The 124,648-nt window shown below is 37.0% G+C and overlaps 7 protein-coding genes, 5 long non-coding RNA genes and 1 pseudogene across 17 annotated transcripts; 5 read left to right on the top strand and 8 right to left on the bottom strand.

The window, feature by feature from the left end:
- Window positions 1–3,373: 3,373 nt before the first annotated feature.
- LOC147498917 (uncharacterized) lies at window positions 3,374–13,278 on the bottom strand. Of its 4 annotated transcripts, XR_015195641.1 has the most exons (5): window positions 12,883–13,278; window positions 6,511–6,932; window positions 6,287–6,420; window positions 3,789–3,954; window positions 3,374–3,696 (listed from the first exon to the last, which is right to left on the bottom strand). XR_015195641.1 is itself a non-coding variant. In XM_086560762.1 (4 exons), the coding sequence occupies exons 1-4, from the start codon at window positions 13,177–13,179 to the stop codon at window positions 3,902–3,904; spliced, it is 906 nt and encodes a 301-aa protein (XP_086416888.1). In that variant the 5' UTR covers window positions 13,180–13,278; the 3' UTR covers window positions 3,622–3,901. The 4 variants fall into 4 exon arrangements, 3 of the variants coding, with proteins under 3 accessions (XP_086416888.1, XP_086416890.1, XP_086416889.1); XM_086560762.1 differs by having other exon boundaries at window positions 3,622–3,954; XM_086560764.1 differs by lacking the exons at window positions 3,374–3,696; window positions 3,789–3,954 and adding an exon at window positions 5,995–6,101 and having other exon boundaries at window positions 6,250–6,420.
- Window positions 7,747–12,328, bottom strand: LOC147498918 (protein FAR1-RELATED SEQUENCE 5-like; annotated as a pseudogene).
- Window positions 13,279–18,530: 5,252 nt separating the features above from the next.
- On the bottom strand, window positions 18,531–25,910 carry LOC147498916 (uncharacterized). The gene is made up of 3 exons (XR_015195637.1): window positions 25,561–25,910; window positions 18,997–19,175; window positions 18,531–18,911 (listed from the first exon to the last, which is right to left on the bottom strand). It is a non-coding gene; the product is annotated as an uncharacterized LOC147498916 (long non-coding RNA).
- A 189-nt stretch (window positions 25,911–26,099) lies between these two features.
- Window positions 26,100–29,196, top strand: LOC147498915 (uncharacterized). 2 transcript variants are annotated; one of them, XR_015195639.1, is made up of 5 exons: window positions 26,100–27,159; window positions 27,254–27,390; window positions 27,493–27,620; window positions 27,729–28,562; window positions 28,646–29,196. It is a non-coding gene; the product is annotated as an uncharacterized LOC147498915 (long non-coding RNA). The 2 variants fall into 2 exon arrangements; XR_015195638.1 differs by having other exon boundaries at window positions 26,100–27,390.
- Window positions 29,197–39,894: 10,698 nt separating this feature from the next.
- Window positions 39,895–42,811, bottom strand: LOC147498914 (uncharacterized). The gene is made up of 5 exons (XR_015194385.1): window positions 42,576–42,811; window positions 41,833–41,888; window positions 40,680–40,744; window positions 40,361–40,453; window positions 39,895–40,005 (listed from the first exon to the last, which is right to left on the bottom strand). It is a non-coding gene; the product is annotated as an uncharacterized LOC147498914 (long non-coding RNA).
- An 8,284-nt stretch (window positions 42,812–51,095) lies between these two features.
- LOC147498913 (ARM repeat superfamily protein) lies at window positions 51,096–53,180 on the top strand. The gene is made up of 5 exons (XM_086559077.1): window positions 51,096–51,404; window positions 51,486–51,592; window positions 51,674–51,821; window positions 51,933–52,127; window positions 52,756–53,180. Exons 1-5 carry the CDS (start codon window positions 51,207–51,209, stop codon window positions 53,002–53,004), a joined length of 897 nt encoding a protein of 298 aa, XP_086415203.1. The 5' UTR covers window positions 51,096–51,206; the 3' UTR covers window positions 53,005–53,180.
- A 1,225-nt stretch (window positions 53,181–54,405) lies between these two features.
- Window positions 54,406–59,758, top strand: LOC147498912 (sm-like protein LSM4). 2 transcript variants are annotated; one of them, XM_086560760.1, is made up of 8 exons: window positions 54,406–54,570; window positions 54,776–54,822; window positions 54,921–54,962; window positions 55,051–55,149; window positions 55,250–55,327; window positions 58,541–58,583; window positions 59,020–59,187; window positions 59,496–59,758. In XM_086560760.1, the coding sequence occupies exons 2-8, from the start codon at window positions 54,820–54,822 to the stop codon at window positions 59,516–59,518; spliced, it is 456 nt and encodes a 151-aa protein (XP_086416886.1). In that variant the 5' UTR covers window positions 54,406–54,570; window positions 54,776–54,819; the 3' UTR covers window positions 59,519–59,758. The 2 variants fall into 2 exon arrangements, with proteins under 2 accessions (XP_086416886.1, XP_086416887.1); XM_086560761.1 differs by having other exon boundaries at window positions 54,472–54,570; window positions 54,773–54,822.
- A 2,942-nt stretch (window positions 59,759–62,700) lies between these two features.
- Window positions 62,701–70,458, bottom strand: LOC147498910 (serpin-ZXA-like). Its single transcript, XM_086560759.1, has 5 exons — window positions 70,304–70,458; window positions 69,972–70,196; window positions 69,170–69,420; window positions 63,823–64,070; window positions 62,701–63,698 (listed from the first exon to the last, which is right to left on the bottom strand). The coding sequence occupies exons 2-5, from the start codon at window positions 69,977–69,979 to the stop codon at window positions 63,105–63,107; spliced, it is 1,101 nt and encodes a 366-aa protein (XP_086416885.1). The 5' UTR covers window positions 69,980–70,196; window positions 70,304–70,458; the 3' UTR covers window positions 62,701–63,104.
- Window positions 65,652–66,667, top strand: LOC147498911 (uncharacterized). The gene is made up of 3 exons (XR_015194384.1): window positions 65,652–65,790; window positions 65,953–66,111; window positions 66,390–66,667. It is a non-coding gene; the product is annotated as an uncharacterized LOC147498911 (long non-coding RNA).
- Window positions 70,459–89,787: 19,329 nt separating the features above from the next.
- Window positions 89,788–91,049, top strand: LOC147498909 (carbon-sulfur lyase). Its single transcript, XM_086560758.1, has 2 exons — window positions 89,788–89,928; window positions 90,499–91,049. Exon 2 carries the CDS (start codon window positions 90,510–90,512, stop codon window positions 90,942–90,944), a length of 435 nt encoding a protein of 144 aa, XP_086416884.1. The 5' UTR covers window positions 89,788–89,928; window positions 90,499–90,509; the 3' UTR covers window positions 90,945–91,049.
- Window positions 91,050–92,347: 1,298 nt separating this feature from the next.
- On the bottom strand, window positions 92,348–93,342 carry LOC147498908 (uncharacterized). Its single transcript, XR_015195636.1, has 2 exons — window positions 92,848–93,342; window positions 92,348–92,725 (listed from the first exon to the last, which is right to left on the bottom strand). It is a non-coding gene; the product is annotated as an uncharacterized LOC147498908 (long non-coding RNA).
- A 15,844-nt stretch (window positions 93,343–109,186) lies between these two features.
- LOC147498907 (uncharacterized) lies at window positions 109,187–110,311 on the bottom strand. The gene has a single exon (XM_086563370.1). It carries the CDS (start codon window positions 110,309–110,311, stop codon window positions 109,187–109,189), a length of 1,125 nt encoding a protein of 374 aa, XP_086419496.1.
- Window positions 110,312–114,850: 4,539 nt separating this feature from the next.
- Window positions 114,851–120,261, bottom strand: LOC147498906 (Transducin/WD40 repeat-like superfamily protein). The gene is made up of 8 exons (XM_086560757.1): window positions 120,031–120,261; window positions 119,717–119,927; window positions 119,425–119,520; window positions 118,837–118,911; window positions 118,171–118,281; window positions 117,175–117,266; window positions 116,220–116,304; window positions 114,851–115,506 (listed from the first exon to the last, which is right to left on the bottom strand). Exons 1-8 carry the CDS (start codon window positions 120,153–120,155, stop codon window positions 115,141–115,143), a joined length of 1,161 nt encoding a protein of 386 aa, XP_086416883.1. The 5' UTR covers window positions 120,156–120,261; the 3' UTR covers window positions 114,851–115,140.
- Between the last annotated feature and the right edge of the window lie 4,387 nt (window positions 120,262–124,648).

Here is a 124,648-nt window from a genome sequence, read left to right as displayed (position 1 = left end):
TGAATAATCTTACAAAAATTTCAACAAAATCTCCTCTGTATTTTCAACATTTCATAAATTTAAACCCTGTCATAACCTGAAAATCATAACAATATAGATATCTCATTGTTTAATCCAGTTACTTAACCATCTCGACGAATGCCAGAACAGTTAAATAACATTTACGCCTCGAGACAATTTAGTTCCTTCTCTAAGAAGGCATTAGTTTCTCTAGCGCGTCTAAAATGTACTAACAACATTGTATAATTTACATCATGACTGTTAGTTCCTCTATACATTGTGAGGCGTCTTTTTATCAAAGTTATTCAACAAATAAAATATATTTAATTAGTTTGTCCAAAAATCTTTATATGGTAATCCACCCCTACAAAAAGGTTAGTATATATATTCAACTTTCTGAAACTTAACCCAAGCAGGAAGGAGTTCACCATAGAATTGGCAATAGTTTATTTTCCAGCTGCAAGTAGAACAAATAACTGCATAATAGATAACTGTAGCCTTTCTGGTACCATTGGGACTTCGATTCAATGTTACAACTGTAAATAGTTGTTTACACATGCTACAGTCCTCATCATAATTTTCAGCCTCCTGCAATATAATCATAGGAAAGATTTAATAATATGGAAAAGTGGTTTCCAGTTAAAAAAATCAATATCATGTTCCTCCTGCAAGGTAGATTTTAATTTAACTTAAAAAGATGACTCTAATTGATGGTGTATGTGTGTGTGTGTGTCAAGTGCAATGAAAAACCGAGTATTGTCGTATGAATATGAATTTACAAATAGAGAGTTTTGCAGAAAAGTGGGGAAAAAAATCAATTTAAATCAATATCATGTTCCTCCTGCAAGGTAGATTTTAATTTAACTTAAAAAGATGACTCTAATTGATGGTGTATGTGTGGGTGTGTCAGGTGCAATGAAAAACCGAATATTGTCGTACGAATATGAATTTACAAATAGAAAATTTTTAAAGAAAAGTGGGGGGGGGGGCTACAAATAATCAAATACTATTGAAGAAGAAAAAAGCTAACGGATTACCAGGGTCCTTACTTCTAATATTATGAAAAACAATTTAAGCTCCACCGCCACCAAGAGAAGGAAGGGCCATTACTTTGCCAACAACAATTGTTTTACCTACCCAAAAAAAAAAAATTGGTAACTGTCAGAACAAATATGATTGGAATAAACTGATGAACATGGTTAGTTCTACAACCTTCGCTTCAAAAGTAAACCTCCCAAGCTGTGGAAAATCAGAGAACTTCTCAATACATATTATATTATTCACCTGCAAAGCACATAACCAAAATCAAATTTATTAGCATTTATAACTCACTAACTATGCCTTCTAAGAATTCAAGTAAAGCTATTTGGGTAGACCTGAACGCGACACAACAACAATGTTTCCATTCTTCACAAAAAGAACCTTCTTTTTTTCATAGGTTTTTTTGTCTTTTGATCAATCTTGCTGTAGCAGAGCAACAATCTCGCATTCCTCAACAGCAGAATGAATGTGTAACACCGCATTGTAACCAACAGTAAAAATTGCCTAGAACATTAAAAAAAATCTAATTAAACCACCAATTTCGTTCGACAGCCCAAAGTTTTAACGAAGATTTTGGATTTTCGCAAACCTTTCGTTGCAGAACTCAACAAAAAGTCTTAATTTGGAAGAAGAGATGAATTTTTTTTTGGAGAGTTGAGAGTGTTTTGTAGAATTGAAAAAAAAAAAGTATAGAAAGAGATTTTTATCTATTTTGGGTTATGAACAATTGAAATCGCCAAAAAAAAGCGTAGAATTCCTTTTTTTTTATGTAAAATCTGATGTGTCAGTCTTAGAGAAAAAAGGGGGGCTGACGTGGGTCACTGTGAGCATTTTCCACTACTCAGTATTAATGGTCTTTGATGACGTTCTAGGTGTAATAATTAACTTGAAGATACTGGTCACGCTCCCTTAAATGCCCCTTAATTAAACACATTTGGTCTACTAGTCCTTTGTCCTTCAGAGTTGATAGTTGGAATCATAGTACAAAAAATCACGATATATCGTGATATTTGTCAATATTTATCCAGATTTTAAAAAAAGATATATAAATGTATTATGATATATCAAAAAATATTCACAATATCTACAATATTTGCTGATATTTTAGATATATCCACAATATTTGTATGTAAAACAATAAAACAATGTCAAATATCCCGAAAGAGATAAATATATCTACGATACATATCAAAAAATTGAGTATCGATAAATATCCATATCCTGATATTTTGTACTATGGTTGGAATTGTCACTTTACTACAAAATATCTTATCAAACAAATAATTTTACAAGGATGTGATTGCTCATACTTTTAACTCGTGTTTAGCATTGCTTATTTTATATGGATGGATCGAATAATATTGTCTACAAACCTGGCAATAAACCTCCAACTTCTACTCATTTACATCTAACAATTTCAGTTTACTCCATGAAAATCTGTATACTACAATATCACGAGCTGAACAAATAACAACATCCATAAAGAACATGACTCTGGAGTACATGGAACTTCGTTGGCTCCAAATATCAAAAGGAAACAAATATTACACTGGATTCTAAAGCTTACCACTTGCTAAGGAGACAAGCAATTTCTACTTACAAGAGACCATTTTATAGCTGCACTTAATAAGCAAAATAAACAATTTGCTATTTTTTTTTTTTTTTTTTTTTTTTTGGTGGGTACTTTACTATTTTCATTGCACTTGGGTTGTATTAGGTGGCAATGGGCCATGAAGAAAAAGACACAAGCTTAAAACAAATCATATGTCAAACACCACACTACATCTCTCTCTCTCTTCCCCATTGGCCATGTCTTCTTTAAATTAAAAACCCCATATGCCTAAAATAAAACCATCAATGTTTTTTTATTATACATTAAAGTAAAATCGATTGTCTTCAATAAACTCTTCCCCTGCGTACTAATGGAGCAATGCCAAATATTTCGATATCGGGCGATATATCAAACCCTCCAAAAACCAATATTTATTAGATATATCGATATATAAGTGGATATATATTCTTTTGTTGATTGGTCAGAAATTTTGTTTTGTATATCAATATATCATAAATATCACCAACACATACCGATATATCATAAATATCACCAATATATTAATAAAAATCAATCAAAAATTGGTCAAAGTAAACAATCTATATCGGATATATCAGTCGATATGTATCGCTATATCAAAAAATCCGACATGTTAGATACAAAATGTAAAATGTGTCAATATAACCATCCGATATATCGCAATATATCCATATCAAATACCTCAAAAACCAATATATATCAATTTCAGGGGGGGGAGGGAATTTCCTTTGCAACAATATATAATCACAATCGTACAGAAAAATACTACAAATAATCAAATACTATTGAAGAAGAAAAAAGCTAAAGGATTACCAGGGTCCTTACTTCTAATATTATGAAAAACAATTTAAGCTCCACCGCCACCAAGAGAAGGAAGGGCCGTTACTTTGCCAACAACAATTGTTTTACCTACCCAAAAAAAAAGATTGATAACAGTTGGAACAAATAAATATGATTGGAATAAACTGATGAACATGGTTAGTTCTACAACCTTCACTTCGAAGAGTAAACCTCCAAAGCTGTGGAAAATCAGAGAACTTCTCAATACATATTATATTATTCACCTGCAAAACACATAACCAAAATCAAATTTATTAGCATTTATAACTCACTAACTGTGCCTTCTAAGAATTCAAGTAAAGCTATTTGGGTAGACCTGAACACGACACACAACAACAGCCCCATTCTTCACAAAAGGAACCTTCTTTTTCATAGGTTTTTTTGCCTTTTGATCAATCTTGCTGTAGCAGAGCAACAATCTCACATTCCTCAACAGCAGAATGAATGTGTAACACCGCATTGTAACCAGCAGTAAAAATTGCCTGGAACATTAAAAAATCTAATTAAACCACCAATTTCGTTCGACAGCCCAAAGTTTTAACGAAGATTTTGGATTTTCGCAAACCTTTCGTTGCAAAACTCAACGAAAAGTCTTAATTTGGAAGAAGAGAAGAATAAGATAAAGGGTTTGAAGAGATGAATTTTTTTTTTTGGAGAGTTGAGAGTGTTTTGTAGAATTGAAAAAAAAAAAAAAAAAAAAAAAAAAAAAAATATCTATTTTGGGTTATGAACAATTGAAATCGCCAAAAAAATGCATAGAATTCCTTTTTTTATGTAAAATCTAATGTGTCAGTTTTAGAGAAAAAAGGGGGACTGACGTGGGTCACTATGAGCATTTTCCACTACTCAGTATTAATGGTCTTTGATGACGTTCTAGGTGTAATAATTAACTTGAAGATACTGGTCACGCTCCCTTAAATGCCCCTTAATTAAACACATTTGGTCTACTAGTCCTTTGTCCTTCAGAGTTGATAGTTGGAATCATAGTACAAAAAATCACGATATATCGTGATATTTGTCAATATTTATCCAGATTTTAAAAAAAGATATATAAATGTATTATGATATATCAAAAAATATCCACAATATCTACAATATTTGCTGATATTTTGGATATATCCACAATATTTGTATGTAAAACAATAAAACAATGTCAAATATCCCGAAAGAGATAAATATATCTACGATACATATCAAAAAATTGAGTATCGATAAATATCCATATCTTGATATTTTGTACTATGGTTGGAATTGTCACTTTACTACAAAATATCTTATCAAACAAATAATTTTACAAGGATGTGATTGCTAGCTCATACTTTTAACTCGTGTTTAGCATTGCTTATTTTATATGGATGGATCGAATAATATTGTCTACAAACCTGGCAATAAACCTCCAACTTCTACTCATTTACATCTAACAATTTCAGTTTACTCCATGAAAATCTGTATACTACAATATCACGAGCTGAACAAATAACAACATCCATAAAGAACATGACTCTGGAGTACATGGAACTTCGTTGGCTCCAAATATCAAAAGGAAACAAATATTACACTGGATTCTAAAGCTTACCACTTGCTAAGGAGACAAGCAATTTCTACTTACAAGAGACCATTTTATAGCTGCACTTAATAAGCAAAATAAACAATTTGCTATCTTTTTCTTTTTTTTTTTTTTTTTGGGTACTTTACTATTTTCATTGCACTTGGGTTGTATTAGGTGGCAATGGGCCATGAAGAAAAAGACACAAGCTTAAAACAAATCATATGTCAAACACCACACTACATCTCTCTCTCTCTTCCCCATTGGCCATGTCTTCTTTAAATTAAAAACCCCGTATGCCTAAAATAAAACCATCAATGTTTTTTTATTATACATTAAAAATAAAATCAATTGTCTTCAATAAACTCTTTCCCTGCGTACTAATGGAGGCCAAATATTTCGATATCAGGCGATATATCAAATCCTCCAAAAACCAATATTTATTAGATATATCGATATATAAGTGGATATATATTCTTTTGTTGATTGGTCAGAAATTTTGTTTTAATTTCTATATCAATATATCATAAATATCACCAATACATACCGATATATCATAAATATCACCAATATATTAATAAAAATCAATCAAAAATTGGTCAAAGTAAACAATCTATATCGGATATATCAGTCGATATGTATCGCTATATCAAAAAATCCGACATGTTAGATACAAAATGTAAAATGTGTCAATATAACCATCCGATATATCGCAATATATCCATATCAAATACCTCAAAAACCGTTATATATCAATAACATATTGGAAATATCGGCAATATTTTCTTCCTTGCTCTAGAGATCAATTCCCATTTGTGATTCCGAAGACTAACTTTAGAAGAAGATTTTAAAAGTACAAAATTAATTAGTATGGGCTTACAAATGACCCCGCCACCTTTTGTAATATATAGAATTAGGGTTTTTGATATTTTTGGGGAAATAGATGAAATTAGGGTTTGGAGATTACAAAGAAGTATTGAAGCGAAACAAATTAACAGTAAGTTGTATTGCAGATTTGCACTGCAGGGAAAATAGTAAAGTACTCAAAGTGAACAAAATGTGATAATACATTGCTTATTCTAACTATTAAGTGGGTGTTTGGTTCTCATTTTTTTTAAAGATTTGCAGTGCAGGGAAAATTTTGGCGTAAAGTAAATCACTAAAGTAAAAGTGAACAAAATGTGATAAAATACATTTATTTTTTCAAAAAATGCTTATTCTAACTAAACACCCCTAAGTGTTATAGCTGTTAAAGAAAGTAGTAATACCCTCCAAACACCGCGAACGCTGGTCTACGTGTTTGGTGACGAGGCATTGATACAACAACTTGCTGATGCTTGGTGTAATCCCTCTAACTTCCAAATACTCTATAAAACGATTGTACAGGTTTTCGTCCACATCCCTTCAACAAATAAGAGACAACCAATGTGAGAGAAAATGGAAACACAAAAGTTTGTAATGGAGAAGACATTAGATGGTAAAGATAACTTACTGAATATAAGGACCCACATAGCCATCTTCATCTGGGCCTTTCACAGTCACTCGGTCAAGAAAAACCACGTCAGGTTTAACAGTGCAGTAAAACTCCAAACAATTTACATTACCCTCTTTAGAAACATTAACAATCAATGTCAAGGGATAGGATGGTTTTGCAGGGACTGAATCTTCATCTATATCGCTATCGCCATGATCAAAATACTTCGTAACACATACATTGGGGATGTGCAGTTTTAGTTTGGGGATTTGCAGTAGTGGTTTAAGAGCTTTACCAGTGAAATCGGGAAGGGGCACTTCTACTTTGACAACTTCATCTAGGTATTTCCTCTCCAACAATATTTTATTTCCAGGGACATCATAAATGTCAAATGGAAATCCCTCTTGAATCTCATCCGAAATTTTAAATGGCCTTTTTTCCTATATATCAAGTAGAAAGAAAATAAGGCAGATAAAAAGAAAAGAAAAAATAACCAAAGTGGGTAACGTACTTTCCCGAAAAATTCAATTTGGGCAATGTACTTGTACTTTTTTTCTCATCAATGTACTTATTAAATTCGTCATTCAGGTAATCTGTTAACTTGTCGTCAATTTGGGTAAGGTAACGTACTTATTAAATTCGTCATTTCTGGTAATCTAACTTCTTGTTAAAATCAGCCTATATAGCAGTCATTTTTTAACAGAAATAGATATATTACACATGTAAAAATGACTGGGACGGCTGATTTGAACAGCAAGTTAACAGATTACCTGAATGATGAATTTAATAAGAGTCCGGATTCAGTGAGGGTAACCGCACAAGTCAACTTGTGTGGGCGCAGCTAATCCCATTAGATTAATTTTGAGATTAAAATTAGATAACGAGACTTTTAATAGTTTAACACCGTTTTCTATTATATAGCTGTCAAAATCTTTTATTTTGGTAACAAGATCTAAACTAATCGACACAAATCCAAAATCCAAAAGAGAGCCCGCAAAAAACTCATCTTCTTCCCTCCTATTTTTTTACCTCTATTCTCCAATTTTTCTTTCAATCTTTAGTTTTTTGAGGAACTAAATCTAACCAAATCCTAAAGACAAAGAGAACGTGGTAATTCACCCCGCCGAAAACTCAATTTCCTAACAAAAATATAAAATATAAAAGCAACCACTTCTGTTGAACCTTCTAGTTGTCCCTTGATTGCGAATTTCACTTTGTTAGTATGACCACCACCATCATCTCGACCCAGAACACTCACATCAACAGCTCTGTCCCTCCCATCGATTCTGTTCCAATTTGAAATTCCACATCTTCATCTGGACTTTTGAATACCTTGGATTTGATTGATGAATAATGGATAAACACATCTTCGCCGCCACTGGAAGGAGTGATGAACCCGTAACCCCTGAGGTTGTTGAACCACTTCACAGCCAGTCAACCTCTCTCGAGGCACCCTTGGTCTATCCAGAACCATAGACCTTAAACTCAACCATAGACTATTCAGGGGTTCTGAATGAGTCAGCATTGGATGTGTGGTTGGTGCCACTGAGGGAGTAGTCTCATGATGTTTTGATGCTGGTATTTGTCCCATTTTCCCTTGTTTGAAACATTCTCTCTGTTCCCTCATGTTTTCTCCTTGTCGGTTCGAATGGCAATGGTCACCACTGAACCGCCCGGTGCCCAAAGAGACACAAGAAGCACGAGTGTCACAGACATAACAATGGCACTGCATTCTCCAGATGTAATTATCCAATCACAGGCAGAGAATTACATTCAAGGAAGCATTACTAGCAAAAAATACGAAAGTCAAGATAAGTTCCACACATCAGTGATTTATCATACCAGATCACAATGCTTCTCTCTGGCAGGATTACTGATAAGCTCTTCCAAGGTTCATAGCATCCAACAATAGATAATTAATACATGTTGTGCTAGTTATTTATGGGTTGACTCTATTCTAGTTAGGGGACAATTCACAGTTGCAACACCTTAGTATCGACGCGTGAGAGTTTATCGATATTTGGCCAAAGATTTAATAACTTATACGGGCAAGGAGATATGATCAGTTTTGTACGATTGTTCGGTTACACCTGCGTGTACATGCCTGCTAGCTAACTTGTTACACAAGTGCACCTTCTCATCACATGAGAGACAAAGAGCAGCCTCATCAGCAACACGGAAAATAGAAGCAACAACACTCTCACAAACGTCACAAAGTGTAATGCGGTACAGCGATAATTTTTCTTCTCTCACCCACAATCTCTTTAAACAATATAAACACTAATAAAGGAAATTTGCTCTTTCAGCAATAGCACTCTCACAAACACTAACAACATGTACTAAATTATTGATCATTCGCCATGAGAAGAAAAAAAGTATAAGAAAATCTAATACGACATTGAAACAAATTATCTAAGAGTGTGGGACGACTTCTTCAGATTGTGGTGGGCAATTCATTGTTCATAATGATTGCTCCTACATGAAAGGAAGAACTGATGTTAGCATATTTAAGTTTGTAAAGAAGAACATCACGTAAAACATGATACATAGATTGCAAAAAAAAGGCACATACCGGTTTGGGTCATTCAAATCTAGAAAAAAAATTCCATGACCTTGATGCGAAATTTCGTTATGCTTAAAAGTTGTTCCCTGTGAAATACAAGCAGTCTACTGTAACCATTTCACCAAAAGTAGTTTATAGAATTAAAGGTTCAAAGCATACCAGTTCATAATGGGGGCTTTGAGAAAGAATAGTAGTTCTTTGGTGATATGCATCACTATTCGCAACGTAATTCTGGTTATCAACAGACCTTCCAAGTTGTCCAAGCATTAGAGACCCCTGTTCATTCGAACATTACTAATTATATTTTGTGAAAACATATTGCAAATATTTGATAATGAAAGAAACAAAAAATAAAAACCTGATTGAATTGATGGAGTTGATTGCTAGGTGCAACAACTGAGAATGGGCATTGCAAATCATTGTCACCCAAAGTTGTAAAACTATGCCCATCCATAGTTGAATATGTTTGCTTGTCTCTCGTGGGGAACTCTGAGAAGTTCATCAAAGTAGCAAAGTTAAACGCAACACAACTATTGTTAACATCATATAATGTCAGCCTAATAATATTACCTCACTCAAAGAACCAAACTCAAAATTTGTTAAGTTGGATGGACAATATTGATGGCTGCCACAACAAACAAATAATATTGATTAGAAAGAACTAATAGTGTAACCAATTAAAGATATGATAGATCAATACCTCCTCCCTAGTTCATCAAGTTTCTGACATTTAATTGGTTGCTCCAAAGTCTCCAGTTGATCATCAATTCTTATAGGAGAGTCTTGCAGACCTTGTCCTACACAAACTACACACCCAAAGATTTCATAATATGTATTATCTTACAACATGAACCAAGTAATAGGACTGCAAGTATTTATTCAGTAAAAAATATAGTTACTTACCACCAATCTCTTGCTCTATTGGTCCATTATGAGGTAGAGCCCTTGTACTGCTACTTGTTGCAACCAAGGTTTTTTATATATATTAGCCAGTATAAAATGTTTAATGGTTCCATCAACATGAAAAAAGTAGTGACTAGCAAATACCTGGAAAACACCTTAGATCTTTTTGATATCTTCAAGTTAGGACTTGGCCTTTTTGATGTCTTTGAGTTAGGACTTCTCTTCTTCTTGGGAGGCTTGTCCATACATGACATGATTCGCTTTTTTCTACCTTTATGCTTAGCAACAAGTGGATCGAGCAAAGGCTTCTGGTTGTGCGAACGAATCTCTGTATATTCTTGGATTTTATTAGCTTTTACTTCTTCGACAGAATCCTTATTTGATCCAATTGACATTTGTTTATATGCAGCTTCCACTTCTTTTCTTGCATTCTGCAAAATCTTAATTGCTACCAAATACATTTCTTTTGATGTTGAACATTTTGCTGCAATATTAATTGCCTCTTGACAAAGTTTGCTATACCTAACAGTGACAGTTTCATGACAATCAGCTTGCATCTCTTCACCATGAGCATCAATTACAGACCCTAACTTAGCGTCTCTTGTCCACCTTTTAATAATGTAATGTGTTGGAAGTTTACGAACATCTTCAACTAAGAAAATCTTCAACACGTGCCTACACAAATAGCCTGCAAACTCAAACAACTGACAGCTACACTTTACAGTTATGTTAGAAGAATCAAATGTGACTATACGAACTAACCGTTCATAGTCTTCTCTCCATACATTGTAAACAACCTTTGAGCCATTCTCTTCAATTTTTTTGTGACGGTAGGAAATACTTTGAACAAACTGATCTTGAAACATTTTAAAGACTGACCTTGTGTAAAACTTCAGTTTAGTCCCTTTTCAATACCAACTGAAAACTTTAAAATTGGTTTCGTATAGTTTGTTGTGTAGTCTTCATCATTTTCTTTCTCCCTTCTGTCTACTACAGCTTGTTCATATTGTTTCACAAACTTGTATAAAGACATTGTTCCTTCAACATAGTCTTTGAAATATGCATTTATGCTTTCACTTCTTTGCGTTGTGTACATAGATCCACAAAAATATCACGCGCATAAACTGATGCCCACTTTTCTCGTTTTCCATACAAATTATCTAGCCATTTGTTCTCCCTCAATTCGTAACTCTCAAGCAGTAACTTCCAGTTAGATTCAAACTCTTCCACAGTCTCATTTCCATACAAACAATTATTAAAATCACGAGTAAAAGTAGTATTTCCCGTAACCGAAGGAGGCAAATGCTTAGGAGCATTTCGTATTATGTGCCACAAGCAGTACCTATGGCGAGTACCCGGCAGAACATATTCTATAGCTCCTCCAATAGCTGACTCTTGATCCGTGAGAATTACTTTTGGTTACTTACCACCCATTGCCCTCATCCATGTTTTCATTACCCAGATAAAAGACTCTTCTGTTTCTGAATAAAGAAGTGCGCCACCAAATAATACAGTCTGAAAATGATGATTGATACCGACAATGGGGACAAATGGCATACTGTATTTATTTGTCCCATACGTAGGATCAAAGCAAACCACGTCACCAAAATGGTGGTAGTCAATCCTAGATCTAGCATCAGCCCAGAAAAAGTTAGTCATACGGCCCTCTGAATCAGCCTGCATTGTATAGAAAAAGGAGGGATTCTCTGATTGTTGATGCTCAAAGTAATCAAGTAGAGTAGCGACATCTCCATTTTCAAGCTTTTTTTGACGTTTTGAGCTTAAAAAATTCAACGCATCTCTCCTATTGAAACCGACATTACAACTCCCACCAGCTTCCTGAGACATGAACTTCATCAAGAGTTTTGCTTTGACACCAGCGGCACTCATATTCTGAACTACTTGTTGCTGCCCACCAGTCATTTTCTTATGAGATCAAAGATTGTGTTTTTTGCTTGGAGTCACTAGATTATGATTGTGCTATTGAACTACTTGTGTGACAACCCATTTCTTATGTCTTTTCCTTATTAACATCATCGCTTTGCATCCTGTTCTTGTATCCGCGCGAACCTTGGTTCTTTCTCCCAAATCTCCTTGAGTATTACGTAATCCTTCAAGAGAGCAGCAAAAAGTTCGTCCAATTAACTCATTCGAACGAGACCTAGATTTACATGTTGATGATCTCCGGATGCTAAATCCCTCCTTTTTCGCATATTGATTGTAAAAATCATATGCTTCTTCTTCAGACTCGAACTCCATAGTAACGTAAGGACAATACTCATTCACCATCTCGTTGTCTTCGGCATACCTACTCGTGATGTCTACTACATCTACATCTTCTTCTTTCATTCCTTCATCTAGAATGTCCATCTCATCAATTTCTATATAATTTGTGGGTTTTTCTTCCTTAAAAAGAAAATCAACAAATGGTTCGGTTAGATTTCTTCGTCCATATGAAAGAAAAATTGGAGAATAGAGGTAAAAAAATAGGAGGGAAGAAGATGAGTTTTCGCGGGCTCTATTTTGGATTTTGGATTTGTGTCGATTAGTTTAGATCTTGTTACCAAAATAAAAGATTTTGACAGCTATGTAATAGAAAATGGTGTTAAACTGTTAAAAGTCTCGTTATCTAATTTTAATCTCAAAGTTAATCTAATGGGATTACTGCGCCCACACAAGTTGACTTGTATGGTTACCCTCACTGAATCCGGACTCATTTAATAATTACCTTACCCAAATTGACGAGAAAAAAAAGTACCATACCCGAATTTTTGGGGAAAGTACGTTACGCTATTTTTTCAAAAGAAAATTATCTGGTTATTAAAATCTTGTGACTCAGTTTATTGAAGGTTCAAAAACTGCTAGAGATGAAAAAATAATATGTTAGACAAGTAAAATGATAAAAATCAAGGCTTTAAACGGACCTGGCTGTTGTCGTCGTCTTCCTCGAGAAGATGGGATTTGGAATCAATACTCTGGTTCGATATAGCAATGGAAGAAGATAGATCCGAGCATAAACCTCTTATTCCATAGTAGCAGAGATTGTTCGTGTTCTTCTTCTTCTTATTGTCCAAGGGAATAGTAGTTGTAGTAGTAAACAAGATGGCAGAGTTGCAGAAATTTCTTTCAGATCTCATTAGGAATCCAGGACGACAAACGGTGGGACCGGATGTCCAAGAAGAAGAAGAAGCTAGTCGGCGCAGAATCGTGCTCAAGCCCATCTGCTCAGCGTAGCCGCAACTAACACTCGCAAATTCTCTTTCAACGGGTTTCAATAAAAACCCTGCCTCAAATGCTCCTCACACGTATTAACATCTGAAGAGTTTGTCTACCCCGAGGATATCCTCATAGGGACGACATCCGATACCGTTGTATCCGAGATCCAACGGTCCGAAAATCAAAAACAAATTCACATTCTCTCTCTTTCTTTTTGTTTTTGATTTTCGGACCGTTGGATCCGAGATCCAACGGTATCGGCACACTCATCCCTATAGGAATATCCTCGGGGTAGCCCAAATCAAAGTTTTATCCAACGGCTGCTGTGAACTAGCTAGCTGTTATTACTTTGTTGTTGCTCCAAACAGATTTACGTTTATCGATGGACCTCTCTAAATAGGGGTGTCAAATGTGGCCCGGCCATAAAACAACCAAGCCCTTGTGCTTTGAGGGGTGTTGGGTTGGGTCAATGCTTAAATCTGAAGACATTACCCGCCCCTCAAGTACTCCACCCTCTCAAGAGGGCTTTAAAGGCTGGGCTTGAGAGTCGGGTACTATGTTATACATTTGATTTACAAAATGAATTTATAAACATTAGTTACAAAGAATAAAAATGTACGCACTTCACAATTAAAACATCAAACTACTAAAAAGCTTATTAAAGTTGTATTACTCAATTAAAATCAAGTAAATTCATTTCATAAAATATTATTATAAAATTATAAGGTTGACAAATTTAAAAGATGAGCGTTATTTTAAGTGATGTTTAGTATATTAATGCTAAAATTAAATATAATGCAAGAATATTCATTAAAATCTATGTGATAAAAGTTGAGTGTTTAACGATGGCCTAGGATGGCCGAGCTTAAAGGAGGGCCTAAGCTTCAAAGTCTAGACCCTTACCCTCCCCTCAAAGGTTGAAGGGGGTAATAGGAAATGACTAGGGCCCATGGGTAATAGGGAAATCATAAGAGATTGACTAGGGCCCATGGTTAGTCAACCCGGTTAACTCACGGTCAAGAGGACCAAAACATAATAAACGATCATTTTTTAACCAAAATCTAATTATGCTATTATTAGGAAGACCAAAACCTAAAATCCCCTGCTAAACATAATACAAGTATGCTCAAATTCTCTACGTGCAATTCAGATTCTGAATGGCAAAGAAAGAGCCCCATGGTATTATATTTATGAACATAGTAGGTTCTATAGTTAAGCTTGTAACTCACTTACTTGAGGTCAAATTTTGTCATGTTTACAGGGAAATGAACAGTAGTGCTGACTACTTAGCTAGCATATCTTCTTCCGCTAATAAGCAATGTACATGTAATATCCACCCCCTCTAGATTCTACACTAGCATAAATTGTAGCTACTAATGTAAGAGGGAAGGTTTATCTCAGATTCTAATGTAGGTCCAAGGGTCAGTCGAACCCAATTAATGCTTCAAAAAAAAAATATCTTGTTCACAAAATTATGTTGTCGTATAGCTTGAGAAAAATTTGTACCCATGCCTAAACATTTTAGCATGTTATCACAATAGAGCTGAAATATTCTCTTGGGAAACCTTGTAGTGAGAAGGATTTTTATAGAATTTTTTACACTACACTTGAATTCTTTTTACCTTAACTTACAAATTATGTAAACTCGACTTTTAAACACTTACACAAAGATAATTAGAAGAGAGAAAGAATTGTGGAGAGTTAAATTCACTCATGTTAAAAGTAACTACCATTTTTGAGGACTTCATCACTGCATCTCTAACCTTTCTTGGGTTCATAGAATTGCAATGCATGAAGCCATCCGTGACTGTGTATCCCTCAAGCTCATCATTGAACACATCCAGAAAACATGTGGACTCTATCCAATCATTAACGTTCCAACGACGTTGTATAAGGACAATACAACTTGTATACAACAACTCAAGACTGGATATATCAAAGGCGATCGAACAAAGCATATTTTACCAAAGTTTTTTTTTACACTAATGAGCTAAGGGGAAAGTTTACAATTAACATTCAACAAATTTGTTCTGCTGACAATCTAGCTGATTTGTTTACAAAGGCATTACCAGGAACAACCTTTAAGAAACTAGTACATGGTATTGGCCTACAGCGGCTCAGTGACATCTTGCAAAAGAATGCTTAAGTATTTCTTGCACTTATCAAGGGGAGTAACGGAACAAGGGGAGCATCCTATAGAATATGCGTTGTACTTTTTTTCCTTAGTTATGGTTTTGTCCCAATGGGTTTTCCTAACAAGGTTTTAATAAGGCAGTATTATGCAATTCCCAAAGTAATTCAATTCAATGATCCTGAAGAATGTTGTACTCTTTTTCCTTCGCTATGGTTTTGTCCCACTGGGTTTTCCTAGCAAGGTTCTAACAAGACAATTGTTATTAAATACTGATAGAGCATCCAAAAGAATGCTAGGGAAGCAAGTTACACATTTCAATTCGATCTGATTTTTCTCAAAAGATTTTCCAATCAAGATTTCGACAAGACAATGTTTCTAATTATATACTGGCGATCACTCAAGGGGGAGTGTTATGAAAGTAAACACAGTAATGAGTGATCCTATACAACACATGTTGTCTTAAGTGTAATAGTTATGTTACTATACAAAACATGATATCTTAAGTGTAATAGTTCTACACCACTATACAAAGCATGAAATCATGAGTATAATAGTTCTACTTTGTAAACTATAAATTGGTCCTCAAGTGAATAAGAAATATATCCCAAGTTTGATGTTAATTCTTCTCTCTAGTTTCATTCTTTTACAACAGTAGACATTTTATTTTATATAATTTTGCTACTTATAAGTGCCAAAAGTGTAAGTAGGAAAAATTGACTTACAAAAACTTATAATTAAGTAGCAAGCACTTATAAGAGGGTGTTTGGCAACACCTCCAAAAGCCACTTCTTGGCTTTCTAGGACAAAAGCCAAAAGCACGTTTAGCTATATTAGAAAGTTAAGAATATAAAAAGTGGAAAAGCAAAACAATTGTCTTTTTGAAAAACCCAAAAACTGATTTTTGGGTAGTCTGTTTTGGTTGCTTTCTCCTTTTGTCTACCCGATCCCACATTCTTACAAGCCGTTCCGCCTCAACAGGTCGAGGGCTCGACTCCTTCCTCTAACATTTTCTTTGTTTTTTTTTTATTTCTTGTTTTATTTTCATTCATTGTCCATGTACTAAAATATAAAATTAAGTTGTGCATGGTGAGAATTGAACCCCGAGCAAACACAAAACCTATGAGATGTCTTTCCACTTTCCTAACTAGTTTTTGTATTAGGGCATCTCCAATGGAGAGTGTATATATACACTTCCACATAAGTGCCACATAGGTGCCACTAGGATTTTATGACCCCTCTTACACATTAATAGTTTCCACATCCAAAATGGTATCCAATGCAACAAAGTTTAAGAGTTTCTAAAATTAAAAAACTGAGAAAAAACGACGGTCAAAGTCCGTCGCAAGTGGTTTAACTAAAAAAAGAAATAAAACGCACGTCACTTTCACTTTGAGTAACATCCGTAGTTTATTAAAACTGGCCCAACCAATAAATGACGGTCTATATCCGTCGTAAACATTACAATTTAAAAAAAAAAAAAAAACAGACGTGAGTTTAAGTGACGTCCGAATTTATTTTTAATTGGGACGTACTTCAAGTGGCGCCCGAGATGTTTGTTAACTAATAGCCGGATGAGAAATTCCCTACCCCCTCTATTAACTATTAACTTATCACCTAAGATTTACACCCCCCATTGGAAACATGTTTTTGACATTTAGAGTATAAATTTTACACTTTAAACAATTTACACCCTCCATTGGAGATGCCCTTAATAGTTAGAGACAATACAATATGTATACAAGTCATTGACTCATTGGGAACCAAACAAATTCATTTTATAAAGTGCTAATTATGAAACATTTTTTAAGTGTAAGCCAAACAAACTTTTAACTACATGCCTTTTTATTTTCAGCTTTTTAGAGATAGAAGTTGTGATTTGCCACACTTATGCTTTACATAAATTGAAAAATTTTAAAAGGACTTCATAGCTTGATAGCTTTTGGTTTTTTTTGAGTTGCCAAACCCCCTAAGTATTAGTAGTAAACACTTATAAGTAGCAAAAGACAAACACCCCCTAAGATTTTTGTTACTTTAAATTGCAGCTAGATATAAATGGTTAATTAGACTAAACCCTCTAAAGTTTGTACTAGTTTAGATTAAACCCTCTATTGTTTAAATCATTAGACTTAAATACCCATTATGGTTGATGTTTCACTTAATTCCAAAACTGCCCCTATTATTTTTTTCCTCAATCACTCTCCTTCTCCATTTTTGCTAACATTACCACCATATTATATATCTATACAAAATTATAACCCAAGTACCAAGAATTTGAAATGATACCTACTTAGTAAATTGTTCAAACTATATACTTCTTCTACTAATTATTCTCCTTATGCTACAATTCAATTGATTATGATAAATAGTGACCATTATCAACAAACATTATAACATGTTGTCCTCCCTAAATACAACATTTAAAACTTCTTGCAGTATCTAGCTCTTTTCCAATTCAAAATAGCCCCACATCGTTAGGACTCAAATCTAACTTACCTAATTCAAAAATATGATAATATATCATATATATCATACTGATATTTGCCTTTCAAGCCATTAAGAAGGCCAATTTTGCTAGAAATGGGTTTAAAGAAGTTGGAAATCGGGTTAAGAGTGAGAAAGAATAATTGATGGGGTGAGGAGGAATTCAAATTGTGTGATTATTGAGTTTAAGTATTTTGAATGGGGAATCTATTCAAAAAGTTGGTGCGAAGGTTTTAAGGAACAAAAAAAATAAGTGGGCTCTCTTAGAACGGAAGATTTTAATTTTTAATCAAAACTCACTTAATATAATCCAATTTGTTTTGGACTAATAATCAAAGCAATTGAGTATTTGGAGGTTGAAATTGAATATCATTGGGTTTACTTAAGGTTAGGTACTTTATTGGTGTTGGGGTTATAGGATTTGAGTTGTGATTGATTGTACTGGAATCAAGTTGGCGAGGACAAAAGAAGATAGAAAGGGTCAAATATTAGAGGAGTAGTTATGGAATTAAATAAAATAACAACCATAATAGGTATTTAAGTCTAATGATTTATACAATAGAGAGTTTAATCTAAAGGGATATATACTTTCGGGGTTAACCCAGATATAAACTTATCTTATTTCGTGTTTGCCCCTCTGCGATGGCTATCTGTCTTAATTATCATCGAAAAAAAATCACTGGGTTGCTCCGTCCCTCAGTAAGTTCGTAATTGTTCGGATACTCCCCGACATTAAATTCGTTTAGGTAACTCTTAACATCCACGACAGAACAGTACTACAATATTCACCAAAGGTCTCTTTACAGGCAACTAGAAATCCCATTCTGGCAACCCAATACAAAAATTGCTACTGAAATCATGCACAACAGATAAATAAGAGAGCACATGTAGAGAAATATTACATTTAGGCCCTAAAGCTTACCACTTGCAATCCACAAGTAAAATAAATTAAAGACGCAGTTTACTACTCAAAGGAAGTTCTTAATCTGCTTCCTCCACCTCGAACGCTCTATCGAGTCTTTTTTTGCCAAGAACTGATACAATAACTTACTGATGCTTGGTTTAATCCCTCTCACCTCCAAATACTTGTAAAAAGCCTCCTGCAGGTTCCAGTCCAAATCCCTTCACAAGTAGACAAGTCCAATGTGAGGAAAAACAGAAAACAACTTTGTAAGGGGACAGACATAAGAGAGTAAAGATAGCTTACTTAAAATAAGGTTTATCATTGGCAGGATCATCTGGGTCCTTCACAAGCATTGAGCGGTTTGAACCAATTAAAATGAATACAGGGTTCATATGGCAATAAAACTCCAAACAATTTTCATTCCGCTTATAAATAGTAACAAGCAATCTCATAGGTTTACACTTCCTGTCCTCGATATCATCCTTGTTGGAATCTCCAAGTGTATTTCAAAACACTTGTGTGTTGTTTAGTCCCATATTGGTGAATCACCACTAGCAAGTGAGGTATATAAGGTGATCCTCTAGCATAAGGGCGTGCCCTTAGGGTACAAAGGCTTTTGTGTTAGGAGGGAGGACTCACCCAAAGCCACACACGCGCCCGCCCCGCCGTGTCGGGTCGGGTTTGGGCTTGGGCTGTTTGTCTAGTGGGTAGTGAATTACCAATTGCCTAAACTTTTTCTTTTTGAACAAGTTTCAACTGGAGTCCCACTTCCAGTTGGATTCTGTCTCATAGTTTGAGAGTTCTACTTCAACTTGGTTTTGTGAAACCGACTTGGAGAGGTGTCCTTCTCCCTCTATGATAACCGATCATACCTCTATATAAACACTGCTGTGTTCATAGAGAGAGATCAATTATAGAACACATAGAGAGAGAGACGCATAGAGAGAGAACTCGTGTATACCAGAAGTCGTCTTTAGCTGCTTTGCCTATATTGAGAGAGAGAAGTTAAGTCGTCTTTGTCTCTATACACCAAATAAAACGTAAAATGTAACTTCGTGGATCTTGTCCCTTCATCACACCCTACACGAATCAGAGAAACAGATAAGTCTTTAATTGCTTTATTCTTCTTCTCTTCTCTTCTTCCTGTCAGCCGCCAGAGAGAGTTATATTGCTGTTCTAGAGGGTAGTCTATTCTAGTGCAAAATCAGGCTGCTATTAACCATTGAATCCTGTGAGGAAGACGTCACTGTTGCCTTTCTGCACCATTGGAAGGGGTGAAATCTTTCCTTAAGGACAGCCTAATCCACGCCTTGGTTATTACATGTTATTCTGTCCTTGTCTTCTATTGTTTTCTTTTATCTGCATACAACAATCTTAAGGAAAGATACAAGATGTCTACACCTTGACACCACGATCAAAGAAACCAATTCTGGAGTCATGGAAGTTACTTCGTCTATGAGAGATGCTGCACCTCTACTGAATGCTCGCAACTTACCCAATGTGTCAAAGATTGAATCCTTCAGCGGTTCACACTTCAAGCGATGGAGAGAAAGGGTGTTCACAGCCCTAGATGTACTCAACTATGCAAAGTATCTCACTGATACAGCACCCATGGAGGGTTCTAATGATTTCGAAAGAAATCAAGCTGCTTGGCTCAATGGGAATAAGGTATGTCGTCATGCTATTTTGAGTACCTTGTCCAATGAAATTTTTGATATTTATTGTTCAAATAAGAATGCACGTGATATATAGGAGAGTTTGAACAAGAAATACATAATAGAGGATGATGGTACTCAGAAATATGCTATTGGGACTTTTCTAAAGTTCCATATGAGAGAGGATAGAGATGTAACGTCTCAAATCCATGATTTTTATGTGCTTTGATTAATGATTTGAAAACCGGGGTATTAATTTACCCAAACCTTTTGTTGCCGGATGTTTGATTGAAAAACTCCCGAGTCTTGGAAACACTATAAAAATAGTATGAAGCATAAGCGTAAGCTTATGATTCTTGAGGATGTGATCATTCACATTCACATAGAGGAAAAGAACAAGACTCGGGATGAGGTGTTGTCTAAGGAATTCCATTCTAAAGCCAATATCATTGAAGGTAATCCCAGCAAATCTAACAAAACCTCTAAGAAGCAGAAGTCCAACAAAAATAAGAATTTCAAGGTCAAAGGCACTTCTTTTAAAAGGAGTGGTACTGTCAATGGAAATTGTTATGTTTGTGGTAAACCTGGACATAGGGCTTTTCAGTGCAGACACAAGAAAGACATTGATGATCCTCCCAATGCTAATCTAGTTGTGGGAGATGATATTGTTGCTGCTGTTGTGTCACAAGTGTTCATAGCCACTGGGAAGAGGAACTAGGTACTAGATTCTGGTGCCACGTCTGTGGTGATGTTGAAGCCTTCTCAGAATACATACTAGTGAAAGATGAAAAGGTCTATATGGGTGACTCTAGGTCTGTTCCTGTTGAGGGAACAGGCAAGGTTCTTCTGAAGTTAACTTCAGGGAAAACCCTTTCACTTAGTAATGTTCTTCATGTTCCTGAGATTCGTTAGAATCTAATTTCTGTATCCCAACTAGGAAAAGCTGGCGTCAAGGTGACTTTTGAGAGTGACAAGTTTGTTCTGACAAAGAATGAGGGTTTTGTTGGTAAAGGTTATTGTAATAACAGTGGTCTTTTCATGTTGAATGTACTTGACAACATTATTATTAATAAGAATGAATGCATTTTACGCTTACTTGCTTGACTCTTTTAATATATGGCATGGTAGACTAGGACATGTGAATGTTCAGTATATGAAAAGGATGAAAGCATGTGGTTTATTGTCTGATATTTCTGATTTTTCTAATGATAAATGTGAAATATGTGCTGAGACTAAAGCCACGAAGAAACCCTGCAGAACTGTGTCTAGAGATAAAACTGGATTACTAACTCTTATTCATACGGATTTGGGTGAATTCAGAAGTACCATGTCTAGAGGGGAAGTTTTATTATATTACATTCATAGATGACTTCTCTAGGTACACCATGGTATATTTACTTAGACACAAGCATGAGGCGGTGAGATGTTTCTCAAGTACAAAGTCAAGTTGAAAACCGGCTTTTAACTATAAGATTAAGAGACTTTGGTCCGATAGGGTGGACAATATGAGTCTAACCCCTTCCGGACTTTTGTGACAAGAGTGACATTATTCATGAGACTACTCCACCATACTCTCCCTCGAGTCTAATGGAGTAGCCGAACGGAAAAACGAAACACTTAAAAGAGATGATGAATGTTATGCTTGTAAGTTACGAGCTTCCCTGAACTTGTGGGGAAGCAATCCTATCCGCTTGCCATATCTGAGAATAGGATACCCAACAAGAAAACAGGGAATAAGACACCATATGAGTTATGGAAAGGTCATGTACCTAACCTGACATACTTAAAAATGTGGGGGTGTCTTGCAAAGGTTCTAGTGAATGAACCTAAAAAGAGAAAATTGGGACCTAGAACTGTTGATTGTATGTTCATTGGTTATGCTCATAATAGTGCTGCATATAGATTTTTAGTAGTAAAATCTGATAATAACCTTGTCGATGCTAACACTATTATAGAGAGTAAAAATGTTGATTTCTTTGAGAATTTGTTTCCTTTGAAAATTGGCATTGAGAGGTTGGTAGCTCCTAGTGAACAACAATCAACAGATCCTGAAATTTCTGAACAAGAAATTCGGAAGAGTAAAAGAGACAGAAAATCCACCACTTTTGGTGATGACTTTTACACATTTCTTCTTGATGATGATCCCGTGGACGATAATGAGGCAATCGGTTCTCGAGATGCACCTTTCGGAAGGATGCTATACACTCGAGAACTAGATTCGATTATAGCTAATCACACATGGGAGATAGTGGATCTACCTCCCCGGCTTAAACCTATAATGCTACAAGTGGATCTTCAAAAAGAAATTGAAACTAGATGGTTCCATTGAAAAATACAAGGCTAGACTTGTAGTCAAGGGATTCTCCCAGAAAAAAGGCATTGACTATTTTGATACTTATGCTCCTGTAACTAGGATTTCTTCTATAAGAGTTCTAATGGCTCTAGCTGCTATTCATAATTTATTTATTCATCAAATGGATGTAAAAACTGCATTTTTGAATGGTGATATTGATGAAGAAATATATATGATGCAGCCTGAGGGTACGATAGTACCAGGGAATGAGCATAAGGTATGCAAGTTATTTAAGTCGTTATATGGGTTGAAACAAGCGCCAAAACAATGGCATGAAAAGTTTGATAGTGTCATGATGTCTAATGGATATCACATAAATGATGCTGATAAATGTATTTACTTTAAATCTTTTAATGTGAATACATATGTGATTATCTGTCTATATGTGGATGACATGTTAATCATGAGTCCTAGCCTTGATGTTGTGAGAAACACCAAGATGTTTTTATCCTCCCAATTTGAAATGAAGGATTTGGGAGAAGCTGATGTGATTCTTGGAATCAAGATCATCAGAAACTGTGATGGCTATACGCTTTCACAAGAGCATTATGTTGAGAAGTTTTTGAAGAAGTTTAACTTTTATGATAGTAAGCCCGTATTCGACACCTTATGAGGCAAATAGTGAACTTCAGAAAAATGCTCAACATGGTGTCCTTCATCTAGATATTCCCAAATTATTGGTAGTCTCATGTACTTGATGAATTACACTAGACCGACATTGCTTATGCAGTTAGCGTGGCTAAGCAGATACACTCATTGTCCTAGCCAGGAACATTGGTGTGCCTTAGAGAGACTAGCCAAATACTTGAGAGGAACAATGAATTACGGCATAAGGTTTAGACAAACTCCACCTGTGATAGAGGGTTATTGTGATGCAAACTGGATATCCGATTCTCATGATATCAAGTCCACTAGTGGTTATATTTTCACCCTAGGTGGAGGTGCGATCGCTTGGAAATCTTCTAAGCGACCTTGATAGCTCGCTCAACTATGGAGTCCGAGCTTATTGCTTTAGATAAAGCAAGTCTTTGAGGTCGAAAGTGGCTTAGAAACCTCTTGGCAGATCTTCCTATTGGTACAAAACCACCTCCACCGTACCTATGCATTGTATTTGTCGGGCCGCCGCAGCAAAGGCAAAGAGCAAATTGTATAATGGGAAAAGCGTGGCATATTAAACCGAGACTACAGTTTATAAAGCGACTCTTTGGAATCTGGAGTTGTGGCTCTAGATTATGTGAGGTCAGAGTTAAATTTGACCGATCCTCTGACAAAACCACTTAACAGGAGACAAGTGGTTGATACGTCGAGGGGGATGGGACTTTTGCCTTAGATAGAGGGCGACACTGACGGCAACCCCACCTATGTGATTGGAGATCCCATGAAGTAGGTTCAAAGGGAAAAACAAGTCACCTCGTCGCTCTGGTATGCTATTGTCTTCCTTTGAGACGTCCCACCCTATGACTAGATAGCATTATTGTATACTTTGTATAACTTGAATAGCAATGAGAAAAAGGATGAGTTATTTTACTCTTAATGGAATCCATAGTCCATTATTTTTATGAGATAGTGTATTTTAACTGCTATGTACACTTGATGGATATCCACCTATGTGAATGTAGAACTGGGTCGGTTCTTATGAGTATTCAGGCAAGTACTCTAGAGCATTCACATAACACAGGCAGCGCAAGGGCCAAAAAGCACAACACCGCAGAACAGGCATATAATGAAGGAGCAATGTGGGTGCATGTCCTCTATTTTACTACAAGGGAATGTTGGTTCAAAGATTTTTTAATCTACCACTTTCATGTATTATAAGACATGTTACCCTATGACTAGTTCAAGCCTGAAAAGCACCAGTATCTTATGCATTGTTTTTTTTATTCTCTCTGGCATTTCGTTAACCCATTTCTTTTGTAATATCCTATTCCAAAATAGTGGGGGACTATTAGTATTTTGAAATAGTGGGGGATTGTTGGAATCTCCAAGTGTATTTCAAAACACTTGTGTGTTGTTTAGTCCCACATTGGTGAATCACCACTAGCAAGTGAGGTATATGAGGTGATCCTCTAGCATAAGGGCGTGCCCTTAGGGTACAAAGGCTTTTGTGTTAGGAGGGAGGACTCACCCAAAGCCACACACGCACGCGCCCGCCCGCCCCACACCGAGTCGCGTCGGGCTCGGACTCGGGCTTGGGCTTGGGCTGTTTGTCTAGTGGGTAGTGAATTACCAATTGCCTAAACTTTTTCTTTTTGAACAAGTTTCGATTGGAGTCCCACTTCCAGTTGGATTCTGTCTCATAGTTTGAGAGTTCTACTTCAACTTGGTTTTGTGAAACCGACTTGGAGAGGTGTCCTTCTCCCTCTATGATAACCGATCATACCTCTATATAAACACTGCTGTGTTCATAGAGAGAGATCAATTATAGAACACATAGAGAGAGAGAACTCGTGTATACCAGAAGTCGTGCTGCTGCTGCCTCTATATTGAGAGAGACAGTTAGTCGTGGTCTTTGCCTCTATACACCAAATAAAACGTAAAAACGAACTCGTGGATACTGTCCCTTCATCACACCCTACACGAATCAGAGAAACAGATAAGTCTTTAATTGCTTTATTCTTCTTCTCTTCTCTTCTTCCTGTCAGCCGCCAGAGAGAGTTATATTGATGTTCTAGAGAGTAGTCTATTCTAGTGCAAAGTCAGGCTGCTGTTAACCATTGAATCCTGTGAGGAAGACGCCACTGTTGCCTTTCTGCACCATTGGAAGGGGCGAAATCTTTCCTTAAGGACAGCCTAATCCACGCCTTGGTTATTACCTGTTATTCTGTTCTTGTCTTCTATTGTTTTCTTTTATCTGCATACAACAATCCTCACCCAGCCTCAGTTGACCATGCAACCAGGGCATGTACACTTGGACTTTGACAACTTCACCCGAGCATTTTTTCTCCAATAATATGGTATCCTTTCCAAGTTGATAATCAATTCCAAATGTAAAATCATCCGGAACTTTAAGTGATCTTTCTTCCTATCAAGGACAAAGGAAAATTAAGAAAGAAAATAATAGATACACAATAGAATGATCTTTCTTGAGAGAAATGATGTATCTTTGTCGCGGAAGCAAGAACAATAGATACACAATGTATGAAAATACTCAAAAACTAAGGTTTCAAAGGAAAAACGGAATTCCTTCAATTTAACAATCAATCAATAATCCTAAAACAACCGAATAAGAATGAGGCTTCCAAGCCTTCTTATAATAAAACCCTACTTATAGTCCTAATAGAAAACTCTTATTAACCTAATTAAAAAAAATAAACTAATTAAATAAAAGTGCCAATAATTCCATGCCCATGCATCAAGAAATTTTGTAGTCTTACATTATCAACTTATCAACTCTCAAAATGAAAAATTAAAATAACAGTGCATCACAACATAAGGCTTAAAAAGTAATCGTTATTCTATAGCGTCACAGGGTACACTTTAATGGCAGAGTCGTTGTACACAAGGTGCCACACACGTGTCGGACTCTTGATTACACGCCCCCAACTAGGATCATCCTCGGAATCTCTTCTAGTACTAACAGTTTAAAACGAGTAGTACTACACGGACCTACTTTTTAGACTTACTATTGTGACTCACTATTTGAATAAAGTTGGTTTGCATTGCAATACACACAGACACGTATCTCTATGTAAATCAATGATTATGACTTTTGACACATCAGTAAGTCAAAATAGTAGGTCAAATAAGTGGGTCGGTCTATCATTACTGGTTTAAAACCTCGTTCTAAGAAAATTTCATTACTGGTTTGAAACCTCGTTCTAAGAAAATTGGTTCCTTTTCGGTATGATATAGCTCGGTGCAATTAATATTCGCTTATCAAAAAGTTAATATTTTCATTTACGTTATATTTGTCCTTCAATAAAATGTTAAAACTGTAAATCTTTCTGGTTTCACTTATTTTGTATCTGTTGACAAGACTAACGCGCCATTGACACCTCAAAAACGTATCACTTATTTTTTGCCACTAAATAAAAGATAAACATATTTTGTTATGAGAATTACTAGCGGCCTGCCCATTTTAAGGGTAGGACCATCCTTACCCGCTAGCAGACAAAAAAGTGACTTGTTAACCTTTTTTACAAGTTTTTCTTTATACAATTCAAAATTATCCCAACAAGGCAAAAGCTAACATTCAATTCAGTGAGTCAGTGAGTTAACTCACTACCTTCTCCTCCACACTAAATCCAAATGCAACAGAGTCTGGAAGGAAAAAAATTTAAAAAGAGACACCCTTTGGCAACTCAACGTCTCAACCCCACTCTTTCTCCTTGAAATTGAAACTTTTAATTTGCTCCCACTAACAAAATTAAAGGTCACATTCAAGTTCTTTATTGGCAACCAAGCCACAACTATACCATCACAAAGTCGTGTGGCTGTTGAAGAAGATCAAGATAAGAGGTAGATTTGAAATTGCATTTAGAAAATCATGGAAGAATTTCTTTCTACTAATAACTCAATGAAAATTGTGTCTACAATTTCGTCATGAATTTAGGACTTCGTGATTGGAGCAAGCAAATGGTGCAAAGTAAATAAGAAAGATTGGTAAAATTAAAACTCTCATTATCTGAGTTCTCTCATATTGAGAGATGGAAAGTGGAAAGCTAGGAAGGAAGGCCGGAGAAGAAGATGGTAAAATCTGGTTTAGGCTTTTATTCATTTGATTTGTTGGTGCGGTATTATTTGGATATGCTGATAGTTATTTACGTATCGGGTGGATGGCCGCTGTCTCAGACGTTGAGAGGATGTGGGATTATGACTAGGGTCAATCCATCTTGGCATACCTTTACCGCTGGCTATACCTCACAGTTGAGACGAAAGCCGCTAAAGGCAATTTGTGCGGCTTTGTTTGGATTATACCGGTAAGTCTTATTTATTAAGTTATTGTTTCATTTCATTTATTTATCTAATTATTAATGTTGACATGTTTATATATAAATATTGATATTGTATTTTATCTATTGATTTAGTATTGGTGGTACAAACATTTTCGTGTGATGCATCCTGTGTTGAAGAGGTTGGAAGAGGATGAGACTCATGACTTGATTCCACGTATTCAAGCATGGGGGCTTCATCGTAGGCAGAGGGGGTATGGGGACCTATCGCATAATATTCATAACACTCGTCAGCATATTGAGCTTTTAGGACCTACCCGAATTGAGTGGAAACCCTAAGCCGAGTCCTTCATCTTTCAGACCCCTTATGCAGATGTTCCAGATGTTCCAGAGAACACTGAGTACCGTAGATTATCCTATATGTGTCATAGAGCAAAATTTCTTTCTCAGCGGCGAATGATACTTATAGGGTCAGTCATTGCATGGTACCTTGGGGACAGATATTGGCAGCAAGTATCTGGAGAGATTGTTATACCTTACCCACCACCCATAGATATGACAGCCTCTAATATTCTTCCTGCTGCTCTTTCACACTATAGAGCAAACCCAAATGAGTGGCTAGACGCATCAGCTTTCATTTTTACGGGAGACTATGACTTGTATTGGAAGAGGGTTGGTCGAGGTCTCTTGCTAGGTGCATTATACCGGGGCACCAATTTTTAAGGGGTTACTTCTGGAGCATTGAGGCCCGACATTCATTTCCCAGATTGAGTGGAGTTGCCACAGTCACAGCCAAGGGTGTTTCATGATATTCAGATGCCGCAAAGAACTCCACAAATATTTGATGATGATGATCTTTAGCACTGGAGCATGATTACTTCTCAGGGGCAAGGTATGAGCATACCTATTCCACCAGTAGATGCCGCAGTGGTAGCAGATTTGTCAGTACAGTTTGAGCAGTTAGCCGAGGTTAGTATGATTTGAATTTATTCATGATTTCTTATTATTAGTATTCACTATAACCCCTAACATGCATTTGTTTTGTTAAACAGGATGAAGTAAGGTCGGAGCTCCTTAACTACAGCTTTCTCAGTTATGTCATGCGTGAGTCCTTCATGGAGTCCTCTCGTCGCAGTTTTGAGTACTTACAAGAAGAGCGAAATCGAACTTTGCAGCTTCAGAGACGTGTGCAAGATTTGGAGAATGCTGGAAGTGCCACACCTCAAGCTTAACCTCAACCAGAGAGGCGGCAACAATGTTGGGGGGAGAGCTCTTCGACCGAGCCTTCTCGTAGGGGGAGGAGGTCTCAGTAGATATATTTTTGTAGTTTGTAATAACTGTGCGCCATTACTTGTCTTATGGCATTTGGGATTGTTGTTTGTAACGACTTTTTCTATTAGCAGGTTTTTCTTTAATGAGTTTTGGATATGAATATGTCATTAAACAAAGGAGGTTATGTCAATTTTTTTTTAGAAATTATAAGTTAGTTTTTTTACCGAGTTTCTGTGTTAGACTTGGGTGTTGTTCATGATTGTTGTTTGTCTTATTTATTATTTTCAAAGTATATTAGCAGGTTTTGGATATGAATATGTCAATAAAACAAATGAGGTTATGGCAAAAAAAAATTAAAAATTTATAAGTTCGTATGTTTCCAAAAATTTCACATTCGTTTCACTCATTTCACTCATTCCAACATTTCGTAGGTTAGGCTAGACCTTGCATATCACTCATTTCATGTCTTTGTTAAAACAGAAAATTTTGATGGAATATCACTCATTTTTGCAGGTGGTTTGGTTCTGACAGGAATAGTGTATGGGGATACCGAGACGGAATGTAACATCCCGTCTGGTTTTTTCAGACCGAGACGGAATGTAACATCCTATCTGGTTTTTAGGTCCTTCTCCCTGCACCTTTTACTATTTCAAACATTGAAATTATGGATGGGGATGGTGGCCCATTGGAATTATTGAGGGTACATTTGGATAGACATTTGGATACAATGTGTTATCACTTAGAGAGTGAACAAAAATCTGATAAAATGTGTTGTCAATTGGTAAGTGGACCAAAATCGAAGTATCACAATTCCAAATCACATGTGACCTTACCTTTCATATTTCGTTTTACTCTTCTTTCTTTTAGATCAAACAAACAAACAACCATCTTCTTCCCCACAACCAAGCTAAAAATAGGAAAAATGTCTAGAGAAGAAAGAATTGCATATAACCAAAGGTTATGGGGAGGATCTAGTAGTAATAGTTCATCTTCTGGTTTTACCGGGTCGTCTTTTGGTACTTCTGCTGAAGATGACTACATGGAAAGAGTAAGAGATGAGCATAATGATATGATGAGGTGAAGGAGGAGGAGGAGGTTGCAGTTATTATCCATTGCTGGGGCATTAATGACTCAAGCAGCCATTGAAATTGAAGATGTGAATACAGACAAACGCGGTGGATCTGTGAAGGGCAGAGAGTACACGTTTAGAGATGGTGGTGATTTCAGTAAACAAAAGATAATGAGGGATTACTTCACAACACCTTGTAAGTGGCCTCCTCATAAGTTTAGACGAAGGTACAGGATGACAAAAGACCTTTTTATGTATATGTTGCATACTGTTGCATCATTCGACGATTACTTTAAAGACAAGGTGGATGGATTGGGTCGGCAAGCAATTTCTGGGTTACAGAAAGGACTAGCTGCAATTGCACAATTAGCAACTGGTTGTTCTTCTGATTCAACGGATGAGTATTTACAAATTGGGGATTCCACAGCAAATGTATCTATGAAGCGTTGGTGCAAGGCAATAATCACGACGTTTGAGAAAGAGTACTTGAGACGACCAACTGAGGCAGACACTGCTAGGATATTAGCTGAAAATGCGGCAAAGGTGTTTTCCAGGAATGCTTGGATCAATCGACTGTATGCACTGGGTGTGGAAGAATTGTCCAAGTGGATGGGTTGGAACACATGTAGGGTACAAGAAGGAACCAACTTTGATACCTGAAGCCGTTGCAGACAGACATTGTTAGATCTGGCATTGCTTCTTCGACTTACCAAGTTCGCATAATGACATTAACGTGCTTCATCGTTCTCATGTTTTTGAATCATTAGAGCAAGGTGAGGCTCCTGCTGTTGCATTTAATGTGAATGGTAATGACTATGATATGGGATATTATCTTGCTGATGGTATTTACCCAAAATAGGGCACATTTGTTCAAGCCATTCGTTATCCAAGAAATAAGCATGAAAAGATCTTTACTCAACATCAAGAAGCTACAAGAAAGGATGTTGAAAGGACGTTTGGAGTTTTGCAGGCACGATGACATATTGTTAAGGCTTCTGCGTGTTGTCATAGTGTTGTTGTTCTTGGAGACATAATGAAGACATGCATTATAATGCATAATATGATTGTTGAGAATGAACGTGAAAGTGGAGTTTGGAATTGGAAAGGTCAGAGGAAAGAAACAATACCTGCACTCTTTCAGGAAGATGATGGTTTGTAGGCACGATGGCATATTGTTAAGGCTTCTGCGTGTTGTCATAGTGTTGTTGTTCTTGGAGACATAATGAAGGCATGCATTATAATGCATAATATGATTGTTGAGAATGAACGTGAAAGTGGAGTTTGGAATTGGAAAGGTCAGAGGAAAGAAACAATACCTGCACTCTTTCAGGAAGATGATGGTTTTCATTTTGTCTATCAGATGATTAAAGCAAGAAATAAGATCAGAAATGAAGTTACACATACTAATCTTCAAAAGGACTTAGTTGAACATGTTTTTAATTGGACTGGCATTGAAGAAACAGCAGATCCGGTACTAATTTATGATCCAAATTGGTCGGATCCAGATGAGGGAGAAGGAGGCGAAAATTAAAATGGAAATGAAAGTGTATTTCCTATGTATTTCCTAACGTGAACTATTAAGTTCCAATGTATTTCCTAATGTATTTCCTATGTAATTCCAATAAGTTATAATATGTTTAATGAGTTGTGTTTTAATGAACTATATTACAATGTATTTTAATTTTATTGGTAATTGTATTTCTATGAAAATAATTATATTGGAAAGAACATACATAGTGCATTAATTAAAAAAAAAAAAAAAATAGTTAGATAAAAATATATAGTTCATTAATTAAAAATACAATGAAATTAAAATACATAGTGTATTAATTAAAAAGACAGTGAAATTAAAATACATAGTGCTTTAATTAAAATAAAATACTAGATATTACATAAGCTTAGTTAGAGCTAGAACCACCTCTAGCCCTTGCCTATTCAGCACGTATTTCAGCTTGTTGTTGCTCGATTATAAAAGTGGTATCGGGATGGAGGACACTTGTATCGGTCGCTAAAATCTTAGCTTCATATTGCATCTTTTGAAGCCGATTTTTTTCCAATTGAACCTGATTTTTTCTGCTTGAATCCGATTTTTTTCTTCTCTTGCTATCACAGTTCTTTGACCATATGCAAGTTCCCTTTCCCTAAGTTCTAAGCATTTTTGTGTTTCATTTGCATCCTGTGAAAATGTATCCTCTAAACGTGTAAAGTAACCCTCCAACATACCAATTGATTTTTCTTTGTTCCTTTTGGACTTGACTTTCTTCGATCCAAGAGGACGCTCCATTTCTTTTGGACGCTCTATTTCTTGAGAACCCTCCAATTCAACTCCACCAACACTTGGTGAATTAGAAGTTGAATCTTCACCATCATTTTTGCGACCTTTTCCCTTTGTGGGGCGGCTTGACCTTGCCTAAAAAACGTTACTCCACTTTGGATTATCCTTGAGTATAACGTAACAATGATCAAGTGAAAAAGCCAATTTTTCTTGTAGTTGGTACGTCATCCTTGCCTCAGACAACTAAAAAATAAAATGGTAGTAATTAGACTAAAATAATCACTAAGATTAAGATAATTAAACTAAAATAATAATTAGGCTAAGATAATAATTAGACTAAGACTAAAATGGAAATAATAAATACACTAAGATAATTAGTTTAAGACAAAAATAATTAGACTAAGACTAAGATAATCAATAAATTCCAAATTGACAACGTTGTAATTACCCGGCTTTGTATTGTTGTACCACTTGCATGTCGAGCCTCCACCGCATTCACAATTGCAACAAACTTGTTCATCATTTTTGAAATATATTTCCATCTACCGCTAATTGAATCGGAAGACCTATCCGACCCACGTGCTTGATTGAACTCGTTTGTTACACGATTCCAAAATCCTTTTGTATTTTGGAAAGCACCAACAATGGAGTTTTCACTAATTTTTATCCAAGCAAGACATAGAGCTTGATCATCGGACATGCTAAAGTGAGTTTTTGCTTTTGCTTGAGTGCTACCAGTTGCTTGAGATGCTTGAGTTGATGCCATTTGATATTTTGTTTTTTTAAGAACTGATTTTAAAGAATAAGAAATATGATATATGATTGTTTAAAGTGTGAGTTGAAATGAAACAAATGTTGTATATATACCAAAGTTTTTTATTTTGATCGTTCTGACTTTCTGACCGTTGGTAAACTAGTCGTTAAGACTCCGGACGGGATGTTTGATTCCGTCTGGAAAAAAATATATAGCGAGACGGGATGTTGGATTCCATCTGGTGAGTTTTGTAATCTAGACGGAATCCAACATCCTGTCTGAAGTTAACAAGTCAGTTACTATCTTGGCGGAAGGTTTCACCTTGTTTTGAACTGGGGAATAAAGTCACGGGTTTTTCACCCCTGCATTGCACAGCGTTTTTGGTCCCAACCCGGTGAAAAAAGTCACAAACCCCCTTATTCCCCTGCATTGCAAATGCTCTAAACCCTTATCTATTTAATACTCCGTGCCTTCATGTATGAACTATGAAGATCAACCAGGGTTCGACTCAGAACGTGATTTTTCTCACATCCAACTTCAAAAGATTATTATTAAAAAATAAAAATAAGAAATCTCCAAGGAATATTGAAGTTTTTTGCGAAATCGGATATTCAACCTTTTTTTAAGCCAATATATATCGATATGTGTGATATATATCCATTGACTTGGCTTGACTTTTTTATTGTTTAACTGATTTTGTTTTACAGTTGACTGTTATTTCTGATATATATCAATATTTTGACTGTTTCATAAAAAAAAAATTGATATCTCCGATAATTTTTTTTATATATAACGGTTTTTGGGATACACAATATATTGCTCGACTTCGATATTTTAGGCCTTGTGTTAGTTACAAAGTCAAAAAACAAAGTGACTAATCTCTCGTTAAAAAAACAAGGGATTTTTAGGTATTGGTCCTAGTTGATAATATGAAGTAATTGAATCTGTTAATATCCAATATGATCAGTTAAATAGAGTACTTAATTGGGTTATCCTGTCATGTAAAACAGAAGCAAAAACGGATCACTAGCAATATATACGGAAATCACACAGTAAAACGACAAAGCAATAACAAAGAATGAAACACAAACAATAGCAAAGAGCACAGTTATGTAACGTAGTGCCTAATCCAAAGGTGAAATTGATAGGTGGGAGTCTATTAGATGGAGAAGTGTACGACTCTAAAAACTGACAATCCACTAATTGGAGTGAGAGAGGTGTCGATCTGAGTGATTCTAAGTGATACGATGTGTACTGGACCGAAAACTCGGTGTTGCCCTCCGCCTTCAAGGAAGGAGATGGTGTTTACCTATGGGAGAAACTGAGCCGTATGGCTGCCTACATACCCCGCCAAGGGGATCAAGCCTGATGTAGTTCCATGCCTTTGTAGAATGTTCTCTTAGTGGAGGGAATGGGTCAGGTAGCGATGGTGAACGAACGATAGTCATGCGCCTCCTTCCTTTGGGGAAAGTGGTGGTGCTGTCAAAGGCTCTAGTGCCCTCCAAAACACTAAGCCTCTTCTCCTCCTTTCTCTATGGAACCTCCTCCTCCTCTCTCTCTCTAAATCCCCTTTTAATTTCCTTCTAACCCTAGCTCTCTCCCTTATATGTTCTCCTCACAGTCCACTAAGGACCTTACATCTCGTCTCCTATCTTACGGATAGTGGGACTCCATGTGTCACTCTCTGGACTGCGGAGTCCCCTCCTACTTGGTTATGCTCTTGTACTCCGCGTCACCATCTGCTCTGGTGCATCCTCTCCTTCTCTAAGTGACAATTGTCTCTCCAGAGTCCTTCATATATGTAAGATCCACGACCATCAATATGACTAATACAAGAAGTTTACAAGCTCAGCTACTAAACAACAAATGACAAAACTGGTTGTTGGGCTCTCATTCTATTCTAATTAGTTGTTGGCCCTGAATCTGACGTTCTCAGAATTCACTCTCATATACAAAACCATTTTGTTTTGTTCTGTCAATTTGTTTCAAAAACCAAATTGAAGTCGTTCTCCAGAAACAATTCAAACTTGGAAACCAAGCTGGAAAACAGAGTTGGAAGCCAAATCATACGTGAATGGGAACCACCAATTTATAATAGTTCTCTTGATTTGATCGTTTCATCTTATGCTTATTAGATTTGCTTTCTAGAGTTAGAATGAAGAAGACAATCTATTAGTCGTTGGATTATATGTAAGATTATTACACATGACATCTTTTTTAATTGGGGAAGTATTAAGAAAATGTGTTTGCCATGTGATGGGTTTTCAGACATTACACTAACTTTTAAAAGATGATTTGAGTCAAGTAATAGTCAGCCTATGGTCAAACTGGTCAAGTGACGGAACTAGAACCAATCCCTAATTACACATTATTTAGTCCTTAATGTCCAATTTCCTATTATTAACTGATAAGTGTTCCAAAAATGTATTTTAACCCTTAGTTATACCTCTTGTTTAGCCATCTTATTGGACTAATAGTATTTGTAAGTTGTGTTTTATGACTTTATAGGTGAAAAAAAGAGTTTTGCCAAATATTAGAGTTAAAGGGGCAAAAAAGAGCAATTCGGAGCATTAAGGATCACATGGGAGCTTATGGATTATTATGGAGAAGGCATATGGTTTATATAAAAAAATTTACTAAAATACCACGAGTTTGACATGCAACAAATATTATCTTATAAGTGATGACAAACATATTCCTGGCTCACAGTTCAACAAATTACAACTTAGAGAAACTTAAAAGTAAAAAACAAATTAATAAGAAAATAAAAAAACAAATCAATTCCAAAAAACCATAAAAGTTGCTGACGTATGTTTTGGAAGTAACTACCATATATATACATTGAACCTAGATCGATACTTAGCCCAAAATATACCAAAAAGCATGACTTCGACATGCAACAAATACTATCTATAAGTGACAAGCATAGTCCTTAGTATGTAACAAGCTCACAGTTCAACAAAATCACAGACATTGCTGACATATGTTTTGAAAATAACTTCCATATATATACATTACATCAAGAGATACTTAGGCCAAAATGTACTAAACAAAACACTAGTTCATCATGCAACAAATATGATATACAAGTGACAAAACAGATTCCTAGCTCGGTATGTAACTTGATCACAGTTCAACAAATCATTACTTAAAAAAATAATAATAAAAAATAATAAAATAAAACCTAAAATTTAATAGAGACAAACAAAATAAAATTAATAATCACCACCAATTCAGTACCAAAAACCATGAAAGTGACTGACATATATTTTGAAAGTAACTATAAGATATATAATTAAATTACATCAAAGAGATACTTAACCCAAAATATACTAAAAAAACACAAGTTTAACATTCAACTAATATCATCTATAAGTGACACACATATATCTCAGTTTGTCATTTGATCACAAATTAACAAATTGTAACTTAGAGAAACTTAATATGCCAAAAAAATAAAAATGAAAAAAGCAATCACCACCAGTTTAGTAGCAAAAATCATATAAGTAGCTGACATATTGTTTGAAAGTAACTATCAGGTTCGCACATACATTCAAGAAAAACTTTACGCAAAATGTACTAAAAAAACACACAAGTTCACTTTTCAAGTTCTTTTGGAACACCGACTCCACAATCAATTATCCAACGCTCATCGTCAATTCAAGGTATTGTATTGGAATTTCTTCTCCATTGGACAATTTACCCTTCAATATTCTTGAACGTATTGGAACTACTAAATAAATTGAGAGAGATTGAGAATACCTTTTGACAAAGGTTTTACTTCACAATTTACCATTATTTATTATTCTACATTTATGATTGCACTTATATAAATGTCATATTAATAACAATAAAATCAACATGGAAACGGTAAATAGAAGCATGGAACCTTTTACCTAACCTTAAAACAACATACCTTTTAAAATCAATACACTACCACGTAAAAACAACCCAACTCAACAGTAGCAACTACAAACAAACCAACACTGAAGACAACAAAACAAACCTCAAAACAAATCAATAAACAATAAGAACTATACCATTATCGAGGCTTGTGTTGTTCATCTCCTCCATGACAAACTTAAGAAAATCGAAAAGGAGAAGACAATCAAGAGGAAAAATAAACAAAAACAGAAGAAAACATAAAGATTTGGAGCTTTGTACATACTTTTTTAGGCTGGCACATAAAACGAGGTAAGAGCTATCTTTCATGTTTGTGCAGACACAATGAAATTCTTGCTGATAGTAGATTTGTAAATTGCTACTCTTATATTCAATCAATATCTAATTGTACAAGGGTAAATGACTACCATGTTTTCTTTTTATGTTGGTCAAAATCCAACGGTCACTAATCGATTGTACATAATGCTAAGATAATCTAACGGGTCACATAAATGCTCATGTCAACATCAATAGTACAAAAAGGAGAGAGTGTGTTGCAGTAGGAAAGAAAGTGTTGGCAGGAGGAGAGAGAGTGTTGCATACAAGGGTAAAGATAGCGTTGAAAAAGTCAAAATTAAGTACCCCTTGTTTTGTTGGAGAACAATGTGGATTATCCGTGGCTTACTCAGGAAATTACCCATAAATTCACACCAAAAAAGTACTATAAACAGTACTTATAGAGTTATAGTACTTTCACTTCAGAAAACACAACCAATTGAAAAGATTATACATAGATAAATAAAATGACTTCTAACGTTTTTGAGCTACCTTTCTTCTTCGAATTGTGAGGATATGGTTAGAGCAAGATTTAGGAAAACGTTGGAAGCTAGGCCGATGGTTTAATTACGTGTTTGAGAGTGTTATTAGAGTTTTCCAGAGTAAAGTTTTCATAATAGTTTATAGCTCAATTGGTTGTGTACATCTCTCCTCATGGGAGAGGTTGCAAGTTCCAATCCCAACAAGTGTTGTTGGTTGGGTTTTCTTTCTTGTAGGATAATGTGATGGGCCATGTAAGCCTTCGGGCTAGAGACAAGGTGTTGCTACAATAGGTGAGTCGAAGAGCGAAAGCAAGTATTCAGGACAAGGTGGAGGCGGTCGGGTCTACTCAAAATGGTGCATCGGCAAGAGCTTTTGAGGTTGATGAGCCTTCGGGCAATGTAAGCTTTTGGGCTAGGGACTATAGTCCTTCGATGTAACTGGTGTGGATCTGTCTTACAAAAAATAATGTTTTTTAATAGTGTATGAGTGTATCTCCCGTTGTTTGATTTAAATTAGGAAACCTTTATGGTCTAATTACGTACACTAGCATAATGCACGTGCTCTGCACATGATAACCACTATTGATGTGCATGAACAATATATACTTGTCAAAGCAAGTATCTTAGTGCCTTGATGTACATTAGTTCCTTCATCCTTGATGTCTTAAAACTTATTGTACGTTAGCATCGGCACATTATACTTAAGCATATAATTTATAGAGGACTCAACGGAGAACTTTACGTACTATTCGATAAGTTCCGCGCACTAATGATTACCAATCTTATTACATTTGATAGTCCGATTAAAAAGTCCATACATAGGCTAAAGTGCCCCTTGTAGGAGTTTCTACCAAATATATAGTTGCATAGTACAAAGGTGTGTAAAGCTCATGAAATAAAATGAAATCTTTATGATAATCTTAATTAACATGATCTAAAACACCTTTGTAATCAATACATCCGATCCATAAGTGCATACCAACACTCGTGATTAACGAGAACAAGGGTAGATTCAGCATTGTACCCAAATTTTAATTGGAAAATATCCTTAAAAACATACTAATCAATAAACAAAAATAGATAACCCAAACTACTATTTGCCAATTTCTTCCAGCTTCATTTTCTAATTGCATGTCATGTGGCTTTGACACCTGAATTCATTTACACCAGATTATATGCCTTTCATTTACCAACATTGTCGTACCTTTGGTAGTCTTGGAAAAAAATAACACCATCAAAACCCTTGATCCCTATATTAAGAGTAGTATTTACTTTGGAAAACTCATATGCCGTTGAGGACCTAATGACTTGTAAACGGAAGATGTTGAGGTGAAACACTTTTAAATGCTCATAGTATTGAGAATAAAACAAATATGTAAATAACGATTAACAAAGATATGAATAATCTAAGCTAAAAAGTAACTTGCCGATATTGAAACCCAACAAATGTAGAGCTCAAGATATAAAAGAAAATGACATACAATGAATGGTTCTCACAATAACCTTGGTCAACTAATTAATAAAGATAACAGACAACCACTACTAAAAAAATGGCTTTTAATGACGGCTAAAAGTTGTCATGATCGACCTGTGATGATGGCTTCTAGGTGAGAAAAAAACCGTCATTACTGGGGGCGTCATAAAAAGTCAACTAAAACCGTCATTAAATTTATGACGGTTACTAGAAAGTTGTCTTAAAAGGTCATGCCCTTATGATATATATCCATTTGAAAACGTCATAATATGGGAGAGCTATTGTGTCACTTCTTCTGTATCCGTCATGATTTCTTAACAAAAAACCGTCAAGAAATTACAATGTTTCTTGACTGATTTTCTACAACCGTCATAACATAAATTGAAAAAAAAAAAAAAAATCCTCATTTCAATATATATATACACACACCTGTAGATAATTTACAGTAGAAAGCATTTAAAGCTGTAAACAATTAACTCCATTGTAGAAACTTGACAATTAAATAATCCATATAAAGTTCGAAAACTTTCTCGATTATATAATATATTATGCAAAATGTCAAAACATGATCCAAAACATTGAAAAACTAATTAAATTTGAACACATCATACAAATATATATTCTAATCGACTATATATCCATCTTAATGAGCCTGCCAAAGGCCTTACTCTTCGTTAATCACCCGAACAATTTTCCATTGTCTCCTCCAAAAATACCTAATGCAAAGATAAACAAATAGAGCAATGCTAAACACCGATCCTGCATGTGCAAGCTCCATGTATCTGCTTGTTCAACAAGTCTCAATCGGGTCTTAATCTTAACGTAAATAACCACCAATAATGTCGCAACACATTTCCAAGTTGAAAGCCTGATATACAATATCCACAAATGTAACAACTAGGTAAGAGATTGGAAGGGGGCGGTACATTAATTTAATCTTCATTACATTTTAAAAAAATAATAATAATAGAAAGACAATGCAGTAACCACTTGTGAAGCTAGATTCCAGATTTTCTTGCACAAGCATTACAAAGATTGACTACCATCTTGTGAACATATATACCTAGATACAGATGTGCTATATCTTCGAACCAAAATATGACTACAACATCAACCCATATAGAAACATTTCATTAAGTTGATATAATACTATTTCGGTTATGAATTAATAAAATTCAACTAATTGTATATACTTCAATAGGCATTAAATTACAGATAACTACCTTCTTAGCAATTGTTGTGTTCGCCCTGAAAATGTACGTGATTCATGAGCTCATGACGTAACTAAACTGAGATCCGTATGACAAGCCATAGGGCTGCAAAAGAGGGAAAGAGAGAGGTTACACCTCAATCAATTTATCACAACATGATCAGTGAACACTTCAACAAATCTAACACCACTATGAAGAGTAACACAATCATAACAAGCCTGCTTGAGAGTATCCAACTTACTGCAAACCCTAGGGAACTTCCAGCAGTTGCAAGGAATGCCAGTAGTATCCACTTACTCTTATCGGAACAAAAAAAGAGTTTCCAACTTACTGTAAAACATTGGGGAACTTCCGCCCAGCAGTTGTAAGGAATGCCTGCTGCTGTCCTACCGCCTCCTAACACAAGTGCATACAATTATCAAAAGTTCAACTATAATAAAACAAGTTGAATCCAAATTAAATACTTTAATGTGATGGAAGACTAGAAAAAAATATTCCAATCAAGTGTACAAACCTGGCCATGAGACAAGGACTTTCTATACTCCCAAAAAAAATCAATGAATACATATCATGTTCTTATGGTTAAGGATTAGCGAAAAAAAAATCTTATGGTTATAAGGCAGGACCTTATTCGAAACAAAGTTCACCAGTACGCATATGTAACAAGAAAAGCCATGAACAAAAAAACATCTAGATCAGTGGACTGTAGAAAAAATTAAAGAATTAACACGACATATAAGTGCAATATTAATGGTTAACATGGCAGCTGCAAAGAAAGTAAACTACGACTAAGACCTATAAAGTATTTTCTTTCCTTTTTGTTGGTAAAGAAACATATATGAGAAATATGATTAATTCAATGACACAAGACAACAAGCTCTAGCTATAATCTTTTCAAGCAGATTGTATAGCATACACTAGATAAATAAGTTAAGGATCATTAAAGATGGGTGCTACCAAACGATGGTGCTAACAAAAGTACACATTATTGATCTAACATTGCCATTGTTAGACTGTACACCAATAATTGTATGAGGCCACAAATCTAAACAGAGTGACTCCAAGAAATGCCTCATAATTCTATAGTTCACTCGGTTATAGCATCAACCAATGGTGGCTTATAAGTCATAGCAGATTACAGAACGAACTATGTGTCTACGACTCTATGCCCATATCTCTAGGTAAGGTACATAATGTCTGTTGCCTATTTCGGGACGTAGAATCATTTTATCACTATTTCCGCATCATTGGAAGAGTTGGAGATGAAGGATTTGCAAATCTTAAGAATAGTAAAATTGAAGTAAGAACAAATAAGAAATATAGACATGGTACGTATTATGTGCTTTTGGAATAAGACAGTATTGAATGCCCATGTATAAATTTATTAAATCATGTATTCCAATTGAGCTCATTACCTTATGATTTGATTGTTCATAAGAGCTTGGACAAGATTTCATCCTAAAATGAAGATAAGTTAGTTTTACCTTGTTCAGCTTCCTACATACAATCTCCCCCAAGCCCAAAAGCCTACCCACAGTAACTTCAAGCACACACATACAGCAAACAAGTGTGTTCAGAAATTATTAAAATAAAATAAAACTGCATGGGAAAACATGAAAATAGTAATAAAACTATCATGTATCTATCATCATAAACATAAACTGAACATTGAAATAGTTGGTTATCTCCTTCATGAAAACAGGTATAGCACTTTCTCACAAGTAATTTGCTATTACACTGAATTCCAATTTCAATAATGTGCATGAAATTAAGATTGATAAAATTAAACACAACAAACCAATTTGAATAGAAACCTTTTGATTCTGAATATAATTCACGCAATAGAGCTCATCGCATATATATATTGCACTTGTTGTTTACGTAATGTGACAAAATAAACAACCAAAGGGTAAAGTTTTCTAATAAAACCAGATTGCAAATTGGAAACCCTATCTACCATTTTATCAAACATCTATTATGCACAGAACATAACCCCCACATTTGCATATAATTTCGACCAACTACAACACAAAATCAAAACCTTATTAGCGACTTAAACATTTATATATGCAACCCAACAAAACGTTTTATGTAAAACTATATTTTCAAAATACAAATACCAACTATTTCAGATAAAAACATTCAAAAGGACCAATTTCTTTAGATCAAAATGTTGATCAACAAGATTGAAAATAGGAAGAGACGGAAAAAAAAAATAAGTGCTCACTTGTTTGCCATAAGTTCAGCAAATACCAAAATTTTCTTCTCATCAAAATGTGCAGCAAAAATTGATCTTCTCCTGTGAGTTTCCCAATGCCTAGGAAAGGATTTCGAGCATGGAAGAGAAGAGAAAGAGATATGGCAGAGGAGGCTTAGCTAGGGATTTGGTTTCGAGGGACAAAAATTGGTTTTGAGGAAGAGAGGGTTTCCGCAGTGTGTGGCAACTAAACTCTCTCATTTTGGTTTTTTGTGTTTTATCTCTTGATCTTTTATGGTGAGACTTCTATTTCTCTCGAGTCTTGACGCTTTAGAAAAGCAAAAAGTGAAAAAATCTCGATGGGTCTAGAACACACAAACCAGGCAAACCAGTCCCTTGCTACTGACGGTTAACCTAAGTTGTGTCATAAATTTTCTTGACGTGTGTATTAAACACGTCATAAATTATACAAAGCCGTCATAAAAAAAAGTCTAACTTGATAGTTTTAGGAAAGCCGTCAAAAAATTATTATATTTTCTTGATGCTTGTATCATACACGGCACAGTGATGCAATAGCTGTCATAAAATTATCACTGAGACACCTATCTTGACGGTTTTCAACAAAACCGTCAAGATAGAAAAAAATCAACCGTCATAATAAGGCTTTTTTTTAGTAGTGAACAAAAGTCTTAATCAATTACTTAAGCTTTGGAATCAAAGCAATAGTTTAAACAAATTCAGTGCTTCTAAACCCACGAGTATAATATTTGTTAAAATGACTTTACATAAGCAGCTGCATCAGTTGCATGGCACTACTAAAAAAAAGATTTGTGATGACGGCTTTTAGCCGTCATGAAACAGGTTTAATGACGTTTTTTCATTAAAAAAACAACTGTCATTATAGAGCCTGTCATAAAAGTTAACAAAAAGCGTCATAATTTTGATGATGGTTCCGAGAAGTTCGACATAAAAGTTTGAACTTATATAACAAAAATTCATTTATAAATGTCATAACTAGATACATTTGCATGACACGTTTTACTTAACCGTCATAAATTTACTAGAAAAAACGTCAAGAAATACACCTGTTTTATGACTGTTTCTATGTAGGCGTCACCCTGACAAAAAAATAGTCAAGAAAATAATACTAAAAACTATCAAGAATTGGTATATAACACAACAGTTCTTTGAAAGCCGTCATAACTTCTTATGTTTTTTGTTTTTTTTTCGCACCCCCTAGTGAATTGGAAATTCTTGTAAATCTGAAAATTCTTGTAAATTTGAAATTTATGTAAGCCCATGCATTCACACACCCTGACAACTCAACTCCATTACGGAAACTAGAATCATACTTTTACTAACAACTTAAATCATTCCAAGAACTTGTTCATATATAGTACATGATTTATTCACCAAGAAAAAAAATTAAATATCTCAAAACTTGATTCAAAATCAAGTCTCATAGTTCTACAATAATGCAATTTACCTAACTCATCTAACAAATTACTAATCAACCAATCCATCTCAAACAAACTTAAATGAGCTACCATGTTGTCTCTTTCCTCCATCAAAGCTCACTTACAACCTAAAACAACAATATAAAGAAAAATGTGTTAGTTGGTTTAATAAGTAAACTAAAAATATAATCATATAACCACTTTTTCACAGTATTAAAAAAATACACAAACAATGCGTTAGTACAAGAAGTCAATAACTACTAAACGAAAGAGTCAGACTTCCTTGAAATAATAACTAATCATGCTACACCAAGCACATAGGCTTCATATGCAACCCAGCCCCAAATACTCTATCAAACATAAAAGATATATAAATGTAAAAAATATTGCACATACCTATGTCGAGATAAAATTTTCGATGTACTCGATAAACTCCAAACTAATTTCAATAAGAACAAATGCAAGTTAACATAAAGGAAACTTAAGGGCCTTTATACTCTATCGTTAAAAATGCTCCAGGCCACCTAATGAAAGTGGAAAAAAAATGGGCATGTAACAGAAATGCAAGTATGCACAAATCAGTCTCAATCGTCCTCAACAGAGAAGCCAAGGTCAGATCTCCAACAATTGGCCTAAGGTGAGTCGATATGGCCTGCAGATGGCCCATTGAGGGACCCCCGAGTGGTATGTTATGGCCTGTTATGGTCTGCAGATGATCAAGTGGGGCTGGTGGAGCTTTGGCCTGGAAAAAACTTTACTTCCAACCTCACAAAGTGCTAGGCAAAGACCACCACTAGTTATTTTAGAAATGTTGTAAGCAGAAAGCAAAACAAAGTCACTTGAGACCTTTTTCTCACTCTCTGGGCAAATTGGCAGACTGGTAGCTGCAAGTGCTACCCTGGTTTGTGACAATATTTCAGAACTTCAGAATATACGATAACCCGAAATTGCAGTTGGCTAATTTAGATCTAGATGTGACCGATGAGGTTTACAGTAAGCCTAAAGTAAACAAAATAACTTGTTTAAGTTGCCCACTTTAACATGGAATGATAGAAGCATCATGTTTCCAGCTATTGTTCTTACCCACTGACAATGCAGCCCAATTCCATATGCATTAGAAATTTAATATAATAACTGGTCAACTGGACGTCATTTAAGATGGGTTTAACGACCCTTCCATGCTTATTAACTTTATAAAACAATAAACTCAAAGTTGCAGAAGAACAAAAGTTCCTGCTAGGCAATGTCAGGAAAGGAGAACTTGGTTCTATGGAACAGAAACTTAGTCCCGGGTCTTAAGGTGTATCTCATCAAAATCATAGGTATTGAAAAGGCTGAGAAGTTTCACGAAAAGAAATTTAGTATCCATCTAATCTAAAGTTTGGGTTTCGCTTGAAATTTCCTATTAAGATTTTAAGAAAGTGAAGCTTCATTAGATATTGAAGTGTCTGATCTACGTACCTCATAACATAACAACTTTAAGAATCAACAATTATCCTAAGCAAACACCTTGATGATACACAGATAGTTGCAAAGATTCATTAAGTCAATAAATTTAATGACAACAACAGTTACACCAAAGTTTCAATTCAACTTGAAATTACCTTGATTATTGGAATCAAAATTATTGAGCTAATAAGTAAACTAAAAATGTAATCATGTAACCATTTCTACAATATTAAAAAGAATGCAACAGCTCATCTTTCCATCTAAACTAAAGGTAACGAGAGCAGATCACAATTTTAAATTTTTTGCTAACTATGTTCCAACCTCACTGGATGAAAAATCAAAGCAAATTTACAAGTGTTTGCAATAACAAACAGCACCAAGTGTTTGGTAACTCGCTTAAATATGAGATAAACAAGTACTCATGGGTACTGTCCTTATATTAACAAGTATAGCACAGACTTTATTTATGTACCTTAGTGCATAAGGGGTCTTCTTTGGTCTTGGACTATTGGTGAAAGGCACCATTAGAACAAAATAAGAATTTAAATGGAGTTAAGGATCATAAACTTTTAGATGCCAAGTTAACTTATATTATTTACTATCTTTTGTGTACATAGCCAACAAACAGAAACATAAGGCATATGATAAACCAAACAGCAGTATGGATAATTAAGTGCAACAAATCGGTCGTGATGCATAGTCGGGTATCTCACGAAATCACCGTGAAACTTAAAATATGTGTCCTCAAGTCCTCACGTGCACAAGCCTATAGCATACTCCTTAATGGAACATACCTGAAAACAAAAACATGACTGGAAAACTTGAGAAAAGACTTCAAAAACTTGCCACACCCGAGAGCAAAAGAGCCACAATGTCACATTGAAGACATGTAGCCAACTACCTAAAAGTAAGAATATAAAGTAACCTGCTAGAATAGATTATAAGATTTTCTAGATTATCATTTTTCTTGTGTGGAATAAATAGAAACGCTTCTTCAAGGCTGAAATAAGTAATGGTTTGGGCTACTGTACCCAAATAAGATCATGCTAACTATATAATGGAAAACTACCTATTAGTGCAAGGAAAATAATTAAATCGCTTGCCGCCAGGCCACTTCGTTACGTTGGAAATATAGTCTAAAATGGTATAGTCCAATAAGGAATTCATTAAAGAAAAAGCAAGGGTCATATTCACTATTATTGTACCATTTCGGTGTTGGATAATCCAGAGTCCCTCACATGATTGGCTTTGGTGTGTTGAATGAACTGATCATCAAAATTCAAGAATACTTAGTCAACAAAAAGTCACCAAATCTCAAAATTGGGAACAATATACGAGACTTGTAACTTAGCAAGGCATCCTATAAACACTTGAAGAGTAATCCATAACTAAAAGAGTTTTTGCACATCAAACTAGGTTTTACAAAATCTTAGGCATATGCACATCAAGGTTAAGCGTACAAATGAGACCCACTCGCCTAGTAATCTTCGATGTAACCAGATTATACTAACTGAAAAACCCAAGCTAAGAATTTTATCAAACATCTACTTCCCACAAAATAGAACCCCAAGTATTGAAATAATTTCAACCAACTACAAAGAATCAACAACTTGACAGTAATATAAGCATTAACGTAACAACCCACTTTTGTGAAAGTTAAAGTTTTGATAAAAATACCAACTTTTTTATCTAATCACTCAAATTGGGATAACCATATTCACATTTAATAGCAAAACATTAATAAACGAGACTAAAAATAAGACAATGGAAAAATGACTCACTAGTTTGCAACAAGTTGGGCAAAAACCGAATCTTTCTTCTCAAAAGGAGCAGCGAAAATCGTCTCTTTTGTTTAAGTTTCAATTCAATTTGCAGTGGAAATTGTGGTTGAAGGAGCAAACTTGTTCAGCAAACCAAAAACACAATAAAATATTTATCTTCTAAAACCACTTTCCTAGCGGTAGTTCTCAATGTTAAGAATGGCTTCTTGTTATGAGAAAGACGATGAAGAAAAGAGATAATAGAAAGGAGAAGGCCAACCGAGGAGATCAAACATCAAGACATATTTGCACTGGAAGAGTTAATGAAACCATAGGTTTAGAAGGAGATAATGGAGCGTACTTGAGATGTTCAAGGTTTTTCTTTTTTCATATGAGAGTTTTCACGATTTTCCTTTTACTAAAGCTGTCTAACCTCTTGACGGTTCAATTGAACATACGGAGTGTGTCTCAACTCTCGATGCTTTTAGCTTGGCCAAAGCCTCAAGAGCCCTTAATCTGATTGGTGTTGACGGTTTATTTAGTTGCCTAAGTTGACGGTTCATTAAAAGCGCACAAGTCAAGGAATCTGTAAACATTCTCTCAACAGACCAAAAAAATGTCTAGAAAGGTGTTGACGGTTTATTCTATTGCCAACTTGACAGTTTTAGAAAACTCGTCATAAAGTCATCGTATTTTCTAGACACCTGTGTTATACACGACATAATGTTGAAATAACCGTCATAAAACCATCATATTTTCTTGACGCTTGTGTTATACATGACATAATGTTGCAATAGCCATCATAAAACCATCATATTTTCTTGACGCTTGTGTTATACACGACATAATGTTGCAACAACAGTCATAAAACTTTTACCAAAATACCTATCTCGACGGTTTTCAGTAAAGCCGTCAAGATAGACGAAAAGCATGCGTCATAATATGTCTTTTTTTTAGTAGTGTGGGGACATGCCATAGATGCCCTAGATAGCATATTACTTATTATCTCCAAAGATACATGTAGCCAAAAGTGTTTGTGGTCATACTGAAATAAGGGTATGCAAATACCAGGATGCTGAACCAAATAAGTCTGTCATCTAGTTTAATTCGTTGTGTTAAATATCCGAAACAATTGAAGCAAGAAAACAAAAATAGAAATAAGGAGAATAAAATAGAGTTTGAGAAGTGACGTCTTATATGCTATTCAAAGGATGGTATGTTCATAAGTGCGTTCAAAACAACAAATGAGTGCCATTTGCGATTATTGGATTAATTTAGTTGCATTTCAATTCATTTCCTTTTGTGTTATTTATCATGAACAAAAAAATAGGCAAATATCGCATTGTATGCCTTTTTCCTACTATCCCAAATACAACTTTAACCTTGCTTCTTTTTGTTCCTACAAATGCTCTCAGATCTGACGTAAGAGTATACTGATGCAAGATTTATCAGGATTTCAAAGCATTACCAAAATGGTAAAAGTTGAAAGAGCTTCACCATCACTATGTTCTGCTTGATAAGAAGCAAGGGATAATTGGATAATTAATGTGTACTATACGCTTTTAGATTTTCGTCTATATATTATCATGAACTTCTTGGCCTATTCCAACAATGGGAAACAGGGGTATATACCTAAGATGAACATGGTTGTATGTGAAAGTAAAAAGCAATGGCTTGAACTATGTGTTGCATATTTTAATTCAGTCAAAGATGTAATTGCAAACAAACACACCTTTCCCTAAGAGTAGAGAGGTCCTCCTCAAAAGCCACGGGGTTTCGGTTTTCTAGTATAAGAGCATTTGCAATGCAGGTGAAAGTTATCCCCCCCTTATTCACCGCCACCTCAGCACTTATTCACCCCCTTTTCACCAAAACGGTGAAAAACAAGGTGAAGTTGTGCAATGCAAAGGTGAATAAAATATCTCGGACGGGATATTAGATTCCGTCTGGAGGTTTTTTATTGAGACGGAATGTAACATCCCGTCTGATGACTTGTTATGAACAGACGCGAACATGTTCCATTTTCACTTTCTTTCCAGCCTCCATTGCGATTTTCTAGCTTCCATTAACAATCTTTTATCACAAACTTCCATTCCTAATTACTTCTCCACCCCCCAATGCATCCCCACCAACCTCACCAGATGAAGAGCATTCCTGATGGTTTGGAAATGTCAAAATTTCCAAAAAAAATGGGCAAAAAGGATCATCATCAAGAACGCATAATGTGGGTGAGGAGGACGAAATTGAACTTGAGTTCAATTTTCCACCGCGTTGTGAAATCGAGGAACACCCACCATTAGCGTCAATATCGGTCTGACACGTAGCAAATCGAGTGGCGGAGTCTCAAGTAAAACGACAAAACAATAACAAAGAATGAAACACAGACAATAACAAAGAGCACAGTTATGCAACGTAGTGCCTAATCCAAAGGTGAAATTGATAGGTGGGAGTCTATTAGATGGAGAAGTGTACGACTCTAAAAATTGACAATCCACTAATTGGAGTGAGAAAGGTGTCGATCTGAGTGATTCTAAGTGATACGATGTGTACTGGACCGAAAACTCAGTGTAGCCCTCCGCCTTCGAAGAAGGAGATGGTGTTTACCTATGGGAGAAATTGAGCCGTATGGCTGCCTACATACCCCGCCGAGGGGATCAAGCCTGATGTAGTTCCACGCCTTTGTAGAATGTTCTCTTAGTGGAGGGAATGGGTCAGGTAGCGATGGTGAACGAACGATAGTCATGCGCCTCCTTCCTTTGGAGAAAGTGGTGGTGTTGTCAAAGGCTCTAGTGCCCTCCAAAACACTAAGCCTCTTCTCCTCCTTTTCTCTATGAAACCTCCTACTCTCTCTCTAAATCCCCTTTTAATTTCCTTCTAACCCTAGCTCTCTTCTTTATATGTTCTCCTCGCAGTCCACTAAGGACCTTACATCTCGTCTCCCATCTCACGGATAGTGGGACTCCACGTGTCACTCTCTGGACCGCAGAGTCCCCTCCTACTCGATTATGCTCTTGTACTCCGCAGCACCATCTACTCTGGTGCAACCTCTCCTTCTCTGAATGACAATTGTCTCTTCAGAGTCCTTCATATATGTAAGATCCACGGTCATCAATATGACTAATACAAAAAGTTTACAAGCTCAACTACTAAACAATAAATGACAAAATTGGTTGTTGGGCTCTCATTCTATTCTAATTAGTGGTTGGCCCTGAATATGACGTTCTCAGAATTCACTCTCATATACAAAACCATTTTGTTTTGTTCTGTCGATTTGTTTCAAAAACCAAATTGAAGTCGGTCTCCAGAAACAATTCAAACTTGGAAGCCAAGCTGGAAAACAGAGTTGGAAGCCAAATCATACGTGAATGGGAACCACCAATTTATAACAGTCTCCTGATTTGATCGTTTCATCTTATGCTTATTAGATTTGCTTTCTAGAGTTAGAATGAAGAAGACAATTTATTAGTCGTTGGATTAAATGTAAGATTATTACACATGACATCTTTTTTTAATTGGGAAATATTAAGAAACATGTGTTTGCCATGTGATGGGTATTTCAGACATTACACTAACTTTTAAAAGATGATTTGAGTCAAATAACAATCAGCCTATGGTCAAACTGGTCAAGTGACGGAACTAGGTCCAATCCCTAATTACATATTATTTACACCTTAATATCTAATTTCCCATTATCAACTCGGACCAATACCTTCAAAACCCCCCCCCCCCCCCAAAAAAAACAAAGACTCGGGATTTACTTTCAAAATATGAGTTGGGCTCACTTCATCTGCCTCATGGGCCTTAATTCCAAATAAGCCAGCACAAATGCCCAATTCGATAAAGCAAAAAATAAGCCGTTAGAAAAAGTTAACGTTCGTTTCTCAGTTTTCAAATTTTAAATCTTCAAAAACATTCCATTTCATCATTTCAGTCTTCTCCTTAAAACTCTTGCTACCAAAACAAAAGAAAGAAAGAAATAAAGAAGAAAAAAGAAAATGGCACTTCGATCACTTGACAACAATCTTCCAACTACACCAGAAAGACCCAAAAAGCTAGCAAAGGTTACAACAATATTACCCATTTCAACTAATGACGAAAACAAACTTCCTGTTCCGGTATCCGCTGACCACGCAATCGATTATGTTTTGTCAGAGGATCTCGAGGCTATAACTGATCCAGAAATCAAAATTCAGGTACACCATTTTCTCAACTCTTTCATTTCAGTGTAATTATAAGTATTTTTTTTTTTGTTTTTGATGGTTTGTGTTAATTAGAGTTTGATGGAAGGATTAGAGTCGAAAGATTGGACCAAAGTTTGCGAGTCGTTGAACGATACGAGGCGTTTCTCTTTGTACCATTCAACTCTCTTGCTTCCTACATTGTAAGTTATTCTTAGTTAAGTTTAAAGATTATATTTTTATGAAATGGGGGTTTGTTAATTACTTGTGGATGTGATGTACAGAGATAAGGTTATGGTTATAATAGTGAAAGCTATGAAGAACCCGAGGAGTGCTTTAATTAAAACCTCGATTATGACTGCTTCGGATATATTCAAGTCATATGGTCATGGCTTACTTGAGTCTTCTACATCTGAAGCCTTTGATCAGCTGGTATAGTTAATACTTCAGCCCAGTCTCATTTTTTATTATGTGTTTTTTTTGTTATGTTGATGGGTTCGATTAGTTTAACGGGTTGGATTTATTGGTTGGTTTATAATGCAGTTGCTGCAGCTTCTGCTTAAAGCATCACAAGATAAGCGTTTTGTGTGTGAAGAAGCTGAGAAATCACTTCTTGTCATGGTGGAGTGTATGCCTTCTTTGGCATTGGTTAGTAAGCTGCGTGCATTCGTTAGCCATACTAACCCAAGAGTTCGAGCTAAAGCTGCTGTTTCCTTTGCTCATTGTGTCTCCAAGATGGTAAATTAACTTCAAATATTTCTAGACTAATGATATAAGTCATATAACACTGTGTTGATCATGCATGGAGGATTTTGATATAATTGTAGGTAATTTATGATTTAGTAACTTAGTTGTAAAGGCTATTTGCCTATTTTGAATATGAAAATGGATATTCTGTGCAACTGGTACATTGGCTAAGTTTGGAAGAGTTGTTGTAGCAGAGGTATGGAACTTCTATATTGGTTGACCATGCAACAAATATGTCACTTTAGGCTTAAAATGTAATTTAATAACGTTTACTCTGGATATTCGTTGTGTAGAATCTCTTTAAAGAGAACACCCCACCCCACACACACACACACACACTTACTTTTCCGGCAACAACTATGACAATACAATATGATACTTAATACTGATAAGTCGAGATTCTGAAGTTTCAGTATCAAAATGATAAAAGTTTAGGTACTTCAATTGTATGAATAAGCATGTGCCAGTAGATAAGGGGTTTGAGATACACCTAAATCAACTTCACATTATAACCTGACTATGCTTAGTGAGAACCATTGTAACTGTGTTTCAGTTAATAAAATGTTGTTTAATGATCAGAAAAAATAAAAATCTTATGTGGAATATTCTTACAATGCAGGGATTGAATGCTATGAAAGAGTTTGGCTTGGTGTCACTCATTCTAATTGCAGCAGAGTTATTGAATGACCGCCTGCCTGAAGCGAGGGAAGCAGCTCGGAGAACAGTCACTTCCGTTTATGAAGCATTTACAGGTGATGAAGACTTGAAGAATTTAGACTTATCAGCAGCAGAGTCATGGCAGAACTTCTGCGCTTCTAATCTTTCGCCCATTCAAGCACAGTCCTTGACTAAGATAACCTCTTCTTAATATGAAAAAGCAGTTGTGGTTACATTTGAATCTGTTTGTATTACTATGAAGTATGAACAAGTTGGATTTTATTACCTTCAGTTTTCATGTAAATGCTGATTTACATGACTGAAAATGAGGGGAAAATATGTAATACATGGTTTATGAATAGTGACACATTAGTCTTTTTCCCTAAAGATCATTGTTTTGGGTAACAGTAAACTTTTTGGATATGCTTAATGTATATATATTTTTTAGGTGAAGTGCTTCATCTGTAGTTAAACATTTTTGGCTGTCTGTTGGCAGCATGTTCCCCCTATGTGACAGGTCGTGATTGCAGTGCTGTTGAGTGAGTCATTTGCGCATTTGTATTCACTACAAGGTTTAATTATGTGCATCATAAAGAACCATAACAAATTGATGGATGGTTGACGCAGACCTGATTTTAGTTGGTTATATTTCTTACAAATGGAATACAGATTAAACTGGAGATGAAACTGGTAACATCACTAACGGATCAACTCTCTTACAAGAACATATAAACCACCCTCACAGTATACAACCAAGCCATAGCTCAACTCAAGATTAGGAGCACTGCACTACTGTATGAAAGTCCCTGTCAGTACTCTCCACTCTCAAACACTCATGGCAGACCACGTGTCCAGACTACAAGCAGGTCGTCCAAACGACCTAGGAAACGTAACCGCTGCAAGCTAGTCAACAACATCATTAATGAGAGATCATTACTACGTAACGGAAGGAGTAAAAACAATCATCAAGACAGCGTAAAAAGGGGATCTACACCTATAAAAAGGAGGCGTTTTCTCCATTCTCAAGGGAGGCCAATTCTCCATATTCTCGATCATCTATCTCCATCTCCCCTCCAATCAACCAATCAAAAACTCGAACTGCGTCCGACTTGATTCAAGTTGAACTCTATAAGTAGACAGTTCGACATAACCGAGTTCAGTCGAACAAATTCTACCTCTACAGTCCCCTAGCTGAAAACATTAAGCATATATCATTGTTTGGTCAAAAGGTTTAGAAGACTTGTTACATGCTGATCCTTGAAATCAGTATATTCCCGATGCCAGCAACTATATGGAACCAAGGCCCAAAATTTCGATATCGGTTAATATATCGGTGTACCTAAAAACCGAGATATATCGGATATATCCTTTTGGTGACCAAATTCAAAGTTTCTAAAATATCTATCTCTACAGTCTCTATATTTCTATATAGAAAAATTTCATTTAAATTATTAACAATTGGTCATATATATATCATTGTTTGGTCAAAAGGGTTTTTCATAAGACTTGTTACATGCTGATATATGAAAAAAATCAGTATATATTCCGAGATATATCGCCAGCAATCTATATTTTGGGCCCTGTATGGAACCAATTATTCAAATTTCGGAAAATATCAACAATAGAATTTGTACCATGCCAATAATCTCAAATATCGGAATATGCTCTGAATCCCACTTATTGCTTTGAAATTTTTAAAAACTTGCCTACGCACACAGCTCTACATACTTCAACTCATTCAATCTCACAACAACAACTAAACAAAACCCAAATCAAGGTATGCCCTCTCTTTTTTTGTTTCTTTGCTGTGCTGTTTTGTATTTTTCTGATATTATAATCATAGCATGTAATATATTGTTAATAATTCAAGATATATCTATCTTGGGCACATACTGAACTGCTTCAATTTATAAAAGATTTGATCTTTACAAGCTTTTGAGAGCTTTGGTTATCATTTTAATAATTTTGTTGTTTCAAAGCAGGTTGGGCTGTTGTTTATTAGGTTCCAGCTCAAACTTACAACGAGATGGTATGTCAAACTTTTCTTGTTAAAGAATCATATTTTAAGGTTTGGGCATTTATTTCCAGAACAAGTCTAATAATTAGTGTGTTGGGTCTTTTTTTCAGCTTCCATTGTCATTACTCAAGACTGCTCAAGGGCATCCAATGGTAATAATGATCTTTCTTTTGTTGGTTTAGTTCTTTTGTTTTAAGACTATGATTGTAAGTGACGTCGAGTTAGTTGTTGTTTTGACAGTTGGTGGAGCTGAAGAATGGGGAGACGTATAATGGCCATTTGGTTAATTGTGATACATGGATGAACATTCATCTCCGCGAAGTCATTTGTACTTCTAAAGTAATTCTTCTGACTCCTTATAAGTTTTTTTTATGTGCTTATATTAGTTTTGGTGGTAGTTTTATTTTTGGGAGCTAATGGGAAGAAATTTTTAATGTAGGATGGAGATAGGTTTTGGAGGATGCCAGAATGCTATATCCGTGGAAACACGATTAAGTACCTTCGAGTTCCAGATGAGGTATGCTTAAATGTTTCTGCCTTCATACTAACAACATGATTGGAGCATGTTTTACTCATTACCATTGATAGTATATATCTTTGATCGTTTGCAATGTTTCTTATATAAAATGCAAAATGAACATGTTGGAGGGTGTTGTTTGAGAACTATTTTCAGATTGGTTCTTAGGATGCTTCTTATTAGAGGAACTTAGGATCTTAGCTGGCATAAACCGAAATAAATTAAGAGTGTAATTTACTATTTTATGAAAATTATTGTTTTTTTTTTTTCCAAACTTGGAGTAATGATATCGAAGACGGGGGATCATTTGCACTGAATGGACCAAAAAGATAGAAAGTGACTTGGTAGACTAAGCTTGTTTTAGTAATACACACAAGGTTAAATTTCCCTTTTGCGGTACTTTTTGTTTGACTCCAAAATTTAAAATCAGTTCCAGTTTTATTCCGTTGTTATCAGGAACATTTACGATGAATCACGTGATTGAACTATTCAACTAAGAGTTTCATTTTGGTTTCCATCCAATCCGGAATTATAAATGTATATCATGTGATACTAATTGGTTATTACTTAATATTGTGATTCATTTATCTTTAGAAACCATTTTTTCAGAGCTACCAACTTCAGTTTTTCCGAATAGTCAAATAGTGGTGTTTTGGGAGCTTGATAGACCCTTTGATTCAAAAAATTGTAGTTCGTATGGTTATCAAATGACCAAGGGGTTGTTTTTTTGAACCACTGAGCCCAGTATCTCCCTTTTACTTGATTATTAATGTGGTCTGTAGCCTGTTCAGTGACGTGTCGCATGGCTTCTTGGTTTACCACTCTCCCTATTGGATGTTGTCCTCATATTGTTAAAGTAAAAGTTCAAAATTGGCTCATGCAGTATTTTGGCAGATGTCAGAGTCGACCATTTTAGACAATGGGTGCCTAAAAGTAACTACAAGAGGAGGACATCTTTGTTTGTATATCACCTCTCCAGTAAATTTACCCTCAAGTATGGTAATTAGTTGACATTATATTGAAACCTTCAGTGTTCTCATCAACCTAAAGTCGTAATCACCTATAATGTAGGTTCTATACTCAGTGGCTATACAAACAACATGATTCCAGAATGTTTACTCTTTATCGTGGATAGCGTATATCGTGGTTAGTAAGTGTATATCATCTATGTGTTATAATATTACTAATGAAACGTAACAAATCAGAGGGTGTTGAGTGAGAACTATTTGTCAGTGAGGTTCTTAGAATGGTTGTTAAATTATTAATAGAGGAACTTCGATCTTTGGCTGGTGTCAATCTAAGAATCTTTCATCAACAGTGTATTTTACGTGAATTATCTTTGTCTTAATCAAGAATCCTTTGGTGTCTGCTAGTACATTGCACGTCTATCTTCATCCAAACAAAAGTGCCACATAATTCGCTATTTTTCCACATCTGCCTCAGTTCAGGTGGCCAATATCCGAAAGGTTCATGGGATTTCGTAAATACTGCTATTTTAATCCTTCAATTTGTCAAATTTCAGTATTTGAGTGTAACAATATTGTGCCTCCAAACTATATTATGTATTATACCCTCTTTGCTATTCCTCTGAATGTGGCTCATATGATGGAATTAATTATTAGGTTTGCCTTTGTTTCTTTATTTTTTATTATCCTTTTTCTTTTTTCCTTGTAAGCCGTACCACAAACATGTACTCTTTTTTAACCTGTAGAGTTGAAGACTACGTTATCGTTTTCTCTAGGGTCAGCAATATTATATCATTTGTTTTAGATTCATTTATCCTACAGACCACCCGCATCAATTGGCTTTCTAATACCCCTGTGGAAAACACTTGGCCTTTTATTAGTAACTTTTCTTTATTTATCAGGAGAACTTTTGCTGGGTTGGATCATGGGGTTGGATCATATATGTATTTCATGTGGTATGAACTTGCTAAGTTAGTTAATGCTAGGATTTGTTATGGTACAAAAAACCATTTTTTCAAAGCTACCTACTTCAGTTTGTTTTTGTATACTACTTTTGAATAGTCAATAAGTGGTGATTTAAGAAATGATAGGACCTGTGATTCCAAGTAATTGAATTTGTCACCACTGAGCACGACTTATTTTGATTCATCTGATATGAAATTAACTAATCACCGATTGATTAACATCTTGAACCTGCTACTACTACTACTATGTGATCCACCTGCAACTTAGGCTTATTTTGGGTAGCGATAATTCTTCAACTATGCTTTTTCAAAAACCATTGCTAAGGTGACTTGTTAATATGTTCAACGTTTTAGTGGCTTTTAATCTTTTGTCCAACCGACAAAACTAATGTATTGAATTCCTGGATCGTTCGTGACCTTTTATTTAAGAACTGATTACATAGACACTCAATCTGTCTCTTCTTGTATCTCTGTAGAAGGATACATCGTCGTAGGAATCTCAACTTTCTCGCCTCCTCCCTTGTAACAGTATTCATTTGTGCCTGAACAAATTTAATATTAATAAATCACAATCGTATGACAAAAAATGTTGAACAGTTAGTTGTAAATAAATGTAAAGTGAAAAAAAGAGAGGAACGAACTGATAATAATATTGGAGTCGAAAGAGATTGATAAATTGGTAACACATAAGCAAATGAATTGAAACACACTCCCCAAATCTATAAGTAGAAGCATTTTTAAAAATCTTTCGATTTGAAATGAATTGGCGTGATAGAATGATTGAACATACCTTTTTTTTTTAATAGAGGCATAATCTTGTGTTAATGTTTGTGTGTGGATGTAAATGAAAAATAAGGGGAAGGGAAAAAACAGATTAGAAAACAGTGAGGGATTGAAAGAGGGCATTTGCAGTGAGGGATTGAGAAGTTACTCCTCAAGTGTTGCAACGCTTGGGGTAGAAAATAGAGTGAGTGAGCGAAACGGTACGCTTTGCGGTTATTAATACAATTGTTTCGCATTTTTCTTTTAATATATGTAAAGGTGACGTGGAGTTCTGAGACCACGGTAAAGGACAGCCCTTTAGTAGTGTTAATAGATATGATTATTGCCATTATGAATTTGTTGAATTGTAAATGAAGTAGAGATGAATGTTTCTGAGTTGTTTGTCCATTTTACTCTCCCCTTATACTGTTTTCCTTTGAGTGTTACCAGTATAATAATTTTCCTTATGTTCCAAGCTTCTTTCATTTCAATGATGGGGATAATTTTGTTTCTTCTTCTAGGTGATTGATAAAGTTCAGGAAGAAACAAATAAGAGCCGTACAGGTTTGCTGCTTAACTCTTATTGGAGTTTTTATTTAGGGAATAAAATGTGTTTTAACTTCTAATGTCAGATTGAAAACTACAGGCAATAAGGTTTTGAATATTGGGTTTCCTTTATGGACATCATTTTACATTTCAGTTTGTCTTACCTGCTAGAAGTGTCAGTTAAGTAGTTCGTCCAAGTCTGTGTTATACTATAACTCTGTAAGAATATTTGATTATAGTATAGTTGGTACTTCACAAGTTCATATGATAGTCATGTACTTCAATACATATGCTTGTCTTAGTGCACAACACTATTTGTTGGTTGCTGTGTGATGAAGTCTCTAGACGTTCTTGGAGTAATATGTACTTCATTAGTTTATTTTGTGTTGGCCAGGTTCTTCCGTATAGTTTTTTTGAGTAAAGAGACAATATTAACCTCGATTGTCTCCTACAGATAGGAAGCCACCTGGGGTAGGACGAGGAAGAGGAAGAGGTAGAGATGATGCTAGTGGGGGGAGGACAGGAAGAGGCATGGGCCGTGGTCAAGATGATGGAGGTGCTAAAGGCTTTGGTGGAGGCAGGGGCAGGGGTGGTCCCAATAACAGAAGTGGAGGCGCTAGAGGTACATGATTCTGCTTTCTTCTCTATATTGTTATAATTTTATATACATCAAGAGAATTTTTGTGTACCCAATAAATGATTGCTTGGAAGCACTTTTATTGTGTTGGATCACAGTATCAGCAAGGCATGCTGAGCAGCACATCCTAGAGTAGTCCTTCTATTTGAAGCGACTATGTTTATACATGCCAAAATGCTATATTACATTTGCTAACCTTTGTCTTAAAATTTGCTATGTAAGTTTACAATATGCAGTTCAAAACGCTGTCCGTTCATTTCAAGATACCTTATAAATTCCTGTTTCCATAACAGGTGGTGGACGAGGCCGCGGGTGATACTGGTTTGAACTGAGCAGCTGATGGAGTCCAGTTGCTTCTGCTTTTGAAGGCATTCATCCTTCAACAACTCATCTCTGGAGGAATGGTTTGAAAAGAGAACTTATTTTGAGATAACCAGGTGTACAAGGAAAATAGGAAAGAGTCTGTTGTTTCTTTCAAACCCTTTTAAAATTTTTATGATGAAGATTGTAATATAATTTTGAAACCAATTGCAATTAAGGCATTTAGTTTTGGCCATTTACAGTTTGTACAGTTCTTAAGGGAATATAACTGATATTTGGCTCGCTAAGGTCGACTTCTGCAAATCCTGCATGAGTTTGTGGTTTGAACCTATAAATGATCCATAATTCACCTGGCCAGAGCTTCATGCGTACTTGGCATGACTATATTAGCTTCCTATTTCCTCTAGATCCTTGCAAATGGGGATTCATTTTGTAGTAAGGACTAAGAGCATCTTTAATGGTGAGACTTCTTGAATACTAAACACCAAATTCTTGAAAATTTAGTAAAAACCATTTTTAGTGGTGAGAACAAATAAAAAAAACACCAAACCAAACCGGTTCCCATTTCGTGTTTGGATTGATGTTGTATCAAACGTAGGACGCGGTGTTCAATAAGCCGGGTGGTTTTTCAAAAACTGTGTGGGCATGTGGGCTGTGGGCTTTCTTGGTGCGGATTTTAGAAAATAGCGGCGGTTTCAAAACAACGTGGGTTTTGGGCTAAACTGTATGACGCGGGGTTTTGAAAGCTGTTTTGGCTATTCTTGCACGGTTTATCCAAAACAACATAGTTTGGTGTCAAATTTTTGATGTCTGGGCTGAAGATGTTTGTGTTTGTTTGGTTTGGGCAAAAAATTTGGTGTTTTTTATGTCTCACCATTAAAGTTGCTATAAGGAGATTGCATGATAAGAGCAGCTAAATAATGAGGTTAAAGGGGAAAACCCATTTTGAAATGGACAGTCAGATAGCATTCTTTTGGAATTAGAAACGAAAGTCATTGAAACTGATGATCCAAGGGGAACAGTGGCAGATTCCTGCTAATTTTCTACACTTGCTGCGCCAAACATGGGATTGATACAGCCACATTTCGGGTGCCACCATCAACAGATGAGGATCAGATAGTGTGGAGCCCTGACTCGAAAGGAGTTTTTTCGTTTAGGTCTGCTTATGCACAGGTTAGAGAAAAACAGAATAGAATTGGGTGGCATCGAACTCTGTGGAATGATTACGTGCACCCGAGGACTGCTGCAACAGCATGGAAGCTTATGCATAACTGTGCTGCCACAGATGCAAAAATGCAAAGGAGAGGAATTAGAACCGCGGCAGTTTGTTGTATGTACTTCAAGGACACTGATGAATTGTTGCATTTACTATGGGCTTGTGAATTTGCAAGGAGTTTGTGGTCTTGGCTGGCTGCAAAGTTCGGATTCAGGGACACTTTTCAGTCCACTCGCGAAGCTGTTTCTATGGCTAAAGGGTGCAGTACTACCATCAGACACATGTGGGAAGCAGCCGTTGTAGGGGGTATTGGTCTGTGTTGTGTAGAGATTGGAAGCATGCAAGTTTGGGTGGAGACTGACTCGCGGGCAGCAATGTTGGCTTTTGTTTCAAGCGAAGTGCCATGGCGGATGCGAAAGAGGTGGGAGTTATGCAAGAGAAAACAAGATTTCTTTTTGATATAACACACCTTGGAGGGAAGTAAACTTCGCAGCTGACATAGCTGCAAAGTATGGTACTAACCTTACTATGGGCACGCTGGAAGTGCATGAGGGAAGACCAACTTGGCCGTATAAGTGGGAAAACCCAGACTCTATTTACTTTAGGTTTTGTTAGTTACAGTTCTTGTATGCTACAAGTAGGCGTTAGGATATGGCTAGAACAGGGAGTGGTGGAGGTCTGTTCCGACCCTCCTTTTATAATCATGTAACTTACTATTAATCTTCTAATATAATACAGCTTACCTAGCAAAAAACAAAGAAACTGATGATCCAAAATTACCTATAATGCGACTAACTAGTTGATGCTCAGTTAGTTGCATGATGCGACAAAATACCAAACATCTCTCTGTTAGGGAATGGCTAGATATGTTTTTACTCTGGAATCATAATAGAGAAAAACACATCTCACAAGCAGGCATTCAGGCTTGCCTTATACTGTACTACATTTGGGAAACAAGGAATGAAGTCAGGTTTGAGAACAAGAAGGCAAACAGAGAAAGGGTAATCAGAAAGACTATAACTACAGCAGGAAAATGCAATTTGGCATTCAGAGAAGACCCTTCTAACTCAACTCAATCTGTTGCCTTAAATACTAGTTCTCATAATGATCTATTTCCTCTAATACCAAATGAATGCATAGTAATAAGATTTGATGCTTCCTTCTACAGAAAAACTGGGTGAGCTGGAGTTGGTTGCTTGGCCTGGGACAGTGAGGGTGTCTTAATTGGAGCTGCTACAAGAAGGTTTAGAGCAAGAGGAGCCGAAGAAGCTGAGATGGTGGCACTGGAAGTGGCGGCAAAACTAGTAGTCCAACTGAAAAGGAAAGAATACTCCTTTGAGGGAGACTGTTCAGAAGTCATTAAAGCATTTTCCTGTCAGTCATGTGCTTGGCATTTAGAAACTCTATTAACCAGATTGTAAGGGTGTTTGATTTCTCTTCTTTTAGATGGATAAATAGGTTATTTAATGGGGACGCACATAAGTTGGCTGCTTGGACTTATATCAACAGCAACTTATAGGTGATCTTCCAAGTTGTATGTTGGAGACCAATATTGTGCCTATGATCCTTTAATTTTAATTATTTATAAAATATGTTAATATCGAAAGAAAAAAATAGTTGATGCTCAGAACTCTGAAAACCTTAATTAACGCAGCTAGATAAGTGTTTTATTAGGTAAACTACAATACAAACCATTTTCCACAACAGTACAACACAGAATTAACCACATGATATATGTAAGATTATTCTTTAAGCCACTTAAAGATATTATTTTTGACTTCACATATTAATTCTTAAGATTTCAAATGAGATAAAAATGACAGTTTGAAGCCAAGAAAGAGTACTGGAAATGATATCCAGTAGTTGTTAGATTAAACATTCATTTTGCAGGGTTGAACAATTAAAAATAAATAATTGAGTTATATATCAATAAACCTTTTCAAAATCCATGGACTAAAAGATTGGATGAATCGCAACAAGAGTACAGATGATTTTATTTTGCAGAGATGGTTCATTACATAGAGTAGTAACCTATGTGCGCATGGCCGCATGGCAAAAGGTTCACAATAAGTAGGCGAGTCATCGTACTGTCAGTTCACAAATAACAAGTAACTCTGATCTAAATTGAAAGATCCGTTGTTGGATATTAGATTTGTTTTTGCTCTCACTAGTCACTACAACAAGGGATTAATGACATGCCCCATGAACAATACCATCCCACTTTTGTTATCTCTCACCATGAACATAAACGGATGATCTGCCACAAAATCAACACGCGGAGGAATTTGAGGTGGACCACTAGCACCATAAGACTTACAACAAATAACAGTAGCGGCACCACCTTCAGTTCCTTCCTCATTAACTTCTATATGTGACTTGTGGTGAACCTTTGAAACTGCAACTCTCTTGCCACAGGTACCACCATCTCATCAAGTTCTGCGATCTCAGAGAAAGGCAACTTTAATCCAACACCCTTGAGAATTTCAGAAGCTTCAAAGTAAAATGTGATCTTGAACTTTGGTATCCTGAACTGTCCCACGTCAACTAGCTCTTGACGCAAACGTACAAAGAAAGTTGGATCAGAACCCACCTTCTCAATAAGAGGCCATAAACCATCTCTGTCGTGCGGGAGTATAACATACATGGAAAAAGCTGCTTTGTTGTCCATACTCTTCTCATAAGGTAGTCCAAGTACTTTGAAATCTTTAAATGTATCAATAAACTGCATTTGACGGCTAGTCATGAAAGGAACTCGCACAGAATTTCCATCAAGTAGGGAAAATTTGAAGTCCTTGGTAGCAAACTTATCAAATGGTTGAGTCCATTTTCCTTTGAAGTACAGTGCATTTGCAAGTACAGTTGTTGTGCTTGGAGAAAAAGGTTTGGGTACAACTGACTTGATGAGTCCATTTGTAGCCTTTTCTGCCCATTTGTTGACTTTCTCAGTTATTTCTTTAGCCTTCATTCACAGTTTAAATATAATCAAATAACTTTACAGTATTAACAACAACAACAACAAAAAAGATATAAATTAAGATTTTTTTGTCGCCAAAAAAAAAAACACTAGGAAGAAAATGACTCACCTCCTTTTGGAAATCTACGCTTTCAGCCTTGGATTTGTAAATTCTTCCAGCAGTGATCATGAAGGTTGGTTTCAGAGTATAAGAATGGTCAACCCAAACACCACCAGCAAAAGATAAAATAGGTCCACCACCTTCAGTATTTCCAGTGAGTGTATCAATAAATTTTGTAGCAAGTGAGTTGAGATCATTCAAGTTTTCAGCCTCTAGAAACGTGAGCAATTCCTTTAAGGTGGAACCATAGCAACCATAAGAAAGACCATTAATACTCAGTAGTTGAGAATGCTCCCAGGCACCCACGTCAGCCCCCTTTTTTCTCTGAGACTGACACATCAGATTTTTCTTAAAAAAACTAAATCTACGCCATTTTTTACAGATTTCAATTGTTCGTAACGCAAACAAACATAAAAAAAACAAAACTCTTCACCAAAAAAAAAAAAAAAACAAAACAAGAAGTTCTCTTTCACCTTAACGTCAATCTTGAAGCAATCTTACACGAATTGTCCATGGTTTTCATGGAAGCCACTTTTTTTTTTTCTTTTTTCCCTTTTATGTCACAATTTCAAAAATCATGAGCATAAGAGGACAACCAAGTTGATAAAACTATTAGTTTCTTCTGTTTCTCAGAAATTCAGTCTTTGTTAGTGGTGTTACTATCTTTGAGTTAATCGGTTCATATCCGGATGGGGTATCCACAATGGCCTGCAATATCAACCAGTTTGTTTTCTTAAAGAACCGAATAATCAATTTCTTAAACAGGCTAGAGAGGATTTCATTGCTTTGCAAATCTGTTTTAATTTGAAAAAGTGGCTAATTTCTACTCATACGCTTTCCACTGTTGCTTTGTCCATAGAATTAAATCAAAAATGTATCCACTATCAATTCGCACACAACGTAATTATTAGAAACCAAGATTTACTAAACAATGAAAAAAGACGGTATTTGTTATTAGATTTCTCATTGCCAAACCTATACAAGTATATGTATATTCTTATTTGCTACAAATTTCTGATGTATATATGAATTTCTATCCCTAACGCAAAATCATGCTTAAACTTTTGGCAGGTAATGATATTATTAATAATTCAATAAAAAAATGGATCAAGAAAATGAGGAGAGACTTCTCATCAGCAGCTGTTGCATGCCACTTGCATCCATCAATAACTGTGCCACCCCTGCTCAAGCTAGCATGGTTGCACCATTCACTGGCCTCAAGTCCACTTCGCTTTCCCCCATACCCGAAAAAGTCAACAACATCACCTCTATCTCTAGCAATGGAGGAAAAAGTTTCTTGCATGCAGGTACAAAAAATGTTCACATGAATTAAGTCTGTACATTTTATATTATTATCTTTTTTTTCAATTATATGTTTAATTGCTATTTTGTAAATTCGGTCAAGGTAAGCAATATTTGTTACAGTTGAAGACAAAACACATGTTGCGTGACATCCTATTGCTTATATTTTGGAATCACGTCCATTACCTCTGCAAAATTGTTAGTGATCATTCCACCGCAATAGGCCCCAAGAGGTAAGTCTCTAACTTTTTGTTCCCGAAAATTGGTGCTCAGGTGGAAGCTTCTTCCGACATTTTGTTCCTGAGCATTGGCGCCATGGAGGAAGCCTATAACATTTGGTCCTTCCAAAAAAGGGCCAGGGGCGAAGTCTCTGACACTTGGCCCCTGCAAACTAATTCCTGCGACATTTTGTACCTGCAAATTGAAAATGTTACTTTGCATTATTGGAGAGTAGTGAAGTCATAGAAAAAAAAAACCATGTGGACAATATGCAAACAATATCTTTAGACTATAAAGTATATTTTCTAGCAGAAAGCAGAGATCATGCTGATTTTGGTATTTGGATGAGCAATGTCAAAAGCATCAACTCACCTTTATGATGGACAGCCAAAGGACAACCAACACTGACGCTTTCTTTTGCTGTGAACCAACTGGAATAGCATAGACCTACGCTGAGTACGTACTTTTTAGTGACTATTTTGTTGGCTTCCAAAACTAAAATGATATGTTGATGTTTGAAGTCTGGATAATGATAGGCTGCTTCATCTCATTTTAATTATTACCAGGGGAGGAGATTTTTGTCATGCTTTCTAACAATGAGCTCCTTTTATTTTGCAGTGCCCTTTGTGAAGATGAAAAACAAACGGTTGCTGTGAATAGTCAATTGCACAGCTTGCCAGACCTATGTACAGCAACCCATCTGTCCATGGTGCTCTTATTGTGTCAACCATCCTTAGTAGTCCGGACTTAAAGAGCCTGTGGCTGAAGGAAGTCAAGGTAACCCCTAAGTTCTAAGCGGTTCACAATATTATCTTAAATTCTTAATTGTTAACTATGATATTTTTTCTCAAGTGCAGTGAGCATAAGCTGTTCTATTCACCTTTTAAGGATTTAATTTGAAATTTGGTCTAACGTGTCCCTTGACAATGAGCTCATAGATGTTTTGATATTTGGAAATATAAATTGCTTTTGTCATGTTACTACCTACTTGATATCAAATTGCGGGTTAAGTTCTTAATTCGACATTCAAAATAAAAACAACCTTCTCTCTACAGCAAAAAGTGACATTAAAGGATTTAAATCCACATGTTGAAATTCACTATGGTATCCCATCCACTGCATCAATTCTTGCTTTTGATCCTTTTCAGCGACTCTTGGCTATTGGGACACTATAATTTTTTTTTTTTTTTTTTTTTTTTAAATATTGTGTGTATGAAATGTTTTACTTATTAGGCTATTACTAACTATTATTAAGTTAAGTATGCATATCCATAAAATATATGACATATCCGTCATCTTCTTCTGTGTGCATTGAGTCGACTCTCTTGCATCCATGACCTCCTTTGCCGTCGGTTTCTGGTTTTACTGTTTAAATTTTAAACTTGGATATTACATGTTTGTTCATTTGATGCTTTTGCTTCTTTACATTTCTTAGTTTCAATATGTTACAAGATTTCATGGCTTTATGTAATGATAGATGGTGCAAAAGGATCGATATATCATGTTGGAAGCGATTATCTAGAAGCGAGGTAGCACAAAATCTGAAAACAGTTTCTTGCGAGTCTTCTTAATTAGTTCTTATTTTTCCTGCATATCTTTAAGCCTCTTCATTGTTGAATTGGTCCCTCATTGAAAATGTGGATCCAATCCGTAAACAAGGGTATAGGATTTGTTCCCCGATCATAAACATTGGATTTGTATTATAATTTCGGATTCTCCGAGCGGTATCGATTACCATAATCGGGTAAACATTCTAAAGGTAGAATCATGGACCTTGGGGAAACCAGTTCAACTATTTATGTTTGTCCACTTTAAACTATATTATTTTCAACCGGACCGGCCTGGACATAGACATGGTGACTCATATTGTTTGCAAGATAAGGAACAAATTCTTTTGATACCTTAACCTTAGGTACATCAAAGCTGCTACTCCCTTAGAGAGGGTGTTTTACAAGATTTTGTGTAAATCTCTAACAAGAAAAATTATATGTAAAAAGAAAATTGAAAGTAAGGATGGTATATGTCACAGTTGCTCTAAGGCATTTGTTATCTCGCTTCATATTACGGTATCGACATCATTTTTGCCTTTGATTTTAGGTGGGCGCTACTTTGTATTTTTGGCCCTCAGAACCATACTTATGTCGCAGTGACTACAGGCAAATTAAACTAACTGCATGTAGTAGACACATTTGGGATTTGATTCCCTTTTTAGTTAGGAAATGCTTTTGCGCACAAGCTGATTTGATTCCCTTTTTAGTTAGGAAATGCTTTTGCGCACAAGCTGGTGTGTATGTTTATTTGTTTGTGGGTCGTGGGTGGTTGCAGTTAATTTGTCTACCCTTTAAAAAAATTATATAGTTCCATATTTTAGTGATCAGTAACACATGTCTCTATTGGTTTTGGTCGAATCAGATATAAATATGTGGCCCATACACATTCAATTATTGGCGGGTTATTACCCCTAACCTCATGTTAGAATCAGAGAATAATAAATACTCCCTTAGCACCTCGCACCTCCAAGAGTTTTAACACCCCAAGCACAGCTGACAATATAAATAATTCCCCAAACACCTGCAACTTAATCATAGCACTGATTATATCCTAAGGCTTCCAGTATAATATTTATACTAACACCATAAACCCCATCAGCAAGAAGGGCACTGGAAGCCAACCCAAACGTGAAACAAATCAGCGTAAAAATCGGCAAAGCAACACAACAAGCAATCACTCTGTCACAAGGTAATCCACTGGGTCAGTACCAAGAACTCTCAATGTATCAGTCTGCTCCAAAACCTGCATTGTTCCCAACTCCGATGCAAATGCACTTCCTATATCGCCCAAAGATTGGATGATCAAATAAGTCTTTGTCTAAGAAGACAATTTCTAAATCATTATCACCGCAGCGATGAATAAGAGCAACAACTATAAGAAGAGTTAAAGCTTTAGCCAAAGAGAGGAAGAGTTGTTCAGGGTTTACCTTATGGATGACTTAAAAAATATATACCTCGAAATTGCTTGGTACAATAGAACGATGTATTCTTGCAATCAAAAGAATAATTAATGGTACGAAGTGTTAATTTTTATTTTACACACTTGATAAATATTCTAACAAAATAATATATTGAAGGGTCTAACCTTATGCGAATATATTGAAGGTTCTAACCTTATGCGTCATAGAAGAATTATGATGTCTGCAAATACAAAGAGCAACCATAGAGAAAAAGTGTTAAAAGAGCATAGAAGAAAACATCCACAGGGTTGGTATTGCTCGCCATGGAGAATGGCTATCGTGGACGGACTGTGGGATAGTGTGCTTGAGTTCTCTTTGAGTATCCCAAGGACATCAACTTGGGTGTTCATATTTCATACTGCGCTTGGCCTTGGTGCGGTTAATAAGGACATTGCTACATATATTAGAAATGACATCTCTCGGGCAAACGCCACCAATAACCACTATGGTATAGATATTTTATAGGTTAATAACATTGGTGATATAAGCTTTCTTCCCCTTTAAAGTTGCTTAGCTAGGTGATTTATATTTTTATAATCACTACGTTATGAACAACTTCTTTTACAAGTCTAGAATAACTCTATATATATACAATTTCTTTTCATTTGCCTCACCATATATGTTTGTTAAGATCTTGGATGTAATTATATTTCAGTGGAGGAAAGTCAGTCAATACTCTGCCACCAATGGTAGGTAATGCAGTTAATGGCAGGTAACGCTAGGTAATGCTGTATTGTAGTTGTTAATAGTTTGATAAAAGTAAAAACAGTTAATCATGAACTATCAATGTAGCAGGCCCGGCCGCAGGCGGGCTAATTGGCTAGTTTGTTAAAAGACTAAGTGCAAGTTGAATAGAACATGGAGAGAACACAAGATTCTCGTCTTTGGCTATACTTAGTGCGAGATCTTTAGTTATTCGAGGAAATGCAAAGGGCATTCTGGTGCTCTTCTGAAATATGATTCCAAAGCCGAAATCATCAAATGTGGGATTTGCAAGGATGTCAAATAATGGGGGCTGTCCAAAATGTTTATTGTACAGTAGCCCTTCTGGCCTAGGATTCATTGTAGCTTGTTTCCTGCAAGTAAGAAAGTCTTATCACATGGAAGAGGATAAAAGGTATGAATACAAAGCTTCGTAACAAGATTCAAACGGAATTACCAAAACAAAGCATTCAAGAACCAGTAAAATTTCTTGAAAGACATCAATACATGGTTCGGGTTTTCTAGCGCGCAGCATGGTAAGAAGAATGTCTATTTCTTGACTACTGTATATCTATTTCTATGCAGGGTGTTTATGTGAGAACATATAGTAAAAGGAATTTAAATCTAGTGCATTGAGAACGGGAAAGATGTGGTAAAGCATATCAGAACAAAAAAACGGGAAAGAAATGCCTTGCAGTGACAAATTGGATATTCAGAAATTACTAGAAATATAAACTTACCCATAGGGACAACGCATTATACTATTGTTGGACAATTCCTGGGGGTTAGGCATTTCATGCCGATAACGGCATTGAGCACCGCTAGTGCATTCACCTCGGGCATATAATCTACAAACCGGTGGTCCATTACGATTCTGATATGGTGTTGTCCTCGGAAATTCTGATAAATTTTGTTTGCATCGTACCTTCCCATATGGGATTTGATAGCACTGATCCGTTATATTTTGCCCAGTGATGGGCCTTTTATGCCGATAAGGACATTCAGCACCTCCAGTGCATTCACCTCGCATACAAAGCATACACACTGGTGGTCTGTTACTTCTGTGATATGGTCGTGTCCTTTGAAGATCAGGCAAAGTGTTGTAGCCTGCCCTCCCATATGGAAATTGGTTGTCAATGCTAACTCTATTCTGCAAAGAAAATCATTTGAAACATACTGAGCTTTTAAATAAAATCATTTCAAATGTTGTCATGTGGAAGAAATGGTGAAAGGCAGTAAGGCTCTGTATTGACATACCCTGTGGTCATGCTTCTGTGCAAAGTACTCCCTATTGACGTAGTTGTATAGGACGTATACATGACATAGGAGGTTAGTGGTAACAATGGGACCGGATGCGGTATAGCTGGGGGAGTCAAGTTGCACCAGATCAGATCCGCGGTATAGAAACCGTTCTGGAACTGCTGCTAGACGTGGAGAGATGGAGAGCGGAACCTTAACTGCAAGGTAACTGCCGCGATACGTGGAGAGAGGAGAGATCATGGAGGAGAGAGATATAAAAAGAGAAGAGAGGAAAAACGAGAGAGAGACTTGTGAGATCAGAGGTTGTAATACTAGTTCATACAGTAGTTCCTGGGTGAATAATAGTCAAAATTGATGATAGCCGGTAGGGGTGGAATTTGAGCCGAGTAGCTTGGGCTTGGCTCGGGCTTGGCTCATTTAAGCTTGATAGCCGGTAGGGGTGGAATTGATGATAGCTCGTTCATTTAACTAAATGAGCCAAGCTTGAGCTTAATAAACGAGCAGGATGAAGCTCGGCTCAATAAGCTCAAATACCTTCATCACAGTGTAAAATAGCCAAGCTACTCGGGTTTGGCTCAGGCTCGGCTCATTTAAGCTCAGCTCGGACTCGTTCATATAATATATGAGCCAAGCTTGAGCCTATATTAAAGCTCGTTTAAATAAACAAGTTGAGCCGAGCTTAGTGAAACTCGGCTCGATTAGCTCGAATTCCACCCCTAATAGCCGGTGCATTCTCTTGAACTCGAATTGGAAAACCATAGTTTAGGTCCAAGATGCAGAATTGGCATGCACTGTTCAGCATACAGCATCGCGAACAGACTGTTGCTGTCCTGTAGCTTCCATTGGGATGAGGTCAACATGTGAATACCTCGAATGGCTTTGTACATATTTTGCACGCCGTACAAAAATTGGCTTTTGACTGCATAAGAACAACAAAAGATATAAAGTATTAGCATATCAGATATGTAGATGACATCTATACTTTTACATTCTTGTTAAAGCTTTTACGCATAGTGTTTGTTGCTTACAACCCAAGCAACTAGGTTGTGAAAATTAAATCGAACATGATATTGACACCTAAGTAGTCCCGTTGTGCTGCATCCACAAAAATACAGCGCACACTAAAGGGCAAAGGCGGTGGGTGGCGAGCAAAAGAGGGCCTAGTACTAGATCATGGAAAGAAAGAACTAGGATTCCTAATAAGGTACAGAAGTCACAAACGTCATAGCCGAATCCAATAATTAGAACTTTTGGTACCAAAAAGTTAGAATGACTACTTATTGATGTAAGCGAAATCTGGGGAGGCTTAGCTTCCTTCCTAATCAATAACACAGAACTTTTCGCATTATCAGATAAACATTACCATTGAACTGTAGGGGTTTCCACCATGACACGACTTGACTTGCAGATGACGGGAAAATCAGAATTCTCCCAAAACAACCTATTATGCGCCGCCATTAACTAATGCTGGTTTGCTTCCTTGCTAGACACTGAGATTCAACTATATTATCCTTCTTTACTTCAAACAATTAGAGCTAGCATACTAATCTGAAGGGAAAGTACCTAGGAAAATGTTATTGTAGTTAAATTATATTTTCTCCTGTTAAACGATATTGAAAGATTAATTATCAAGCATAGCAATTAATATTAATTAAACATATTGATTCTAAATAAATCATGCTGATTCTCAAACATATACTTTCAATTTGTAAGCACAAATAATCATCAACATACATCTAGCCAAGCATGGGTCATAAACAAATCAATCAATGAAAATAAACAAGGCATATCAACAATAAAAAAACATAAAACAGAAACTATTAATAATGTAATAATTATTATATTATGTATCGATTAAATTTAAGAAACTATAGAGTCAACTTACAACAGTAAATTGCGTACACTTCTGTTATCTTCACCCTTTTTCTTCTTTTTTAACTTGTCTATTATGAGGAAACCCTACCGTGGGAGACATATATACATAGACTAGTTACTTGGTGAACAAGGTTTCTCGAAAACAGAATGGAGTTTCATTTAAAAAGGAAACCTTCCAAGATTCAACCTGGCCCGGCCCAGTTACATACACCTTCTGTTTTTTTGCAGTTGAAATAGCATATGCCTTTTTACTCAGAGAAAGAGCTAGCTAAAGCATTTACGTTTTTTACTCAGAGAATTCTATTATAAATGATCTAAATCTATTGATAAGTAGATAGTTACATTACAATTCATGATTGTAGAACCTGATTTATAACCAGCTATACGAGTGCTTCTTGATGATTAGACATTGCATTCTCTCCTTGACCACCACACATATAATCCAAATAAATTGGGGGGACGTTAGTTGGGGTAGCTCTCTCGATTTTCAAAACGGGGGTATCTCAAACAGGAGTATCTCAAATTAACCCTTACATTAAACATCATGTGAAGTTCTTGTTTGTGGCTAGTTTCACTTAAGGTTACACTGTGGGCGAATTGAATCGGTTTCATTTCGTTAATATAGCTTTAGTACTGACTGGTAGGGATCATGCCAAGAGTAAACACATTTCTTTTATCATGGGCTCACATATGGATGCAGACTTGTATAATCGACATAAAACTGAAGATTAACACCATTTTACGAGGACCCTTTTAAGTACTTCCCAACAAAATTATATTGATTTGAATGTTTAGCATAGGTAATAATGGTAGAGATGACAAGAATTGAGAAAAGAGGATTGAACTCAAAACCGAAAAATAGATTGTATTCGGTTACATTCTCTAAGCTCACATGCTCTATATATACAAGAGGTTTTCACAGTTGCACAATCAGTTAGTTTGTTACAGAGAACTGTTAGTTTGTTGTAACTAATCTTGCTGAGTTGTCTTCAAGTGTTGAGTTGTCTGATCTTCTAGAACCTTCGAGATGTTATCTCCATTACCCTCCCTCAAGCTGAAGGGTGATTTGCATACTGTAAGCTTGGAAATGAGGAATTGAAATTGATTACTCGACAATCCTTTGGTGAAAACATCAGCCAGTTGGTCTTGCGTGCACACAAACTTTATATCAAGTAGCTTAGCAGTTACAAGTTCTCTGACATAGTGATAATCCACTTCTACATGCTTGGTTCTGGCATGGAAGATTGGATTATTGGCTAATGATATTGCACTGATGTTGTCACACCACAGAAGAGGTGGCTGTGATATTGGAAAGTGAAGATCTTTGAGTAAAACTCCTATCCAATAGAGTTCAGCAGCAGTGTGTGCTAGGCTTCTATATTCTGATTCAGTAGAACTTCTAGAGACTTTAGTTTGCTTTTTAGCACACCATGAAATGAGATTGGAACCTAAGAAGACACAATACCCTGTAGTTGATCGTCTGTCAGTAGGATTTCCTGCCCAGTCAGCATCAGAAAAGGCAGTTACTATAGTAGAACCTTTTGTGAAGTACAAGCCTTTGTCCAAAGTGCCTTTGACATATCTTAACACTCTTTTTGCTGCAGTGAGATGAGTTGTAGTAGGTACTTGCATGTACTGACATATTTGATTGACAGAGAAGGACAAATCTGGTCTTGTCCAAGTGAGGTACAGTAAAGATCCAACTATAGATCTGTACTCTGCTGGATCAGATAGAAGTTCACCACTGTATGGGTCGAGTTTTATAGAACTGGAACAAGGGGTCGTACAAGACTTGGCTCCAATCATGTCTGTCTTATTTAGAAGATCAAATGCATACTTAGTCTGTGAGAGCAACAAACCTTGAGAGTTCCTTTTGACTTCCATTCTAAGGAAAAAATTCAATGAACCAAGATCTTTAATAGGAAAGAGTTTACTGAGTTGTCTGATGATTGTGGAACAGTATGATGGGGAAGAACTAGTTAGAAGAATATCATCAACATAGATGAGCATGTAAGTGAGGGTATTATGTGATGCTTTTATGAATAGAGAAGGATCTGCTTTTGAAAACTCAAAACCAAGAGATAAAAGAGCTTGTACTAACTCTTCGTACCAGGCTCTAGGGGCTTGTTTCAACCCATAGAGTGATCTCTGCAATTTGCATACATATTTAGGCTTATCAGGATCTATAAAACCAGTAGGTTGTTGCATATATACCTCTTCCTTGAGATGGCCATGTAAGAATGCCTTTGAAACGTCCAACTGTCGAATATGCCAGTCTCTTTGCACTGCTATGGCTAGAATCATTCGAATTGTGGCGGCTTTGGCCACTGGACTAAATGTGTCAGTGAAGTCAACACCAGACCTTTGATGATACCCTTTAGCAACAAATTTGGCCTTGTGTTTGTCTAAGCTCCCATCTACCTTTTGTTTTAATCTGAATACCCACCTGTGTCCAACCATGTTCTGAGAGGGATGTGGGGGTACCAATATCCAAGTTTTTGCTTTGATTAAAGCATTGAACTCTTCAGTCATAGCAGCTCTCCAGTTTGGATCCTTAACAGCCTGTGAATAAAAAGTAGGAGTTGCTGGAGTATCTTGTAAAGAAACTGTGAGAGCAACTGGTAAAGGATGCTTAGTGGCATAGTAAGCTTTTGGTTTGTAAACCCCACACTTGGATCGTGTCTTCATTGAATGAGCATTTGAGATGGAATTATCAGAAGAAAGAATTGGAATAGTAGAAGAGATTAAGTTGTCAAAAGAGGTGGCAGGTGGAGAATCATGTATAGAAGTAGAAACAGGAGATATGCAAGATGTAGTGCTAGGATGAGATACATGATTTTTAGAAAAGGATTGAAAAAACAGAAGTGATGGAGTACTAGAAGACTTATTTTCATTCAAAGGAAAGAAAACTTTTGTTTTGAATGGAAATTGATTCTCATTAAAAACTACATGTCTGCTAATGTAAATCCTTCCAGTAAGAGGATCAAGACACCTATAACCTTTGTGGTTTAAGCTGTAACCCAGAAAAACACAGTGTTTACTTCAAAAATCAAATTTGTTTTGGGCATATGGTCTTAACCATGGGAAACAACTACAACCATAGGCCTTTAGAAAAGAGTAGTTAGGTGTTTGTGTGAAGAGTTGTTGATATGGAGAAATATTGTTGAGAATGGGAGTAGGTAACCTGTTGATTAGAAAAGAGGATGTGTTAATGATTTCAAGCCAGAATTGTCTTGGCATGTGAGATTGGGCTATGAGAGTTCTACTCATATCAAGTAGATGTCTGTGTTTTCTTTCAACAACCCCATTTTTCTCTGGGGTGTGAGCACAAGTGTATTGATGGAGAATGCCCGAGTCAGCCAGATAGTTGTTGAAAGATTGACTAGTGAATTCACCACCACAGTCAATTCTCACACACTTTATTTTGTAATCAATTTGATTTTCGATCATTGTTTTGAATGAAACAAATGTAAGATGAAACTCTGACTTTGTAGTAAGAGGAAGTATCCAACAATATCTACTAAAATCATCTACAACAGTAGTGAAATATTTGAGACCACTTATGGATGCAACTAGAGCTGGTCCCCACAAGTCCACATGTAACATTTGTAAAGGAGTTACAATTTTGACAACATAAGACAAAAAAGACAGCTTATGACTTTTGCCAAGTTGGCAGTCAGTACAAAAAATGGAAGTAATGTGCTTAGACTAAACATCTTCAGAAATCACGTTGTTCCTTGTAAAAATTTGATGCAGAATCTGATAAGATGGATGCCCTAGACGTTGGTGCCAGGTGAGTGTAGAAGCTTTAGCTGCTATGAATGCAATAGTAGTAGGAAAAGAGGTTGATGTAGTGGAATTGAAAGGCAGTGGATATAGACCATTGACTGAACTACCTCTGAAAAGAATCCTCTGTGAAGCACTGTCCTTCACAGAAAAACCAGTAGAATCAAAAATTAATGAACAGTTATTATCTGTAACAAATTTGTTAACAGATAATAGATTATGTGTCATTTTAGGAACATGTAGAATATTTCTTAGTTTAAAAGTGGAAGAAGAAGTATGAGGAGTTACTAAAGAGGATCTAGTGTGAAGTATGTGCAAACCTTGTCCATTAGCAACCATGACTTTTTCCTTTCCTTTGTAGTCTGAAGGATGAGATATGTTAGAGAGGTCTGAAGTAATATGATGAGAAGCACCTGTGTTCGCATACCAATTGGTAGAAGCATTTGCAGATGAAGCAAAATAAGCTGTTGAATTATTGTTGGATGAATAATGAGCTGGATCATAGGATGTAGAACCTTCAGAGTTGTTGTTTACATAATTGTTGAATGGTGTTGAGTTGTTGTTATATGAGGATAGTCCATAAGCTTGATGGACATAAGCATTATCTTGAAAGGTTGCCATCATTGCAAGTTGAGCAGGTGGAACTTTCCCAACATATGAATGGTTCATACGACTATAACAGTCCACTGCTATGTGACCAGACTTATTACAGATCTGGCACACTGGTCTGTTACCTCTTCCATTTGTGTTAGAACTTCCATTTGTGTTAGAACTAGTATTATGATAGTATGCTCTGCCATAACCATTTCTACCATGACCACCTCTATTCTGAAAGTTATTTCCTCTATAACCACCTCTGTTTGCTTGATAACCTCCTCTATTTGATATATTATTGTTTTGAGATGTTGCCATAAAAGCATGAGAAGTAGGTTCTGACGATACATTGGTTTGGATATGAGCAGTTCTCTGTTCTAAGGCTAATTCTTCACTCAAAAGCAAACTATGCAGTTCATCAGGTGTTACTGGATCATTATTTGATCTTACATGAATGGAAGTAGTAAATGGTCCATAATCATCAGTTAATCCAGATAATACATAACAAAGCAAATCATCATCCTTAACTGCATCACCAGCAGCTGCCAAGCTATCTGAAACTTGTTTAATAGAATGTAAGTATTGAGATATAGTTGAGTTACGCCTTTCTTGATTGTTTGAATACGATTTTTCAACTGATTGATATGAGCTCTAGAGAGTGTAGAGAATCTTCTTTCAAGAATAGACCATAGCTCTTTTGACGTGGAGATACCAACCACATAAGGTAGAAGATCAGCAGATAGCGTAGCATTTAACCAGATAAGTAGGGTTTGATCCATTTTCACCCAATCATAAAACGCCTGATTTTCTTGTGTTGTTAGATTTCCTTTATCATCAACAATGAATTGAGATGGACACTCTTCTCTTCCAAGAACAAGTTCAAGCATATTAAAATTTCGAAGAATAGGTAAAAAGATTGATTTCCATAACAAATAGTTATCTCGAGTGAGTTTGATTGGAACTAGATTTCCAATATTTTGAAGAATCAATGATGAGTTTTGATTTGTTGTCTGGTTCAGTTGAACTGATGAATTCTGATTTTGAGTTGTCTGATTTTGAGATGTCTAGTTTTGAGATGTAGTGTTGGTGGTCTTTGAAATAGCCATTTGTAGTTAAGTTTGATGATGAAATGATCAAATCAAAGAAAACTTATTGATTTTGAAGCTTTGTGGTAAGGTTTAATGGCGGAAGCTTTGAAGAGAAGAAGATGATAGCCATTTGGCTTTCATGGCTCCGATACCATGACAAGAATTGAGAAAAGAGGATTGAACTCAAAACAGAAAAATAGATTGTATTCGGTTACATTCTCTGAGCTCACATGCTCTATATATACAAGAGGTTTTCACAGTTGCACAATCAGTTAGTTTGTTTGTTCTGAACCTGTTAGTTTGTTGTAACTAATCTTGCTGAGTTGTCTTCAAGTGTTGAGTTGTCTGATCTTCTAGAACCTTTCGAGATGTTATCTCCATTAAGAGAACCATAGCACCATCATTTTAGGTTCGTCTTTTCGGTGGAGATGGAATTGAGGAAGCAATGGCTTTGAAGATGGAGATTGTGGTGATACAATATGCTATGACCAATGCATGCATGTGTCGCAACTACTTTCATTTCAATTACTGACCATTCCTCAGTCCTCACGGTGTTGATGTTGGAAATAAGGCCGGGTTAGACCTGATATGGATAAACGCCCACCAAGATAAAGATAAACCACCGGGATAAAGATAACCACCAGGTATTGGAATGAGTATAGGACTTTATCCTTAGCTGATTTTGGATAAGTATGAGACTCTATCCTAGCCGAATTTGAGGAGGTGGGAGAGCTCTATAAATAGAAACCCCCCTCTCACATATTGATCATCCCAAAAATGAGCAAATCTTTCTCTCCCTTTAATGGTGGCCTCCATCGTTTTCTAAAGAAGAAGCTAGTTTTTCGTGGAGATTCCATAGGTGGTAACCTCCATTGCTAGCCATTATCAGTTCTTGGTTCATGAACAAAGGTTGTTTCCCGTTCGTGGTTGGAACTTGACTCTAGCTAAGTTGAGAAGAATAAGATCTTGAGTGTGCCAAGAACATCAACTTCTCCGGTAGATCAAAGCTTGGAACTTCGAATTGAAAGTCGCGACCCAAGGTACGATCTTCTGTTTCCGCTACGCTTACTTTATGTATGTGATATAGCGTAATTGTACATATCTTAGGAATCATGCATGAGATATTGGTAAAAACCCTACATTGGTATCAGACCCGAGACTTGTAGGAAAACTGAACCAGATCTTGGGAGACGGGCTTCCAAGAAATGCATGACTGCAAAGCAATATAGAAGAGCTTCGAAGCGTACTATCTTGAAATCTGATAGTCCTATTCAGGATAGGAATGAGGCTCGACCCCTTAAATCTCTCCTACATTGGTTATGGGACGATACTAAGGAACCAAATCCATATGATGTGTCATCAGGGTTTTTTTCCCACCTCTGGCTAGTATTTTTCAAATAGCTGATAATGACTGTGAGGATGAGGATGACCACCCTAGGCACCCAGGATGTTTCTATATTCATGGTTGACTGTCTCTTTTTAGTTTCACATTGTTTTTAAAAGATAGAAAAATCCCTTTTGTGGAAACAATTTTATTAAATGAAAATTTAAGTAGTAGATTTTTTGCATATTCTATGTTATTGATAGTCAAATGCATTGATTTTATTTAATGGCTAGAATCATGCTAGTAGATTATCATGATCATCTCATATGTAAAAATGTGGATTACTTAGATTTATTTTAAGAGATGATTCTTCTTCGTAGTATCTTTTTTTTTTTGGAATTCAAACTTGATAGAATGGCACCCGATGGAAAATCCCCGTTTACCATACTACCTGAAAAGGACTTGTTAAACGATAAGAATTACGAACTTTGATCTAGGAAAGTTAGGCTAATTCTGGCAGATAGGAAGGTCATTGACGAATAACTGAGACAGAAGCAGAACCTACCGTCGAAGGATTAACACAAGCTGCTTATATTGCTGCACTTAGGAAGTACAATGAGTATACAAGCAGAGACAATGTTGCCCGAATTGCCATACTTGGCACCATGAGGAATGACTTCATGATGCGGTATGATGGCCTTGGATCGGCTAAAGAACTATGGGAAGCAGTAAAGGCGGACCTTGGGGGTACGACTACTGCACAGCTGAGGAGGCTACAAATGAGCTTTGACAAATTTATCAAGCTACCTCATACCTCTATGACACAACATTGCACGGTGATGAGGAACATGGTTGCTGAGTTAGCCCAAGCAGGACAGGTCCTGTCAAATGAACAACAAATTCAAGCTGTCATTAGATCTTTACCTAAAACTTGGGAACAATTTCGTTTTATCTTGACGTATGATGACAGTATCACAAACTTTGCACAGGTGCAAAGGAAATGTGAGCTTGAGGAACAAAGGCTTCTCAATGAAAAGCCTGTTGTTCAAACTTAAGCAAATGTTGTCAACTCCAAAAAGAGGAAGGCTCCTTGGAACAAGAAAATTGGAAAAGGGAAAGGCAAGGAAAAGGCCAATCCTGACCCACAACAAAAGAAACCTAGGAAGTCGATAGACATGACTAGTGTTGAATGCTTTCGTTGTCATCAGATGGGACACTATGTTAGGGCATGTCCTTCTCCTGAGGTAAGTTTTACTTTAAGTAATGTCAATGTGGTAAGTACTGTCATGCTGTCTGATTCATCACAATATTGGATTGTAGATTCAGCAGCGACAGACCACATAAGTCGGGATAGGTCCCTGTTTGAAGATTTCCGAAAACTTCTAGAAGGAATTTGGAGAGTCCACATGGGAAACCAAAGTGTAGATGATGTTTTGGGCACAAGCACTTGTAGGTTGGATTTTGCGAGTGGGAGATCCATCCTTATTGTAGAAGTACTCTTTGTACCCTCAATTAGGAGAAATCTTTTATCAGTTTTGAAATTACTTCAAGAATCCTATGTGTTTAATTTTTTCCAGAACTCGCTTGATATTTTTTTGAATAACAATTTGATAGGTCAGGCTTATTTAATGGATTCTTTTATGACATTACACTTAGCACAAACTGAAGTTTTTATGTCTAAAATGGTTGGTTGCCAATTGTGGCATGCTAGACTAGGACATATTGGACACAGTAGGATAGACTGCTTAGCAAAGGGAGGGTTGTTAGGTAACTTAACCTCTATTAAAATGGAAACCTGTGAAAGTTGTCTTGCTGGAAAGGCCACCAAGAAACATTTTGGGAAAGCCCACCAAGAAACCTTTTGGGAAAGCCCAAAGGGCAACTTATCCTTTACAACTTATTCACTCAGACATCTGTGGACCAATGAATGTAACAGCAAGGCATGGGGCTTTGTATTTCATTACCTTCACAGATGACTATACACGTTATGGGACCATGTACTTGATGTCTCACAAATCAGACACCTTGGACTATTTTAAAAAGTACAAGAACCTTGTTGAGAATCAACTTGATAGGACAATAAAGGCCTTAAGAACTGACCGCGGACGTGAGTATCTTTCTGATGAGTTTAAGAAACTCTGTGAAAATAAGGGTATAGCTAGACAGCTAACTATTCCTTATACCCCTCCCCGAATGGTGTCTCTGAGAGAAAGAATAGAACCCTGCTGGACATGGTTAGGTCTATGATGGCTCAGGCTAACTTGCTCATCTCATTTTGGGGTGATGCATTGTTAACGGCTGCGCACATACTTAACCAAGTTCCTTCAAAATCTGTTGACAAAACACCCTATGAACTATGGACTGGTAGACAACCCGTTTTGAACTACCTTAGACCATGGGGGTGTGCAGCCTTTGTCACTTCTCAAAATCGAGAATTTGGGAAGTTGAGTGCTCCTGGAAAGAAGTGTGTCTTTATAAGATACAGTGAGACTTCTAAGGGGTATATCTTCCTAGGGGAGGATACTCAAGGGTATGCCACAGAAATAGAAGCACGTAACGTCAGATTCTTAGAGGATCAATACCCAATGAGGGGTGAGGTTGATAAGGATCTACGACTTTATGAAGTTGACAACCTTATAACTGCTGTTGAACAAGGCGAAGATGAAACTTTCATCAACCCTGATTCCAGTGACAATGGCATTGGTCAACTAATTGGTCAATCCCAACCTCGTAAGAGTGTTAGAGGTCATATCCCCAAACGTCGGTTTTAGATTAAATGGGAGATAAATATGACCAATGCACTTACAGAAATATCTGATGAACCTAAAACGTTCAAGGAGGCTATTTCTGGGTCCAATACAAGTAAGTGGATGGAAGCTATGAAGGAAGAATTGAAGTCGATGAAGAAAAACAAAGTATGGGACTTAGTTGATCTACCTCCAAATAGGAGATCTATTGGGAACAGGTGGGTTCTCAAGATCAAGAAAAATGTGGAAGGGAACATAGACAAATTCAAAGCTAGGCTTGTTGCAAAAGGTTACACCCAAAAAGAAGGAATAGACTATGAGGACACCTTCTCACCAGTAGTGAGATTTGCCTCCATACGTCTCCTCTTGTCAATGGTTGCCCACTTAGATTTAGAGCTTTACCATATGGATGTCAAAACTACTTTTCTCAATGGAGAATTGCAAGAAGAAATCTATATAGATCAACCCACTGGTTTTTCAATCAAGGGTCAGGAACACAAAGTATGTAAATTGAACAGATCCATATATGGTTTAAAACAGGCCTCTAGACAGTACGTGGAATCTGAGATTCCATGAAGCTATGCTTCAAGACAAATTCGAAATGGTAAATTATGACCATTGCGTATATGTCAAGACATCTAAAAATGGTTTTGTGATTCTATCTCTATATGTGGATGACATTTTGTTAGCAGGTAACAACAAGGCATTGATAAATTCCACTAAGGAGTGGTTGTCATTAAACTTCGAAATGAAGGACATGGGTGAAGCTAGTTATGTCTTAGGAGTTAAAATAACTCAGGATTGGCCCAAACGCTTGTTATCTTTGTCTTAGGAGACATACATCAAGAAGGTTTTTGAAAGATTCAACATGACTGATTGCAAGCAAATAGATCTCCTAGTAAGTCTAGGAGAGTCTTTGAGTTCTAAAATGTCTCCCAAGTATCCTACTGAAACTCAAGCTATGAAAAATATACCATACTCAAGCGCAGTCAGAAGCCTTATGTATGCAATGTTGTGTACAAGGCCAGACATCTGCTATGCAGTTGGGTTAGTATCAAGGTTCCAAACAAATCCTGGGGTCGCACACTGGAAGCCTGTCAAGAAGATAATGAGGTATCTCAAAGGCATCGTGGACTACTCACTCGTCTACCAAGGGAAAGATCTTAAGCTGATTGGGTACTCCCGAATGGAGACCTTGATGAGAGGAAGTCAACTTCAGGATATACCTATATAATGAATGGAGGTGCGATATCCTGGAGCAGCAAGAAGCAAACTTCCATAGCACTTTCAACTATGGAAGCTAAGTATATTGCATGCTGCTCTGCCACACAGGAGGCTGTGTGGCTCAGACGATTCATCAAACACTTGTCAGTGTTCTCAAGAGTTGTTGAACCAGTTCACATCTGGACTGACAGCATGGCTGCTCTTGCATATGCTAAAGATCCAAAGTACCATGAAAGAACCAAGCATATAGAGTTAAAGTACCACTACGTACGACAAATGATACTGAAGAAGAAAGTGGTTCTACAACATATATCCACTGATCAGATGGTTACGGATCTATTGACCAAACCTATTCCAAAGGAACTCTTCCTTGCACATGTAAAAATGCTTGGGTTAAAGAGGATGTGATTATGCTAAGAACATTTTGATGGTTTAATGAATAAACGTGCATTCTTTCCAGATTGATTGCATTCTCATTATATTGTTTATCATCTCATATGTATATCAGTAGGGTTGGCTGGTTCACTCACAAGAACAGTCACTTCCATTTTAAATAGTGAGAGTTTAGCTTGACAAGTCACTAAACCTTATGGGAAGGGTGGACTTAGTGCCGAGTCATGCCCCTTCTTATAATTGGATAAGAAGAAACAGACTTCATAGGGAAAATTCTGTCTAAACCTACAAACGGTTGTTGCCAAGTGGGAGCAAAGTATCCTTGGAATTGTCATTAGGGATGACAACACTTGCATGGTATGAGTGGACATACAGATATCTATTGTTGAGTCAACAAATTAGATACTCTTGCCATGACATGTTTTCACACAACATGTGTATAGTTGACCACCTGAGAGCAAGAAAATAAATATCCCTAAAAATTCTTGCTATGTGAGCTTAATTGATAGGTTTTTTTTGTTTAAGACATATCGAATGGTACCCTCTTTGAAATTTTGACCTTGTCAAGAAAATAAGAGGACTACTCGTAACTTTGGTTTGCTCCCCACAAGCTCTTACTAAAAGGCTGATTGGATGTATACTGGGAAGTTGGTAGAACTCTGACGACAATGACTTGCGTGCAAAGGGTAAAAGAACTAAAGGTTTATTACACAATCACTGGGATTCTACCTGGTCAGGACAATTGATGATAATTGTGAATCATGTGATACATTTTTTACTTTATGGTGTGGACTCATAGGGATGAGTGTTATTTGTCAAAGTGATGAAACAAACAAATCTTGGGGTATACACACACTCTCCGGATATTAGGTTTCTGGATTCGTCTTCTTTAAGTTCACTTTCATGGTAGATCACTGTGTCGTGCTTTTCATTGCGACTTGCTACTTCACAGATATCATGATATGTGAGCTAGGGGTCACACGAACCATTTGTCGTGTGAGACACACGAATGGCTGAGCATTCTTCTTAAACGCTTCTCTTAGAAACCTTCTTCGCCGTTGTGGGCGAGTGGGAGATGTTGGAAATAAGGCCGGGTCAGACCTGATATGGATAAACGCCCATCAAGATAAGGATAAACCACCGGGATAAGGATAACCATTAGGTATTGGGATGAGTATAGGACTCTATCCTTAGCCGATTTTGGATAAGTATAGGACTCTATCCTAGCCGAATTTGAGGAGGTGGGAGAGCTCTATGAATAGAACCCTCCCCCCCTCCCCCACACACACATATTGATCATCCCAAAAATGAGCAAATCTCTCTCTCCCTTTAATGGTGGTCTCTAACATTTTCTAAAGAAGAAGCTAGTTTTTCGTGGAGATTCCATAAGTGGTAACCTCCATTGCTAGCCATTGTCAGTTCTTGGTTCTTGGTTCTTGGTTCGTGAACAAATGTTGCTTCCCATTCATGGTTGGAACTTGACTCTAGCTAAGTTGAGAAAAAGAAGATCTTGAGTGTGCCAAGAACATCAGCTTCTCCGGTAGATCAAAGCTTGGAACTTCGAATTGAAAGTTGTGACCAAGGTACGATCTTCTGTTTCCGCTGTGCTACTTTATGTATGTGATATAGCGTAATTGTCCATATCGTAGGAATCATGCATGAGATATTGGTAAAAACCCTACAGTTGAGGTATGAACAATTATTGTTTATAGTACAATAGGGGCATGAACAATAATTATTCATAGTCCAATATGTGTTCTCACTAATCATTTTTTACGTTGTTGAGGTATGAACAATCATTGTTCATATAGTCTAATAGGGGTATGAATAGTGATTGTTCATAATCCAATAGAGACATGAACAATGATTGTTCATAGTCCAATAGGTGTTTTTCACTGGTCATATATTCTTCATGTTGTTGAGATATGAACAATTATTGTTCATAGTCCAATAGGAGTATGGACAATGATAGTTTAGAATGAACAAATGATTGTTCACAGTCTAACAAGTATTATTCTCACTAATCATTCCTCATGGTGTTGAGATATTGTTCATAGTCAAATAGGAGTATGAACAATGATTGTTCATAGTCAAATAGTCGTATGAACAATCATTGTTCATAGTCGACCAATGCACGCACGTCGCAACTACTTTCATTTCCATCACTAACCATTTCTTATGTTGTTGACTAAACAATGTCAGTATGAACAATCATTGTTCATAGTACAATAGGAGCATGAACAATCATTGTTCATAGTCCAATATGTGTTCTCACTAATCATTTTTCACGTTGTTGAGGTATGAACAATCATTGTTCATATAGTCTAATAGGGATAGGGATATGAACAATACTTACCTTTTATGTTTGGCAAGAACTTCATGTTTTTTTCTCCCATATGACACAGTCTCTTATGTCATAGCTCGGAGGAAGCTTTTTCTTCTACCGCATTTACTTCTGTTTTACACAAACTAGCATGTGTCTTGTAAAGAGAGCAAGTTTTCTTCCCTTTGGTTGCTATAATGGAATCTCTGCTCAGTTTTCATATCCTGTTATCAAACGAGTTTAGAAAGTCATCATTATCTAACTTCCCAGTGGAAATTAGGCTTAGCCGAATGTCAGGGACATGTCTTACATCCTTGAGTGTCAAGGTGTAGCCGACATTGGTTTCTACATGAACATCACCAATGCTTACAATCTTTGAGACTCCATTATTACCCATCTTTACCTCACCAAATTCACCACAGTTGTAGGTAGTGAAGAATTCCATGTGCGGTGTGACATGATAGAATGCTCCTGTATCTATCACCCACTCTGTATCTTAGCATGAGGTACTAACACAACACTCGCCACAATCTGACACAATTCCTACTAGATCATCGTTTACTAGTGCGGTAGTATCTCGGCCTATGTTTCCATTCCTCTTTACTATATCTTCATGTACACAGCTATTCTTCTTATCCTTCTTCAGTGTTCTGCACTCATACATGAAGTGACCCTTGCTGGCACAATAGTAACATTGTCTCTCTACCTGCCTTAGGAGTTCTAGCTTCAATTCACCCCTAGATTTTCTTCTGTCATCACCTCTAGAATGAGATTGTTTTCTACTCTTACCTCTCCCCCGCTTCTCTATGACAATAATCTCTGAGTGAGAGGAGCTGCTTCTTGAACCCCTTCTTGTCTCCTCATTCAACAATGCCTCGGTAGCCATCTCCATGGAAATAACTCCATCCTTAGCGGCTTCATTAAGAGAAACTGCTAACGTCTCCCAATTGTCGGGTAGAGAGTTTAATAGGAACAAAGCCTCAACTTCGTCACCTATATTAATCTTCATCAAGTGCAACTGATTGATGGTATTATGTACTTCATTAAGATGTTCAGATATTGAAGAACCTTCTTTGTACTTCGTGTTAGCAAACTTCTTAATGAGCAGCACTTTGTTTCCGGCCGACTTCCTCTCATAGAGGCCTTCGAGTTTCTTCCACAAGCTAAAAGCAGTAGTTTCTTGGGATACATGGTGGAAGACACTATCATCAATCCACTGTCTAATGTACCCTATTGCTTTTTTGTCAAGCTTGTTCCACTCAGCCACAACAATCACGTCCGGTTTTTCTCCCCCATTCTCAATGGGTTGTGCCAAGTCCTTTCAATAAAGCAAGTCTTCCATCTTGACTTTCCAAATAGTGTAGTTTGCTCTATTCAAATTAGTCATTCAAGTGTTCACAGAATGAACCATCTCTACAAGCTATTTCAACTCAAACCTTCTCTCAGGAATTTTGTCAAACAGCTTCAGAGCAAAATTTGGATAACAACCTAAGTTAATATAACCTGGCTTCGATACCACTTGTTGGGAATAATGATACCAATCGATCCCCACTACTAAGATAACTTGCACTTAGACCAACTATAATCTCCAGACAAAATCTAAACTTTCAATATAACCAACTTAACATGCCCAACTCTCTAAACAATTATCAACAACAAATAATAATGCAAAGAAAATATAAAGCATAACACAACACAAAGATGTACCGTGGTTCGGCCAATGGTGACTACTTCCACAAGAGCTAATTCTTTTATAAATATGGGAAAGAAGATTACAATCACTCCTCTCAAGTCTCTCCACCTTACTAGATCACTCCTCTCTCCTTACAAGCTTTTCTCTTTGCAAGGGTTTTATCTCAATCTTGATTGCTCTCAAAATTGGGTTTCAATTTTGTGACTAAGGTTTTCCAAATACCTTACTTATGTTTTTATACTGCACTTTCAATTTCGCAGTTACTATAGAAATAGAAACTGCAAATATAGGCATGGGCGCGGGCGCGCTCTTGGCAAGGCCAATTTCGAGCGAGCGCGCCCTCAAGAGCTTGTTTCATGAGAGGAAAAAAACTATCTTCTTTTTCACGGCAAGGGTGCGGGCACGCCTTGGGCAAGGCCAATCTGAGCATGCGCACTAAGACCTCTTCACACGAACAATACTGATTTATCTTCTCTTCCTCATTCTCATGAGAGGGATAACTCCAACAAAAATTAGGGTAGCAGTTGCTACGAACCGAGATAGTTGCTGAGTTGTGAACTTCGAACGGGATGTTTCATTCCTTCCAGATTACAAAACTCATCAGATGGAATTAAACATCCCATCTAGATATATTTCTTTTTTTCCATACGGAATCAAACATCCCGTCCAGAGTCTTAACGGCTAGTTTATATCCAACAACGGTTAAAAAGTCAGAATGGTCAAATTATCAGATGAAATATAATTATGGAATGTTACATTCCGTTTCGATCAAAATGCATTCAGACGGAATCAAATATTCCGTCCAAGATTCAAAGTCACCTCTGTATTGGGCACCCTCACCTTATTTTTCACCAAAACGGTAGCAAAGAGGGGAAATAGTCCTACGTAGAGGTGAAAAATAGTGACTTGCATTGGTAATGCTCTAACAAGGTATCTCGGTAATAGAAGTTTCATTTAAAAAGGAAACCTTCAATGTTGCAGTGAAAAAAAAAAGGTGAACCAGTGTTACCCCCCTACTAGATTAGCCAATTAGGATTCCCCCCGCCCCCACTAGATTAGCCAATTAGGATTACCCCCCTACCGATTTTTTTGTGTGTATTTAGGGGGGAGACCCTAATTTCCTATCTAGGGGGAAGGGAATCCTAATTGGCTCATCTAGTAGGGGGGTAATATTGGTTAACCAAAAAAAACCAACCCGGCCTGGCCCAGTTTCATACACTTTTTTTTGCAGAACCGAAGAAAGCGAGCTAAAATCACCGGGCCTTCTCATCTTTTCCAAATGAAATAGGTGATTTAATCGGGCACTCATCAAATTGCATTGGGCAACCTCCGGCCCAAGCCCGACAACTAAGTCCAACAACAATATCCCAATACACCCCCCCCCCCCCCACCTCAACTCATACCGGCTACCCTTTTTTTCAAACCTTTTGTAGCCGGTATCATCTCTCTCGCGAGATTGCACCCCAAACCAAAAAAAAAAAAAAAAAAAAAACTTTGACTTTTCTATCGTGTTTATACTTCGAGTGTTGAGTTGTGAATCAACAATGGGAATTGAAATTGGCGACTTCACCCAATTCAAGTCGTGTCCCGTTTGAGTATATACTCAAACTTGGTTGGGTTGATTAAACTTGATTAGGTTGATTAAATTTGATTGGGTGAAAGATTGGGTTGATTAAACTTGATTGGGGTGGAAGATTGGGTTGGTTAAAGTTGATGATTTCAAACTTAATGTTTTTTTGGAGTTTGGGTGGAAGATTGGGTTGATTAAACTTGAGCTTCGAGTTTGCCCAAGCTTGATGAAGTCATTTTCTAGTTTGAGTTCGAGTTTGGGTTGATTAAGTGGAAATTGATTTTTAAAATAAACATCGTGACAAACAAACCGAATTTTTTAAGTTCAAACGACCCAGCCATGTTGCCCAAGAGAGTCCCCAAACGACCCCGCCATGTCACCCAAGAGAGTCCCCAAACGACTCCGCCATGTAGTTTAGCAAAAAACCAAAAGTTTTATCTCAAACAACACGCACAGACCACTTGAGTGTACACTCAAACTACGTGGTGACGTCATTTCAGTGTACACTTAAACTATGTGGTGAGGTCCTCGTTTCAGTGTACACTCAAACTACGTAGTGAGATCGTTTGAGTATAGAAAGACCAGTTGGATTGGTTGTTGGGCCGTGGGCTTTGATAGCAAACTTATAATATGACAAATTTATAATATTTCTTTCCAATTTGATGAGTGACGAATAAAAGACCATGAAATAACACATGCACGTGACTTTTTTTTTTTTTTTTCTCCGTGCAAAAAAGGATAATGGCTATAGTAAGTCAACAAATACTAGATGTTCTCTTCTCAACAGTTTAGAATCTGTAGGCTACTTAAAAGACGAGTTTCTGAAGTGTTAGTTTCTCTGTCAGGCTCTCTTTAAGATTTGAGTCTCTTAAGATTTATCAGTTCTTTTAAGTTTTAGAAATTTCTTTCGCCTTCGAGATCTTAGGTGAATTGGTATTTTCGAGCTAGCTTCGGAGATCACAGGATTGAGTGGTACTTGAAGTCAAAACATCTTGTTGGAAACCTGTGAGTAGATCCTCATTTTTCAAATATTTCATGCTGTTTATTGATTGCTTGAACTTCTAGTGTGTATAGTCACTGGTATAGATAACACATCCCATGGACTAGAAATTATATACTAAATATTCACCAACCATAGAGGATTGTGCTAGCTATTTAAGCTTTTTACTCGTAGAATTATATTATAAATGATCTAGATCTATTGATAAGTAGATAGTTCCATTACAGTTCATGATTGTAGAGCTTGACATAATTAGCTGTACGAGTTCTTCTTCATGATTAGATAAGTTCTCTGTCTAACCACAATATAATCCCAATAAATTGGAAGTGCCAAGGGATGCTCAAGCACATGCATGGTGTTTGATTAGCTTGTTTAATTAAGGCACCTACTTGGCTACTTTTCTTGATGAACGTGATGATAAGTTTGTACCACGTTTGTTCTGAGTTCTGACTTGTGCAAAAGGATTACCCTGTGTTCCTAATCTTCCAATGGAAATCTTGGAGAATTTTGTAGTTTCTCTGTATCAGCCTATCATAATCCTTTTTTACATCTTCCTGCCATCCTTCTGTAAGCAGGTTCTTGTGGAATGGATTTTGAGAGGATAAGTCATAGTGGAGGATGCCACTGTGGGAAAGTGAGATGGGAAGTTCTAGCTCTAGAAAGTGTCGTAGCTTGGAAATGCAACTGTTCTGATTGCTCCATGAGGGGAAACATTCATTTCATAGTCCCTTCCACATGTTTCAAGCTAGCGGAAAGTTCTAACAAATTCCTAACAGCCTACACCTTTGGCACGCACAAGGCAAAGCATACCTTTTGCAAGGTATGTGGCATTACCTCATTCTATCTACCACGATCGAACCCTGATGGAATCGCAGTCACACTTGCATGTGTAGACTCTGGGACACTAAGTCATGTCGAAATAAAGTGTTTTGATGGGAGAAACTGGGAGAAGTCCTATGAACATTCATCAATTGCTTCACTCTCTAAGTTGGAGACCAATAGTTCGGATGCTCTTCAGTAGAGAGCCGAAACTAGCTAGAAACAGTTTTCTGTACCTGGGCTTTGTTCCTGACTGTTGTATTTTGAATCTCTCTTTTCTCTAATTTCAAGACGTGTCCAAAAAACACACACACATATATATATATAGGGAGGGATAGAGCCACTCCCAAAACGTACAAAGTCATATCTCATAATCCTACCAGGTGAATTAAGAGCTGATATTTTGTAGATATGATCTCCCAACTATGAATAACATGCCCACCAAATTTCGGCTCATTCAAATATGTCTAACCTAAACAAATATTATTATGAAATTAGAAAATTTTGGATCGTTAGATAAATAAACGTTCAAAATTGAACACTAGTTTTCGCAAAGTTTGACATATCCAAATATGATGAAATTTTGTGGGCTTGCTATCCATTGTGAGAAGAACACGTCCACAAAAAATCGGGTCTTAATTCAATTTGTAAGTCGATGAAGTGGCTCTAATGGGAGTGCCTATATCCCTCACCTATATATATATATATATATGCTTGTACAAACAAATCGATCCCATGGAACTCCAACCTCATATCCCGGTGTACATCTTTGTAGCCAGTACTTACTGCTAAAGTGATTAAAGCATGATAGTCTTTCTAGGACCACACATGCTACCGGAACTTTGTAGTAACGAAAATTTAAGAGCTCCTAGCTTCAGATAAGGTGGGCAATCAAGATTTCAAGTGTACTGATCTGGGTGTGGGTATAACTATGGAAGTAACTAGGCATCTTTTAGCTTCGCGGTTGGTCTTAGTTTTGACTAGAATCATGAGTACTCACTGAGTCGCTGTTCTCCTGATTCCTGACGGCAAGGGTTTATGAACACCTCTACTGCTCTAATCTTTACCATACATTTCGAAACAAGCAAAGGCTCGGTTCACTGATCCAACATTCTCTCTACAGTAACATCAGTTAAACAACATAAACAAACACATAGAACTTAGCTACGAATGGGCTTCTTCTACATAATCTGCCTCATTTAATGACAAGTCCTTAACAAAATCTGCTATTTGGCCAAGGATGATAGCCGACACCGTGAATGGTTTCCAAGGTGCTGGGGATGGTGGACTCAAGGCCAGTTTGACTGGTGGCTCCACGAAGATAGTGATCTTGTTGATACTCTTTATATCAACGGCACCACTGAAATTTGGGGACATTCGGAATGCGATATAGACTTAAACCTTGAGATCGCATAGTTCCTTGCATAATTAGTAAGTATAGTTCCATGCTCTGAAGTTCAGTAACTACTGTTGATTGATACAAGAAGCTCAAGGCTGATAAATACTCCAACATGGTATCCATTGATATCTATCAAGTTACTTCTGTACTGCTTGATTGTTATTTACCATCAGTTGAACATACCATCTAGTTTTGAGGAGGAGGTGTTCAAACAATAAGATTGATAAAAGTGAGTTAAATCTACAAAAAATCAAACTAAAAAAACCGTGAGTGTTGCTACCTGACTTAAAATATTTTGCTGATGCTTGTGGCAGAGGAATCAAATGCAGTTCTGCAGTAGATCTGACCTTTTCAAAAACATCGAGCTGAGTGCTTTCATGGTGATAGGACTTCCAATAGCTTGTGCTACGGAACAGGACCACCGCCCTCGGCCTAATGACAGTTACACACAAGCCCTCCACACCCTCCTATTCTTCAACGCACATTTGCAAGCTTTTCCATTCTCAACGAAAATATCTACCTCTCAATGTATCTTAAGTGGCCACAAATTTAGCTCCATTCTTTCTCTTTTTCTCTAAATTCAACTGGAGTATGTGAATACATAAAATAATATCTTACACATACTTGTGTGACTGATTGCACGTAATTTGGCTACTGAAAGTAGATGAATAGACGGTACTATGAATTATGGTTGAGAATGTAAAACCTTGCATATGTGCATTGAAGAAGAGGAGCGTGGGGAGAGCTTGTGTGTAAATATTAGGCGGAGGAGGGTGGTCCTTTTTTGTGCCAAGCTATTGGAGAGCCTATCACCATTAAAGCATTCAACATACTTTTTTCTTCTTCTTGATGTTTCTTCTTGTGATCCTTAGAGCTAACTCTGTTTAGGCTCGTCCTGTGGCTGGCAACCCACTGTGTTTCTTTCATCAGTTGTTCTGCTTCAGACTCACTGAACAAGCTTAAGAGGTTAAAGCTCAAGTGGCTGAAAAACACTAGAATCTCAGGATGAAAATTTTCAAACCAATGACACTAGTCTACTACTATATCTTGATTTCTCAGGCAACTAGCACAGCGAAAGTGGACATGCTGCTATTGCTTCAGATGCTGAGTTTAGCGATAAGTAGATTCATTGAAAGCTAGTGCTTGGCAGTGGTAAAGCAGTAAACTCAAAGACTCATGCAAATTTTGCTGAGGCCGGTGCAACTAAAGCTTCACATGATGAAGTCTTATTATAGAGCTAGTGCAACAAAAAGTTTGGCCTAACATTTGATGGACACCCCGTGCAATGGAATCGTTTGTTTGCTGATTTTATTGAATCTTATCTTCAAGGGACTCGTTTTCAATTACTCCAAAAATAGTCAAGTTTCCTTGTGAACCTCCAGCACTTCATGGATGCTTACTAGTCCCGAGCAGAACATCAGTAGAGCACAACCAATTGGTAACCTCACCTAACTCGTGGCAACCTCACATCGTAGTGTTATTTGCCTACGACAGTGCTCTTTATTTAGACTACAACTTCAGCTATACTCTTTTTTTCGCCTAATGCTACACCGACCCACTTATTTGACCTACTATTTTAACCTACAAACGTGTCAAAAGAGGTGGCATCTCCACATCAGCACCCACAATTTTTGGACTATGAGGATATCCTCGTGGTAAACGAACTCTTTTAGTTTTAGTTATAGAACTGGTCCCGCGAAAATGAAAAATCTTCCCACTTCCCACAATTTTTTCCCTAAAAATAAGAAAGGAAACAAAGAGAAAAATGATGACCCTCTTTCTTCTCCGTCTCTTCTTCTTCTACCAAAAAAAAAATACAAAACGACTTTACGTCAGAAATCTCGAACTGCTCGTCATCATAACAGTAAGGTAAATAATCCTAAAATTTTCTTGTTTTTTAAGGAACGGATGGATTTAGTCAAGATGAAAATGAGGATGTAGTAGATGTTGACGAGTATACTGATGAAGATGAGGTTGAGGTTATACCAGGTGATGATGAGGATATAGAGAATGTATTTGTTCAAGAAGAAAATAAATTGGAGTTGAATGTCGGAATGATTTTTTATAGTGTTGCTGATTTATTTGAGTACTATTTGAAATATGGCAATGAAAATGGCTTTCCAGTTAAGAAAAGATCCTCAAGGACTAACGATAACGGGGAGGTTCGATGGGTGGCTTTTGCATGCTCTCGGTCAGGCAAAACAGAGAGCACATCAAGAAATGCTTTCAAATTGCATCCAACCACCAAAACTGAATGCAATGCAAGGCTTAGGGCTGCTTTATGCCCCAATGGGAAGTGGCGCATGACATCGGTTGTGTTTGATCATAATCACGTGCTGAGCCCAGGAAAATCACGATTTTACAAGAAGAACCGTGGCTTGAAACCGTCTGTAAAAAGAAGGCTTGAACTAAATGATATGTCGAGTATTAAACCTAGCAACAATTATCGCACCTTTGTTACAGATGAAGCGGGTGGTCATGAGAAGGTGCCATTTTTAGAGAAAGATTGTCGCAATCATCTTGACAAAGTAAGACGGTTAAGACTCGGTAATGGAGATGGTGCGGCAGTTGAAAACTACTTCACAAAAATGCAGGCTAACAACTTAAATTTTTTTTCTCTGATGGATTTAGATAGAATTGATGGCAGGATAAAGAATATATTTTGGGCTAATACAAGGAGTAGAGTGGCATATGAAGAGTTTGGCGATGCCATCACTTTTGACATGACATACTTAACAAATAAGTATGACATGCCTTTGCCCTTTCGTTGGTGTGAACCATCATGGATAGTCAATGTTATTGGGGTGTGCTTTGATTTCGAAGCAGGATACTGTTACATTTTCTTGGGTTTTTCGGACTTGGCTACAATATATGGGTGGTCGTGCTCCTAATGCAATAATAACTGATCAAGACAGAGCTATGCAAAATGCTATTGGGAGTGTCTTCCCGAGAACACAACATCGGTGGTGTTTATGGCATATACTGAAAAAATTGCCTGAAAAATTAAAAGCTCATAAAGAGTACGAGTCTAACAAGTTTGCAATGCAACGTGCAGTCCTATGAGTCTGTGACTATTGATGATTTTGAAGAAAGTTGGAAGACATTTATTGATAAATTTGATCTTAAAAAAAATGATTGGTTGACCTACTATTTATGCTAGATAAGTATTTCATATTAAGTAGGTCCGCCTAGCATTTCTGCTTTTTTTCACAGTAATGCTAGACGGACCTACTTAATATGACCTACTATTTCAACCTACTTATGTGTCTAATTAGGTGGCAGCCCACGTTAGCCAAATGTGAGAATTACAAAGTCCCATGAAATCTTCCCGCGATTGTTTTTTGGCTAAAAAACAAAAAAAGGAAACCAAACTAAAAATTAAATCCCTGTCTATTCTTCTTCTCGCCAAACAATTCAAAACCGAAGATCTTATTGAAGGAATCTCAAGCAGGAAATATCTATATGGCATATCGATCGCTCGTCATACAAAATCTTCAATAAAGCTAAGATATTAAAAAAAACCCTTGAAAAATGGCGCAGGGAGATGTGAGTTCTTCATCAACCCAAAACCCACAAATTGTTACTAGTGATGATTCAAATAAACTGTTGAATTTTGCTCTCCTTTTCTTTTCTTTTTTTCTTTTTTTATGCATTATTTGTTTAAGGCACAAAGCTGGTGCAGCGTCTAGTTTGTTTCAGATGCTTCCAGTTCGACTTCTCACCATCAGACAAACTAAATTCATCCTCGTCTACTTTGATTTTGTAGATTTAGCTCAGCTTCACTATTTAAGAGTTTCAATGGGGATGACCAAGGGTGATTCAATATTCATCAGGCTTGTCTCTGCGGCAAGGACTGGATTTTTTTATGTGAAGCGTAAGAATCCACGGAAGATGACAGAGAAGCTTGAGTTTCGAAAGTATGACCCATGGGTGAATTGTCTCACGCTGTTTACTGAGGCAAAGATGAAGTAAAAAGTTATGTTTTGGTCTTTGGAAGAATGATATAGAGGAACTCCACATAACTTAAGCATTCGTCCCCTTCCTGCATGTTTTTGAGATTGCTTAGTTTGTTTGGATCTAGTTGTTATCCCACTTTTTATATAAAATTCTTTTACCTTTCAAGGAAGAAAATGAGTACTGACTTTAAATTTAGCTACTGATCACTTCAAGCTCTACTTCTGCCTGTATGCTCTCCCCTCCTCCCCAAGATCCAAGCACCTATGTGTGAATCTTGCCTTAGATTAGATGTGGCTTAGTGGCATCATATGACTAAAAATAAAGAACTAAATTAATTGGGAAACTACCAGATATGCTCTTAGGAAAATACATCTATCAATGCAAAATGCTTAACCAATATAAATTGACACAAAAAGATAAACAATTCATGCTTTGAAAGAAGTTTGCATCTAAGATGCAAGTTCTGATAACACAATTTTTAAGAGTATAATTATACCACACATTGATCGTCATGAAACATTGTTTTGAATAACCAAAAACCAACTGATCACTCTACACATACATCACAGCCAATAATTGACTTGTAATAGAATCTCCACCGCATAACTAAGGCAAAGGACCACATCAAGACCCTCCAAGTCAAGAAGCATTAGCCATTGAATCTATTAGTAGCTGGCAACCTTCTGTGCTTCGATGTTTCGCTTTTGCACACACTCTGCTAACGCGGGAATATCAGCATTGGGGAACCTTGACAGCAAGAGTGGCAAGTGAAAATCTGAAATTTTCTTCACAAATGGAAGATTCTTTGTCTTGTCCAGGTGAGTTTTCAGTGCCCTCATCGTCACTGCTACAACCGTAAATGATTTATACAAAAAATAGATAACACATCAATGATCAGCTCATGTCTTCATCCACCTTCTAAGGCGTATCGTGTCTACTAAATGGCATATCACCCCCACTCCAAAAAGGGTGATGGTAACTCTGTGACACCAATGATGTTTGTAAGTTTGCAGTAGTAAAAAGGGGGCAACTTATTTGCAATATAAAAATAGAAAAATAAGTTACCGGAATTTGAAGTGGAAAGTTGATACCCAAAAAATTATTTGGAGGATAGGCATGAGGAAAATTATCTCCATTCTCCTACAATTGTAAAATTCTTAGTATAAGACATCTACACCTGACCGTAAGAAAACAGACAGAAGAACGGAAAAACAAGATACACACGGACATGAAGAGGAAAGTCGGCACCAATATAGTTATTCAGATAGCTGCCACGACAAAAAGGAAAGGTTCCTCTAGTGTCCTATATATTTATAAGATATTTAAGGAAGAGACATTGACAAATATTATATGAAAAGATAATAACTAATAACCTGCAAATGAATAGGAAAGCCGGCATCAATCGAATTGTAAGGATGACTGGCATGAGGGGCATTTCTTCCATGGTCCTACATTTGTAAATGTTCAAAAAGTGGCATTTAAACAATAAACAAAATCACGACACAAAAACATCAAAGCTCAATAGAAAATTTGTAGAATATGAAGTAGTATTTATTTAAAGAATAACCGAGAGCAAAGTAAGCTACGAACCTTCATTGTAATACTTTCTTGTGTCCCACCAAGCTCGATAACTTCTAATCCACAAGTTGAATCCTACAATGATAGTACAATAAGTTATATACATATAAGTATCAGTTTGAATAAAATATATTAAGTGCAATAAATGACAACTGAGTAATTGAGATTTGTGTTAGTCAGTTGCTTGCTACCTTATCGGAGTTTAGGTTACCAAAGACACTTCCAGCACCAACCTCTTTCTCTTTTTCATTCACTTTCTTCTCTTGTTCCTTTTTCTTTCTAACAACTTGTTCCCCCTTAGACTCCTTCCTTTTAAAAGGCGGTTGACCTATATTACTACGGACTGCCAATGGACTCCGAACAATTCCATTTTGCTTACACATAGGAATAATGTCATGACTTGATGATCTATCATGATGTTCGATGCCTGACAACGAATTTGGCAAACTACTTCCCCATGCTCCTTCATCTTCATTCAGTTCCTTGCATAATGACTTAATCCGATCAACAACCAATCTTGTCTTAGCTTCGTTATGAGTTGCCAAGTGTGCAACTTCATAAAAGACTTTGCACATCCTGTCATACCGTTCATTATCGGGGTTTTGCAGCCAATCAAAGTAACTAATTTTAACCTTTGTGTGTTGCCTCCTTACATCTATCTTTCCTCCATCGCTTAAGGATGTATTTTTCAGGCACCTTTTGCACTTTTTTGTGAATCAAGACCGTAAGAGCATGTCTACATAGGATTCCTCTAAACTCAAACAAACGACAATTGCACTTAATATCCAGGTCATTTAAGTTTAACAAAACAGTAAAAGTGGTTTGCCGATCCAATCCTTTATCCACCTCTTTTGACACGTCTGTAGGTTGAAATAGTATGTCAAATAAGTGGTTCGGTGTAGCATTACGCGTGAAGAAGAGGATTGACTAAGAGAGAAAAAGAGAATAGACATACAGGTGAGAATATTTGAGTGGATCACTTTCCGGATTCTTAGATTTAAAAAAGAGTAAGGTTGTTAGTTGTTACCGAAAAATAAATAAAAGAAGAATGAAAAAAAGATTTGGAGAAGGGTATTTCTAGGAGAAAAAAAAATTTATGCTCCTTGAGTTAGTTTTACTTGGCGCCCCTAGTTAGTCTAGTTTTTGGTAACAAAAAATATAGATTAAGAGGTTTGCCATAGTTACTGCCAAAAAAACAAGAGGACTTACGTTTTTACATCTGGTAATGACTAATGACAATAAAATACAAAATTAGAAAACTCATCATGTACACTCATAATATATTCAAACCTAAAAAACCATAAGTTTTAGAGATAAACCCACCCACCTACAACCCCTTCAAAAACCTCGCTAAACAATTGAAGTTGGCTCTGGTGAAAACTTTCACCCCCAATATCCTCCTTGCTTGGTGAGCAAGGAAGTGAGCGTGAGGGTTCTCAACACTCTTCACATGATGAACAGTTATCTTATAGTCCATAAGCAATGTCCGCTCATTGTATGCTTTGTGCAAAATGTTTTCTGATTTAGGATAATACCCCTTTTGATCGTTTGCCAAAGCTACCACCATCTCATTATCACAAGACTGAAAACCTAACCCCCCCCCCCCTAGCTGTAGTCCTAATCTATTGCCTTGTAAGGCCCCCACCATCTCCCGAGCTCTAGGATCTAGACAATATGATAGGGAGCCTAACTCAACCGTAACGGTGATTCCAGCTCTCACAGCTCGTATGACGTATCCAGATGGTAGGCAGGGATGAAGCCAGGATTCTAAGCCAGGGGTATTATGTGTACACAACCCCCATCCTACCCTTAAAAAAATGCCTAAACAATAAAGATCAACAAAATTATGCATTTATTTCAATTCATACAACTAAAGTGTGTTGACTACTAAGAATTTAATATGGAATGATGAAGTTAACTACTTAAGCGCTTAAGTCATTAATTTATACTCTCTGTCTTACACTTTTACTATATGTCTATATATCTACATATTCTAGTCCGCAAGTCTACAACAATTTAACAAATTGTTAACTTCCTATAATGCTATAAGTCTATAACCCTACTATCATCCGGAGAAAACTAGAAAAGATTAACATTAAAAGTAAAAAGTTATTTTTGTTAACTTCCTATAATGTTACAAATTTATAACCCTATTATCATGTGGAGAAAACTATAAAAGATATGATTAACATTAAAAGTAAAAAGTTATTTTTTTTTTAGTGAAAATTTTATTGATAATGATAATGAGTTTTACAAATAGTTAGGACAAGCGTGCAACAAGCTGCGCCGCAAGTCTTTTCTGAATTTGTTTTTTGTTTTTTGTTTTTTGTTTTTTTTTTTGGGTTGAGGTTTGATGTTTGTTCAAGAATTATTGAGAGTGAAATAAAGGAAAAAGACATTATGGGTGATTAGAATTATACAAATTGATCGGTTGAGCTTTGGGCCTTTGGCTATTTGTTTTAGTCTCATAAACCTATCAAACATTCAAATACACATTTGTCCATCTTTAATGGTTTTAGACTCAAAATAAATGATAAAAGATAATTTTGTAAGAGCAAAAAAAGAAGTAAAAAAAAACAATGGCTTATTGGAATTTTTTTTATTTTTTCATACTATTTTTTTTTTTTTTTTTTTGATTATAATCTCACTATAGTTGCGAAAATTTTGGAGGCGCGGTAGTGGAAGTTTGCAAAAAAAAAATGGCGGGTGCAAAAAAAAAATGGCGAGTGTGAGTCCTTATAGTTTGAAGATATTTCTAAGTAATTAGTTATGTGGTAGTAAAAAATTCTAATCTTAGGGGGTGTATAGAATTGAGAATTGATTTGGTTGGCTTCCTTAAGAAGACCAAGAAGAAAATATTTATTTATAGATCATTTACATGTATTACAAGGAAGTAAATTCGAAATTTGAATATACAACTATACAAAGATATAACCTACAATCAAGGAACCTAAAATCAAGGAAATCCTACGTTATTCTCTCCATACAGCTATTACATATGTGGAGATAAAATCTATCCTAACTAAGAATCTATAAGTATAGAAACTCTTGATATGTGGGATATGGTATGTTGCATAGATATGCACATACAATATCTTTAGACTCCCCCTCAAGTTGGAGTAGGTGTTGAGAGATCAACGACACCCAACTTGTTAGATAGGCGTTGAAAGGCCTCAGCTCCAAGTGGTTTGGTAAATATGTCTACAACTTGGTCACGGGACCAAATGTAGCAAGGTTCTATCAAGCCAGAGGTGATTTTCTCACGAACAAAATGACAATCAAGTTCGATATGTTTTGTTTGTTCGTGAAATACAGGATTTTCTGCTATGTGAATAGCAGCTTGACTGTCGCAGTGAACTGAAATCGGTTGTGGGTGATCTATGCCAAGATCAGTGAGGAGAGATTTGAGCCATTATAATTCACATGATAGAGTAGCGAGGGCACGGTATTCAACTTCAGCTGAAGACCGAGATACTGTGGGTTGCTTCTTGGTTTTCCAAGAGATTGGACTATAACCCAACATTGTGAAATAACCTGTGGTGGAACAACGGGTAATTGGGCAACTCGCCCAATCAGAATCAGTATATCCACTAAGGTGGAGTGAACTTGATGCGGATAAGAGTATGCCTTTGCCAACAGAACCCTTGAGATAACGAAGAATGCGATTGGCAGCATCAAGATGAACGGTATGAGGGTTTGCATGAATTGACTTAATGTGTTGACGGCATACTGAATGTCTGGTCGTGTCACAGTGAGATAAAGAAGTCGCTCTATTAAGCGACGATAAGATGTTGGATCAACAAGAGGTTCTCCATCAGTAGGACGTAACTGGAGTGGTTGTTCCATTGGAAAACTAGTGACTCATGCTCCAGTCATTCCAGCATCTTTTAAAATATCAAGTGTATATTTTCGTTGGCATAGAAAAATTCCACGTTTTGAGCAAGAAACTTCAATGCCTAGAAAATATTGTAATTTACCAAGATCCTTTATGAAAAATGATTTTTCTAGAAATGATTTTAGATTGGAAATTGCATCATTATTATTTCCAATGATGATTATGTCGTCAACATAAACAAGAACAAAAAGAGATATATTTCCCTTAATGTATGTGAAGAGACTATAGTCTGCAATGGATTGAGTGAATCCCTTTCTAATGAGTGTCGAGGAGAATTTAGAGAACCATTGTCGAGAAGCCTGTTTAAGACCATCTAAGGATTTGTTTAGTTTGCAAACGCGGGTCTCCCCCTTACTAGAGAACCCAGGAGGTAATTTCATGTACACTTCTTCATTAAGATCTCCTTGAAGAAATGCGTTGTTGACATCTAGTTGATAAAGAGACCAACCCTTGATGGCTGCAATAGAGAGAAGAAGACGAACTGTCACTAACTTTGCAACAGGTGCAAACGTATCATGATAGTCGATACGCTGAATTTGGGTATATCCTTTTGCAACTAGTCGTTCTTTGAATCTTTCAATGGAACCGTCAAGCGGTATTTGATTTTAAAAATCTATTTACAATCTATTGCTTGTTTTCCGCCTAGTAAAATGCACAAAGACCAAGTGCTATTATCTTCTAAAGCTTTGATTTCTGTAGCCATGGCGTCATGCCATTCTGGAATTTTAATTGCTTGAGTAAAAGAGGTTGGTTCCTCTTTAGTTAAAATGTTTGTGAGAAACACACGATGGTGTTGTTTAAAATGAGAAAGAGAGAAATAATTTGCAATGGGAAAATTTGTTGCACGTGATGTAGATGAACAAACATAATCTCCTAACTTAATAGGAGGGCGTCGAACTCGTGGAAGAAGAGTAGCATCAATCATGGGAGATGTTGGTGTTGGTTCATCTGTAGAAGCTTGATCAATTATGGGAGATGTTGGTGTTGGTTCATCTGTAGAAGCTTGAGAGTTTGAGGAGGATGATTCGGAAATAAGAGAACCGAGTGAAGTATTTTGTTGAGGTAACTCAGGTGTAATAGAACTGAGTGGAGAAGGACTTTGTGATAATGGAAGATCATATGATGTGTCATCAAGTATTGGTTTGACAAACACATGTGAATCCACGGATTTGGTGGGGATGTCCTGATAAGGAAATTTGTCCTCGTAAAAAATAGCATCACGAGATGTATATATTTTACGGGTTGTGATATCATAGATGCGATAACCTTTTTGGCCATATGGATATCCTATGAAAATGCCTGGTTTGGCACGTGCATCAAATTTATTTTTGATATTCATGTTCTTGCTGAAACATAAGCATCCGAAAACTCGCAAAGAGGAGTAAAAAGGAGGAGCACCAAACAAAATTTGGTGTGGAGATTTGTGACCTAGGATAGGAGTAGGCATTTTATTTATAAAATATGCAGCTGTTAATATGCATTCTCCCCAAAATTCTAAAGGCAGATGTGCTTGGAATCTGATAGCGCGGGCTACATTAAGAAGATGGCGATGTTTTCGCTCAACAATTCCATTTTGTTGAGGGGTCGCAACGCAGCTACGTTGGTGTATTATGCCATTTAGTTGAAACCATGATTGAAGAGGTGTGGATAAAAATTCGGTTCCATTATCTGACCGAAATTTTTGGAGTTGGGGGAGAAAAGTATCACCACCTCCAGAATGAATATTATTGATCTTTTTATTGAACTGCCTATTTACAAGATTAAAAAAATAAAGCAGTAATTTCATGGTTTCTGATTTTGCTTTCATTAAATAAATCCAAGTGCAACGTGAATAATCATCTACTATAGTGAGAAAAAAACGATCACCACTATGAGAGGGCATAGAGAATAGCCCCCATATATCACAGTGAATTAATTCAAAAGGATTAGTACTAGAAGTAATACTTTTATTAAAAGGTAAACGAGTTTGCTTTGCTAGTGGGCAAACATTACAAGAACATTCAAAATCAGATTTAATTGGTTCAAATGTTTTAACTACAAATTTAAAACGAGACATAGATGGGTGACCGAGGCGCCAATGCCAAAGATCAAACTTGTTTCTGCCAAGAACGAAGAATGCAGAAGCTTTATTTAGATAATATAGGCCATCTCGAGAATCACCCCGACCAATCTGTTTCAAAGTCTGTTGGTCCTGAAATATACATTGAGATTATGATAAAATAACATCACAACTAAGAGAATGTGTTAGTTGAGATATTGATAAAAGATTAAATTTGAAAGAAGGTATGTGAAATACATTCTCAAATATAAGAGTTGGTGAAAAGACAACAGTACCAATGTGATGTACTAGTGAGTGAGTTCCATCTGGCAATTGAACTGAAAAATTCTTTGGTGCAATGATATATGATTTAAATAAAGCTAGATTAAAACAAATATGATTAGATGCTCCCGAGTCAATAATCCATGACGAAGAGGAAAAAGGAATAATCGAACCTGCTAGATTTGTCATGGGCATTGCAGATTCGTCATTTGATAGCATGGTGAGGAGACAACTATACTGTTCAGTTGTCAATGGTGGAGGGGATGACCCTGGGGCTGGTGCAGGTGGTACAGTGGCAACCACATTTTCTTTGGTTTTAGGAGGATATCCATGAATCTTGTAGCCAGGTGCTTTTGGTGTGTCCATGTTTGTTGCAATGTTCACAAAAAGGTCTAGCCCTTTTTGTAGAGTGATAGGAAGGACGAGAGTCATATTGACGCACATGGAGAGCAGCGGAATCAATAGAAGGAACCATAACAACATTTATTTCTTGCTGTTTCTCTTCTTGGCGGACTAGAGAATAGATCCGTTGGATGGTTGGAAATGGATCCATTAAAAGTATTTGATCATGGATAGCGAGAAGTTTATCATGAAGTCCTTGGAGGAACTCCATTGCACGATCTTGATGGTAATGTTCAATGATGGTCTTACCATAACCACAAACACATGGGGGAACAGTAACACCTAGAGTTAAGTTCATCCCATAAAGATTTTAATTAAGTAAAATAAAACCGTCCTGTTTGAGAGCGGAGATTAATTGCTTGAGTTGATAAATCTTTGGTGAGTTTGATTGTGAGAAGCGTTCCTTGAGATCTTCCCATATTTCTACAGCAGTTTCGGAATAAAGAATGCTATGATGAATATCCATCGACACAGAATTCAATATCCAACTACTAACAAGGTCATTGCATCGAGCCCAATTCGGGACATCTTTCTCTTCAGACGGTTTCTTGAGTGTGCCATCGACAAAGCCAAGCTTATTTTTTGCTCGCAAGGTCACCAGAGAGGACTGGAGAGACCAAAACCGTCGTTGGATTATCGAAATGATGCATGGAAAAAGGGTCCAAAATCGAGTTTGTATTGGGGATTACGGAAGTAGAACTTGGAGGGGAAGGTGAAGCCATTTTTTTTTTTTTTTGTTAGAAATCTGATACCATATAGAATTGAGAATTGATTTGGTTGGCTTCCTTAAGAAGACCAAGAAGAAAATATTTATTTATAGATCATTTACATGTATTACAATGAAGTAAATTCGAAATTTGAATATACAACTATACAATGATATAGCCTACAATCAAGGAACCTAAAATCAAGGAAATCCTACGTTATTCTCTCCATACAACTATTACATATGTGGAGATAAAATCTATCCTAACTAAGAATCTATAAATATAGAAACTCTTGATATGTGGGATATGGTATGTTGCATAGATATGCACATACAATATCTTTAGAGGGTGCAACCGCCCCCACATGCACCATATCCATTTATGATGGTAGGTTTTATGAACCTCAAAAGTAATATGTTTCAACATAAAAATCTACACAATAAAAACTATAATCAAATTAAAATTAAAATCGGATCAAAATCATTTCACTAATTTATAAACATACTAGCTAGAGGGTGAGATAGTTGTAGTCGTGCTCAAGAGTCTCCTCCAAGCAGTTGGAAGCAGCTAGAAAAGCAACCACAAATTATAGCAAAGTTTAGTTATGTACAAGACAATAAGAACTTTTGGGGGGGGGGGGGAGATATGGGGGTTGGAATGTGGTTCCAAATATAAAATATATAGTCAAGACAGTTTTTATTTTCACTTCTATTGTATTTAAAATATTGTGGGGCAAGGGACAGTGAATATTGTGTGATAATTTTTCCTAATCTAGAAACACAAATATTTTGTTGATGATCAAAGAACAATGAGAAGTATTAGATCAACAAGAAAAAGAGATGTAGAAGATGATGAGTTAAACCACGTTCTTTAATGGCTGCCTACGTATCTTGTGAATAGGAATCAAACTCAAAGCGTAGTTCAACTATTCTATTTATAAGAATAGATGAGATTTCTCAATTAGTGTTTAACTAGGAGACCGTCTCTTATCAAGTCTTATCCAGACTCTTCTAGAAGCTTTAGTTTCCCAAATCAATAAGTCTTCTTTATTGACTTGAACAACAAGGAAACATGTTCAGGTTCGGATTTGGAGTTGGAGTTGAGTTGGAGTTCCGAACATGGTAGTTCCAGATTTGGAGTTCCTAGTCAGGAGTTAGCAATCCGAACCTACTACTCTAACCAATTCCGAACCTCCTCTTCTTATTTCACTCCCGAACCTAGGAAGTGAGTTAGTCAGGACCTGAACTTAAAGTGTGTTCTGGTACTTCCTACCCACAATAAGACCATACCCGAGCATTAAGAAGATGTTGTCATGTGCCACATATTTATTTGCTAAAATATGTACACACAGATGCCCCTCTTTTTTCTTCATGGGTTGTAATTTAAACCCTTAAGGAAAAAGGATAAAAAGATAGGCGCTCGTCGCGTCGCGTAACCGTATAAAAAACAACAATCAATATGCCTCAATTTGCTCTTGAAATTTATACACAAAATCTCGCATTATTTCAACTCAAGGAACTATGTTATCCGAACATGCCATAACCATGACCCGGACCGTGTATATTAAGCCGGGCCTGCTTGCATATTAGAAGATGTCAAGGGTGGCAAGGAATTAAACTTTCTCAAATCAGGACATGTCTTGCCATGAGCTGAACTTGGGCTGATCAACACATGCCCATAACCCCATTATCATTTATCCGGAATTGACAAATAAAAAGTCAAAGTGTCAAAACTCAAAACCACACTCATTCATCCGGAGTTGCCTATACTCGATTGTGAAATAAGAGATCAGGCTCCCACACTTACCCATCCGGAGTTGGGAATACTTGAGCAGGAGATGTGAAGCCCACTACTCATCCGGAATTGAGTCATTCGGAAGAGAGAATAAAGGAAAATCTTCATACTTGTTGAAGCCTTCCTTGAATTCTTTTCCTTGCTGAACTCCTTTTCTCTTTCTATACTAGGCGCTGACTGATATTCGATGGGAATGGAACGAGCTTCAACATCCCCAAGCAAAGAAGCTAAGTAGGCAAGTGAATCGGCATGTCTGTTGTCCAGCCTAGGCAAATTTATGAAATTTAGATCTTCAAAATGAGAAGTAAGAGATCTAACCAACTCCAAATATTGAGCCATACGAGGATCTCGAGCTTCATAACCACCCTCAATCTGTTGTATAACTAATTGAGAGTCGTTGAATACTGTGAGATGTCGCACTCCTAAGTTTAATGTCATAGACAAGCCCGCTAGCATAGCTTCGTACTCAATTTCATTGTTAGATGCCTTGAACCCCAAATGCACTGATTTTTCTAACGTAGTGTTATCTGGAGTCAAGAGTACCGCAACAATACCTGCTCCTTGGTAATTGAAAGATCCATCTACAAACAACTTCCAACCTGGGATATGACTCCAAGGTTGAACTTGACTATGAGGAAGTGAGTTAGGTCCGTCTAACTCCATAAAAGTAGGAGGTGACTTTTCCGAATCTGCTACCATTGCCGAGGCTCGAGGTATCTAGAGGAAAATCGATCAAGAACTCAGCCAAAGCTTGCCCCTTCTCAGAAATTCTCGGCACATAATTAATGTCAAATTCTCCTAATTGAATGGACCATTTCAAGAGACGTCCAACCCTATCTGGTCTTGCCAAGACCGACTTCAAATGATACTCAGTGATAACTCTGATGGTGTGAGCTTGGAAGTATGGTCATAGTTTCTCAGCAACAAGGATTAGAGCTAGAGCTATTCTCTCAATCTTCAGATATCGTGCTTCGGCATCCAAGAGGGCTCTACTAACAAAGTAGACAGGCTTTTCAATATTCCTCTCATCAATTCGTACTAATACGGCGCTGATGCCATGCTCAGAAGAGGCCAAGTATAACCCTAAAATGTCTCCTTGCTTCGGTGTTGTGAGCACAGGAGGGGAGGAAAAATAATTTTTTAGGTCCTTAAAAGCAATCTCACATTCGTCGGTCCAATCAAAGTGTATATTCTTCCTTAGTAACTTGTACAGAACCTGACACTTATCCGAACTTCTACTAATGAACCTGTTAAGTGCGGCAAGACTCCCAGCCAACCATTGTACCTCTTTCGAAGACCTTGGAGAAGGCATATCAAGAATAGCTTTGATCTAGTCTGGGTTAGCTTTAATTCCATGTTTAGTAACCAGATGTCCTAAGAATTTCCCAGAGGTAACACCGAAGGTACATTTAGCCGGGTTAAGTTTCATCTGATACTTCCTCAGGATCTGGAAAGACGCACGAAGGTGTGCAAGATGATCAGACTTCTGTTTACTTTTGATCAGAAGGTCGTCGACATAGACTTCGACAAAATCACTGATATGATCTTTGAACATCGTTGTGACCAAGCGTTGGTACGTTGCCCCTGCATTCTTTAAACCAAAAGGCATAACCCGATAACAATATGTTCCCTGTGCCGTGATAAAAGTAGTATGCTCTTGATCAGGAGGGTACATGAGTATCTGGTTATAACCCGAAAAGGCGTCACAGAAAGAGAAAATCTCATGTCCTGCAGTGGCATCGACCAACGTGTCAATACGAGGAAGAGGAAAACAATCCTTCTTACAGTGCTTGTTCACATCCATATAACCGATACACGTTCGCCAATTCCCATTCTTTTTCTTGACAGCGACAACGTTAGAGATCCAAGTGGGGTATGTGATCTTTCGTATGTACTTGGCCTTAAGCAATTTATCCACCTCTTTGTCAATAGCCTCAGTATGTTCGGGACCCATCTTTCTGAGTTTCTACTTAACTGGCACGACGTTCGGATCCAAATTGACCTTATGGCAGGACATGGAGGGATCAATTCCAAGCATATCCTCATAACTCCAAGCAAATACATCTCGAAATTCTTGTAAGAAACTTATCAACTCTTCTCTTGTCTTCGGGTCCAACATGGTGCCAATTGAGACAAGTCGAGGTTTGGAACCATCTCCTATGTCTACTTCGTCAACTGGTTCCAATGTTGGTGGAGTCCTCCTCTCATCCGGCCCTATAGAATCTAATGGAATTACATCCAAAGGTGCCAACATTATGTCTTGAGAGGGAGACTTGTTCTGTAATTGCTATTTTGATTTGCAATTAACCTGCCCCATGTTATTGGAGCGCTTCGGAACCATTCTTTAGAAGAGCTGCGTAGCATCGCCTTGAAGCTTGTTGTTCTCCTTTGATCATATCACCACGATATTGCCTTTGTGAGGGAACTTCAAGGTTTGGTGATAAGTTCTTGGAACCGCTTTCAAGCAATGAAGCCAACTCCTACCAAGAATAGCATTATATTGCGTAACTCCCCTGACAATCGCGAAGTTGACATTCAGAGCGACGTCAGCAACTTTGACTGTCAATTCAATCTCTCCTACTGCATCGGCCATGTCACCATTAAATCCATACAAAGAAGATTTCACGGGATGAAGTTCCGTTTCTAGAATCGGCATTTGTTTGAAAGCATGATAGTAAAGTATATCTGCAGAACTCCCAGGGTCGATGAGGATCTTATGCATATCACACCCAACAACTTCTAAGGACAGAACCAATGCATCCGAGTGTGGAAAGAAAACCCTTTTAGCGTCGTCATCAGTGAAAACAACTACAGAGTTGGATTCCTTGGTCGGTTTGGAAGTGACATTGTTAATGATGTGCAAATGCTTTGCCTGTCTTTCCTGGTACCTTTGCCCTCTACTCAACTCTTCAAATGGGCATTTAGAATTTCCCCCAGCGATCGTGTGAATCACTACCTTATCTGTTCTTGTCTTTGCATTGTGTACATTGGTGTCAAGAATTGCGGCAGTATTCTGAATTGGAGTACCCTTATATTCATCTAGTAAACCTCGGTCTACGAGATCCTGAATCCCATGTTTAAGAGACCTACAATTCTTAGTTCCATGACCGGCCTGTTTATGGAACTTACAGTACACGTTAGTATTCCTAGCTTCAATTGCGTCGGGCTTCACCTTTGGAGGGTTCTTTAACATGTTTTTGTTCTTGACGGCGTCGAAGATGTCTTCATAAGGATGAGTTATAGTGGTAAAGTCCCTATCCAACAGGGTTAGTTGCTCACTTCCTGACGTGTCACCAATCTTCTGCCTCTTGGATTTATCTTGATAGGAATTCCTGTCGATTGACTTAGGCTCCGATTGTGGTTCCTCGGACTTCCAATCATCATAATAACTAGCAGAGCTCCTACCAACAGGAGCGGCAGTGACACTAGTTATCACTCTTTTATGAGAAGATTCCCTCTCCAATTGGTCTTCTTCCAGTTCCGCATACTTATCGATCTGAGCCTGCAACTCTGTCATGTTCGTAGGCTTCTTTTTCTTCAAAGACATGTATAGACCAGAAGTGGGATCTAATCCCTTTCTAAAGGCCACAATGGCGAGGGTGTCATCGACGTTGTCAACATGCAATTGAACCTTGTTAAATCTTTTGGTGAAATCCCTAATACGCTAGTCCTTCCGGATCTTCATGTCAAACAGTGCATCAACAGTTTTAATGTAGGGTCGGTTGCAATTGAATTTCGCAATGAAATTAATGGATAGCACATTAAACTCGTGAATGCTGCCCCTGGGCAGCTTCGTGTACCAGATGAGTGCCGAATCTGTTAAACTTGAAGCAAAATACCGGCACAAATAATGATCTTTCTTAGAAAGACCCACCATTGCTTGACGATAACCGAGCACATGAGAGACCGGATCTCCTTTGCCATTAAATTTAGAGAACTTCGGTGATTTATAATCATGAGGGATGTATCAACTCATAACATGCCATGAAAAAGGAGTTCCAATGTCACCCTCGATTGCTAACTGAACAACTGACTCATCTATCTTGGTTGGTTTCGAACCTCGTAGTTCCTCCAATATTTGCGCCTTGAGCTGTGCAAGAGTAGTCGGTTCATGAATTGGAGTTCTCTCGTTGTTGTACCTCGGACCTGGACTCTCATAGTTCTCATCTTGATGATAACGTGGTTCCGATTCCCAAGATCGAGTGGAGGAGTTTGCAAAACTGGATCGGGGAACTGAGGGATTCCGAGGCAATGAAGGTTCCCTTGGAACTGAAAGTCTTCTTCGTATCGAGGGTGACCTTGATAGTTGTGGATTCTGGGAAAACACATTCGGACGTCCATCCCTTGTACCTCGAGAACTAGAATACCAAGAGAAGTTAGTTCCGTGTGAACTCGAGTGTCAGGTTGGATCCAATTTCGGATTATAATCCGAATCTGGTTGGTCGCTATGATACCCAACGAAGTAAGGGATATAAGGCGTAGGGACGTAACCCTCACCATGGTCAAGACTTGGTGGTCGGAACTGCCCCCTCGAGTTTCTATCAGTAGGCAACATTCTTGGAGGTGAACAACCCTCCTGCGTGCGGTAGTAGTCTTGTAAAAAATGCAAACGAGCCTTTTGTCGACCACGTTCGGCCATTACGGCATCCATGATGGCTTGGTTGGTTATGGCAGATTGGGGAGTATCGTTGTTAGGCTCATCTTCTTCACGACCCTGTCCAAAACGACAATCTCCTCTACGTTCAGATTGTCTTTGAGAAGTAACATGTTATTGATCTCGTTATTCCCCTTGTTACTTTGATTCGCATTGGCTCTTGTAGTAACCATGATTTTGAATCAAAGTGAAGAAAAGAATTATTTTTTTAAAAAAAGAACAACAAACCCAAGAAAAATTGGTGGGTAGGAGAATCTAGAACCGAAAAAAAATTGACTAAGAAATCAAATTAATTATGTATAGTTTCCCCACAGACGGCACCAATTGTGTGATGATTTTTCCTAATCTAGAAACACAAATATTTTGTTGATGATCAAAGAATAATGAGAAGTATTAGATCAACAAGAAAAAGAGATGTAGAAGATGATGAGTTGAACCACATTCTTTAATGGCTGCCTACGTATCCTGTGAATAGGAATTAAACTCAAAGCGTAGTTCAACTATTCTATTTATAAGAATAGATGAGGTTTCCCAATTAGTATTTAACTAGGAGACCGTCTCTTATCAAGTCTTATCTAGACTCTTCTAGAAGTTTTAGTTTCCCAAATCAATAAGTCTTCTTTATTGACTTGAACAACAAGGAAACATGTTCATGTTCGGATTTGGAGTTGGAGTTGAGTTGGAGTTCTGAACATGGTAGTTCCAGATTTTGAGTTCCTAGTCAGGAGTTAGCAATCCAAACCTACTACTCCAACCAATTCCGAATCTCCTCTTCTTATTTCACTCCCGAACCTAGGAAGTGAGTTAGTCAGGACCTGGACTTAAAGTGTGTTCTGGTACTTCCTACCCACAATAAGACCATACCCGAGCGTTAAGAAGATTCACGTATCACATATTTATTTGCTAAAATATGTACACACAATATGCACGAAGAAAACTCGTTTTCTCTTCATCTCCCTTTTAGTTTTCTTCCTCCTCTATACTTGCATATTTAAAGTGAATTCCCCATAAAACTAATTAGAACCCCAATTTCAACTGCCACAGTGAGGTGGTGAATGAGTTGTCAGTAAAATTGGATTCTTCAGATGGATTATGTGCGTTGAAAAAGTGTGATTACTGAGAACTGTAGAATCATGTTGATCTGGAGTATTTGAAGATTAAATAGAGTTTTAGGAGGTTTACTTAACTACTTGAAAGTTAAAAGCTGCATCTGTTAAAAGTTCAAGTTTCTTGGAAAAATTTATAGGAAACATGCACAACTACATTGTAAATTTGGATTATCTATGAACCCAACCCATATCTTGTGGAGACCAAAATCTTTCGGATACTCATTGGTGTCCCAATCTTTAGAGTCTTCTTTCCACTTGGGTAAACTAAAGAACACACTCAGGCACCTCTATTTCATTATAAGGTGACATGTGGTTTTGGAAAGGCAATATTAGGAATTTGGGAAAATGCATTGCATTTGCATCAAGAGCATGTGTCGTTAGTGTGTATATATGGCTTTCAACGGAAAGTGCTTCAAGTTTCTATTACTGTAGTGCTTGAAAATGAAGTTAAACTGTTTGGTACTTAAAAAAGAAATGCCATACTTAAAGCTTTTATGATCTGCCTAGCTATATAGTAGGAAAGCTCATGAACAAACATAATGGTACTTGCAATTTGCTACCAAACCAACTCAAACACCTTGGTAGCCTCTGATACGTCGTTTTCTTTTCCAATCATCCTACTGTATATATTTCATTTTACAGTCTATATATATATATATATAGGCCATGGTTTTTTATACCATGGTTTATATCACGCTCCTTTACAAGATGAGTTAAAAACTAATATTTTGTGGATATAATCTACTAACTATAGATAGATGCTTCACAAAAATTCGGCTCATTTAGAAACCTCTAACCTATTTAAAAATTGTTGACAACTTTGAATTTTTTTTAACGGTTCATATTTTTTGATTTTGCAATCATCTTTTGATATTGTTAAACACCATCAAATGAGCTAATATTTTGTGGAGGTGATTTTCATGGTCTGTTGGACTAATCCAAAAAATTAGGTTCTAGTTTGCCTTTGTGAGTGAAGTTGTGGGGCATGGTATAAACCAATGTATGAAAACCATGGTATATTGATATATATATATATATATATATATATATATATGCAATCAAATCTATCTTCAAGGCCATGCAATTAATTAGCAATGTGACAAGGCAAAAATGAGGTTAGGCCTTCATGAAATTATTTTCCAAATTATCAACTCCTCTTCATAACTTTCCGAGTTCATAGAAAGAATTTGTGACTTGTGAGATCAAGGTTGAAAGGAAGGAGGTGGAATGGGATGGTGGGGGGCTTGGGGCAAGTCGTTGGTATCTAGCATACGCCCTAATCAGTTTGCAAAGCAACAATTTTCAGGATGAATTATTACATTATATTTGATAATGGGGAAAGCTAATGATAAATGTGATATATGGTCTCAGTCACTACAAAAGAAACCACTTTACCCGACTGCCAAAGGTATTACCCGATAGACCAAAACTGCCGCAAGACCGTCGAAAACGCTTGGTTGGCAGTGGCCGTCGGTGTTGACTCTAAGAAGAAATACCCACTCCTAAATAATAAATGTTGCGGACAAAAGAAGACCATATAGCAAAGTTTCCCCAACTAGATCTCGCAAGTCCTCTGTTGAGTTCACTCCTTGAAAACATGAGAGTGAGACCCCAAGGGAAACCTCTGAAAAAATGCCTAGCGCAGGAGTTGTAAAGGCCGAGCCAGGAGTTTTTCCCCACGTTGTAGACAGGAGGGTACTTAGCCTACTATTACTGCTGCTATCATCGATACTTCACCTGTAAACTAGGACTGGGATTCCGGCTTTGACAATTCAGCCTACGACGTTGATCGTGGGTATCTCTTCGTTAAGTGCATCATAATCCAGGATGCTGCATACATGTTAAGAAAGAATTAAACAATTATTCACTTCACTTAAGATATGGATCCAAGAAATCCCAGGAGAAAATAATACTTGTACAATGTACATTTAATGCTATGTTTTCTTCTGCTTCAACACAAGATCTAGTTAGCTTATTTGATGTTTCACTGGTGGTGTTGCTATTAAACCCATTCTACAGTGTTTTGCAACTTTTTTTTTTTCAAATTGGAATGACGTTCTTGTTGGTTTTGTCGCAAGATCGAGGTATTTTGCTATATAGGTGGCAATTCTCAAAGGGTCCATCGAGGTATTTAATATAAATATGCAGAGGCACCATAGCATTGAGTAACATTAAGCAGCTGAAGAAATGTAAAAAGTTCTACCAACTGGTCAACAACATAGTATTGAAGGCCCAAGCAGGCATCGACGCATCGTCCGGTTCTGAACAGGCAGTTGTATGATAGTTCAGCAAATGATGCAGTAACATATCACTAAAGACGTAAAAGAAATACATGCAGCAGCTAGTGTATTCTGGCTAAGTCAAAATTGATTACAAACAGAAACACACAAGTTGGAAAATAGTGTGGTGGAACCTTCAGAAAGTAACATTACATGGAAGTCCTCCCTACCCTAAGGGGAGAACCCTGTTTCTTTTTCTTTCAAACAAATTGACCCCAAGGGAAGAAGCTTGTTTCTTTTTCTTCCAAACAAATTGACCAATTCATTTCAACTGAGTAGCCCACTCTCCACAGTAGGGTCCAACTTAGTAAGGATGGTGTCTGTTCTTTTTGAGAGTTTTCTGAGACTTCATAACTAGTGCATTCGAAATCCAGGACTGGTTTACTTCAGAAGTTTCATCAGACAACCAGCAACATAACCGACCATCTTCACCTCCAGTCCATCCAAAAATGCCTTGGTTGGGGGCATGCCCACCATTCAAGCATGACATGGGCAGCACACTCCTCACAACCCCCAAATGGCCACCCTCAAGAATAGCTTCTGGAGACCCTATTGCTCCAGTTCCCCTGTAATCTACAGGAAAATAGCCTAAATTGCCAGCATTAGTGCCACCAATCACCCATAATCGACCATCTGCTCCCGAATAGTGGCAATCAACAAAATAATCAACCTGTGAAACATAATAGCATGCTAAAGTTCAGTAATAGAAGTACATCAAACAGCAGACTGAAGAGACAAGTGCATAATGTGCCAATGCCATGAAAACGTATTAAGGAGGAAGATGATGTATCTTTTTCTCTTTGTATTGGTCCAAGGACTACATGTGCAATTCCAAACCACAAATAGTCCTTAGCCCAATCATATCCATGAAATATCTATAACCTGATCATACACATAATATTTACCAAATGACTCCCTTGCCTGTACTATCTATCTACTTCACGCGATGATGCAAAAAACATTGGCATACATTGGTGTCTCTGGAAATCCCCTATGTCACACCATGTGAAACACTTATCTTGGACACTAAAAATGTTTTTGTCCGTTCATAATATGGTATTATCACTGGTCCAGTTTGAAAGATTTAGGTGAAAACTGTTGTCCACACACAGTTATGGCATAAAGAATACTAAACTTTCTCTTCCTGCCACATATGCCAGTCTCTTCTCACCATATGTTGAAATCTGCTCTTTTGCTCCCATTGTTATTCACCCTTTACATTTGCATTTGTATTACTTCTGACAACCCCAAATATGCAAAATATTTGGTAATCATGATGTAAATCTCACGTGTATCTTGGTTATTTCACTTATTTGGAAGTGAAGATAGTGAAATGCACGCATCAAGCATCATTCAAGTATTATTGGAGCCATACTAGCTTACATGATCAAGTGTCCAGCTATCAGAAGCCAGTGTACGAGCATCCTGGAAGTCTGCTTGGTTTCGTCCATCCTTCCAGTCCCAAATACTGCATAGCAGAATACAAAAGAATGTCAAAGAAAAACTTTAGTTTGAAATGAAGCAAAGAATTTTTATCCCCAAAAAAGTTCGGAAAGAAAATAAAGGTCAAAAGCCCAAAGAAAAGCAGCACAAAAAGCCTACAAGCTCCTCTTTCCTAGCATTCTAGCAATACAAGGTTTTGAAGTGTAATAGTGTAATCCAGTAAGTAATTTTCTTTTTTTACGAAATTTAGCCTTGCTTGCCATGATTGTGAGAAAGTGTGGGAAAATCGGAAACGGCCAAGAAAAGACCGAGCAAGCCATAATTCAGTGCCTGTCAACTTGTTGAAGTGTTTTCACTTTGACATTTAAAGAAAAGAGCACGCTAAGTTCTTTGTCCACTTACATGTATTGAGTCACATTTGAAAGTTGAAACTACTCTCCCATAAATATCATATTTCTTGAAATAAAAAATATATATTCCTATTTCCTAATGATGTAGAAGGACTTTAATGACATCTATTCCTTTCTTAGGAAAATGATGTTTTACTTAGTTATGTACCATAGCAAAAGGAAAATAAACCCAGTTTTTAGTAGAAATTTCATGAAGTAGGAGCCTAGAAGGGAATTATTTATTACCCTCAGCAGCAATTTTATTGGAAAAATTACACAGCTAGAGCATGAGCACTTTAGATGGAAGATTTTCCACGAAAGTTTTTTCAAGGTAGTGATAAACTGATAACTACCTTATGTGCTTCTATTTCCTTAAGATTCTCCGAAAAGCCACATGATAGCAGAAGCAAGAACAACTCAAGGAAGTACAAGGAAGAGATGTTGATTTAATAACCGGCTGGGAGGGGGCATATAACCAACAAAGGTGCTTAGATCTTTAAACAAACCTTAAACTTTCAATGTGGGTCAAACACCAAAGTTTATTACTCATCTCTCCACAGAATCCAATTCTTCCAATAGAAGTTCCAACATTCATAACCTACAAAAATGTAAGAACACCCAAGTTTATATTTAGTATTAAAGAAAATTGATTACAGGAACTATGAAGACTGTCCTAGAAAAATGAAAAATTCTGGAGTAAACTTTGATTTTCTACCAGGGAATAACTTAAACTGCAATTTATTTCTTAGAAAGATAGATTTTAACCAAGCAGTTTATCAGATAAAATGTTATCAAGTTTAAAATTTTCCAACTAGAAAAGCAAAACACATAACAATCAACAGGAAAAAAAGAAATTGACAAAGTAGCCAGATTCAACCACTCAGCTCAGCATGAATAACAACGTTTGGTGCTTCAACTGTCAACATAGATAGTGTAGGCCTTTCCCCATATAAAATTAGGTCAATCATCTCAGAAGGATCTGGTTCCAAGTATTTCATGGTTTTCTCAAATCCCGTATTGAACGTAAGGACATTGTAAACTTTTAACTTCTTTTTCCCTTCTCTTTTTCTGATCGATTCTAAAGATTAACCAGGATCCTGGAAAGATCAGACACTCACCTTTTCAGAGTACATGTGCCTCAAACCACATTATCTAAATAATCTCAGCAATCAAGACAGATATTTTTTGAATATACATGGTGTACACATTAACACATATCGAAGTAATATACAAGATTGGTTGGACTCTAGCATTAACAAGGAATCCTTTTTCTCTTTATTATGATTGCATTATTACAGAAACCATTGTTCCAAATTCGTGTTGGAGACATTTATTCTTGGATAGTTCTACATCACCTATCACCAATCACAACGGACCACAATTACACGTAAAAGATGTTTCATAATCACCCAAACTAAACCACATTAATGAAGCAACTACCATACCATATCTATAAGCTACTCTTAGATCTTGAAAGCAATATATAACAGACCCGAACTTACAGATTCCAGATGATCATCATCATTTATATTGCCTTCTGTGTCAAAGGTACATATCAACCCGTCAACTGAAGCAGAAAAAAGCTTGTTTCTATGATCAGGGCAAAACTGGACCTAGTATTTAATCAGGAAACCAGAATAAGAGTTAGGTTACAGAAAATCAGATTGTTGTGCGACAATACACTGACCTAATGCATGATAAGAACACATTCACATAATTGTACCGGCAGCTTTTGTCTCAAATCTCAAACCAGGAATATTAAACAATTTCTGTCCTTTATATCTGTCCATGGTGAATACGTTAAGTCGTTAACCATACCCTCATTTTATGCTCTTTCTCTAGGAAGGTATGGAGCGCAATTATTCTGATGTCCAGGGGGGTGCATCGGGTATGTCCAAGTTCCATGAAGTTGCTTCCAGCCTCTTGGATTTACATGTTCACTGACCAATGGATAAATTACCGCCCCAAATTGATTAACTCTAAGAGTTATGAAGCGTTCTATATCCACAGTTCACACACTTCAACAAGATCCCTAGTTTGCAAAACCAAGGGAACAACATGACCAAATATAAGAACTGTATAGTTTCTAGTCTCTCTACCCTACTGATGCAAGTAATCGCCAGACAGACATATACTTTTATCAATACAAAAGAGAAAATAAGACACACCTGAGTAACATCATCCACATGAGATTCCTCCAAGCAAGCTACCTGTTTACCATTCCTCCAATCCCAAAAAAGTACCTGCAAGAAACTAATAATAATAAGTTGACACATACTTGTAGGGGGTGGTTATATGAACTCCACTTAAAGTGACTCCAAAAAAACTCCACCACTAAATACAATGAATTAAAAGCTAATTTTTTGTGGAGATGTTCTCCACACAATAGAGATCATCCTTACAAAAATCAATTCATTTGAAGATGTACATCCTCGTCAAAAATCGTTTATAATGTTTTCAAATTATCCAACGGCCCATATTTGTTTAATTTCGGTATAACTTTTGACAAGGTTAAACATATTCAATTGAGCTGAATTTTTGTGGGGGCGTTCTTCATCATGTTATGTATATCTCCACAGAAAATTAGCTCTCAATTCAGCTTATAAGTCCACTATTAGGAGTGGAGTAACTTTGGAGTCACTATAAGGTGGAGTTCGTATAACCATCCCCATACTTGTAAGCTTAAACAGCCATTTTCATACAAGAAGTTAACCACAACAGTCCCTCAAATAACTAAAATTAGTAAGCATCACTACCTCAGTTTTACATCCAGCTGCAAGAAGATTATCCGATGCTCCACCAAATGAAAAGCTAAATACTTCTTGCATGGAACCCGCATTAAACAATGATACCTAAGATTCATCAAACAATAAAACCTAAATAAACAACCATGAACGCCAAAGGGGCAGTATCTGAAACTCAAATCTCTAAAATTGCTTTCACGGTCCCACATCAGTCCAAGAAAGGAGGGGCACTCTTAAATCTCAATATTTCAAATAAAAAAGTAGTCTTTAACCAACTTATACATCAAAAAAGAGGAAAGGGTACCTGATTGAAGGTTCTAGTATCCCAAGTTTTAACAGTACCATCAGAAGAACAAGAGTGAAGAACAAAAGGTGATGCAGCAGAAGAGAAAGAAATATGATTAATAGGTGCAGCATGAGCATCTTTACACTGTCCAATATACTGTCCAGTTACTGGTGAATAAAACTTTATCGCATTTGTTGATAATGATACTGCTAGTGTTGAACTTTCCTGGCTTTCAATACACAACAACAACAAAGTCATCACTCACTAGAGAAAAAAACAAAAAAAGAGTGGGCAGACTAATTAATATAAGTGGGAAAGAAAAAGGTGCTTACTTGGAAACGATTTGAAAGACGTAGTCTTCACCGAAGTTGGTTTGTATTGAGTTTTTTAGACCAAAGCGTTTTAATGATGAAGAAGTTGTTGACGTTTCTACCTCCATGTCCATTGCTGCATCCATTTTTCTTCTCTGTCAAAGGGTTTTTGGGATTTATCATTTTTTTTTTCTTTTCTGTGATAGTTTTTTTACTTTCCATGGAAAATTTCTATCCATAGGAAATTTTTAGCATATGGATTTGGGTGTGATTATACAGTTTTGCCACAGGAAACTTTTCCATGGGAACAAGTTTTCCTGTTCCAAAAAAAGTTTGATGTTACTTTGTTAGATTCTCCTTCTTTCTTTTTTTTTTTTTTTTTTTTTTTTTTCGATAATACCTTATATATATATATATCATTAAACTTAAACCGATACCGGCAAAACATTGTAGTTCAGGAGGCACTGTGGGAGGTGACACACTTGCTGCTGGTAGTATGCCCATTTTGCCAACAAGTGTGCCTCTCCATTGTCTTTTCTGCTTAACCACTTAAATTTACAAAAAGATAAGGGAGAACTTAATCTAAGCACATAATCTCTCAGGCTCTCATGCTGCCAAGAGTATTCTTGCCTATTAAGAGCCTTGATGCTTGCTGTACAGTCTCCCTCTACCAAAAGCTCAGTCCATCCTAAAGTTAGTGCTAACGCTCATGACTACCTCGGTTCCACCATCTCACTTTCCTCTGGCGATGGGCTTGTACCTTCTAGTGCCAGCTCCCACTATCATCCCTTCACTGTTCCAAGCAATTGCTCCTGCTGCCGCCTTTCCAGTTGTTGCCTGAAAAGAGGCATCAAACCTAATATTAATACACTCATTAGGTATAACAAAGAACTTAGAATCAAAATCAAGGTTAGCATCAGGGAGATCATGAGCAGTAGAAGCTTTGTGGTCGAGGTGGCATGCAGCTAAGCTCGCATAACATTGTTCTGCCTCCAAAACACTTCTTCTGATTATCCTCTCCCTGTTAGGTTGTCTATGCTCGAACTTGGCTTCATTTCTGGCTTTCCAGATGTTATAAAGAAGATAGCATGCTTGTACCCCAGCTTGGGATTCTTGCTGCCTTCTGCTATTGCTCCATCTTAGGAACTTATAAACCCAATCTCTGACCCCATTCCTCCCATGAACCTCCATTCTCAGGCCCAAGCTTGATGTGAACCACAGGGCCCTAGACCAATCGCATTCAAAGAACAGATGGGTGTCATTTTCCAAGAGAGTTTCACAGAGAGGGCAGGAGAAATCTCCCAGCATATGCCTAGATGCCAGCCTATCCCCCATTGGTAAAGCCTCCATATAGACCTTCCAAAGGAACAACAGGATATTTGCTGGCAATCTGGTTCTCCAGAGAAGCTTAACTGCCTTGGTGTTAAAGCTGGAACTCTGCCCTACAGTTTTATCTTTGGTAAGATACTTGTAGGCAGATTTCACAGTGAACTTGCCAGACTTTTCTACTCCCCAGACCATTTTGTCCTTCCCCAAACCCAAAGGTCTGATCACCACTTCTTTGATTCTGTTAGCAAGGATAGGGGGAATAAGGCTGTGATTTTAGCCTCATCCCACCCAGTCCTATCCACTTTGAAGAGCTCATTCACATGGAGGTCAGTTAGCCTGGAGTCCTCCACTCCTAGCTCTCTTAGAGTTTTTGGGATTTCATTACTAACAACCCAAGGGTCATCCAAAATAGAGATGGAGTGTCCATTGTGGATCCCCCATATCAGCCCCCCACTAATAAAATTGAAAGTTTTGTGTATGCCTTTCCAAAAGAAAGAGGCATACTTAGGGGCCTTCCAAACATCCCCAATCCAATTTTTGCCATAGATGTTGGCAAGGGTTTTAGTCCATACAGAGTTAATATCCATAGCTGCTTTCCAAGGAAGTTTTGCTAGCATAGCTAGGTTCATATCCCTCATCTTTCTGAATCCCAACCCTCCAACAGATTTGGGTGTACACAAGTTATCCCACCCTATGGTGTGGACACTTTTCGACTCCTCAGTTCCATGCCAGAAGAAGTCTCTACAAGCTTTATCTATCTTGTTACAGGTAGATACAGGGAGCATATAAGTAGCCATGGCATACAGGGGTGTGGCCTGTATCACAGACTGGATCATGGTAGCCCTTCCAGCCTGTGATAGCACCTTAGCTTTCCACCCCTTAATCTTATTGTGTATTTTGTTAACTAAATATTCAAAGTCCTCTGCCTTCTTATGGGAAAGCATAATGGGGATACCCAGATATTTATCCTTGGGGTCAAACAACCTCATTTTCCAGAACTTTTTCAGCTTGAGTTTGTTTATGAACTTGATATTTCTGCTGCAAAACATGCTGGACTTATCAAAATTTATGAGCTGTCCTGAGGCAGCACAATATTCTTGAAGAATCCTTTTGAGATGCCCCCCCTCCTCTAGGTTTCCTCTAGTGAACAAGATGAGGTCATCCGCATAGAGGAGATGAGAGATAAGGGGGAGGCTCTTCTTATCTTGATCCCATGGATATGTTCTTCAGCCTCAGCTCTAGCAATCATCCTAGAGAGGGCTTCAGACATGATGATAAACAGATAGGGAGACAGGGGGTCTCCTTGTCTAAGGCCTCTCTCAGGAGTAATCTTGTCCAAAGGGTGCCATTCAAGAAGACTCACGAAAGACACTGATGGATAGGCACTGTTGGATCATATTCCTCCAGGATAGATTAAAACCCAGTCTCTCAAAAATATTGTCTACCAAGGACCATTCCACCCTATCATATGCTTTTGCCATATCCAATTTTAAAGCTATCCACCCATGCCTTTTATTTTTCATGTGTTTCATGTGATGAAACAGTTCACAGGCCAGTCCAGTATTATCCCCTATATTTCTTCCCTTAATGAAAGCCCCTTGGAAGGGGGAAACAATCTTATTCAAATGGCACTTCAGCCTATTGGCTAAAATCTTGGAGATCACTTTGTAGCAAAAGTTGCACAAACTGATAGGCCTAAAGTTTGCCACAGTCTCAGGGTTACCAGTCTTGGGAATGAGAGCAATGTAAGTTTCATTAAAGGTAGGGTTTAGGACCCCATTAAGGAAGAAGTCCCTTACAAAGGCTACAATGCTCTTGCCCACAATATCCCAAGTGTTTTGGTAAAAACAACCTTGAAACCCATCAGGGCCAGGAGCTTTAAGGCTCCCCATCTTCTTCACCACTCTCCAAATATCCTCAGAGGTGGGAACAGCAATGAGAGTATCATTCTCCCTATCAGAGATACAAGGATGAAAGAGACTGAGGATATTCTCATTAACTTGAGGGTGATCAGAGCTGAACAGAGTTTTAAAGTATGAGTTGATAGTGGTTCCCACTTCAGCTCTACCCTCACTCCAGCCACCCCCTTCCTTTTGGAGCCTCTCCACATTATTCTTCCTTCTTATATATATGGTTGAGAGATGGAAGAATCTAGTATTCCTCCCACCATCTTTCAACCAATGATTGGTGGATTTTTGTTTCCAGAAACTCTCCTCCTTAGCCAACCATTCAAACAACTCAGATTTTAAGACCTTAGCTCTTTCATAATTGGCTAAAGAGAAGGGTTTCTGTAAGACATGATCCAACTCCTTATTTACTTTATTAATATTTGTGAAAATATTTCCAAACACCTTTTTATTCCATATAGTAAGGTGTTGTTGAGTTATTTTATGTTTAAGGATGACCTCAACATCAGATAACCCATGGGTAATAGAATTCCAAGCAGTAGCAATCACAGACATACAGGACGGATCAGATAACCACATGTTATAGAACCTAAAAGGTTTTTCATATTTCATATTAACATCAGCAATAGTAATTAAGTTAATCATAAGACATAGATGATCAGATGTGGCATTAACTACATTAGTGACTTTCATATTAGGAAACTGGAGAATCCAATCCTCCGAGGCCAAGGCTCTGTCAAGCCTTTCAATAATATGGTCATGAGGTCTTCTATTATTACTCCATGTAAACTTAGGGCCTTTGAAACCTAAGTCAAACAGACCAAGGTCGTTAATGAGATCATTGAACTCAGCCATGCTTCTACTAATAAGATTATTACCTCCTATCTTTTCATCTAGGGAAGTAATAGCATTGAAATCCCCAAAGAGACACCAAGGTCCAGGGATCAAGTTGGCAACTTCCTTGAGCTCATTCCAAACTCTATGCCTATTACTGGCAACCGGTTCGCCATACACAAAGGAAAAAAACCAGGTATTATTACAATGATAGTTGCTAATTTTACCTGTCACTTGGTTATTTGAAGCTCCCAAAATTTCCAGATCCACCCCATCTTTCCATAGCACAGCTAGCCCCCCACTGCGACCCAAAGCTGGAACACTAAAGCAACAACTATACTTAACCATCCTACTGATCTTCTGTATCCTATCACATCCCACTTCTGTTTCAGACAAACAGACTATATTAGGGTCAAACTTACCTATTAAGTCCTTTAGATTTTGAATTGCCGTGGAAGAACTAATTCCCCGGCAATTCCAGGCTTGTATCATGGTTGATGAGGCAGCTGTTGTAGGACAGCTACCGCAAACCCTGGAGGAGATATCAGACCCCCACTGCTTTCAGACTT

Source organism: Coptis chinensis, chromosome 5, assembly GCF_015680905.1.
Source record: "Coptis chinensis isolate HL-2020 chromosome 5, ASM1568090v1, whole genome shotgun sequence".
NCBI lineage: Eukaryota > Viridiplantae > Streptophyta > Magnoliopsida > Ranunculales > Ranunculaceae > Coptis > Coptis chinensis.
This window is presented reverse-complemented; position numbering and strand designations above follow the sequence as displayed.

Excerpts from the sequence above, each read along its gene's own strand:
- LOC147498910 (XM_086560759.1), bottom strand. Across the intron at positions 64,071-69,169 it reads TGCACTTAGTCTTTTAACAA|ATGGTTGCTATGGTTCCACC; the intron begins ACTAGCCAATTA and ends ATGGTCTTTCTT. Across the intron at positions 63,699-63,822 it reads GCGTAGATTTCCAAAAGGAG|GCTAAAGAAATAACTGAGAA; the intron begins GTGAGTCATTTT and ends CTGTGAATGAAG.
- LOC147498917 (XM_086560762.1), bottom strand. The coding sequence starts at position 13,179 with ATGGGCTTGAGCACGATTCTGCGCCGACTAGCTTCTTCTTCTTCTTGG. Across the intron at positions 6,933-12,882 it reads AAGACGACGACAACAGCCAG|GAAAAAAGGCCATTTAAAAT; the intron begins GTCCGTTTAAAG and ends CTTGATATATAG. Across the intron at positions 6,421-6,510 it reads TATGTGGGTCCTTATATTCA|GGATGTGGACGAAAACCTGT; the intron begins GTAAGTTATCTT and ends TATTTGTTGAAG.
- LOC147498912 (XM_086560760.1), top strand. Across the intron at positions 55,150-55,249 it reads AAGTCATTTGTACTTCTAAA|GATGGAGATAGGTTTTGGAG; the intron begins GTAATTCTTCTG and ends TTTTTAATGTAG. Across the intron at positions 58,584-59,019 it reads AACAAATAAGAGCCGTACAG|ATAGGAAGCCACCTGGGGTA; the intron begins GTTTGCTGCTTA and ends TGTCTCCTACAG.
- LOC147498909 (XM_086560758.1), top strand. The coding sequence starts at position 90,510 with ATGGATTTTGAGAGGATAAGTCATAGTGGAGGATGCCACTGTGGGAAA.
- LOC147498906 (XM_086560757.1), bottom strand. The coding sequence starts at position 120,155 with ATGGATGCAGCAATGGACATGGAGGTAGAAACGTCAACAACTTCTTCA. Across the intron at positions 119,928-120,030 it reads GTCTTTCAAATCGTTTCCAA|CCAGGAAAGTTCAACACTAG; the intron begins GTAAGCACCTTT and ends GTGTATTGAAAG. Across the intron at positions 119,521-119,716 it reads ATACTAGAACCTTCAATCAG|GTATCATTGTTTAATGCGGG; the intron begins GTACCCTTTCCT and ends GATGAATCTTAG.
- LOC147498907 (XM_086563370.1), bottom strand. The coding sequence starts at position 110,311 with ATGACAGAGTTGCAGGCTCAGATCGATAAGTATGCGGAACTGGAAGAA.
- LOC147498913 (XM_086559077.1), top strand. The coding sequence starts at position 51,207 with ATGGCACTTCGATCACTTGACAACAATCTTCCAACTACACCAGAAAGA. Across the intron at positions 51,405-51,485 it reads ATCCAGAAATCAAAATTCAG|AGTTTGATGGAAGGATTAGA; the intron begins GTACACCATTTT and ends TGTGTTAATTAG. Across the intron at positions 51,593-51,673 it reads ACTCTCTTGCTTCCTACATT|AGATAAGGTTATGGTTATAA; the intron begins GTAAGTTATTCT and ends TGTGATGTACAG.